General features: G+C 41.0%; 3 protein-coding genes and 3 non-coding genes across 9 annotated transcripts; 2 read left to right on the top strand and 4 right to left on the bottom strand.

The window, feature by feature from the left end:
• Positions 1-48,346: 48,346 nt before the first annotated feature.
• RPS12 (ribosomal protein S12) lies at positions 48,347-50,655 on the bottom strand. 2 transcript variants are annotated; one of them, XM_055135948.1, is made up of 6 exons: positions 50,560-50,655; positions 50,380-50,430; positions 50,122-50,238; positions 49,231-49,333; positions 48,767-48,868; positions 48,347-48,426 (listed from the first exon to the last, which is right to left on the bottom strand). In XM_055135948.1, exons 2-6 carry the CDS (start codon positions 50,391-50,393, stop codon positions 48,364-48,366), a joined length of 399 nt encoding a protein of 132 aa, XP_054991923.1. In that variant the 5' UTR covers positions 50,394-50,430; positions 50,560-50,655; the 3' UTR covers positions 48,347-48,363. The 2 variants fall into 2 exon arrangements, with proteins under 2 accessions (XP_054991923.1, XP_054991925.1); XM_055135950.1 differs by having other exon boundaries at positions 50,567-50,615.
• On the bottom strand, positions 48,560-48,686 carry LOC129404705 (small nucleolar RNA SNORA33). Its single transcript, XR_008630069.1, has one exon. It is a non-coding gene; the product is annotated as a small nucleolar RNA SNORA33 (small nucleolar RNA).
• LOC129404727 (small nucleolar RNA SNORD100) lies at positions 48,952-49,028 on the bottom strand. Its single transcript, XR_008630084.1, has one exon. It is a non-coding gene; the product is annotated as a small nucleolar RNA SNORD100 (small nucleolar RNA).
• LOC129404654 (small nucleolar RNA SNORD101) lies at positions 49,792-49,868 on the bottom strand. Its single transcript, XR_008630026.1, has one exon. It is a non-coding gene; the product is annotated as a small nucleolar RNA SNORD101 (small nucleolar RNA).
• Positions 50,656-62,566: 11,911 nt separating the features above from the next.
• SLC18B1 (solute carrier family 18 member B1) lies at positions 62,567-103,855 on the top strand. 3 transcript variants are annotated; one of them, XM_055136557.1, is made up of 14 exons: positions 62,571-62,949; positions 64,388-64,530; positions 74,516-74,611; positions 76,784-76,857; positions 78,433-78,580; positions 81,782-81,938; positions 88,057-88,193; positions 90,638-90,739; positions 92,403-92,494; positions 94,377-94,472; positions 96,020-96,094; positions 98,155-98,248; positions 98,345-98,394; positions 99,506-103,855. In XM_055136557.1, exons 1-14 carry the CDS (start codon positions 62,907-62,909, stop codon positions 99,573-99,575), a joined length of 1,377 nt encoding a protein of 458 aa, XP_054992532.1. In that variant the 5' UTR covers positions 62,571-62,906; the 3' UTR covers positions 99,576-103,855. The 3 variants fall into 3 exon arrangements, 2 of the variants coding, with proteins under 2 accessions (XP_054992533.1, XP_054992532.1); XR_008629825.1 differs by lacking the exon at positions 98,155-98,248 and having other exon boundaries at positions 62,568-62,949; positions 98,298-98,394; positions 99,506-99,544; XM_055136558.1 differs by lacking the exons at positions 98,155-98,248; positions 99,506-103,855 and having other exon boundaries at positions 62,567-62,949; positions 98,294-98,394.
• Positions 103,856-111,607: 7,752 nt separating this feature from the next.
• Positions 111,608-137,576, top strand: LOC101550949 (pantetheine hydrolase VNN2). The gene is made up of 9 exons (XM_004609087.3): positions 111,608-111,724; positions 112,930-112,983; positions 117,632-117,863; positions 118,288-118,418; positions 121,721-121,913; positions 127,106-127,394; positions 130,045-130,415; positions 131,575-131,745; positions 137,195-137,576. Exons 3-9 carry the CDS (start codon positions 117,651-117,653, stop codon positions 137,429-137,431), a joined length of 1,605 nt encoding a protein of 534 aa, XP_004609144.2. The 5' UTR covers positions 111,608-111,724; positions 112,930-112,983; positions 117,632-117,650; the 3' UTR covers positions 137,432-137,576.
• Positions 137,577-144,179: the final 6,603 nt, after the last annotated feature.

Raw genomic sequence — 144,179 nt, 5'->3', positions numbered from 1 at the left:
ATTTTGCTCTCAATATTTTCATTAGTGTGAATTAGAATCATTTTAGTTATTGGGAGCCATTTCTGTGTGTACCCTTCACATCAACCTACCAACTGACGAGAGAATTGATTGAGTTCTCCATATCAATTACACATTCAAGCATAATTCAGCAGACAGGACATTAAAATATGAGGGGCCAGAGGAGATGAGATGACTCAGTGGATCGAGCACTTGCAAACCTGAGGCTGTGAGTTTGATTCCCAATGCCTTGACAAGCACTAAGTGTGAACCTGATAGCTCTGCTCTTTGAATCTTTAGCACCACAATTTTCAATAGCACTATAGTGTGTAAGTACTACAATTTTAGGTGCAACACCCAGCAAGTACCACAACTGAAAGAAGATACAAGCACCAAGCACTGTGACCCCTAGAAAGCATGACCTTATGCTGACTCTTCACTCCCAGTGAACTCTACCATCAGCTTGGGCATGATGATCAGGGGGATTGCCCCATAGCTGGAAGCCTGCTTCATGAGCAGAGGGGAGAAGGCAGATGGAATAGAGAAGGGATCACTAAGAAAATGATGGCTGGAGGAACCAGTTGGGATGGGAGATGCATGCCAAAAGTAGATAATGGACAAAACATGATGACCTCTCAGTGTCTGTGTTGCAAGCTATAATGCCCAAAAGTAGAGAGAGAGTATGGGAAATATTGTCTGCCATAGAGGCAGGGGGAGGGTGGGGAAAGGGGGTGTATACCCGGGATATTGGTGGTGGGGAATGGGCACTGGTGGAGGGATGGGTGTTTGGTCATTGTGAGATTGTAACCCAAACATGAAAGCTTGTAACTATCTCACGATGATTCAATACAATTTTAAAATTTAAAAAAAAAAAGATTGGGCATGATGACCATAACTAAAGGACTGACTCCACCCACAGCAAACACCCTGGACAAATATACTAGCACCACAGCCTAAGGTAAGCCTTCCAGAATGCACCCCCACTAACTTTGAAACACCAAAATCAAGCTTGGATGTACACCCCATCATTGCAACAAGATCAACTGAGAGAAGGGAGAGAAAGAACATGGTGACAGAAAAGTGCCAAAGAGTTTTTAGAGTTAGAGATCAGTTTGGACAAAAGTACACATATAAGGCGAGACTGCAAAATAACATTATGACTTCAGATATGGGAAACTTTTAGGAGTCTTATATCCTATAGTCATCACAGCTCTGCTAGAATATCATAACTTCAGTTCACTGTCAGAGTTTTTTAAAACAGGAGCACTTGGCAACCAGCAGCCACCACTCCGGACAATACTCACTCAAACAGTTTTGTGCTCAGAATGTGGCACCATTCAGGCCAATAGATGTTGGAGGCTACTAGGGTTACCTGATGAATGCTTGGAGGTCACCAGGGTCACACTTGGTGGTAGTCAGGGATCCTTGTGGTACCAAGGGTAAAACTTGGGGTCTCAGGCATGCAAGGCGTGAGTTCCACCTCTTTGAGTTTTCTACCTATTTCTGAATATTGCATTTCTTATGAACAACAAAAGGTAAAACAATATTTTCTGCACTATTTATTTAGGAAACATAAAGAGGGGCTGGAACAATAGAACAGCAGGTAGGGCTTTTGCCTTTCACAAGGCTGACCTGGATTCAACTCCCCAGCATCCCTGAGCACCGCCAGGAGTAATTCCTGAGTTCAGAGCCAGTAGTAACCCTTGTACATCACCAGGTATGACCCCCGCCCCCCACCAAAAAAAAAAAAAGAAAACATAAAGAAGAAGAAAAGCTGCAAAATCTAATTTTTGTAACAAATTAGGAAAGAAATGATGGAGGAATAATACGATAATGTATGTCAAAGACTGAAAGAGTAAATTATATGCTGCAATATCAGAGAACATAACAAAGCAGTTTTGCTTATATGACCATTTCCTCTCCATGTTAAAAATAGGTTAGTAAAAAAGAAATAGAGGAGACATATTTCTGCAACAGCCTGCACCAATGGGGGAAATTCTTTAACTGTTCCTTCCTTTGTTTTGCTGACAGGGATTGCACGCACATTTGGTTGTGGTGTTTGTAGACTCTGGGTCACTGTCTCAGTTACACTGCTTGCACATATGCTTATCGAGAAGGGTTGCATTCTTTCTTTTTCTTTTAATTTTATTGAATCACCATGAGATGGTTACAAGCTTTCTTAATTGTGGTGCTTGTGCATGCTCCAGTTGTATACCTCCATGGGCTCACAATCCTGCCTGCTGGGCCCATACATCTTTAGTAGTTGCGCTTACACACCTGGTAGTGATGCCTAAGATTACACATTTACTGTGCCCCTGGGGTGGATGGTGATAGAGAATGAGAGGTTCTTGAGGGTGTTATGAGGGACAACATCAAAAATTGAAATTACTGCCTCATTCTGGGATGCTCCTTATTTTTTTAAGTGTGCCTTTTGTCATTTTTTTTTTTTTTTGCTTTTTGGGTCACACCCGGCAATGCACAGGGATTACTCCTGGCTCTGCACTCAGGAATCACCCCTGGCGGTGCTCAGGGGACCATATGGGATGCTCAGAATCGAACCCTGGTCAGCCGCGTGCAAGGCAAATGCCCTACCCACTGTGCTATCGCTCCAGCCCCCGAATTTTCAAATATGTATTTTACATTTTTCCCCTTTCTTCAATTTTTATTTATGCATATGATGTAAGATACTGTTAATGATAGGGTTTCACTAATACATCCTTCCAACACCACAGCCCTTACCAATGTGTCAGTGTCCCTCCATCAATGTTCCAAGATTCTCTTCCACTCTCCAACCTTCCCTTTAATAACTCAATTTTCAGGTTCTATTGTCACTCCCTTATTATGTTTCTTTATATTCACACCTGAGAGAAATAATTCTATATTTATCTGTCTCTTTCTGGCTGATGTCATTCAGCATGATACTCTCTAGTTCCATTCATGTAGTGGTGAATTGCATGCTTTCATCTCTTCTTATGGCGAGTAGTATTCAGTTGTGTATATAGGCACAGTTTAGTTATCCACTCATCTGTTCTTTGCTACTTGGGTTGTTTCCAGATTTTGGCTATAGTGAATAGTGCTACAATAAATATAGGAGTGCTAATGTCTTTTTGAAGTAGTGTCTTGGAGTCCTTAGATTAGATGCCAAGAAGTAGAATTGTTGGGTCATGTGAAAATTCAATTTTTAATTTTTTTGAGGTCTCCGCACTGTTTTCCATAGAGCCAGAACCAGCTGACATTCCTACAAACAGTGGATAAGACTTCTCATGCAACACTGTGATATTGTGGATCTCAATATATGATTCTTTGCCAAACATATCTATGCTTAAAAATTTTAGAGATAAAAATCCAAAAAGTCACTTAAAATGTTTAAACCTAACATGACAAGATGAATAGTTATGTTTTATATATATTAGGTTTATCCTGGGTTTATGACATAGTTTAGTATATGATAAATATTATTAAAAATTATATATTTAAAATAAACTCATAGTGGACAGGGGGTGTAACTCAGCAGTAGAGCATTTGTATATGCAAAGCTCCAAACTGGATTCCTGGCCACATACAAACACACACGAAGATAAAAATAAATAAATAGAGATAATAGAGTCAGGCACCATTTATATTTTTAACATAACTGCTTAGTGATAATGTTCAAAACAAGGTGAAGATTGCCATTACATGCAGGGAAAAAAATGAGAAAAATTTAAACAACAAGCAGTAGCAGATATTTGAAGTTGAAAAAACTCATGCTGTCACTGACACTGCAAAGAAGATATTCACTGGCCATTTTTGCACATAATAAAATCTGTTGGCTGGGGAGATAGTACAGGGTTAAGGTGCGTTCTTTGCACATGGCTGGCCCTGAATCAATCCCCAGCACATATATGGTTCCTCAAGAACCACCCGCGAATGATCCCTGAGCATAGAGCCAGGAGCAAACTTCAGTACCACAAGCTGTGGCCCAAAAACTAAATAAAAATTGTTTGGGTTAAACCACACAGAGGGAATGATAATTCAGACTGCCTTGCTCTTCAGTCTTTCTCTTTCATGACACTAAATAATCCACTCAGTAGCCATTTATATAAACATATATTTATGTTTTCAGTCCTTATTATAGTGGGGCATAATTTAAATCCATCTCCTTAAACTGTGTGTACTTTAAGACCATTAGTGTCCTGCAGCATTGGGCCATAATTTTAATACTATTTTCCATTTGATTTAAGGAATTGATTACAAGTCCTTAATTTAATTTCTTCTTGAGTGATTAATTTGCAAAGAGCCTTCTATTTTTGACTGGTGATTGTATTTCCTCCTCTCACTTGTTAGTGACTGCTGCTGGAATTGAAAAACTCAGAGGAAGCACAATTCTCACTCGTGTATCGAGCAATCAAGCATTCACCATTTTTCTGTACCCTTACCATGATGATCTTTCCTTCTCAGAACACAGCAACTCTTATAATTGAGTTATAAGTCTAAAAGATAGAAAACCTTTTCTAAAGCCCTTAATGTCAGTTTGTTTTGAAACTCAATTTTTAGAAGAATTTTTATTGGAGCTTTATGTCATATTCCCATAGGCTTTTTTACAAAGTCCTTATAGAGACAGAGATATTTCTTCAATGTAGTGCATGGAACTTCACACAAAAAGGGATAAACAAAGACTACAAATAGCTTCACCTTTCTCCAGGTCACGTTCAGCTGCCAGACAAGTTCAAGCAAGGTCAGATTTTACTGCCAGATGAATTAGAAAATGCCTTTCAGTTAAAAGGGCGTATTAAATTTCAGAATTCCAGATAAAAGATTTGGGATCTGTAAATTTAACCCTTTGTGTACTTCACGTCCATCCACTCTACTGAAATTTAAGACCTGTGGATATTTGAAATTTTTATTGCTATTCTTCACTATCACTTGTATCACTTGTCATCTGTTGATCTTTGATTTGCTCAAGTGGACGCCAATAACGTTTCCATTCATTCCTGTCACATGCTAGTATAGCCCAATGGTATGTGCTCGCTCCAGGAACACGAAGAGCCTCAAACCATTCATCCAGGGTTTTGACTAAGAAGTCTGACCATCTTAGTAGGTGGGTGGCCACACGTTCTTTTGACATCCCATGGAATCCAGTCGGTAACAGCTCTAGTCCAGCGGTCATCTCTAAATCGCATTATGTGTCCAGCCCATCTGATTTTCGATGCGTTGGAAAACGAGACAGTGTCCCTGATTCTCTTTTTTTTAACTTTTACAATTTTACTTTAGAAAACCTTACAAAATATTAGTGTATAGAGTTACAATACCATCAAAGTTTTTGGTTTTGACATACAAATTTACATAGACCTCCACCACCAAAGTGTCTATGACCTTCCCCACCATCCCTTTCACCTCTGGTCTAACTTTCCATCTTCAATCCCTATTATTTGTTAATTGACAATGGTAGTTATAGTGCATTCTCTAATCTTCTTTAGAATCATCTATGTGCTTAAGATATACTTTAACTGGAGAGAAATCGTCTTCTGTATTGTAGGATATATTTTTTTATAATTTATTTATTTTATTGAATCACCCTGTAGAAAGTTACAAAGCCTTCAGGCTTATGTCTCAGTTATACAATGCTTGAATACCTGTCCCTTCACCAGTGCCCATATTCTACCACCAAAAACCCCAGTATACCTCCCACTCCCCTACCTCCCACCCCTGCCTGCATAGCTGATAAGTTTCACTTCACTTTCTCTTTACCTTGATTACATTCCATATTCAATACAAAACTCACTACTGTTGTTGGAGTTTTCCCCAAAAAAAGCAGCCCTGCTGAAAAGGAAGCATTTGATAATTAGTTTTCCATTGCTGAGAATGCAGAGATATGAAGTTGTGCGGCCACAATAGTGGCCACGTGGTTTGGGAGTTCTGTATTTTAGTATTTTAATAACTAAGTCCAGGTAGATTTATGTTAGAAATTGCATCATTTCCCTTCCTGGAGCAGCATGGGGCTATGGCTTAGTTCACAGTCTAGAGACATTTCTGTGAGCAGCTGCTGGTACCAAAAGTTGTCTAGCTGGCCTCTGGATCATGGTCAATGAGCCGCAGAGCAGCCACACAAATGTGTGGCCACCCGGGTCACATCTCGGCAGAGAGCTGTCCCTGATTCTTGATCATCGATAAGAGATCGGAACTCCGGATTCCTTCTCTCACTTAAGTGAAACATGAGACTCCAAGCACAGCTCTTTTGACTCCTCTTTGGAAGACCCAAATAGCGTTCTCATCCTGTTTTCATAGGGCCCAGGTCTCTGAGGCATATGTTAGTGCAGGAAGAATGGTGGAGTTGAAAAGATGTGCCAGAAACCGGAGGTTCATCGTACTCTTAACCACTTCTTCGACACTCTTGAAGGCGTTCCACACTGCTCTCTTCCTCCTGCATAGTTCTGGTGCCAAGTCGTTCCTCATGTTGAGTTCTCAACCCAGGTACATATAACTGCTGCATTAGGAGATGTTCATTCCATTAAGAGCAAATGGAACATCAGGGACTAGTTTATTTTTCATGAACATTGCTTTGGTGAGATTCAGCTGCAGTACGAACTTTCCACACTCGAGATCAAAGTTGGCTAGCATTTTGCCACTTGGCTAATGTTTGGTGTTATTATGTCGATGTCATCAGCGAAGCGGAGGTGGTGTAGTTGCCAACCATCTATCTTCACTCCCATTCCTTCCCATTCCAGTCATCACATAACATTCTCGAGGGTGGCACAGAAAAGTTTTGGTGAAATGGTATCACCCTGCTGAACCCCTCTCTTTACATCAATGATCACTTCCTTATAGAATGGTGAGATCCTGGTGGTGAATCCATAATACAGCTCATGAAGGATCCTAATGTATTGAGTTTGAAAGCCCTGTTTGGCTTGGGCTTCGATGACCGCTTCAGTCTCAACAGAATCAAAGGCCTTCTTTAAATCGATGAACATTAGATAGAGTGGCATCTTGAACTCTCATGAAACTTGAATGAGCTTGGTCACTGTGTGAATATGGTCGATTGTGCTGAATCCTTTTTGGAACCTGGCTTGCTCGCATGGTTGTCCTTCATCTAGTGTTCTGCCTATTTTATTCAGGATGACTCCAGTGAACAACTTGTAGACAACAGGCAGATTGGGCGATAGTTGTAGAGGTCGTGGGTGTTTCCTGTCTTGTACAACAGAAAGGTCCTGCTGGTTTTCCACTGGGATGGAACCTTGCATAAGGGCAGGTAACATGTAAAGAGCCGAGCCAATGTATTGATGAGTACTGGCGGCAGATTCTTCAGGAGTTCGGGTTTGACCTTGTCTGGACCAGGCACTGTACGCATCTTTACTGACGAAATGGCGTGTCAGATTTCAGAAGGGAGGATGTTTGGAATGACATATCCATCCTGCGGAATTTGGTATGTGGGCAGGTGGACGTGGCTGTCAAAGAGATCTGAGTAGAAGTCGTGAATAATCCTCTCCATTGCTCTTCTGGAAGATGTGATAGATCCATCAGGATGTCGAGGGCAGTCGTCTTGGTCCTGTTGTTGGCGAAAGACAGGCGACCATTGTAAATAGTTTTCCCAGCTTTTGCTACATCAGCCAACACTGCTGCTCATCTCTCTTTGAGGTCTTCCTTTATCTCTTCTCTGCACAGCTTTGCAAGCTTAGACGTTAGCTTGTGATTGCCTGAGGCTCATGCCAAACTACATTGGCGAATGACCTCACGAGATTCCGAAGACAAGGTCATGCGGGGGAGTGGTGACGCATGCCGAATGTAGACTAGAGATTGAACGCAGTGGCTGCTCAACACCTTTATTGCAAACCACAACACCTAATCAGAGAGAGAGAACGAAAGGGAATACCCTGCCATAGTGGCAGTTTGGGGTGGGGGGAGACGGGACTGGGGAGGGTGGGAGGGACGCTGGGTTTACTGGTGGTGGAGAATGGGCACTGGTGAAGGGATGGGTTCTCGAACTTTGTATGGGGGAAACATGAGCACAAAAATGTATAAATCTGTAACTGTACCCTCACGGTGACTCACTAATTAAAAATTAAAAAAAAAAGAGATTCCGAAGATAGGCATCTGTTTGTGGCTTTCTCACTCTCGGCATTCTTCATGCAGTCATGCAGCTGCTGAACCAGTTGATCATATTCCTCGTCTATGTTGTCAAGGACGGCATCTTCCCACGTTGCCACAATAGTGCCAAAGAGCTCCCAGTGTGTGATCATTCCAGGATTTCTCTTCTTAAACTTAAACTTTGCAGTCCTTTCTCCCTGCTCTGTCAGGTAGAATTTTGAACGAAGGAGATGGTGGTCCTATCCCATTTGGAATTATGGGACAACAGAGACATCAGTCAGGCAAAACCCTCGATTGAATATGATGTGGTCAATTTTGTTGTGGAACTGTCCACCGGGAGACTCCCATATCCAGCATTTAGATTTGGCCTTCCGGAACTGTGAGTTACCATGGATGATCTTGGTCGACATGATAAACTCAGACCTTCTCTCACCCTGTTCGTTCCTTTCTAGGCCATAGGTCCCAATGTGGAATTCTTCAGGCGACCTTCTCGGTCCTGTCTTGTCATTAAAATCACGGACAATGATCTGGTAGAATGTGTGATCCTCTGATCTTCTTTATAGAACCTCTCCAGCTCCATGTAGAACTTCTCAATTTCTTCTTCATCTTAGTTGGATGTTGGTGCATAGATGACGAAGGTAGAAACTGCTGGTAGTGAGTCATATATATTCAAACACAATCGTCTGATTCAGCATTCGAATGAATCAGTGCTCATGGCCAAGTTCGTGTTGACAGGGACACCGACGCCACTGACGCCTCTGTTCTCACATGTTCTGAGAAACAGTTCATCTCCAGTGTTAAAAATGGCATGATGTAATAGACGCCTTCTTGTTTTGGTCAGACCAATGATGTCGTACTTGATCTTCTGCACTTGCTCATCAGATCCTCCATGGATGCTTCTGATGCCAGCATACGTGCATTGAAAGTACAGACAGTCATTCTAGTCTTTCTTCATTTTGGCAGCCTGGTTCGTCCCTGAGATTTTATCAGCCTCTCCTTACTCATCCTTCTTAATGCTGCTGTATTGGGGACTCTTTTTGTGTCAGGCAAATAAGGCCCATTGTTGTTACTGTCTTTGGCATATCGAATACGCCATGGCTAGCTTGCCAGGCTCTTCCTTGTGGGTGGGGAACTCTCGGTAGCTTGTCAAGCTCTCCAAGAGGGATGGAGGCTTTTAGAGTGGCCTCCAATTGCCCTTACAGGTGTTCCCATGGTTCACACCATCTGCATCAAATATGGTGCAGAAATTATGGAAAATGGGTATTAAGTGTTCTATGGTGTGTCACTCGGCCGCTTCTTTACTATGTCTAGAATAAAGAAAGATACAAACTTTAATATATAGCTGATAGGGGAAGGAGCAAGAACATAGTTCGGAGCTAGGACCACAGAACCACATATATGTGTGTGGTCCTGGTGGCTCTTGAGTATCACAGGGTGACTCTGTGGATCCCCAGCATTGCAGGACATGAGTAACTATGGTTGAGTATCCCTGGGAGTGACCACTAGAATCCAGAGCATTGCTTAGATGCAACTGCCCACCTTAAATGCTTGTTGAATGAATGAACAAGATGCTATAGCTCTGACTAATAGGGTACCTTGTATTTTATAGCAGTATTTCTCTATTGAAAGATTTAAATGGTAACACATTATGAAGTAAAAGCTACGAATTCATGCAAAAAAAACTAAAAATAAGAAAAAAAACAAAATGACATTTTCAAAGGCATTAAGCAAAAATAATGAAAAACGTGCAGGCATAAACAATGAGGTTGAGGAAGAAAAGAGAAGCCATTTGCGAGAAGCAATAGAAATGGTGAACATACTTAAGTATATATAATCATAGTATAAGGTTTAGTACCATTGCTACCATATAAAATCTTACAAATAACACCCATTAAAGGATTACTGTTTGATTTTTTCCTTGCAAAAGGAACTAATAACTAAAAGGAAGCAACTAATAACCTAGAGGAATCACATAATTTCTCTAAGCTTCAAATCTTTATACAGTAAACAATGAGTTAAATGAGATGCTGTCAAAATATTCTTCATTTAAAATGAGTGCCAAGCAGGGGGTTGTGGATCAATAATACAGCAAGTAGGCCGTGAGCCTTGCACAAGGTCCACCCAGGTTTGATCTCCGCATGCCATATGGTCCGCAGAGCCTGCCAGGAGTAATTCCTAAGTGCAGAGCTAGAAGCATCACTAGGTGTGGTCCAAAAAAACAGACAAAAAGGATTATGAAACCAGTAATTCTCAAGGTTTCAGTGTGCAGAATCACATGTGAGGATTGTTTTAATTCAGATAAATGAACTCCACCTGATGGCCCATCCCTCAGTTTTTATTTAAAAAGACTGTAGTGGGAACTGAGGATTTAACTTTATAAGAGGAAAATGATGCTCCTAGTTTGTGAGAATTACTGATTGTAAGATTTTAAAGAGGTAGCAATGGTACTAAGCCTTATACTATGATTATATAGACATATGTATGTGCACCCATTTCTATTACTTCTCACAATCACCAGTTTGAGAATCACTGATCTGACATAAGCCATAATTCATAAAGCATTCCTGAGCCAATCTACAAAGTCTTGGACCCTCTGCAAATTATTTGATTTTATCATCTGTAAAAACATGTCCAAATTTTGATTTGATTGCCAATACTAAAAATTTACATCTTTCTAAGGAGAAAAGAATGAAATAATGATTCTTTTTATGTTGAAGCTGATTTAACCAGAAAGCTAACTCTCTTAAACAATACTCACATTTAATATTGTCTCATAGACAGCAAATACAGATCTCACAGAAGAGAAATTTTTAAGTTTCTGCTTGTTTTCTTTAAATTCTCTCATTGATGCTTCTTGTTTTCACAGCCAAAAGTCTTTAACTTCAAGTGACATGGCAAAGTCTATCAATGTCCAACTGAGTTTAAGACTCTAATAAAGTTTTTCACTTTCCTGAAAATAAGTTTTTATGGACTGAAAACTTCACAGAATAAATTTGATTGCTCTCACCAGTGCCAAAGAGAAGCTATGCAGCTTGATTTTAAAACAACTAAAATATCTAAACTATTACTGGGGTGGGGGGGCAGAAATGTTTCAAGTGGAGCAGGTTCAAAAGTAAAGTCTCAAGAAATCTAGAGCCACCAAATAAAAAAGAATGACTTCTATGGGAATAATTATACTTCAAAGAAAGTAAATGCCATTCTTCACTTAGAAAAGACAAGAAAATAGGTGTAAATCGTTCTAAGTGTTTCATAGCTCACTACAAAATTGCTTGGAAAAATATTTTATTACAAAATAACAGGTTGGCAAATTTATCCACAGTGTTTTTGGTGAGAAAAAGAAATGTGTAGAGGCAAAGGATAGCCTTGGGTGACACTTTCAGCATCGATCCATGGGTGATTGATTGTCATCTATAAATATGGGTGTGACAAAGCATATAAAGAACATTCTGTGTACATTTCTGGGTCATCTGATGTTCTTCCAAAATGAACAATGGATCCCTAAAAACTGAACTATGCATGATACCATAATCAGGACAAAGAAGATGGAGAAGGAAGGATTAAAAGGTTGGCGGTGATATTTTTTTTCCTGAAGCCAATTTATTTTTGTTAGAGTTAAAAGGACTGCCTCCAGGCTGGTGTAAAGCAGTCTTCCCAGGAAGCCACATTCATCATACCAAGAAAAAGCACCACAAAAGAGACAGCATGATAAATAACTACTTTGGGGATCCCAGTATAAAGTGTCCAGAAATAAGGCTATGAATATATTTATCTCCCTAAAGCCCAATAATAATCAAGCTCAAATAATATTCTTGGTAAAGTTTGCTTCAAGACACCCAATCTATTTAATGATTTAAGACATTAAATATATGAATTTACGTGATGTTTCATCAAATTTTTAGGTTTATAGAGTTGTCCTCTGATTTTGAACACACATGCAAGTTATTTGCTATGGGGATTGCTTTCTTTACAAAGCCTGTGCCCTTGACCCAATCCCATTGATCAATGTCAGCCAAGTGAGGTCTTCAGCAAGGGACAACAGGATCCCCTCTCACTCACATTAGGCTTTTGAAGTGAAAACTTGGTCCTATAATCAAGACTCAGACTATCTTGGATTTTAATTTTTTCTCCAAACTTAAATTTGGAAGGCCTAACGTGACAACCTCTGGAAACCCCAGTTTCCTCCTGCTCAAAACAAAGTTAATTATGAATCATGCCTCACAGGATATTTATGAGTGAAATGTGTAATCTTAGACATAAAGTGTCTATGTTTGGCATGTTGTATGTATTCAATAAATGAGAAATGAAATTTTTATTTATTTTTTTATTATTTAAATTTTTTTTTAATTAGTGAGTCACAGTGAGGATACAGGTACAGTACCATTTTCATGCTTGTTTTTCCCTCATGCAATGTTTGAGAGCCCATCCCTCCACCAGTGTCCATTCTCCACCCCCAATGAACCCAGTATCCCTCCCACCCCCTCAACCAGGTCCCTCCCACCCCACCCCGCGTCTGTGGCAGGGCATTCCAATTTGATATCTCTCTTTCCTTTTAGGTGTTGTGGTTTGCAATAGGGGTATTGAGTGGTCATCCTGTTCAGTCTCTAGTCTACTTTCAGCACGCATAATAAATGAGAAATTTTTATTACAAAAATTATCTTAAACTGTTTTGCCAAACAAATTCACCATGTTCTCTTTCTTCCCTGTTAAATATAGGAACCGAATCCCAGGACTTCTATCTGCTCTCCACAGCTGACAGCACTACAGAAAACCTGGAGGATGCTCTTTCTGACTACTGCTTCATGCTTAACAAAAATCTGACAGGTTTGTCCCCAAACTTCATTGTGACAGCTTTTATTGTGAAAGCTAATTACTGTGGGGGAAGGGTGGCAGGGAACTAGGAAGGAACCAGGATGTGTCTCCATGGTGAAAGCATATGTATGAGACTTTGAATTTCTTGTATTTGATCCCTGCACAGAAGAGGAGAAGGAGGAGGAGAAGGAAGAGCAGGAAGAGGAGGATATTTTTACTGACAAATTAAGTATCAGAATTAGAAATGATTGTGAGGAGAGTCACAACTACCTAGAAAGTACTGTATACAGACAGTATATTTTAGGTACTGTATATTTTAGGGCCGACATGGTAGTACAGTGGGTAGGGCATTTGCCTTCCACATGGCCTACCTGGGTTCGATCTCTGGCATCCCATATGGTCACCCAGGAGTAATTCCTGAGTGCAGAGCCAGGAGTAACCCCTGAGCATTGCTGGGTGTGACCCAAAAATCAAAAAAAAAAAAAGGATATAACCCAAAAAGCAAAAAAAAAAAAAAAGGATATATTTTAGATGATCCTGTCTTAAACAAGCTGGAAATGGAAACTAATGTTTCACATGATGGGCAATACCACCCCCAACCACCTTGGACAGTTGCATAATCCAGCAGGCACCAATAACTTTGGGTCAAATTGCAGGACTGGAGCACTTTCTGTTTCTGTGCTTAAAGAAAGTAGATTTTAAGGGTGTGATAATTTTATATATAATGTGTGTGTGTGTGTGTGTGTGTGTGGTGTGCAGGGGTGGTAGATCAAAGAAGTTCGATAGAATCTATTAAGCAATGTATTTTATACGCTGCCTATGGAAGGACTATACCAGAGAATTCTAGTCAGCAAACCTCAAGATCAAGTAAACATGCTGACCTGACATCAAAAGATTGATAATGAATATCTGTATATATTTCTGATTAAAGGAAAATGTTTTATACATGAAGCTATTACTTCCCTTTTTAGTGTCTTTAAATTATATGGGAACAATAGACAGTATAGCAGCTAGGGCACATGCCTCAAATGTGCCTGACCTGGGTCCTGTTTCTGGCACCATGTGGTCCCTAAGCATCACTGGGTCCAGCCCAAGAGGCCCCCAAGCACCATGGAAGCTGCCAGCACCTCAGGGTATGACCCAAGTATCCCCCCAGAAAGCAGAAGCCAAGCATCATCGCGTCCTCAGGCCCTGATATTGAGCCATCTTAGGTCCAGCGGACTGAGAATCACTGTGGGGTCTTGAGTCTCCTGAGCACCTCTAGGAAGGCCAAAAATAATAATAATTAATGCTACAACAGCAAGAATGAATCCTAATGTGAATAATGGATTGGTAAGTTATACCTGCTGGTCTTGCTGAAGCACACAGAGGGTTTCTACAGCTTTATGCAAGTATCCTTTCTCATCAAGTCCCTACTTAGCATTCTAAATTTAAAGGAAGGGAGCTCTAATTTAGCAAACTGGTAGATAACTGCTTTTTAAAAAAATTATCTACTACTATATTGTCACATAAAAGAGTGCTTCCTGTGATATAAGAACCAGGATGGGCAAAAAAAGATAAAAGGCATTTTCATGAGGTAGGCAAAAGAGGGGTCAGATAAAGCAGTAGAACTTCTTTAGTGTGTCTTTAGTAATTTGGTTAACCCAACATCATCAAAAGGCTTTGTGCATATATAGATTCCTAAGATCAACAAGCAGTATTCAAATATAACAAGTTTGGAATAGGGCACAAGAAACCTTTTTTTGGTTCCAGCTATTTCTGGTAAGTAGCCAGATTTAAGAATATTGATGCCAAGCCTTACTATAAATTCTAAATGCAATGCAAGGGAAAAAAATGTGAGCCAGGTTTTCCGGTAGCCACATTTTAAGAAAACAAAACATTTTACTAGCTTAAGAAAACATTTATTTAAATTGATTACCTAAGATATTATCATTTCAACTTCTAACTAATATAAAAAGCATTGCTGGGGCCAGAGCATTAATATGGCAGGAGGGCATTTTCCTTGAGCAGTGCTGACCCGGGTTCAATTCTGGCATCGCATACGGTCGCCCGAGCACTGCCAACTGTAATTCCTGAGTGCAGAATCAGTGTCACTCCTGAGCACTGCCAGGTATGACCCAAAACACAAAAAGCAAAAGCATTATTGAGGTATTTTAATCCTTTATATTCCATAAATCTTTGAAATTCGGGTGTTTTTCAGTTACAACATTAACATTTGCGATTACTTACTGTGTATCAGCCACATACAGCTACTGGCTGCTACATTGAGAAGAGCAGGTACAGAGTGTTAAGTGAAAAACTTTCTTAGTCTTAGTAATACAAGCTATCTCAAAGATGAAATTATTTCTTGATGATTCAGAACCACTAAATACTTACATAACCAAGTTTGATCCCTAGCACCATATGTAGTCCCCAACCCTCACCATGAGTGATCCCTGAGTGCAGAGTGAGAAGCCCCAAGCACTGAAGGGTGTGGCCCATAATCCAAAAAAAGGGGAAGAAAAAAATAAAATAACATAAAAAATGCAGAATGAGTATAGCTCTTAATGCAAAAGTTTTATTTTTACTATAAGTTAAAGAAACACAAAAGAAGAAAAGTGAAATTTAGGCTTGTGTTCCCATGAAGGTAGGCAGTTGGAGAACTCACTTATACAAGAGCAAAAGTTATCCACTATGAAATTTGTTTTTCAATCCAAAGATAGAATTCTCCTATAATTCATGTTAACTTTTTTGGAAAACTATGATAGTAGAGTATGGAATAGAAATACCTTTAGAGAAAAAGTAAATGGCTTGGTATAAAAGCAACTTGTAGAAGCATTTCCAAATGTTTTAAGCTGTGCACACACTTTTTGCATTTATCACGCTATTATGTTAGTGAAAACACATTTTTGAAGCTGAAATAATAAGTCTGAACAAAGAGCTTAACATAGAACTGATGCACATTATCCTTTGGGAATTCAGCCTGTGTGTGTGTGTGTGTGTGTGTGTGTGTGTTTAATGACTTCAACAGTAAAGGAATATCACAGCCCAAAGTGCTATAAATCAAATAAAATATTTGTGAAAAAAAGCACCTTAATTTCTCACCAAACACTTGTATCAATGAAAAAAAACAAAATAGAATAAAGTCAATGGAAATGTGTCAGATATCAGATTTCAGACTTTTACTACACAGTATTTAAAAAGAAAAATCTATAGGAGCCCAGTGTTACACATCAAATTTAAAGCAAAACTTAAATACCCACAAGAATTTAACATATGAAATACATAAATTATTATTTATGTAAATTATTATTGTTAAATTTATAAATTATTTATTGTTAAATTCCTCTTTATTATTATTATTGTTAAATTCCTCTTACCTAATGACCACAGTTGGAACAAACCTTTACAAACATTGAGAAAGTCATAATAATTCAATGTAAAACAATTTTTACATGCAAATTCACAAATACATAGTGATTCTCCATCTGAAGATACAGCTTTCACTTAATCACCCAATAGAGGTGCTAGGTTTTACTGCTCTGTCTTCTCTATCATTTCGTAGGTCAGAAGTGACCACATAAGGCCAAGGATATAGCCCAATGGTAAAATTACATTCCTATCATTTGTGAGGACCTGGATTTGATCCCCAGCATATCTGTGTGTGTCTCTCTCTCTTTCTTCTCTCTCTCTATCTCTCTCCCACACACACACACACACACACACACACACACACACACACACACACACGCACGCACGCACGCACACACCATGGCCAATGAAATGAAATTCAGGATCTAAGTCAGAAACAAGCAATCACTTGAAAGCACACATTGCTGAAGCAGTATATTGATGATAAATGAATTAACATATTTCTGTAGCTCCTTTACAGATAAATCCAAAATTTGAAGACCGACCAGTTAATTTGTAGCAAAGAAAACCAACATTTAACCTGTCTCTTAAATACCTTTAGTGAATACCTTCATTACAGAATGGAAACCAATAAAAACAGCAGTGATTTTTAAAAAGTAAAACAATTTCTTTTAAACCTCTCCTTCCCTTCAAGGCATCAAGAAGTAATGGACGTTGTCCCAGATATGCTGCTCCACTCTTGCAGTTAGTCTTCTAATCCAAGAGTTCTCATCCAAGTCATTCCCCTGAAATTTTGAAGTTGGGTCTGAAGAGACTCAGTTACTTTCTGGCCAAGAGCATATTGAACTGAGCTTCAGCAATCCTACAGCCATGATTTCACTCATTAGAGTTGAGTTCAATAATTCTTTTCTCGAGAAACTTTTCCTTACCTTTCCACTTACAAAACTGAAATTAGGACTGAAGAGCTAAGACAGGTGTTAAGGCTCTTGCCTTGAACATAGCCCACCCAGTCTTGATCCCTGAACCACATATAGTCCCCAGAGCACAGCCAGGACTGACCCCTGAGCACAGAGCCAGGAGTAAGCCCTGAGCACACCCAGCTATGCCCCCCTCAAGCTTCTCTCAGAAACACAAAATTAAATTTCAACAAATAGTAGTATCCAAACTTGATGATAGAATTTTTTTTTAATTTTATTTTATTAAAGCACCATGTGTTACAAAGTTAGTTATAGTTTGGTTTTTGACAGTTACTGCTCCATCACCAATCCCACTATCAGTGTCAACTTCCCTTCGCCAGTGTTCCCAGGTTCCCAGGTTCCCTCACCTACCACCATCCTCTAGCACCAGCCTGTCACCTTTGAATCTGGTTATTAACGTTTGGGTCTCATGATTTCAGGCCTCTGTGGTTTGAGCATTTAGCTCTATCATTCCTGAAACACTGTTGATGTACCTGAATCCCCTTGATCCTCCCCCCCCCCCCAGTGCTTCTCTCCTAACTCTTCTCCCCTACCCCATTCACTTTATTTCTTTCCTTCTCCCTATGCTCTGGGCCAAAGGGTGATTTAGGCTTTCCCCATTTAAGCCATTGCAGATAATACAATTTTTTTTATCATGGTGCCTGAAATTAAGCTTTAACCAGACATGGCAAACACTTACAGCATCCATCTATTTTAAATAAACAAATTGAGAAATAGATAAAGGACCACACACATTACCATCTGTGAAGTTTCCATCCTTTAGGGGTGGGTGGGAGAGTGTTGGGCCATTCTGGGTGGTGCACAGGAATACTGGCTGTGTACTCAGGGGTCACTGCTGAGGTGAGCAGTGGACCTTATGTAGTACGAGGCATTGAACCTGCAGGCCCCTGTACTATCTCAGGTATGAAGTTTCCTTCTTCAGAAAATTTTGGTTGATATTTATGACTTTTTGTGAATGACCCTTTTTTCCCCTCTTCAAATTGTAATTTTTTTTCATTGCTTTTATTTATTTTTGGATTTGGGGTCATTCCCCATGATGTACAGGGCTTACTTCTGGCTCTGTGCTCAGGAATCACTCCTGGCAGAGATCAGAAGACCACATGAAGTGCTAGGAATTGAACCCTGATTGACTCTGTGCAAAGCAAGTACCCTACTTATGGTGCTATCTCTCCAGCTCCTATAATTTATGTTTTTAATTCACCAGTAATTCACATTACTCCAATCAAGGCATAATATCAGATCTGTTCTCTCCCCCACTACCACCTACTCTCTTTCCTTTCTGTTATACACACATACACACACATGCATGCAGACATGCAGACACACACAGTCTCTCTCTCTCTTTCTCTCTCTCTCTCCCTCTCTCTCTCTCTTTCTCTCATATACTGAAACTAATTGTGTTGCCTCAGAGTGTCACGTACCACTCCAGATTTAAATGCTCTTTGTAAATAACAACTATTCTCTTTCCAAAGTCCCCTAAGGACTATTGATGAGATACATCTGCACTCTAAGTAAGAACTACAAGGGTCAGTCCAGGCATAAAACTGGCTCTGCTCAGAATATGTCAGTAGGGCATCACCACGAACAATATTGCCAAGTAAGTGTTTACAGGCATTCTAGCCAATCACATCACTACTAATAGGTTGAGAACAACACAAAGCACAGATGGATTCATGTAAGACAGAAGTAACTTGATTTTGGTCTGGTTTTGGGGGTCACACCTCACAGTGCTTGAGAGTCACTCCATGCAATGCTGAGTTTCAAACCCAGACTTCCCACTTGCTACGCAAGCACTCAAACTATTGAGCTATCTCTCTGGCCCCCCTTAAGTAATTTAAATATAAGGTATCATGGTACAGACACAAATTAAGGAAGAAAACATGGAAAAAAGGAAAAGCGTCTTCATCTGGGAAGAGCTTTCTACTTTTTAGTAGAGTGATCAAAGGTGTTCTATAATGATATAATATCATATGAGCAGAAATCTGAGTGAGATGAAAGGACAAGACGTGTAAAGCAAGACCATTCAGAGGAGAAAGGACAGCCGCTGTGTGTGCTTGGTACTGTTAATGAGCAGCAAGGAGGTCAGTGTGACTAGAAAGAAATGAATGAAAATGTAAGAAAAGATCAGAACATCTGATCTGAGAGTCAGATCACACAGGATCTTGTAAGCCCTTGTAAAAACTGGCTTTTACTTTGAGTGAGGTATAAGTCTACTGGATAATTTACATTTTCAAAGCACTGTGCTTGCTGTTTGGGATAGTACTTGAGGTCAAGAATAGTAGAAAGGACATTGGCTTAAAAGCTCTTGCAGGAAATTATATCAACTATCCTCTCAAACCATGATGTGTAGATAATGGAAGTCAATCACAAACAGAAACAAGGAAAATAACCCACAACCACTTGGAAATTAAACAACTTCCTACTGAATAGTCAGTGGATAAAAGAGGAAATAAGGGGCAGAGGGAGAGGAACAGGGGGCTGGATGATAGTATAGCAGGTAGGGCATTTGCCTTGCACATGACTGACATGGTTTTGATCCACAGGATCCTTTATTGTTGCCTGACCCCTGCCAGGAGTGACTTCTGAGAGAAGAGACAAGAGTAAGCCCTGAGCTCGAATGCACCACAGCCCCCCACAAAAAATAATAATAATAATATTTTTGAAATTAAAACATAAAATATGGATATATAAATTTGCCAGTCTTCCCCAGTTTTATGAATTAAGATCAAAAGAGTGACAATGACCACCAGTGCGGCCGCTCCACCTCATATCTCTTCATTTTCAGCAATGGAAAACAAATTATCAAATGCTTCCTTTTCAGCAGGTCCGACTTTGGGGGAAGAAACTCCAAATAATAATAGTGAGTTTTTTGTTGAAATATTGAATATAATCAATGTAAAGTGAAAGTAAAGTGAAATTTATCAGCTTCACAGGTGGGGTGGGAGGCTGGGGAGGTGGGGGAGTGGAGGGAAGTTTTACTGGGGTTCTTTGTGGTGAAATATGTGCACTGGTGAAAGGATGGGTGTTCGAGCATTGTGTAACTGAGACTTAAACCTGAAAGCTTTGTAACTTTCTACATGGTGATTCAATAAAAGAATAAACTAAAAAAAAAAAGAGCAACCATGAGAAGAGATCCAGGGAATGCAACCTGAATTTCCCAGTCTTTAGGTGTGAAGCAGGGTGATACATTATACTACAGAAAGGAGAAACCTCTCTTCCCACTCCAGATGAACCCCCTGGTGGCCACAAACTTTCAGAAGAAAAACCCAGGTACGTAGGAACAGGGTCTGAAGGCACCAGGCCCCATGGTGGTGGACAGGGTTCATCCCTTCCTGTCTCCTCGCCCCTTCAGGGTCTTGGCTATCATGCCCACAAACTAACTCCAGGCCATATTTAAGTGCATCACCAGCCTTGATCCAGAGACCCACAAATAAAGCTCAAAATGGATTAGTTCCTTACAGAGATATCTCTGGACCCCAATCATTTACATATTTAGAATTCTAGGAGCATGCAGCCACTTTTGTGGGCACGAGGCCTCTCATGATATTCATAATAAGCAATAGAAAATAAACTATCTAGAATCTGCCTGTGACAGCCAAGCTTGAATAGTGGTGGGAAAATTCAAAATAATGCTAGTGAAAAGTGTAATGGTGGTGGGATTGGTGTTGAAATATTGAATACAATCAATTAGTGTGAACAACCAGTCACTGTCATTGTCACTGCCACTGTCATCCCATTGTTCATCGACTTGCTCGAGCGGGCACCAGTAATCTCCATTGTGAGACTCGTTACTGTTTTTGGCATATCAAGTATGCCACGGGTAGCTTGCCAGGCTCTGCCAGCGGGCGAGATACTCTCAGTATCTTGCCGGGCTCTCCGAGAGGGGCGGAGAAATCGAACATGGGTCGGTCTCATGCAAGGCAAATGCCCTACCGCTATGCTATCGCTCCAGCCCATGAACAACCTATGAAAATAAAATTTTTTAATTATTTAAAAAATATAATAAAGCTTACTTATTAAAAAAAATAGAACGAAAAAGCTAATGGTACAAAAAAAGAGTATCTTAGAAAACAAGAAAAGAAAGTACTTCACACAAGAGGACTGTCAAATGATACTAAGAAGCCAAGAAACTTAAAGACATAACTGACTATTAATCAGACAATGATTAACTTACTGGTGGTTCTTGTTTGTTTGCAGCATGGGGCTTCCCACTCAGGGTCCCACACATGCAAATCAAGCATTCCACCACTGAACTCTATCCCTCACCCCAACCTACTGGTAATTTTGACATTTTCTGAGAATCTTAAGACCTGATTGGAGTGGTCTTTTGATGAACTAGAAGCAGAATATAAGATAAGAGAGTCTAGACTGCTGTACTCATTCTTTCTTTTGGATGTCTTTTCTTGCCTCAATTTTCCATCATATGCTCCCTCAACCTGATTCTAATTGGTGATCTTGCTTTCTTAGGCCACTGAGAAAAAAAAAATAGGAACATCTCCAGGTTGCCATCATGATTTCTAACCTCCTAACTGAACCCGAAAATTATTCAACATGAAATCAGTTATTATATGTATGCTTTTATGCAATGTTGTTCACCGTGCAGGAATGTAACTGGAAAAACACTGTGTTAAACAGGTTTGTACTTTTTCTAGATGGGGATGATATAAGGTACTAGGGACAAGGATAAAATGGTTACTTAGGGATACAATGAGATAGTACAGAGGATAGGGTGCTTGCCCTGAAAGTATAAGAATGGTCAAGTAGGGAAGTTGGGGGGCTGGAGCAATAATAGCACAGTGGGTAGGGCGTTTGCCTTGCACACAGCTGACCTGGGTTCGATTCCCAGCATCCCATATGGTCCCCCGAGCACCACCAGAAGTAATTCCTGAGTGCATGAGCCAGGAGTAACCCCTGTGCATCACCAGGTGTGACCCAAAAAGAAAAAAAAAAAAAAGAATGTTCATGTTGTCAGAACCAGTTCCTGTCTGTCCATCGATTCCAAGATGGTGGCAGACAGAAAATTGATCTCTGTCTCTGCCTCTTTGTCTCTCTGTCTCTGTTCTCTCTGTCTCTGTCTGTCTGTCTGTCTGACTCTCTCTCGCTCTGTAGAGAGAGAGTCAGTTTTCTGGTTCTGGGGCCACAACTAGCTGTCCTTGTGAGACCATGCACTGCTAAGGATCAAACACAGGATTTACACACACAAAGCATGGGCACAGTCCTTTTGCCTTCCCCCCTCCAACTCCTCATATTTGCGGGAGACGTTCATAAGACCCTGAGAGCCCTCTCTCCTATTCTAGACCAACTGGTCAAGCAATTCAGTATGAGAGCTTGAAAAGGCAGTTTTGTTTAAGCGCTGCAATGACAGGGATTACTCTGGCTACTCCAGCAGCACTCAGAGACCTCCCAGTTTACACCCAGAAGTGCTCAGGGGACCGAGCATCAAACCAGGTCCAGACACAGGCAAAGCATGAAACTTAATTTCTGTCCTATCTCTCCAGCCCCCATTTACTCTTAAAATTCAGAGATTTGCTCAAAGCGTGCAGTTTCCCTCAACCTTTAATTCTACATCTTACTTCTACACTTACCCCCAAATTTCTCATTATGGTCTAAATCACCCCTGTAGTAACAGGTATCAATACAGAAAGTAGCATGTTTTCTGTTAGAATGTAACTTTCTGTTTTCACTTTTTCATAGGCAGCCTAAATTTTTAATTGGAAAACATTGCTTTCAATCTATGCTACATACTATTTTTCTTGTAGTATTCAATTGTTATCTCTGCAGAGAAAAGAGACTCCATTTTAATCACGTTAAGCCCTGTATCCCCAATACACTAAGCATGACCTATAGCTCAAATTCATATTCATTTTTTAACTACTTTTGAAAAAAATCATCATCATTGACAGTGGGGAAAACACCTAAGAAAAATGTTTTTTACCAGATAGGCAACAAGCTAACTTGGCACAAATGAGAGGGTGCCAAGAATAGGAAACAGAACAGGGGCTGAAGCAATAGCACAGCAGGTAGGACATTTGCCTTGCACACGGCCGACCCGGGTTCGATTCCAGCATCCCATATAGTCCCCAAGCACTGCTAAGAATAATTCCTGAGTGCATGAGCCAGGAGTAACCCCTGTGCAACGCCGAGTGTGACCCAAAAAGCAAAAAAAAAAAAAAACAAACAAACAAAAAATAACAGAATAATACTAAAAGGAGGGATAGAATTATATGATCTCATTGTTCAAAGACCTAAGTTGAAACTGAAGGGAAAAGAAAGAACCCCAAACTGAAAAAGCTGGTAAGGCAGAAAATCTATAGACTTTCAGAAATATTTTAATAAAATATTCAAATTTACGTTGTCTCATGTAAAAAGAAATTCTGCAGAGACAGGAAGTGTCCTTTCTATTTGGGAAATGCTGTTAAGATTAATGGCCCTAGGTGACTATGAAACTATGACAATCATGCCAAATTAGCATGCTGTCCTGGGAGGCACAAAGCCACAAGTAAGAGCTTAAGCTCAGAGCAAGGGTCAGAACAGCCACAGGCTCCCATTGGGCATAACAATTTTCTGTGATCTTACGAAAGAATCTTTAGATCAACCTACAAACCCCTTAGGACGTGGACCCTATTAAAGTCCATGGCCTATGAAAGCTATTCATAAAACTTTTCTGGGAAGGCTATACAAATATGTTGTCCCAAGCACTGTGAAACTGAAAGTTACAACCTATGCCTTAGGGACTATCTACTTTTTTAACAGATCTTAAAACTATCTTTATATCAGGATTTTTCAAGGGAAAAGTAATCTGATGTAGTAGACATATTTCAACTATTTCAATTTTCTGCGTAATTGATTCTGTACCATCATAATAATCACTGCTTCAAATTGTAGTATAGATACTGGGTTAAGGATTGAATATGCATTATCCATTGATCTTCACATAAAAATTATGGTATATTAGTATTTCTATTTTAGAAAAAAAGAATTGATATTTGTATAAGTGAAATTACTTCTCTGAGTCAAATGAATAACTAAACTAGAACAGCCAGGATTCATACCCAAGTATCTTGTACTAGTAAGTGTGAGCTGACAAAAGCTATATGTATATATTTGTACATGAGCTTACATCTGTAAAAATATTGAGTTATCTTCTGCATTACCAATGTTTAAAAGTATTGCATTGGACACCATAACAACCTCTACTAATCAATCAGATTTATAATTGACCCTATAAAAGTGACAAAAAATATTGTCTGTCAAGTATTCCACTTTCATGTATTTAGTATGTCAAAAGGAATCAAAACTAATGTGTGTGTCTTTGTTGACAATTAATGAGGAAACCCAGCATATTGAAAAATAAAAATAAAGTCAGTTTTAAGATCACTAATGTCCTTCAAACTTTTTATAGAGGCAATGATGAGCCTCTGACTGCATTATTATTAAATATCTATGCTATTTCATACATTCAAGCTCAGTTATTATTTCTGATATGGTAACATGAAAAATAAGCTGCCAAAAATTTCACATTCACCATTGGGTCTCTGGTGAACCTATAAAAAATCTATACTTATGCATTTGCTAACCTAAGATATTATTGAAAAAGAGCTAGTAAATTAATAAATATTCTACTTAAACTTACTATGTCAAATTTATGCTATGCTATAATGGAAGAGAAAATAAAAGTAAGCATTGTCCAAAGCAGATTATATGGAGACATAAAAATCAAACCTTACAGGTTAAAGAAAATTAGCAATAGCAATAGCAATTCATGCTCTAAAGGTAGAATTTTTTAAAATATCTTCTAACCGAGATTTCTAAGAATATAAAATTTTATAATACAGGTTAAAGGCAAGCACAAAATTCTCCAATATAAAACCTTTGAATTTTTTTCTTAATTAGAGTAATAGCACAGCAGGTAGGGCATTTGCCTTGCATGAGGCCGACCCGGGTTTGATTTCTCCGTCCCTTTTGGAGAGCCCAGCAAGCTACCAAGAGTATCCCGCCAGCACAGCAGAGCCTGGCAAGCTACCCGTGACGCATTCAATACACCAAAAACTGTAACAAGTCTCACAATGGAGACGTTATTGGTGCCCACTCGAGCAAATCGATGAACAACGAGACTACAGTGCTACACATGTTTTTATTTTAAAGTATTTTAGCAAAATACATCCCAGTTTCATTTTACAGATTTGCATTACTTGGAAGTTGTCAAGGACAACTTCAAGGACAGCTACCAAATTGGATTTTCAAAGAACTGAGCCTTGAGAAGCTTGGGGTCCATGGACTCCCAGACTAGTCTTTTCTCTGTTGCACTGACATTGAAGCAAACCTTATGATACCGATACTCATGCACGTCTGGTCATCTGAAATTCAGGCTACTTATTTATTGTGATTAAAATACCCTTAGAATTATGTTGTTCAAATTATTTGGCCTTGCTCCCTATTATTTGCTCACCTGTAAAATCAAATCAATTAGAGCATAAATAAATAAGTTACGTTTAGAAATTTAATAAATAAGGAAGACGAGTGTCTAATGTTCTCAAAATAATGACTAAATAAAATAAGAGATTAAAAATTCCACAGCTGTGGAGCCAAGTTCTTTGTTAGGCATGCACAACTTTATAAATCCATAAAAACCTCAACATCTGACCCATTTCATTTTTACAAGAGAAGGGGCCATTACATTGCAAAATATGCGTAAAAAGTTGCCGCATTCAGAGGCATTAGGCAGTTTTATTTCACATTTGCTTCCGCTGTCTCCTGCCGGAGGGACAGGCGGGAGCACCTGCTGCCACCGCTCCGCTCCTGACAGCGCCCACCGCCGCCTCGCCCGTCGGGGAAGCGTCCCGAGCTTCTGCCGCAACTGCCGCGACAATGCTGCCACCTCCCGTTCACTGTGCAGAAGGTGCCGCCTTCCCCTCACAAGGAATGCCCAGCGAGTGGAATAGGGTAAAATTAGGAACTGGGGGTTGCTGCCACTTTTATACATTTTTTTCTGGATAACAAATCAATTTTACTCCGAATAGTTATTTCCTTATTTATCCTAAATAGGATGACTTTTTTAATTAAAATTGCTTTGACTTACTATTAATTTACAATACCTATCTTTTTTTTTTTTTTTTTGGTTTTTTAGGGGCCATATGTGGTGATGCTCAGGGCTTACTCCTGGAGCAGTGACCAGGAGTTACCCAAAAATGTGGATTGGTGGGCCATATGTGGTACCCAGAATCGATCCCAGGTTGACTGCAAGGCAAGCGCCCTACCCACTGTGCTATGCTATCTTTCTGGCCTCAATAGAGAACAATTTGGGGAGAACAGTCCTACACCTCTCTCTATACGACTTCTATATGTATACAACCTACATTCAGAGTTGTAATGCCATTCCCCTTATTAGGGTAATGTGCCTTTGATAGAAGCTATTCTAGGGAAGCTTTGGAGTCTTAAACACTAACTTCGTAGTTTTTATTTTTCTGAATATTGTTTTCATATGACCTACACTTCAACTATCTTCTTTGTAAAATAAAACATAAATAAAGCATTAAAAATAATTATACGTATTGGATTTTAATTTATACCTATCCAGTGAATCCCAAACTTAGAAATATTTAGAGAAGTGCATCGAAGAGAAAAGCTGAAATTTGTCTTACGTGGAATTTTTACCAAAGCCTGGGAATAAGGATATAAACTTATCCAAAATTTCTTTTCATTTCTATTCAGAATGGAAAATATTCACCAGAGAGTCCCATGTCTTCTAAACAAAGTTTTTCTTTTATTCTTATTATTGCTATAAAATCACTAGTGACACTAGTGTGTTGATGCAGTTGGAGTTGAGTGAATTTAAACAAGAACTTCATTCTAGTCTACGATAAAAATTGGAGTCTTATGCTCATTAATTTTTTAATATTTAAATTTTTATTATATTTTAGGTTATCATAATATTAAATTTACTTATAGGAATGTCATATTGGTTTCCAAAAAGGCTGGACCAGTCAGCATTCCCACTAACAATAAATTATAGCCCTTTTTTCCCACAGTCAGCACTGGTTGTTCTAGTTCTTTGGGATGTGTGCCAGTCTCGGTGGTGTGAGATATCTTATTGTTGTTTTGATTTGCATCTCCCTGACGATTAGTGATGTAGAGCATTTTTTTCATGTGCTTTTTGACAATTTGTGTTTATTTTTTGAGGAAGTTTCTGATCATTTCTTCTCCCCATTTTTGATGGTGTTGGGTGTTTTTTTCTTGTAATGTCTACCAGTGCCTTATGTATCTTTGATATTAACTCCTTATCAGGTGTGTATTGGGTAAATAATTTTTCCCACTCTGTGGGCAAAATTGTATCTAGGTTGTATCTAGCAAAATTTGTATCTAGGTTACTATTTCTTTTGAGGTGCAGAAGCTTCTTAGCTTAATGAGTGTCGTTTATCTTTGCTTCCACTTGCTTGGTCAGTGGTATTTCATCTTTGAAGATGCCTTGAGAGTCACTCTTATGGAGGGTTCTGCTATATTTTCCTCCATGTACCTTGTGGATTCAGATATGATATTGAGATATTGAGACCTTTAATCCATTTTGGTCTGACTTTCATTTCTGGCATGAGATAGAGAGGTCTGAGTTCTCTCTCTCTTTCCCAGCACCACTCCTTGAGGTGGAGCTCTCCTTGCTCCACTTCATATTTCTTACTCCTTTATTAAATATTCAATTAATGAATATTTTAGGATATGTGTCAAGATATACAACTCTATTCTTTTGGTCTGAGGTTCTATCTTTAGTCCAATACCATGTTTTAATTACTACTGCTTTGTACTAGTTTGAAGTTAGGGAAATTGATGCCTCCCATCTTTCCGTCCCCCACCCCCCGCCCAGGATTGCTTTAGCTATTCGTGGGACTTTATTGTTCCAGTTAATTTCAGGAGTGTTTGATCTATTTATTTGAAAAATGTTATGAGTATCCTTTTAGAGACCTCACTGAATCTGTATAATGCTTTAGGGAGTATTGCCATTTTGACCATGTTAATTCTCCTGATCCATGAGCAGCGGATGTGTTTCCATTTCCTAGTGTCCTCTTCTAGCTCTTGTGCTTTGTAGGTTTTTTTTTATAGTCTTCAGTTTTCTCTTAAAGGTCTTTCATCTTTTTAAGCCTATCCCTAGATACTTGATTTTCTGAGGCACAATTGTGGGCAGGATTGTCTTTTAAATATCTCTTTCTTCCCTTTTGTTATTTGCATATAGGAAGTCATGGACATTTAGGTATTGACTTTTTAACCTGCCACTTTACCAAACAAACCTATTGTTTCTAGGAGCTTTTTTTGTAGAGTTTTTAGGATTTTCTAAGTATAGTGTCATGCCATCTGCAAATAGTGATAACTTGACTTCTTCCTTTCCTATCTGGATGCCCTTGATATCTTCTTGTCTAACTGCTATGGCAAGTACTTCCAGTATTATACTGAATAAAAAATGGCAAAAATGGGCAAACTTGTCTTATGCCTGACCTTAGAGGAAAGACTTTTAATTTTTTTCCATTGAGAATAATGCTTGCTGTGGGCTTGTGGTAGGTGTTTTTTTACTATATTGAGGAAAAGTTCCTTCAACTCCCACTTTGTTGTGAGTTTTTATCATGAATAGATGCTGGATCTTGTCAAATGCTTTTTCTACATCTATTGATTAAGATCATATGGTTTTTTTATTCATATGGAACATTATATTGAGTTATGAATGTTAAACCATCCTTGCTTCCCTGGGATGAATTCTACTTGGTCAGGGTGTATGATCTTTTTGATGAGTTGTTGGATTCTATTTGCTAGTATTTGTTGTGAATCTTTGCATTTGTGTTCATTAGGGATATCGGCCTGTAATACTTTTGACCTCCGGATCGTGGTTGAGCAGCATCAGAGCAGTGGCACAGACGTGTGGCCAACCGGGTCGCATCTCGGTGTAAAGTGCGCCGATATCGCCCCCCGGCCGGAGATTGCCCACATGTCCCTTTGTTGCAAGTTAATACCTCTTTTTTTTTTCTTCTCGCACCACCAAGTTCATACCTCCTTAAATAACATGGCGGACGCTAGGAGGACTAACTTCTATGGCAACAGTTGGAAGCCTGCCACAAGTGGTGGGGTTAGGGAAAGGGCAATTAGCATAGAGATGGGACCACTATGACAATGATAGTTGGAAATCATCACTGTACAATAACTGCATGCTGAAAGTAGGTAAAGAAATAAACATGGTAACCTTTCAGTACCTGTATTGCAAACCATAATTCCCAAAAGGAAAGAGAGAGAGAGAGAGACAAAGAGAGAGAGAGAAAGACAGACAGACAGAGACAAAGACACACACAGAGAGAGTGAATGAGAAAGAAGCGGGGGAGGGAGAGAAAGAAGAAAAGTGCCTGCCATTGAGGCACTCTGGGGGGCAGGGGAAGAGGGCAGTAGGTAAACTGGGGACATTGGTGGTGGGAAATGTACACTGGTGAAGGGACAAGTGTTAAAATATTGTATGACTAAAACCAAATCATGAACAGCTTTATAACTGTGTCTCACAGAAATTCAATAAAAAGTAAAGTTTTAAAAATTAATAATTTATTTGTATACCAAATTATCACCATCATCACCAATATGCCCATCAGCCTCTCTACCAGTATCCCTATGTCAAGAAAATCCTTTCTGTTTTCCAAATTTTATCCCACCACCTGTCACACTCCTCCTCCTGCTCTTGCTCCTCCTCCTCTTCCTCCTGCTCCTCCTCCTCCTCCTTCTTCTTCTTCTTCTTCTTCTTCTTCTTCTTCTTCTTCTTCTTCTTCTTCTTCTTCTTCTTCTTCTTCTTCTTCTTCTTCTTCTTCTTTTTCTTCTTCTTCTCCTCCTCCTCCTCCTCCTCCTCCTCCTCCTCCTCCTCCTCCTCCTCCTCCTCCTCCTCCTCCTCCTCCTTCTTCTTCTTCTTCTTCTTCTTTTTCTTCTTCTTCTTCTTCTTCTTCTTCTTCTTCTTCTTCTTCCTCCTCCTCTTGTTTTCTCTCTCTTTCTCTCTTTCTCTCTCTCCCTCTCTCTCTCCTTCTGGGCCTTATGGTTTGCAATACAGATAATGAAAGGTTATCAGGTATATCTCTTTACCTGCTGTGCCCTTCACCCCCAATACACATCCTTGTGTGGCAAGCTTTGAACAATTGACATGTCCTCCTGGCACCTGTTTAGTCTCACCTTGGATATTAGTTTATATATATATATATATATATAATATTCCACAAATGAATGCAGTCTATAACCTGTCACATTCCTGACTCGTTTCACTCAACATGATACTCTCCATGTCAATCCATTTATAAGCAAAATTCATGACCTCATTCTTGCTAATAGCTACACAGTGTATATGTATCATAGTTTGGTATGTATATATACATTCCATCGTGTATATGTACCATAGTTTCTTTATCCAGTCACATGTTCTTGGGAACTCGGGTTGTTTCCAGAGTCTGGCTGTGATGAATAGTGCTGTAATGAACATCAAAGTGCAGATGATGTTTCTGCTCTGTGTTTTTGGGCCCCCAGGGTATATTTCCAGAAGTGGTATTACCGGGTCAACAGGGAGCTCAATTTCTAGTTTTGAGGAATGTCCATATTGCTTTCCAAAAAGGCTGGACAAGTAGAAATTCCCACCAACAGTGAAGGAGAGTCCCTTTCTGTCTGGTTCCACACCAGTACTGGGGCTCTTGTTCTTTTAGATATGTACCGGTCTCTGTGATGTAAGATAATGTCTCGTTGTTTTGATTTGCATCTCCCTGATGATTAGTGATGTAAAGCATTTTTCCATGTGCCTTCTGGTTATTCAAATTTCTTCTTTGATAAAGCTTCTCTTCAATTCCTCTCCCCATTTTTTGATGGGGTTGGATGCTTTTCTTGTAAAGTTCTACCAGTGTCTCATTTAGTTTTTATATTAACCGCTTGTCAGATTGGCATTAGGTAAATAATTTTTCCCATTCCATGAACTGTCCTTTGTATCTCAGAAAACATTTATTTTGAGGTGGAAAAGCTTCTTAAGTTCATGTAGTTCCATTTGTTTATCTTTGCTTCCACTTGCTTGGTCAGTGGTGTTTCATCTTTGAAGATGCCTTGAGCTTCAGTGTCATGGGGGTTTTGCCTGCGTCTTCTTCCATGTACCTTATGAATTCAGGTCTGATATTGAGGTTTTTATCCATTTTGATCTGACTTTTGTGCATGGAGTTAGTAAAAGGTCTGAGTTCATTTTTTCACATGTAGCTTCCCATTTTCCAGTACCTCTTGTTGAAGAAGCTTTCCTTGCTCTACTTGATACTTCTTGCTCCCTTATCAAGGATAAATGTTCATATATTGGAGAGTGTCAGGATATTCAACTCTGTTTCATTGGTCTGCAGGTCTGTTTTTGTTCCAATACCATGCTGTTTTAATTACTACCTCTTTGTACTACAGTTTGAAGTTGGGGAAGGTGATGCCTCCCATATTTTTTTCCCCAAGGATTGCTTTAGCTATTCATGGGGGTTTATTGTTCCCTATAAAGTTCAGGGGTATTTGGTCTATTTCTTTGAAAAATGTTATGGGTATCCTTAAAGAGACCACACTGAATCTATATAATGCTTTGGGGAGCATTGCCATTTTTACAATGCTAATTCTCCCAATCTATGAGCATGGGATGTGTTGGAATAGTACTTTGTAGTTTTCTTTATATAGGTCCTTTACCTCCTTAGTTAAGATAATTTCAACATACTTAATTTTCTGAGGAATGGGATTTTTTTAATATCTCTTTCTTCTCTTTCATTATTTGAATATAGAAAAGCCATGGACTTCTGAGTATTGATTTTGTAGTCTGCCACTCTACTATATAAATCCATTGTTTCTAGGAGCTTTTTGGTAGAGTTTTTAGTATTCTCTAAGTATAGTATAATGCCATCTGCAAATAGTGAGAGCTTAAATTCTTCCTTTCCTATCTGATTTCTTTAATATCTATATCTTGCCTTATAACTATAGCAAGTACCTCCAGTACTGCATTGAATAGAAGTGGTAACAATGGGCAACCTTCTGTTGTGCATGATCTTAGAGGGATCTTTTAGTTTTTCCCCATTTATAATAATGCTTTATGTCAAGAGATTCTTAAGAGACGGTTTCCTGTAAGAATATCAGCAACATTTTGATAAGTGTATCAGAAAAAATGACACTTAATCCAGTATTTTTTAAAAGAAAATCTCATGGCTAGGAACACAGTTGAACAGGGTGGAAAACTTGAAGCATTATGAGAGTTGCATTCTTTAAACAGCATGGCCCTGAGGCACAGAGTCCTACCCTCTCTAGGTAAGGTCCCTGCAGGATAGAAGTAAGGGAAGGGAAGGAAGACAGGGGAACAAGACAGGAAGCAAAGAAAAAAGAAGGAAAGGAAGAATGGAGGGTGGGAAGGAAGGAGACAGAGGGAAGGAAAGGGAGGAAGGGGCAGGAGGAAAAGAAAAGAAGGAAGGGGGGCGGGAGGAAAAGGGTGAGTGGAAAAGAAAGGAAGGGAGGAAAGGAAGGAGTGGGAGTAAAAGAAGAAAGGAAGGGAAGGAAGGGGAAGAAGGAATGTAGGAAGAAAGAATTTTTTTCAAAAGTAGTTCAGCTAGAGGCATGAGTTGGATCCCTAACAACTCCCTAGTACTGCCAGGAGTGATCACCTCAACCACCACCCAGCTTTATCCCAGCCCCCAAATAAAAAGTCTTATTCTGGGACAGGAGAGAGAGTACAGGGTTAATGAGCTTGCCTTGCACATAGTTGACCCTGTGTTTTGTTACCCGAAACCATATATAGTCCCCCAAGCACCAATAGGAGTGATTCCTAAGAAAGAGCCAGGAGTAAATAAATCCTGAGAACCTTCAATGCCAAAAAGAATCTATAAATAAAGTGATAAATAATATTCATTTCCCTACCAACCAATGATAGACAATACTTCTCACATAAAATTATTTATGAACAGTCTGAAAGTTCAGACTAACTTATCTATTTTAGTTGAGATTTTGTTTGAAGGCCATCTCCAGTAGTGCTTGGGGATCACTCCTGGCATTGCTTGGGGAACCATATGTAGTGTCAGATTTAACCTAGGTCAACCGCATACAAGGCAGCCCTTAAACAGTATACTATCTCTCCAGCCCATTTACTTTATTTGATGGCACTGCACTCTTTTGAAAAATATGTCCTTATTATACACATCAAGGCAGGTTTTCTTCAAATCACTCAAAGACAAAGAGTGCTCCTCATTTTCCCTTTTCTAATTTTTTCTTTTTTTCCCTCTCTCTCTTTTTGCCTGAATTAACATATATTATATATATATGTATATATATATATATATATATATGGTCACACCCTGCACTGCTCAAGGTTCACCAATAAAATACCATTAGTGCTAGAGAGTAGCAAGAACATGACATGACAAGGGATCTAATATGGGCCCTGGCACACACTGGGCATATGCCCTACACAAGTTATATTCTCAGAACTACTTCTCTCTAGTGACACACACATCCTCGGGCCTGTTCATTCACCTATGTATCAAAGACTCCGAAAGAGTCTCTTGCAGATCCTTGATTTCCACTCTGCATCCCTGGTATTGGCTGGCATGGGTTCTATGGAGGAAAGGCAGATCAGGAAAATACTGTACAGTAAACTCAGAGCACACGAGATTGAAACAGATAGCCTGAGGATGGTTTCTTGACATTTTTGCTTTGAAAGCATTCTTCCACATCTGTAGATGTAGCACTGTAGCACTGTCACTGTCAACCCATTGTTCATCAGTTTGCTTGAGCGGGCACCAGTAATGTCTCTATTATGAGACTTGTTGTTACTGTTTTGGGCATACCGAATACACCATGGGTAGTTTGCCAGGCTCTGCCATGCGGGCAGGATGCTCTTGGTAGCTTGCCAGGCTCTCCAAGAGGGATGAAGGAATTGAACCCGGGTCGGCCACGTACAAGGCAAATGCCCTACCCACTGTGCTATTGCTCCAGCAATAGCTGGATTGTACTACTGTGAAGAGCACTACAAACCAGAAGTATGTACATCTGTATATACTTCTAATGAAAGCCATCAATCACCAGTGTTAGCATATTTTTCTGGTATGAAAAGTTGTTTATGGGCTCAAAGCATGTTTATGGTTCTCATCACTTATATTTCTCACCAATATACACACATCAGTTTGCAAGATATTATTTTTCTACATACATTAAATATAAAATACTTATATCTTAAACAAAATTTAAAATTCTGGGTTTGGGGGGGTTTGTTAGTTTTTTTTTGGGGGGGGGCTTTTTGGGTCACGGTGATGCTCAGGGGTTTCTCCTGGCTTTATACTCTGGAATCATTCCTGGTGGTGCACAAGGGACCATATGGGTTGCCAGGAATCAAACCCTGGTCAGCTGCATGCCAAGCAAATATCCTACATGCTGTGCTATCACTTCATCCCCACAAATTCTATTCTTGATCAGTTTACTTCCCACATTCCAATTCCTTGGCCTTTCCTGGGATTTGTGGCTCTGACTTCCCAGCTAGAAAACAAGGGAACTCAACAAGATCAGACCCTTCCAGTTTAAAATTTCAGATTCTATCTGCAAGTTGTATATTCAGTGGGAAAAGTCTTGGTATGGCAGGTCTAAAGTCCTGGTCCAAATTCTCTCTGAGAGGACATCACATCTCCACAACATAGGACGAAACTAGAAAAATCACACTGTGGTTAGCTTGTATAGTTAGCTTAAATAATCCAACCAGAACCCAGGATAGCTCTAAGGCATAAAACCTGTCTTTCAGGTGTGAAGTTTAAGAACCAGCATAGCCCCTGGGTACAGAGCACAACCCTGGCAGGTCTGCTGTTTGGGGCTCTGAGCAGTACAATGTTCTTCCAGCCCACCAGTGAGGTGTGTGAAAGTACTGCAACTGAAAATGAAGTGTGAGCGCAGCAGACAGGATGTGTGACCTTGGCGAGCATGGTATATGTAAGCTCCACTGTGACCCTGGAGAGCACTTCAATCAGAATATGCAGGAGCACAATTATAGGAGTACATCCCAGGTGAGCACATGTGTAAGCGCCTCAACTAGTCATACAGTCCCCAGCAAGTAACACAACCAAACTTGCAAAACCCACGGCCAGGATGTGTACGACCTCTAGTCATCACACCAGTAATGGAAGGGGAGAAGGGGAAAAGAAAAACGTGAACAAGAATAGAGCAAAGAGACCACTGATCATTTACCATAATTGCCAAGTGGGAGGCCACGCCCCCAGGATTGGAGGTCACGCCCTCTGGCGGAAAACCACGCCCCCAAGCTGGGAGGCCACGCTTCATGCAGAGAGGCCACAAATCCGGGAATATAGGGCACGCCCCCTGACAGAAAGGCCACACCCCTGAGTCAGGAGGCCACGCCCCACTCCAAGAAGGCCACAGCTCCCAAGCAGGGAGGCCACATTCCCATCATGGGAGGCCATGCCCCATGCCATGACGGCCATACCCCCAAGCAGAGAGGCCATGCCCCCAGGATTCGAGCCCACGCCCTTGACAGAAGGGTCAAAGCCCCCAATCAGAAAGGCCAGAACATGTGGCCTCCGGACTGGAGGTCAACCACATTCCGACAAAGGCCACACCCCCAATCCTGGAGGGCACGCCCCCAGCTGCTAGGCCACGCCCGCACCAAGAGGCCTCACCCCCAACCAGAGAGGCTACGCCCCCAGGATTGGAGGCCACGTGTTCTGTTTGTTTTTTCTTTTTGGGTCACACCCCGCGTTGCACAGGGGTTACTCCTGGCTCATGCACTCAGGAATTACTCCTGGCAGTGCTCAAGGGACCATATGGGACGCTGGAAATCGAACCCGGGTCGGCCGCTTGCAAGGCAAACACCCTACCCACTGTGCTATTGCTCCAGTCCGGAGGCCACATGTTCTGACAGAAAGGCCACACCCCCAAGCCGCGAGGTGACACCCCACGCCAAGTAGGCCATGTCCCCAAGCAGGTAGGCCACGGCCCCTGGGTGGAGGCCACGCCCCATGGCAAAGTACAACACCCAAAAGGAGAGAGAACAAAAGGGAATGCCCTGCCACAGAAGCAGGGGGATGGGGATGGTTAGAGGGATACTGAGAACATTGGGGGAGGAGAATGGGCACTGGTGGAGGGATGCATAAACAATCCCTTTAAGATTGAAATGCAAGCACGGAAGTTCATAAATTTGTAACTGTACCTCACAGTGATTCACTAATAAATTTTTTTTTAAAAAAATCAAACCTCTGGGGCTGGAGTGATAGCACAGCGGGTAGGGCGTCTGCCTTGCACGCGGCCGACCCGGGTTCGATTCCCTGCATCCCATATGGTCCCCTGAGCACCGCCAGAGGTGATTCCTGAGTGCAGAGCCAGGAGTAACCCCTGTGCATCACCAGGTGTGACCCAAAAAGAAAAAAAAAAAATCAAACCTCTACTACCCAGCTACTGCCACACTCCAAGCCACTTTCCAGACACTCAGGCCGAGCCAATGCATGAGTGAAGCCACACAGAACCAGGTGAAGCAGAACTTTGTGACCTGGGACTCCAGACTCAACGAGACCCAGAAACAGAGATCCTCTCTCTGCCTTCCCCAATCTCAGACACCCCAGGGATCACACGCAGACTACCCCAACTACCAGAGCCAGATAAATACCTTATCGGCCTACCTCCACTACCTCCACTTCCCAGCCACCACCACACTCCAGGACGCATTCCAGACCAAATGGCCGCTTGAGGCCACACAACACATAATAAGACACTTAAAACCGATTTTCCATGATTAATGTACCATATTTGATGGGATTCTGATACAGTGTGAACCATGGGAACACCTCTACATGCCCCCCAGGCAGGGTGGCCACGCCTCCAATCCTGGAGGCCACGCCCCCAAGCTGGGAGGCCACGCCCCATGCCAAGAAGGCCATGCCCCAAGCAGGGAGGCCACGCCCCCAAGCCCAGCTGTCTCGCCCCCCGCCAAGAAGGCCATGCCCCCAAGCCTGGAGGCTATGCCCCCAATCGCTAGTCCACGCCCCCAGGTTAGAGGCCTTGCCCCCTTGATTGAAGGTCACACCCTCAAGCACGACCCCAAGAGGCCACGCCCCCAAGCAGGGAGGCCATGCCTCTCTCCAAGAAGGCCATGCCCCATAGTTGGAGATCACGCCCCCAGCCGGGAGGCCATGCCCCCAGCAGGGAGGCCACGTCCCCAGGATGGAGGACATGCCCCCTTGGTTGGAGGCCAAGTCCCGCACCAAGGCCACTCCCCCTTGATTGGAGGCCACACCCCACACCATGAATGTCACGCCCCCAGCAGGGAGGCCACGCCCCTGACAGGGAGACCACACCCCCTGGATTAGAGGCCACATCCCCTGGATTGGGGCGTGGCCTACCTGCTTAGATGTGTGGCCTCCAGGCTTGGGAGCTTTTGGCCACCTGAGTTGGGGTCGTGGCCTCCCTGCCAGGGTCCTGTACCGGTGTTCCTATGGTTCACACCATATTGGAATCCCATCAAATATGGTGCATTAATTATGGAAAATGGGCATTAAGTGTCTTATTGTGTGTCTTATTAAGTGTCCTATTAAGTGTCCTATTATGTGTCTTATTAAGTGTCTTATTTCCCGGGGCACCTTGGAGGGGGTGGGCTTCAGTTTCTCCCCCTCCCGACCCCAAGCAGAGCTCCTTCGGCCAAAGACCTCTGGAGCCTAGCCACAACCATGCTCAAGGCTCCTCTCCACACGTTTAGATGAGCCTCATGCATGAAAGTACCAGCAGAGGAAGCCAGGTGTGTGGGACCTGGGACTGAGACCTCCAAGCCTGCTCGAATCGGGATTGGACTTCTTCCATCCAGATTTCCCATTTTCCAGTAGCTAGGCAGTCACACCTAGGGACTGTCCCCAGCGCCATGTAATCCCACCAATGGCCAACATCCAGAGACTTAAAACCAAGCTCCTTATAGCCTAGTTCTCCCTCTGGGAGAACCTGGCAAGCTACTGAGAGTTTCCTGGCCACATGGGAGAAATTTGCAAACTCCCCATGGCGTATTCATATGCAAAAACCAGTAATAATGATGGGTCTCATTCTCCTGACCCTGAAAGAGCCTCCTATAGGGCATTATTGGGAAGGACGAGTAAAGAGAGACTGCTAAAATCTCAAGGCTAGGACGAATGGAGATGTTACCGAGACAGCTCAAGAAATTTGACGATCAACGGGATGATGATGATGATGGTGGCTACCCTGGGAGACAGAATTAAAGAATGTTACTAATGGACTGGAAAGAGAGTATGGGGTGAAGGCCCGGATTGCAGCTGGCCCTGATTTAATTCCCAGCACACATACAGTCTCACTTTCACCCTCAGGAAGCAACACCCCATCACCAAACCAGGTGTACACCCTGGCACATCTGTGGCTCTCAGATCCAACTCCTGCCCCCAAAAGTAATGTCATAGTGTCATTATACAGAGCATTCTAATTTTTTTAATTCTCTAAATTGTATCCCATTTTGCAATAAATAACTTTGTGTAGAAATTATGGTTCAAAAATAGAATTTTTTGATACTTAATGGTTTGTCTAAAATAGAGCCCAGAATTCCATGCAAGTGCTTCCAAGTATACCCGACTGAAATGATTAAAATCAGGGTCCAAAGCGATAGTACAATAGGTAGGGTGTTTGCCTTTCATACTGCCAATCTGGGTTCAATCACCCACATCCTATATGGTCCTCCAAGCCCACCAGGCGTGACTCCTGAGTGCAGAGCTAGGAGTAACCCCTGAGCAGTGCTCCTGTGGTCCAAAAACTGAAAACAAAAAAACAAATATTAAAATCAAATGGAAGAGATAGCACAGCGGGTAGGGCGTTTGCCTTGAACGCAGCCGACCTGGGTTCGATTCCTCCATCCCTCTTGGAGAGCCCAGCAAGCTACCAAGAGTATCCAACCCGCACGGCAGAGCCTGGAAAGTTACCCGTAGCATATTCGATATGCCAAAAACAGTAATAACAAGCCTCACAATGGAGATGTTACCGGTGCCCATTTGAGCAAATCAATGAACAACTGGATGACAGTGCTACAATGCTATGGTGATTTGAAGCCTGTGGGGAACTGTCTAAGGTACAGAATGCCAGAATAAGAGAAATATCTATTATTTATTTGTAATCAAGGTATCAAGACAGAAATTAGAGAATTATAAATTACAGGGAGCAGTATTTAGGTTTTCCCACTGAACTCTACATAAGTTTTACTTTTAATACTCATTTATATATTGGAAGGATCTATGCTTGGTTGGTTGTTTTCCAGTTTATATAAAGTGTTTTTGAATGTATTTTTTCCCTAAGTTTTCGGGCTTATGGGCTCAAAGAACAGAACATGTTTTGTCTTGCATATCAGATTCCATATTTGATATTGATCACTGAATGGTCTCCCCAACACTACTGGGAACGACCCTCAAGCACCTAGTCAGGAGCAGACCCTGAGAACCATCAGGTGTGGTCCCCAAATTTGAAAAAAATAAAGAGTGTTCATCTCTCACGGAAGGGAATTCCCTGCCACAGTGGCAGGGTGGGGTGGGGGGAGATGGGATTGGGGAGGGTGGGAGGGATGCTGGGTTTACTGGTGGTGGAGAATGGGCACTGGTGAAGGGATGGGTTCCCGAACTTTGTATGAGGGAAGCATAAGCACAAAAGTGTATAAATCTGTAAATGTGCCCTCACGGTGATTCACTAATTAAAAATAAATTAATTAATTAAATAAAAAAAAGAGTGTTCATCTCTCATCCAAACTTGCTTTCAATTTCTAAGTCTGAATGCCTTATTTGAAAGATGAAGTTAAAACCACTGAGTAGGATCAAATTTGGTTTTGTTGCTCTTAGAAAATGTTATTGCACAGATACAAGTCTAGAGACTAACAAAGACTGAGTGGTTTATTTTTAATTTTTGAGTGACCATGATTACAAAGTTATTTTGATATTGTTCCAGGAATACGATGTTTCAACCTCAGTCCCTTTGCCAGTGTCCACCTCCCTCCATCACATCCTGTTTTCCTCCCACCCCACTTGCTGTCTCTGTGGCAAATACTTTTTTATCCTTTAGGCACTGTGGTTTATGATGCTGTTACTGGTTGGGTATCATACATATCACTTTAGCATCTTTTAGCATCCGTTCTTCTCAGGAGTGAACCCTTCCCTCCATATATCTTAGTGTCCTGTCCACCACACACACACACACACACACACACACACACACACAAATTGGCAAGCTTATCACTGAAGGCCAGTTCAACTGAGTGTTTTTGTATCAATAAGGTAGTATTTAAGATGTGACTGTCTAAAAACCAGGGAAAATAACTATTACATTCTACTCAGTGCAATGAAAGTGAACCTATCAAAGTGATGGTTCAGTGAGCAGAGATTTGCTTTGCATGTGGCTGACCTGGGTTCGATCCCCAGTACACCACATTGATTCCTGAACTCACCAGGAGTGATCCGTGAGTACTGCTGGCTGTGACCCAAACCACCCCACGAGAGGGGAAAAAAGTGAGCCAGTCAGTTCATATTTAGTTTGCTTGTGGCCGAGACGGAGTTCAAAGGGCAGGAGTAAGCCTAGCATGCATAAGGCCCCAGGTTTGATCCCCAGCATTGCAAGATCTCTCAAGCACTGACCAGTATAAAATCAGTGGCAGTGCTGGGGAAGCCCCCAAAACAAACCCCATAACTAAAATAATTCATTTATTTTTTATTTGTTCAACTTTATGTCCAACTAATGTTTTTTAATATCAATTACTGTTCTTCCTGAAATCAAATTGGAAAGATCACTGTATCTATCATTCTTTAGCATTTTAATAGTGTGAATTTGTTCAATCCCTGAACACTTTTTCTCCTGCCTCTCTGTCGACATCTAGCTCTTTGCTCTTCTTTTACCACTTGCTTTTGACACTTTTTCACTTACCGCAAGTAAACGATATTGCCATTCTGCTGGAGGGTCCTGGGATCCCCAGGTGGGGCGGGCTGCGGCTTCAGCCCAGGCCTGCTGTTACCCACGGCTACGGGAGCACAGACCCAGCACTTCATGAAAACATCGGCATTTCCTTGAAGAGCAGCATTTTTCTTACTTGTGTACCCACACACAACGTGATAGTTTCAAACTCAAACTGAAGGTTAACAAAACTCACATCTGTCCTGCGTTGTTCCCCCCGCATGCCAGATGGGAGCAATGCAACCTGGAATGCTTTGACTGACTTCACACGACAACACTAGGCAGCCATAAAGGTAGCAACGAGCATGCTCTATATGCCTTGATCTGGTTATTTTAAAATCAAAACGATTTAATATGCATTGTTTCCTCTCCGCAGAGGGCCCTCAGTTCTGCATCTGCATTATAGCCTGGTTCAAGTTAGGTGGTCACTTCACTTCTGATATTATTGTAAATAACAGAGTTACAACAGATTCTACTTGACAGATATTCAGAATACAAAACTTTAAACTGGATTTTATTTCAAAATGTAAACTGTGGATTGTGGTATAACGTATTTCACTTCCTTTAAAGTTATACATCTTGTTGCCCCCCGGCTCCCATATAACACATAACTGTGTCCATTTACGGCCCATGTGTGGGTTAAGTACCTCCCAGCAAGACACAACATGTACCCATTTAGTGAAACATCTGCTGAACCCAGAACTCACCAAGTATCCCCCAAAACCAAATCTTAAAGACAGAGTTTTAAGCATGTAGTCCTTCGTATGTTAATATTTTATTTTACCCTTATGACTCAAATTTCTTTATGTGCATTTTGCTCCTTTTAACCTGTAGCAGTGCTATGATATGTCACAGGCTTCTTTACTTAGTATTTCTCTAACAAGCCAACCAGGTACAAACAGGAATTTTATATCCGTTTGTAAATTTTAGTTGGGGGCAGTTTGGTGGAGAGAAGGAAAAATAAAAAGACAAATACAACATTTGTGTAAGATTTAACTCACGTCACTTATAGAATACTATGCTGTTGGCATATGTCTCAATAAACAGGCTTCAAAAAGAAATCATTGCAGTGTAAAAATAGTTTCCCTGAATTGGGGTGGTTTTTTTTTTTTTTTTTTTTTTTTTTACTGTTCCCAGGTCTCAAAATGGCTTTTAAAATTATTTTTTCAGACTCTGAGAGCTGTGTTCCCCATACTGTGATAGGGTATGCTTTGCTGCCCTGCTCCCCAGAGTGAACTTGGAGAGAAATGCAGTTCAGACCACTTGGCACTGTATGGGTCTAAAAAGAGGCCCAATTTGAAAGATTCGTATTTGTTGCCAGAAGAAAAGGAACATGAGAAATTCAAAGCACAAAAGAGACAGGGGACTTAAGCCTGAGAGTAGGCTCTCAAATTAAAACTAGTTCACTAAATAAGTCAGTCAGATCTATTCATCCAACAATTTGAGTACCTTTCACATTGAGCACTGTTCTAAGATACAGCACGAAGCAAGACTGTGAGCCCATGAAACTACCCTGTGGAGATTATCATCTTCAAAATACATCTGTTGCCTTTGAATAGTTCTTACAACATGCAGGGTCGTTTCACTGAATGAGGGCGGAGGGGGAAACAGGCTTCTGCACATGCAACAACCAAAATATCAACTCAAAATCAAGCACATAATGAATCTGAGGTGTCTTGAGGGGAGTTTGCCCATGCTGCATTCTCAAGAAAAGGGGTTGAAAGTAGACTTAAGCAGCCCTGGTCCAAATATACCTGCTTTTTATAAAATAAATTTATTTTATAAAGTAGTTCACAATATTTGATTACATTTAATATTCAAACACCAATCCCACCATCATTACACCTTCTCACCACCATATTTCGGGTGTTTCCAACCTGAACCTCAATCCCTGCCCCAAAGCAGAACCGAAATAATATATTTTGTGTTGTTTGTTATAAAAAAAAAAAAACGCCAAAAATGCTACAAAAAAGTATCCTTAGAGAAAAGAATGTGAAGATTGTTGTATTTTCATCCAGGGAGCATTAAGCCCTTCTATAAGAGATCACTAACATAGTTAAAGGTTGAGCTTTGTGTGCTCTTTATATATGTATCTGGGGGGAAAATATATATATTTTCTCTCTAAAATTGGTTGCCTCCTACTTTGAACACTATCAAATTTGGTGCTGTAATCGTGGAGTTCGGGTAGGGTGTGTGGTTTGAAGTATTGCACAGCCGCAAATGCGGCATCGTGGTCCAGATTTAGATTCAATTGTGGGTGATGCTCAGGCCAAACGCGTGGAGAGAGGCTGTGAGCAAGGCAGCAGCTGGGTTCTGGAGGTTGTCAGCTGCCGGGGCTGGGTCCCTTGGGTGCAGGGAGGGGTCTCACTCGGCCCCCTCCAGGTGAAACAGCCTGACATGTACCCACTTTTCAGAACAGGTCTAGATCTTTCTAAAAACTTTGGGTTGGGTCTTCATGAAAACCTCCACTACAGTGAAAAAGAATGACATATACAAAAAAATGTTGCTACCCAGTATGTTAGAGATAAAATCCTTTTTTTTTTTCCTTTGGCATATGGTCATTTCAATTTATTAGTTGTCTAAAAAATAACTACAGCCACCTCAGCTTCCTGAAGCGTATGAAGAAACCACCTCCTCAGTTAAGTATTCTGAACTGACTGTGTTATACTAAGATCAAAAATAAAATCAACCAGAAGCAGTAAAGCCCAACAATCTTCAGCGTGGGAGAGAATCACTTCCACAGTAAGAAGACTTAAAACCAGAGCTCAGTTCAGTCCCTAGCACCCCATATGGTAACCCCAAGCAATACCAGGAGTGATCCCTGAGTGTAAGGTTGAGCACTACCCAGTGTGGCCCCAAAACAAAAGAAGAAATGAAAATTCCTTTCCAAAGGGGAGGCAATTTGTGCCATGGCAACCCAGGGTTTCCTGTTAGTGTTGTTTTCCATATAGGCCTCTCACTATTACCAACTTCTTACTGCCCTCTGCTGGCCGTGTCTGAACTTGGGCTTTTTTTTGTTTGATTTTTGGGCCACACCTAACTAGACTCAAGGCTTGCTCCAGGCTCTGCGCTCGAGGATCACTATTTGCAGACTCCGGAAATCTTATAGAGTGTCTGGGATAGAAACTGGGTTGGCAATGCGCAAGGCAGACACTCTATCCACTATACTATCACTCCAGCCCTCTAAATTGAGTCTTTTTAAGCCATTTATTTTTACACAGGTACAATTTAACTAGACAGTAAGTTAGCTTGGTCTCATAATTTTCTTAAACTTTTATCAATGGTACTTAAAGTTAATTCCAATAAAATGCCATACTACTTTTTTCATAAACTTTCTTACTACCAAAAAAGTACGAGCAAAGAAAGGAAGTTAAAGAAAAAACTCCCCAGAAATAAACGTTAAAACGCTGATGCATATCCTTCCATTTTTTTCTCTACTCACATGCACTTATATCCCATTATTTATTTTTTTATTGGATCATCGTGAAATAGTTTTTCATAAATGGGGTTCAGTCATACAATATTCCAACACCCATCCCTCCACCAGTTGGGCATTATGGTTTGCAATACAGATACTAAGGGTATCTTTGTTCTTTTACCTACTTTCAGCACTCAGTTCTTATCCAGATTGATCATTTCAACTACTATTGTCATAGTGGTGCTTTCTCTATCCCAGTTGCCTTATCCTATTCCTTTTTTTTGGGGGGGGGAGGTCACACCCGGCGATGCACAGGGATTACTCCTGGCTCATGCGCTCAGGAATTACTTCTGGCCGGTGCTCAGGGGACCATATGGGATGCTGGGAATCAAACCCGGGTCAGCCGCATGCAAGGCAAACGCCCTATCCGCTGTGCTATCACTCCAACCCCTCCCATTACTTTTTAAAGCAAAATGTGGTTTTTAGTACCTTGTCAATACTTTGAAAAAAATTCACATTAATATCCTTTCACACTGGCCATTTTAATAATCATATTTATGCAGATATACCAAATATTAACTGTCTTCCACTTGCTAAACATATTTCCAATAGTTTTGTGATTACTTTCATCTGTAATTAACGATTTTCCACTTGTAATTAATAGTCAAATAAACATGTTGTCCTCAAAATATTCATCTTTAATTGTACTTTAATCATTTCTCTCCTGTTTAAAAAAAAAAATGGGATTTTCAGGTTGGAGAGATCATATAATGGGCAGATTGCTTGCCTTGCACACAGCTGAGTAGGTTCAATCCCTGGTACCTGTTATGGTCCCCTGTGCCCCACCAGGAATGATTCCTGAGCATAGAGTTAGGTACGGTCTGAGGGGAGGGAAAGGCAACCTTTTCAGAACCTACTGGGCCAGATGGGCCACAGTAACATCACCAGAGTCTAGTGTCGCATTTCTTTCCAAAGTATTCAAACTCATATACTTCTAAGCACTTTCCATTTTTCTAGCACAGTTGCTTCCCAAAGTCAAGGGGCAGTACAAATCAATTTATGAATAAGATTATAACAATGATTATAACAGCAGAGATCAAAATAAAATTGCCTTGACTTGCAGTGTTTTTTAGGTCAAGCTTACCCTATTTTTAATCCTCTCCCAGTAAAAGACATGGCACTATATAATGAAGACTGTAATAACTATCTAATAGTAGTTCTAATAGTTAAAAATAAAAGAAACCCGGATGAAAGGCCCAGAATTCAGTAGACGAGTGCCAGCCTTGCAGACAAGTTCACTGACCCACATGCTAAATCTGATCTTTCATGCACCATCCATCTGGTGCATGAAAACTAAGTATGTTATCTCCAGAAAATTGCACGAAGTTATGTGTGCACAACAACTAAACGTGTGCTTGAGCACATTTAGTGAGCCACTTCTGGCAAGCACAATTAAGTTTGCAAGTCCTACAAACAAGCGTGCTACTGCTAGCCATCAGAACTCAAGTAGTTGAAAAGATTGTTCTATTGCCTCATGTGGCTGACCCAGGTTTGGTTGGTCCCCAGGCCCCCATAAAATCCTAAGCCCACCAGAAGTGATCCTTTAATGTAGAGCCAGGAGTAAGCTCTGAACACAGTTGGGTGTGATCCAAAAATCAAAACCAACCCCCCCCGCCAAAAAACAGGAAGACAGTGCAATGGGTTGGCGCATATGCTATACACGGGGCCCAAATTCCAATACCAGCACATGCACCTTCTATGACCCCCAAAATCCAAAATAAAAAGCTTACTTGAAGCATCTCAACATGTTCAAACATCAGTTAGGCAGTTTGGATTTAGGTGTGTTTGTGCTTCGGCTATATTTAAAGCCAAAGTCTGGCTGTTAGAAAAGAAAAATGAGGGCTGTATAGTGACTGCCCTGCATGCCACCAAGCCAGCACTAACATCTACTTAGTTCTAAGTACTACTTGACAATCCTGTTCAACTTGGACCTCAACAGTTGCGTAGGCACCTTACCAGACATAACCCAGGAGCTTCTGACAGTCTTCACAGCCTTTGCTTCACCACATGTCCTCCCCAAGATGTTTTAACCATCACTGTTGTTTCTCCCTGGGTGGCACCTATGGCTTTGGGGCTACCATGGCTTTACCTTGGCTAAGTCTCCTTCCCTTTAGGGAGCTCAAGAAGGCAGTGAAAGCTTTGTTGTCCTAATTTGCCCTTGAGTCAGCAGAACAATTTATCAAATTGGAGCCCTGTATTTGACTCTTAGTAAATGCTAGTCAACATTAGGACACACCCTCAAAGTTTTTTCTATGGACATCCTGGCTTCCTTTTGCTGCATCTGTACTTAACTTTCTAATCACCCAGCAAAATCTGAAAGTTGAATTCACGTTGAGTCGGGTACAGTACCAAGTACTTAGTGCTGTGTACTTAGGTTTGATCCCTGAGCCCAGAGCACCCAGAAGTCCTGGGCACCTCTGAGTGGCCCCCACCCCCCAGAAACAAAACCCAGTTAGTTCATGTAGTGTAACACTTATGGCAAATATGACCATACACTTAAGCTGTTATACCATTTCGCAGTAAGAGCGTGAAGAGATGGACAATCTTAGGGTGCATCTGTGAAACTGGCACAACTTCTTAGAAAGTCAAGTGTGGCCAATGGTGTGCAAAACTCAGGTTAGGTAAACTAAGTCCACCATGTATTTTAATTGCACCTTCCTCTTAAATGGAAGATTTCTATCAGTAAAGAAGCCTGATCATGTGGATAGAAATGAGTATTGACAAATGCAAATGGGCAAACTTATTCAAAGCTATCACTATCATACTGAAATTTTTACAAATGACAAAAAGATGTCTGTATGAAAAGGATTAAAAAAGCCCACTAGATCTGACCATTAAGAAGGCATGATGACCATTCCCATCATTTACTTATCACTCAATACTGAATGTTAAGCTATGGCTTAGCATGCCTTTCAAGAGTGACAATGAGATGCACCTAGAGAATTGGACTATTTCAGGACCTGCAGTTGACAGTACCTAAATACCTAAATTAATGCTGGTTCAATTTACAAACGAATGTGAAGTACCTACTATCAGTGAACAGATGCCTCCACTAGCACTGATATCAAAGTATTAAAAAAAAACAAAACCCAGTTCTCCCAACCTAGTTATTCCAAGATTAAAATCTGTAGCAAATACTATGACAAATATAACCATGCATAACTTTGCAAGAGTCTACTGCAGTGAGTAAAAATAGTTATCAAGTCATGTACAGAACACAGGGACCTAAACAGTTTAATAACTAAATTACTTTTAAATAGGAGCATCAAACTATAAACTAGGGAGCCTAGAGCTTACTTTGATATTCAGCCTTTAATTACCTAATTGCCATCTAAACATTTAAAGGCATATTTTGTAGTCCATATGTGAAAGCTATACTGGTTTAGAACTTATTGCACTGATAGGTACCCCATAATCTCAGATGTACACTAGTGTAGTTTAGACCCACGTATCAATTGAGGCTCTATCTTGACTACAACTTCCTGGCTCAAAATACTCATACTCAACCATAATCCAGACTTGATTTCATTCCTTGTGTGTGGAGACGCTGGTACTAGGACAGCACAAACTATTAACTGTTTTAGCCCCACAGTTAAAGCTTAAACAGGCTTTTAGAAGCTTCTGGTTCTTGAAACCAGACCTCATGTTGTTGCCTTACTTTGCCAGTGACCAGGTCACCTGAGGGAATGGATCTTACCACCACAAATAAACCAACAAATGATTAAGAGCCAAAATTATTTATTTCTTGCATTTGAAGTATTCCTCGATGACATCCTTGGCCTGTGATTCTTTGCCATAGTCCTTAAAAAAAAAAAAAAGATTGCTTACTAAAACTTGGAAACTCCAAATTGCTTAAAATATCACTAAAATTAATGTCTTGCTAAATATTGTTATAAACATCACTGTCAAAATAATTCATAGGAATCCTATCAATTTCTGTAGCCACTTTCAGGGACCTTAACAACCTCAATGCCGCCAAGGCTCGTAACATGGCTTTACTATTGCCAGTATTTCTAAATTTCTGCCAACACAGTCAAGTAAGCAGATTTGGCTACTGGCTTCACTAACCCAACTTTTCCCCCAGTTTTGAGTTTAGATTTGCTGGCTCAGAAAAACCTTAACCCAGGGAATTACTACTTACCTTAACTACAACACAACTGCAGCCAACCACTTTCCGGGGTTTCCCTTCTCTGTCAATTTTACAGAGGCCGACCCATTCCCCTAGCTGCTTGTTGTCCTCAATCTATGGGGAGGAGAGACATCAAGCCAACAAGTCAGTGTATTAGCACACAGTAAAACCAACCCAAAAGTATAACCCAGAAGGCAGCTGTTGTCAGACTGGGTGACATGGCAGTTTCCTCAGAGTGGTTCAGTAGAGGGAGCCAGTTGTCATCATGCACAGCAACCAACATTTTACAAGAACAGGAAAACTAATCTTATTCCTAAAAACCCGACTTTTCGTTTTAGCAGCCAATACACAATTTTTCATACCTGTAGCAAGTAACGGGCTTTATGCTAATATCGGCTACTGGCAAAAACACTGCAGACTCAACAAAACCTTAAACTAATGTATCACCCTCTGATAAATCAGATTTATGGACAGACCTTAATTAGGTTGATCTGGTGTTCAGCACAAAGTGCCTCCACCAACTTGACATACATAGGCTCATCACAGTTGGATGCAAGCACACAAAGATGGGCTTGGCGCCTGGAATACAAAATTCAAGGATTAGCTCTAGATATACCTCTTACACTTCACAATATAGCTCACTTTGTTCAGGCCCCAACCAGTATACATGCACCACAACCCTGTTATGTTTCCTAAAGCATGCATCAAAAAACATCCTGAGACTTAAGAAACAAGGTGTAATAGCACACATAACCTCATAGCATACCAGAGAATATTCTCTCAAGATATACACTACACCAGACAGTGACAATTTATCTGGCTTTCATTTCCGTTCACCTCTAACATGCACGCTTCCCAAATAAACCTGAATCACTAGATCAGATACCCAACCATATGCACCTGTTAATAATTTTCAAGTACCAACTTCATCTCAACAACCAAGCTCCACGTGCTTTTAAGAGTAGCTTGAAATTCCCTTAAGTTAGTTCTATTTAGTCGCTTTCACCTTTTTCCCTAGGCATAAAATCAGCCTACAGGTTTGTCAGACTATACAGGTTTCACTCATGAACGGAGTGAAGGGGTATCCGACAACAATGTAAGTCATCATTCAAACACTGTAGTTGCCCGTCTTTTGTGTTAATAAGAGCCTTTCCCATTCCAACCAGAACCCCACAAGAAACTCGGGGCGGGGGGCGCTACTAAATAAAATCTAAGGTCTGATACCTTTTTTACTACGTTGCCTGCAGGGCGGATGTCATTCAGAACTTTTGTGCTACCACCACCATTGAAAACTTCACGCTCGGGTCCCTTGGCGGCAGTTTTGCTCGGGGTTCCAACAACCCACAGTATGAGACTGATACACGTACTTGTCTAGGGCTTTGGCGGCTTCGCGGATGCCACGTGCGAGGCCATCGTGGATGAGGGCGGTCTTCAGCACCTCTTGCAGCGCAGTATACACGTCCATTACACCTCCAGCAGCAATGCTAGCGACACAGCGACAACGCGCCCGTGAGCCAGTCCCCGGGGCGGGCGCGCTCAAAGACCCGGAGCTCTACCCCCCCCGACCCCGCCCCCGGGCTCCGCCCCTCCCCTCGCCACAACGCACGGGCGTCCCCCGAGCTCACCCTTCCTCGGCCATGGCGGTGGATTACGGGTGGAGCCGAATCTTGAACGCACTACGAGAGATAGATACAGGGCACTTCGTTAAAGAGCTCCGCTCAACAGCGACAACCACGCCCGATGGAGAAGAAAACCCCGAACACGAACCCGCGGAGAAACCACGACCCGCGCCCGGCTCAACTCACCCCGTGCCTCCGCCTCCGCGCAGTTCCGCGGCGGCAGGGAAAGAGGCCTGGGGAGCCCGCATGACGGTATTTAAGGCGGGCCGAGGCCCCCTTGCGCATGCGCACACCCTCCCGGGACAGGGGTGGCTTCAGCAATGCCGGGTTCACAATTTCTGTTTCTGGAAGGAGGCGGTCCGGAGGCTACTATCGGCTGTGGGTGTGCGATACGCGCAGCAGGCACTAGCCCGGACAGCCACAAACGGCCCTGCCCGCCGTGGGCGTGGCCTGCAGAGGCCCAGAGAGCTCGTTCTACGGGGCGCGAGAAGGGCCAGTGGCGCACGTGTGCCTGCGTGGGCTTATAAGGCCCCGGTTTCAGTCTTTTTGCATACGTAATTGCCATGTCCCGTTTCCTTCGTTGTGGCTGCTTCTCTGGGTTACACACTTTGCTTCCTCTTCTTCTGAGTGCCCGTGAATGAATGTGTGGGTGATCGTTCTCGGTGTGTGTGTGTGTGTGGGGGGGGGTCCTGAAAGCCAGCACGTATTTGCTTCTAAGTGCATCGCCAATACTTTTTCGGCTAAGTGAAGTGGACGCTCCCGCCTGGGCATTGCTTCTGTCTGCTTTCTAATTGTGTTGGACTCCAGGTGGAGGTTGTTTGGCTTACGCTAGGCTGACCCTCCAGAATTCGTCATCCTGCGGAAGTCGCGCGTCTGCGTTTAAATCTTGTGCAGGACGCAGACTGGGTCGGCCGAAAGCGTTGAAAAATCTAACAACTCCGGGTATTCGTTCATTAGTGGATGGCTTGTTAGTGGAATCCGAGCACTCTATTGAAACTTCTGGAAGTAACATGTTTTAGTTTTGCGATGGTTGGCCGCTTCCTCATCCAAATGTCCAGCACAAATAGCTTGAAACACAAGCAAATAAAAGTACTTTCTGTCCAATCAACAATTGGTAGACTTCCGATTATTGTCTGCACTGCGGAAGCAGTGAACCGCGGCGAGTAATGTCAGACTCGGAACAAAGCTAGGTAAGGGGATGAATGGAAGAATTCTGAATTTTTAAGAAATTTCTGTCGTTTCTCAACTTTCCAAAGGTTAACTTGAAAAATGACTTTTAGAAGTGACACTAAAGAGTAGAACATTTGATTTATGCTTAAGGCCGGGTCTCCATCCTGGTACTGCAAAAACAGCAACAAAGCACTATGGATCAACAAGTTCTATGTTGTTCACTTTTTTTCATTAATTTCACTAATTACTGAGCATTTCTAAAAAGCTGATAAAAATTATAAGGTTGAAACATTTATTTCTGCTCCTCTTGTGGTTGTGATGTAATAATAAGATTTGAACAAAGTATGTACCCCAGAGGCCACAGGGGAAGTACAAAGTGGCACTGGGGATAAAGTAGAACAGGTGAGTGAAGGGCTTTTGACAGTCTTTCAAAAGGGCTGAGTGAGAATGAGAGGATTCCTAAGGGCAAAGATGGAGGAAGCACAAGGACTTTTTTGGAAATTAACATATTTGTAATTTTTTTTTAAAGGAAATGTGCAAATAATGTTCCAGCAAAGTTCTCATCAAAAGTTTGGGGCTGGAGCGATAGCAAAGTGTTTGCCTTACATGCGGTCAACCCCGATTCCCAGCATCCCATATGGTCCCCTGAGCACCGCCAGGAGTAATTCAGAGTGCAGAGTCAGGAGTAACCCCTGTGCATCGCCAGGTGTGACCCAAAAAGCAAAAAAAAAAAAAAAAATTAAAGGTTAATTGGCTCAGCTCACTAGTATATCTTTAACACTTTTCACTTAAAATATCATAGGTAGGAGGTGGGACATTTGGTAGACTGAGAAACCTGAATGGGAAGGTAGTGAGCCAAACTCAAATTGAGAGCACCGGGAGGTGTGGGCGCTCTCTGCTCAGGCTGTTGGTACCAATCTAGTACCAACCAATGGTGAATTTGCTGTCTCCTACCAGCTCTTCTGTAAAATCTGTAAACTCTTCTGTAAAATCAACTATATACTTTTTTGTTTGTTTTGTTCTGGGGGCTGTATAAACACACACAAAAGAGGAGAGGGGCCGCAGGCACAGGGCAGCAGTGCTCTATCTCTCCCGTGCCCGCGTATAGTGGTCTCCAGCTGCTTCCCCCACCCCAGGGAGGTTGATGGTGATGATGAGGCAGGCGAAGGAAGGAAGGAGGGCCAGACTAGTTGGTCTCAGTTGCAGTTTATTCCATTCCCATCTCCATTCTCCTCTGATTCTTCTCCTGTTTCTTCCTCCCCCATGCTACTTCATTCTCCGCTTCTGGATCTGGATCTCGATCTAACTTCTCCAGATCTGACACTGGGACTGGCCCCCAGCCCACTCTTTCAACCTAGTTAAATCCCCAAGCATGAGGGGTTGGGGCTTACACATAGGTGTGGTCACAATCAATAGGGATAAAGTTCTTTCCCTCAGAGGATGCTTCTTCTAGGACAGATTCTCTTTCAGCAGGACACCCACCCAAGAGCAGAATTCCATGGGTGTGTTTCTCCTCTCCTTGTCCAGCTAACATATAGGCATTCATAATATTAGTCATTTTGTGTGGGCACAGCAAGAGATGCATTAAACTTATAGAATTGCTCTCCTGGAGTCATCTTGATCTCAGACTACAGTGCTCAGGCCAGATTAGTCTTTCCTATCCTTAGCAGGGCCCTAGTCTCGTTGTTACTTTTGGATCATGACATGACATGTCCATGACCAAGCTCTCAACATATACTTAAGCATTAATTAGGCACTTTGGCCAGGCCCATCTTGATGCCAGGGTATAACTCACCTCTTACCCTGGGTCCGTCCCATCCCTCACTGGGACCCTGCTTTTGGGGGTGCTAGGAAGTAAGGGCATCTGAGGCTTAAGTCGAGAAAGCATATGCCCGGGAGTGAATAATATTCGGAGCCAATTAAATCCCATGTTACCAAAGCATATTAACTGTCTTTCTTTGTCCATACAAAAAGGATATTGCTTTAAAGTAAACTATTCAAAAGACACGATGAGAGGAGAAAGCCAATATTAACTTATAATGCAAATTCAGTGTCTAAGAAAGGTCTGACCTTACAAATTAACAGAGTCTGATTAGGGGAAAAGCTGATTAACTAGTTGGAGAAGAGAGCATAGAGAAGTGGTTACAGATAGACAAAGGAATGGGAGTGACTCGGGAGCACTTTGATGGGTGTGACGATATACCAAAGCTCCTTGTGGCAAGGAGAACAGGACATACCAATGTTGTATTAAAATTAGTTTAGAGATTATTACCAGATAAACCTAAACTCTGTGGCAAGGGAGAAAGGACAAACCAATGATATCCTACAGGGGCCACACCTAAAAATGGACGGGGTTTACTCATTCTCTGCACTCAGGAATTACTTCTGGTGGTGCTTAGTAGGGCAACTTATGGGATGCCAGGGATCAAACCTGGACCCACTGTGTGCAAGGCAAACGCCCTACCCTCCAACTCCCAAGTATATACTTCTTTAAAAAAAGGTTTGGTCTCATCTAGCTGTTCAAGTTCTTCAAGGTCTCTCTGTCCTCACAGGGAGCTTATGCTTTACATTAACAAATACCTTTTCTATATTTGGAAACTTTTCTAAAAACTGGAGTGACATATTTTTCAAGTCCTACTTAGAAACGCAGCTCTGATGCCAAGAATAAAATTTCAGGCCCACTAGGGACTGAAAATTCTTTAGGATGGATTGTCTTAAGTCACTCATTTAAGGTAATTTTCTCTCAATTTTAGGTATCACTAAAGTTCCACCTTTGAAGAATTAAATACAGAACAAAAACAGCCAACTGAGTCTAGTTGCTGGAGTGTTTTTTTGTTTTGTTTTGTTTTAGGGGAGTCACACCTGAGTGCTCAGGTTCTGGAACAGATCCACAGTGCTCAGGGGACCACATGGGTGGTAGATGACATCCAGCTTAGATGTACTGGGGGTACCTGAGAGAGGTGGGCAGTGCCAGGGATTGAACCTAAATGACCTTACTAGGCACATGCTCTGCCACTTGTATATCACTATATGACATGAATATTATTCATGTATAATATTCATTTTTTTTTTTTTTTTGCTTTTTGGGTCACACCCAGCGATGCTCAGGGGTTACTCCTGGCTTTGCACTCAGGAATTACTCCTGGCGGTGCTTGGGGGACCATATGGGATGCCGGGGATCGAACCCGGGTTGGCCGTGTGCAAGGCAAACGCCCTACCCGCTGTGCTATCGCTCCGGCCCCTCATGTATAATATTCAAATTATACATGTATGTACCATTAAATTTTCAAATTCTGTATAAAGCCACAAGTGTACATATAAAACAGATAAGAAAAAGCATACTAAAAGGTTTTTTTTTAGAATCAGTGGCAAGTTATGTTGCCTAGCACTTTCTGTACCAGTTGAAGTACTAAATTGTTCGAGATGGATGGTGGAGGTAGAGAGTTTGGGCCACACCTAGAGGTGTTCAGTGCTTACTCCTGGTTCTGTGCTCAGGGATCACTCCTCACATCGCAAGTGCCTTACTTGCTGTACTGTCCGTCTAACCTAATTGTTACATATTTGATCCCTTGATGGCCTTTGAGAACCTATGTGACAAACATAGTACTAGCCCTCTTTAACAGATAAGGAAACTGAAGCTGAGGGTGTTGCCTGAGAATATATAGTCAGTAGAAATGAATGCTGGTATTTAAGCCCCGTGGACTCTTAGGCTCTTGCTTTTAACCCTTTAGCCATTTGTATGATTGTCTAAGTGTAGGAAGAATAGCATTAAGAATTCAACCAACTCTGGGGCTGGAGCTATAGTACAGCGGGTAGTGCATTTGCCATGCACGCGAGTGACCCGGGTTCGATTCCCAGCATCCCATATGGTCCCCTGAGCACCGCCAGGGGTAATTCCTGAGAGCAGAGCCAGGAGTAACCCCTGTGCATCGCTGGGTGTGACCCAAAAAGCAAAAAAAAAAAAAAAAAAAGAATTCAACCAACTCTACATATACACGTGGCAATAATAGGACTGATTCTGTGGTGTGTCAGAAAGTTATATCTATGGGGAAAAGGGATCCTTGTAGCAACAGGCAGAAAAAGAGAAAACGATAGAAATAGGTAGAAATAGTCGATGTATTAGTTTGCTAAGGCAACCAGGACAGACAATCACAGATGGAGTTACAAAAACAACAGAAAGCTACAGAAAGCGAGTGTCTCCATTCTGAGAGGAAGAAGTCTGACATCAGCGTCTGCAAAACATCTTCCTTCCAAGGGAGCAAAGGGGAACCAGTTCCAAACTACTCGTAGCTTCTAGAGTTTTGCCAGCAGATGGGATTTTTTTTTTCTTTTTGGGTCACACCTGGCAATGCACAGGGGTTACTCCTGGCTCTGCACTCAGGAATCACCCCTGGCAGTGCTCAGGGGACCATATGGGATGCTGGGAATCAAACCCGGATTGGCCGCATGCAAGGTAAATGCCCTACCCGCTGTACTATTGCTCTAGCCCCGCAGGTGGGATTATTTTGACTTATGGTGGTATAACTGATTGTTACATGTCTTTTACTGTTTACATATCTATGCACCCAAATTGTTCTTGTTATAAGAGTGCCAGTTATATTGGATTAGGACCCTGCTTGCTCCAGTATGACCTCTCTCAAGTAATCACCTTTAAAACCAGCCATTTTCAAAATAATCCGGTTGTGAGGGGAAGAGAGGTATTCAACATACATATTTGGGGAGAACACAATTCAATCCATTATAAATGTCAATAAAGAATAAATTCGATACTAAAAAGATCTTTGAGCTGAACTACAACAAGCTAATGCGGGAAGTCAGTGCTAGGAACGGAAGCTGGGCCAGGATCTATAAAAGATTTTTTTGTTGTTATTGGTACAGTAGTGAGATCCAGCAGAACTGAGTTCAATTTTTAATTTGTTTTGTGTCCTTTGGCAGATTACTGCGTCAGAAAAAAAAAGGTAATGGATTAGAATATTGTTAGGACTATATGAGATCATTGTTACAAGTATCTGCCACTATGCCTGAGAAATAATGTTGCTTTTAAAGAACTTCATGTGGAAAGGTTCAAAACTTTGCCCTTTTCCTGCCCTACACCATGAGGGTTAGTACAGTAACTTACCTATTGGAGTCATTAAACCAACTGCATGTTAGTTATATATGAATAAATGCAACAAATTCAATCATCGTAGTCATTTTTATTGAAGAGGGGAGAGGGGTTGGGCCGCTCCTATTGTGCTCAGGGATTACACCTGATCGTGCTGGGGATTATCTGTGGTGTCTGGTATTAAACCCTGGTCAGCCTCATGCAAGGCAACCACCTAAATTCCTGTACTCTTTAGTCCAAAGGAAATAATTTTAAATCATTTAAAGTAAATACTTTTAAATCATCATCTACTGGATAGATGGTATATTGAAAAAAATTTCATGTTGAGAACTAATTACTTTTCTAAATTACTATCTATTGGGGGTTCAGTGGATATCTTGGGAATCCCAGAAAACCACTTTTCATTTGAAAACTTTTTAAAATACCTTATCTCTGGGAGGTTTGAAAATAAATAAATATAATGAATAGAACTGGAAACCAAGATAAAGGAGAAACTCAGAAAAACATCTTGCTGCTCAAAGATATAGCCTAGGCTTATTTGGTACGGAGTTTTGTGGTTGTCTTAGGATGGTGTCTGGCACCCAACTCAGGGCCTCCATGTGGGAGGTTTCCTTTCTCCCAGTGAGCCACATCTTGGCCCCAGCTGTCGTTTTAAATATGGACTATAATATAATTGGAAATAATATTGGAAGCAATATTATTACTGAAGAAAAATGGTTTCCGTTGAAGAAAGGCTTTCCCTAAACAGAATCCTAGTATATGAATATAGGAACAAAAGAGAAAGGCTGGGAGAGAGTAACAGGGGTGGGGGTAGGGGGTTGAGACACTGTCTTGCATGCTCTCCACCCCATTCAATTCCTGACACCACATATGGTCCCTTGAACGATGCCAGGGATCACAGAGAGAAAAATAGTCCCTGAGGGGCTGGAGTGAAAGTACAACTAGTGGGGCACTTTGCCTTTACATGACCTGTCTGGGTTCTATTGCTGGCATCTCATAAGGTGACCCAAGAACTGCCAAGAGTAATTCCTGAGTACAGAGTCAGAAATAACCTGAGTATTGCCAGGTGTGGCCCCAAATCAACAATACAACAAAAATGTTCCCTGAATATATTCATTGAGACAATTCTGTAGTGATAGATAAAAAGTGAACAATTAAAATGGAATATAAAGTTAAGCAAGAGTTTTGTAAGATAGAGGACAAAAAGCAAAAAAAAAGAAAAGTAGAAAGAAAAGCAATAATAGATAAGCAGATCAGTTTGGGTCAGTTATTTTCAACCACTGGTCCATTGACTGTGCCCATCTACAGATGTAAAAAGGTTGAAAACCACTAGACTAACTAGATGATGTAGTATCTTTTAGATTAATCTAGAGATAGAGAGGAGGAGGGAATGAAAAATAATCAAAGAAACTGTTCACTTTGATGTTAGATTAAAGAAAGAACAGAATAAAAGAAGGTTTTTCAAAGCTGGCTGGAGTAAGATTATAAGGGATTTTGCAAGAACTAGCGCCATTTAGAATGATTCTAAAGCCCATTTCTCATCTATGTGCCCAGCCAGAAAGTTTTGTATAACCTGTAAGATCCAAAGTAACAACACTTCAAGAATCAATCGTGTACACATTTTAGCCAAAGTAAACAGCGCTTCGGATGTGTCTCTATAGTAGAACTCATTTCATTATAGTAAATTATTTATCGGTGTCTGTTTTATCTGCTAGAAAGTGGAATGTTTTATCTGCTAGAAAGCTATCAGATGTATGGCTGCAACCAGAGATCAAAAGTAACACCTGGGCCATTTACACTCTACTGTCTAGTTCCCCATCATTAAAATGTGGATCGATGTCTCAGTTATATCAGTTGTAACAATGAAAAAGGGATTGTCCTCAAATATCCTGTTTCAAATCCTTCAACTCTCTTTCCCCCATCAATCTTCATCGAGGACCTCTGGATGATACATTTAAATTAAAAAAAAAAAAAGATGGCACAGAATTCTGGTAGACACCAGAGTTATACCTCTTACTTTATTGTAGCCCTATAACACTGTCGTCCCATTGTTCATCGATTTGCTTGAGCGGGCACCAGTAATGTCTCCATTGTGAGACTTGTTGTTACTGTTTTTGGCACATCAAATACGCCACAGGTACTTGCCAGGCTCTGGTGTGCAGGTGGGAGACTCTCCGTAGCTTGCCGGGCTCTCTGAGAGGGATGGAGGAATCGAACCCCGGTCTGCTACGTGCAAGGCAAATGCCCTACCCGCTGTGCTATCGCTCCAGCCCCTCTTACTTTATTATTATTTTTAATTCAAACCTTAAAAAAAGCACCTTTATTTTCCATATCTTCCGGGCCATAATAAGGAGAGTACCTCTTCAGAGGGGATTTATCATCAGAAATTCTGATCTAACTATAATGCAAGAACCTTCAACTTCCTACTGCCAATTTCTTTTCTAACTGTATTTGCTCCCCTGTATTCTCTCATATTACGTAGACTTGATCTGCCCCCACTAAGAAATTTCACCATTCTTAACTAAGAAATAAGCACTCAACTGTACAAGGCATTGAACAACTCTTTACTACAGACTGAGAAACTCTCTTACATTATTTTGGGGGGAGAGGAGATTGTTTTGGGGCCACACTCACTGGTGCTCTGAGTCCTCACCAGGTACAAGGCAAGTGCCCTACCCACTATACCATCCCTACCCACTGTGCTATCGCTCTATAGCTCTGGCCTGATCCTCTTATTGTATGCACTGAAAACGTGGCTCACCCGAGTTTGAACACAATTCATGGAAATGAACCCATGAATACTAATTCTATCTCATTAATGGAAATGGGTTTGTGCCCTGGAAGAGTTTATCATAAGAGCATAGATAAGTGGCACCTAGTCAGTTAACTCCTCTGTGATTATCTAGTTGTGCCTACAACTTTATGCAAACAAATTTAGTTACCTCTCTGGTCCACTCCCCTAGATTCACGTCACTGAGTTAGAAAGGCTCTACCTTGTGACAACCATGCCTCAGGAGCTGCTCTTGGGCAGGGCCGTACTTTCCTGGGTAGGTGCAAATGTAACTGAGACTACAAACCCCAAATCATCTGTAACACTAGCAGAGGAAACCCGTGTCCCCTCTGCCCACTGTAGTTTGCAGGTCCGCTTTAGCTGACTTAAGTCTACATTTTTGACATTCCTACAAAGTCCTGGATTGTTTTGAGTCTAGGTAGCTTACCCTTTACAGTTTCCCAACACCATAAATTCTGCCCTAGCTCTTGGGCTCACTGGAGTCTTGGAGATAAGAGGAAATACCAGGCAGGTAGTAAATGGGTAACTTTAAAAGGCCCTAAATAAATACCTTGAGCATCCTAAGTGGAAATTCATATAGGAAGTTAATCTTGGCAGCACAAAGACCCTACATCAGCCAGACTAATTTTTGGTCTGTAAGACAAAGAGAACTGACATTCTGTAACCATCTTGTCACATGAGAAGTAACATAAAGATCCAGCTTTCTTATATAAAACCCATCCAAAAAAAAAAAAAGCCATATTAAACTTAGTCTATACTAAATTCCTCCCCTGCCAGGGAATTTCTTTCTCTTCTATTTTCCAATGAAATTTTCCATTTTTTTTTATCTCTGAGTATTGCAGTATACTGCTCAATAATTTCACTCTTGAAAATACTGAAGAACCTACGAACCGTGGTTGAACACAGAGACCCACCGTCACCATCCTGCATTAACATGAAGATACTGCAGAGTGGTCGTGAAGATAATAACTGGTCAACAAAGCTCTTTAGACTCTGAAAGAAGTCATTCTTGATGGTAAGATAACCCTTGATTATTATTTTGAACTTAGGGATCACTCCTAGTAGTGCTCAGGGAGCATATGAGGTGCCAGAGATTGAACCCAGGTTCACTTTGTGCAAGGCAAGTGCCTTTACTATTATTACTCTGGCCCCACCCTTGATTATCTTTTAACTCAACTAGGGATATCTGTGCACAGTCCAAGAAACCCACTGTGCTTAGATTAAAATATTTAGAGAAGTCAAACACAGTCACACAGCTTACTAAACTAGCCCTTTGGCTTAAAACAGTGACTACTTCTGTGGGGTCCTAAACATTTGATTTTTATTGGTTTAGGTCTTGGGGATTAAGGTACTGAAGTACACTCCAAAAAAATAAAAATTAAAAAAATTAAAATAAATAAAAATAATAAAAATAAAATAAAAATAATCTCCCTGATACACTATGCTCAATTGCAAAAAGTTTCAAATGCATATTCACAGTTGTTAATCATCAACCAAATCACCCCTCTTTAGACTGGAATATTGAAAAAGAAGGGAATACCTGACTTGATGAATGTCACAAGGATTTAGCAGGAAGGTCATGATTCACTGATACCAAATAAAAACATCAAAATCTGTAAGAACTCCAGAACTACGTGGGAGTGTTAATACTGCCTTAAATTTTTTGGCCATACCTCTTTATTTTCTCCAGTAGTTTAGCTTAGCTTGCCTGAAAGAATCCTGTTTACAATTGTGTGCGTTACAATATTAGCAAAAGTAGAGGAGACTTGATCTCAGTAGAAAGCTTTGGAGGGTGGGGGGTGAGCTCCAGGACAGGAAAGAGAACACTTAGACAATGGAGGAAGGAAGTGGGTCTCTGGGCAGAAGGATGTGGTGCTGAAAGGTGCTAAAGTGTTAATGACTGAAACTTTTTTTTTCTTTTTGGATCACACCCAGCGATGCTCAGGGGTTACTCCTGGCTCTGCATTCAGGAATTACTCCTGGCGGTGCTTGGGGGACCATACAGGATGCCGGGGATCGAACTGGGTCTGCCCGGTGCAAGGCAAACGCCCAACCCGCTGTGCTATCCCTCAGGCCTATGACTGAGACTTGCTACTGAAAAGGTTTTTTTTGAAGTGTCTATCATAGAGGCAGACTGGTGCATGGGGTGGGAATTGGGGGAATTGGTGGAGGGAAGAGGACACTGGTGATGGGATTGGTGTTGGAGCATTATATGCCTGAAACCCAATCATGAAAAGCACTGTAATTAACCTTGACTAAATTTCGAAAAATATATATATTTTTAATTATATGCATTTCTAGTTTTGGGTGCCAGGAAATTTGAGGGTTAGAGTGTGTTAGCAGCATCACTTTCCCTGTCCAGCGAATCATACACCCTATCCCCAGCGCTCATAATCACCCTACAAGGCAGGCACTATAATCTCTTCCATAGGTTTTTTTTTTTTTTTTTTTTTTTTTGCTTTTTGGGTCACACCCGGTGATGCACAGGGTTCACTCTTGGCTCGTGCACTCAGGAACCACCCCTGGCGGTGCTCAGAGGACCATATGGGATGCTGGGATTTGAACCCGGGTTGGCCACGTGCAAGGCAAACGCCCTACCCGCTGTGCTATCACTCCAGCCCTCTCTTCCATAGTTTTATGGCTAGTGAAACTCTTAACTTTGGCAACCCCAGGTCTACCATAAGTGCCTTAGACTGAAATTCAGGTGGGGCCTGCCAAGGTCATACACCCAGCCACCCTGCTGTATTTTCCTTCACTGTCACTGTCATCCCATTGCTCATGGATTTGTTCGAGCGGGCACCAGTAACGTCTCTCATTGAGAGACTTATTGTTACTGTTTTTGGCATATCCAATACGCACGGGTAGCTTTCCTTAACGTTTATTATACCTCTTCTTACTCATTCTAGCCCAGGTAGAATTTACTGCCAGTTTGTTACTAAACCCAGATGGATGGCAAAGACTGCACGTTTTCCCCACCGTGGAAAATAACGCCTCCAAAGCTGAGGCATGGGCAGCGTTGTCCAACTCCCCGCAAGGCTACCTTTCCCCGCCCCCCCGCACCCCCTCCCCTCCCAGTGTTTACGGTCTAAGCGGAGGCGCTCTAGGAGACGGAATCGCGACTCCCCTTATTTTCACGCCCCCACTTTCTCATATACAACGACAGCGCAGCAATCACAAGTGGTGGATGATTTTTTTTTCTAGACTATCTAAAATTAAAGGCGGGGGGGAGGGGACAAAAAAGAATGACTAATTAATGATCTAGCTCCACCCTGGCTCCTCCTCCCGGACTTGTCAGCGGACCTCCGGGACCTGGAGCTCGGCGGAGCGGGGTGTCCCGGCAGCCCGGGATGCCCGCGCGGCGCGGCGCGGCGGCGGCCACCGCGATCGGGGCTCGTCGCTAAGCCCTCGGGTGCCGGGTGGCGGCGGAGGACGGGCGCGGGGACCCGGTGGGGGCTCCGGGCTCTCCGCATGGACTCGCCGTGGGACCCGGAGGGCTCCGGCTCCTCTGCAGGTGACCGAGAGGGGCGCGGCGGCGGGCAGGCGGGCAGGCTCGGGGGCCGCGGTCCTGGCTCTGTAAGGACCACGGCTTCGCTTTAGCTGCGTTTGTCGCCGGGACACCCGGAGGAGCAGAGGTCCCAGGGTGGGGGTCGTGCGGGCGCTACGTTTACTTTCGGGATCCGGTGAAAACTGGGAATTTCTGGGGTGCAGGAGCATAACGACTTTCTTCTCGGCGCCTCCGTTCTGTGGCTCTGCTCCGTGGCCCTGCTCCGTGGCCTGCTCCTGAAAGCACCGTGCGTCCTAAGAACGCCTGCAAACGGGCATGCCGTCCGCTGGACCACGGAGCAGCCCAGTTCCATTCCGACTGCTCCTTGCTTTTCTCTCAGTTCCCTTCCTCCCCTGTTCCAAACATTTTACCGTGATTTCTCAAGACTTCCTCCCGTGGCACAGATTTTTGTTTTGCCACTACTGCAGTGGCAACCTCTAAAAATAGAGCAGAGTAGATATATTTTTTTTTCCTTAAATTTCTTTGTTTCCCTGCACACCATTTAAAAACAGGTGGGTGCTTAAAAGTGAGTAATTGAAATAGTGACTTTACATTTAAGGGAAATGTAATTCTAGGAGGAAGTATTTAATTAATTGATGCAAAAGACCAATAATCGGTGTACAAAGCATGTTGGTTTTCTGGTTCATGGGGCTTGTCTTTCTTTCTAGGAGCATACCATTGAGGTATTAATTTTCCACTTGAGTGATAGATACATTTTCCTTCCTAAAATTTCACCTAACTTCCCTCAATATTGTTTTTGAGGGCTGGAGCAATTGCACAGCCGGTAGAGCGTTTGCCTTGAAGGCGGCTGACCTGGGTTGGGTTCCTCCGCCCCTCTCGGAGAGCCTGGCAAGCTACCGAGAGTATCTGGCCCACACAACAGAGCCTGGCAAGCTACCCACGGTGATTGGATATGCCAAAAACAGTAACAAGTCTCACACAGGAGACGTTACTGGTGCCTGCTGGAGCAAATCGATGAGCACTGGGATGACAGTGATACAGTGATAGAGTGATCAAATAACTAAACCGATATACTAAAAGTGTATATTGCCAGTGTAATACGGGGAGCTTGTACACTTGATATATTGAATGATATATCACATTCTACCTCTGGAGTCCTTCCTATGGACTCAGTAACAGGAACATGATAAAGTAAGTTTGTGTTAGGGTGGAGACAGAATAGATTAGTTTGATCGTTTCCACACTGGAATTCTACATGGAAGTGATAGGATTTTCAGACTTGCAGCAGAGTGCTAGGAGTGTGTTATATTTGATCAGATAGACATTAGAATAGCCCTGTCTCAACAAATGTTATCCTCAGAGTGCACTGGGAGCAAAGGTGACTTTTGTGTCCTTCAGTCAGTAGGCCAGGTCTGCCTGAAATTGTGCTGTTTTTGCGTTTAAGGTGATGGACCTCCAGGAAGTGCAGGGGAGACTGGCAGGTGGCGGGTGTCCAGAGAACAGCTTTTTGTACTGATCTCTGCGGCTTCCATCAACTTGGGTTCGATGATGTGCTATTCCATTCTAGGACCCTTTTTTCCCAAGGAGGTAAGAGTCTTCTGTATCTTTATGAACTCTTTTCCAAAACAGCCTTTTGAATTATTTTATTTTCCAGGAGGTAAAACATAAAATATGCATATAGGAAAGATGACGTGGCCAACTTATCAACAGAGCCTTTGCTGGTTTGGTCTGGCTTGGGGAGCTACCCTTGTACTCTGTGCTTGGAGTTTGCCCCAGGTACCACTCAGTGATCACTGAGTCCTGGCCTCCTGCATGCAATGGATAAGCTCAGCCCTTTGAGCTATTTCTCCTATCCTGCAGAATGCTTCTTGTGGAATATATCTGATACCAGGAAAATAAAACCCAAACCTAATCAAAAAGGACATCATTTAGATTAATTCACCTAATGTAATTGCCCTTCTGAGGATTGCTTACATATAGCTTGATGAATCTTTGGGAAAAGTAAAGGGGTGGAGGGAGAAGACACCTTGCGTAATGTGATTTTTTTTTTGAGGGGCCACAACTGGCAGGACTCAGCACGTACTCCTGGCTCTGAGCTCAGGGGTCACTCTGGCACTCAGGAGACCATGTAGGGTATCAGGGATTGAACCTGGGTCAGCTGCATTCAAACCAAGCTCCCTACCAGTTGTACTATTCCTTAGGCCCTGATGACTGTGATTTTTTTTTAAATTTTTGGGTCACACCCGGTGATACACAGGGGTTACTCCTGGCTCTGCACTCAGGAATTACTCCTGGTGGTGCTCAGGGGACCACATGGGATGCAGGGATTCGAACCCGGGTTGGCCACGTGCAAGGCAAACGCCCTACCCGCTGTGCTATTGCTACAGCCCCTGACTGTGATCTTTTAATGGTACTACAAAAGGTTAAAACTGTAACTGATTCTTGGAGTTTGGAGTTTTTTTAGAATTTTGGAATTAGGAAGACATAGCCCACTAAATTCTCTTTAGACTTGAGTTTCTTATTCAATTGAGTGGTTTATGCAAATGGAGATTTTGGCTAGTTCCTTTTAATCATACTCATAATTATAAGTGAATGAGTTCTTATAGCCTAGTTCTCCCTCTCAGAGAACCTGGCAAGGTACCGAGAACATCCTGCCTGCATGACAGAGCCTGGCAACTCTCCGTGGCGTATGTGATATGCCAAATACAGTAGCAGTGATGGATCTCATTCCCCTTACCCTGAAAGAGTCCCCAAGGGGGCACCGCTGGGATGAACGAGTAAAGAGAGGCTGCTAAAAATCTCAGGGCTAGGAGATTGGAGACATTACTGTCGCCTGCCCGAGCAAATCGGTGATCAACGGGATGGCAGTGATACAGTGAATGAGTTTTATAGATTATGGCACAGGTTTAAAAGAAAAATACATTTAGAAAGTCCCACCTGAAATCTGGAGACAAGGAGGTGAAGTTGCCGTGAGTGGGCTGCAGTACAGGTGACTGTGATGCAGTATGAAAAAAATGGGTCCATTTACTTGAGTGGAGATAATATATCCACGTGTTTTACTTCCAGCTTTCTGCAAATCATCACCTTAATGCACTGCTTTCTCTCATTCCTCTGTCCGTAGTTAAATACTGTACTGTGTATTATAAAAGAGACTGGAAGTTATTCTTGTGCTGCAGGAGCAAAAAGCATTTGTACTCATATAGTGATTTTTAGTTTTAAATTTATTTACCACATACTTATTACATTTTGTCCTCTCAGCAAAGAAGGCGATAGAAAAGAGATAAGATGGGAAAATTAGTGAGACTCTATCATGTTGCAAATGAAGCATCCAGAAGGGAAATGATTTGCACAGTTCTATGTACTGAATGGGATGAGGAGGTTTTAATAATTTCCCACTCTAGAGCATGCTAGACATGGATATGGTAGGACAGAAAAGAGATCCAGACAATAACTCTCTTGTCTGTTCTTTTTGAGTGAAAATAAAGGCGGGGTGGGAACGGGAGAGTTGCTGAGTATCCGAAAGTTGTGAGACTCAAAAAGGTTCATTCTTTCAAAATACTTTCATTTTTCCATGACTGGAGCTTGAGAAAAGAAAAATAAGTGCTGAAAGGATTTGACGGAATAATCTAAAATTGGTGTTGAGAAATGTCAGTTACTAAGGTAAACAAGAATGTGAAGGGCATTTTGTGTATAGAAGATTGCAGGTGCCAGTCATTCAATTCATGCAATAAAAACAGGTTTTCCATGCTCTCTAAAAGTAGGATGCTTCTCTTTGGTACTACTTGGTGGATCATGGGGATGTAGCGGGGTATGGAGAGTTGGAAATACTATTTAATAAAATGCCATTTATTCTATATGTTAATGGGCTGTAGTGATAGCACAGTGGGTAGGGCATTTACCTTGCACACGGCCGACTAGGGTTTGATTCCTCCATTCCCTCTCAGGGAGCCCGGCAAGCTACCAAGAGTATCCTGCCCAACACCGCAGAGTCTGGCAAGCTACCCATGGCGTATTCAATATGCCAAAAACAGTATTTAATAGCATTTCCAGATATTCCCCCCCTCCTGGAAATAACCTGTCAGGTCATACATGTCGAGACTTTTGCATTATTGGGGAAACCTATAGTATTTTCTTGGGTAACAGCTGACAGCGTGCTATGGCTCGGGCCTGGGGTGGAGTGAGATATGACAGAGGATATGGAAAAGTAGGTGGCAGCAAGGATACAAGGGTCCTTCCATGCATGTCAGAGGTTTAGTTAGTGAGGAGTCATCATAGGTGTTTGAGCAAGACTAAGTAACCTGACAAGATTTGGGATTTGAAAAAGAACAGTGGCTGGGTGCTTGAGGAATTAAGAGAAAGAACTGAAGTAAGTGGATCAACCAGTTAGAAGGGCATTTCCTGCTCCAGCCGGCACTCCATGAGAGCACCGAATGCTCACTTTCTCTGCATGGAATAAGACAGGGAGGGTGCTTTGAAAGACTTTAAGTTAGTTTGCTTTTTTTTGTTTTGGATTTTTTTTTTTTTTGCGCTATAGCAGGGAAGGCTGTAGGCAAGGACAGCCAGCAGAAACAGCATCATTTTCAGTATTTAGGAATGAGGAGTGGATTCTTTTCATTTCTCTTTCCACCTGCCCTTCCTTTTGTGGTGGTATCTAGGAACCTCAGATTTAATTGTATTGTGCTGGAGGAGACGTGCTGTGGTGCCAGCCGGGGCATTCCATGGCAGGCCAGGGATCACATTTGCAGCCTTGTACATGAAAGGCGGGTGCTCTACCTTTGAGTTGTTCATTTCTTATTAGAGATTGCACAGGCAGTCCCACCTGTCTTCCCGTTACCTTCTGCCACTCTATTAGGCAGAGCAAAGTAGGCAAAGGCAGTACAGGACCTTTCTTCAGCCTTGCACCGAATTTCCATTTCTACTCATCTTTGCCCTGGCCACTTTGTCCCTTTCTGGAGGAGTGCATGTGAGCCTTTCAGTAACTATTCTTTATTTCTTAATATGAAGTAGGATCCAATTCCAAAGGAGGTATTCAGCTGCTTCCAAGGTGTGTGCTTCTAAGACATGCCAAGAAGTTGGGAACGTATCAGAAATTCAGTCATCATAGAACTTTTGCGAGTGTGTATACTTATCTATAAATGAAGTTATTGAAAGTTAGATTTTTATTTTGTTGTTGTGAGAGATCATGTGGAACAGCACTTGATAGAGATTGTGGTTTATAATGAGGATTTAGTAAATGTTGATTGCTGTAACCATTAAGTACTTCCTGCTAGTCCCTAAAATTAAAGGCTTCTTAGACCAGTTAAGTAAAGAACTGTTGTTTACTGTTAATTGGTCAACAAACACTCCTTCTACATCTTTTTCTTGGGTCACACCTGGTGATGCACAGGGGTTACTCCTGGCTCTGCACTCAGGAATCACCCCTGGCAGCTCTCAGGGGACCATATGGGATGCTGGGAATAGAACCTGGGTTGGCCGCATGCAAGGCAAATGCCCTACCGCTGTACTATTGCTCCAGCCACTCCTTCTGCATCTTACTTGAATCCTTTGATTAAATGTTACATCTAAAGTTCTTTTACTATTCTAGGGCTTCCATAACAAAGTGGAGTAAACTAGATTTCCTTAAGATTTATCACCTCACAATCTGGAGGAAAAGGTTGTAGGATCAAGTGGCTGGCAGGATAAGTTTCTTTTGAGAGCTATGAGGTAAAGATCTATTCCAAATTTTTATCCTGGGCTGATAGGATGACTGTTATCTCCCTATGTCTCTTCTCTTTGTCTTGCCTCTATACCCACTTTTTACAAAAATACAAATTATGCTGGATTAGACCCCACCCTGATGACCTCATTTTAACTTGATTATTCCTGCAAAACTTGGTATCCAAAAAAGCCACATACTGAGGTACTGTGAATCAGGACTTGCCATAAGTTTGAGGTACAGAGTCCAACCCATAGCACCAACTGACCTCTCTGCCAGGAATATAGACTTCATGATTCATTCCATGTACATTGTAGCCATTTGTGACCATGCCATTAAAGGTATCTTTTATAATGATATCTTTCTGTTTTTCACATCACCTTCTGGGCTTATTAAATAATGGGTGGGGAAAGACTGATTTTGAATCCCATAGAATTATGAGCTTAAATCTTGCCTAAGCAATTACTGTAGAGCTGTTATTTTTATCTTCTCTACTTTTTCCATCACCAGGAACTTAGAGAACTTATTTCAGGAGGGGGAATACCGCTTCCTAGGTATGGCTGGGAACAAGAGTTCATCTAACTGTCCTCCTGTGGTACTATGATATGAGAAGTGTAGGGTCCATTTAAAGAGATTTGATGGAACTGGTGAGATTGTAGGGTACGGCACTTGCCTTGCATGTACCGGACCTAGATTGCAGCAGTGGGGCACTTGCTTTGCAGGTACCTGACCTCGACTCAATCCTTGTCGGCCCATGTGGCCCCAAGAGCTACCTGAGCACAGAGCCAGGAGTAAGTCTTGAGCACCACTTTTCTTTCTCTCTCTCTCTCTCTCTGTCTGTCTCTCTCCTCTTGGGCCTATGGTTTGTAATATGGATAACAAAAGGTATCCTTTACCTACTTGGTTCCTGCCCAAAACGGCCATATCCAACTATTATTGTCATGCTGATCCCTTCTCTGTCCTAACTGTCCTTTGTGCTCCACACAAGAGGATATTTTTTTAATATATATTTAAAATGCAATTTTGGAGAAAAGGCAAAGAAACACAGTTTTGTTTTGTTTTGGACAATACCTGGCAGGACTCAGGCAACTCCTGGCTCAGTGCTCTCAGGGTGACTCCCAGTGGTATTTGCGAGACTCTGTAGCTCGGGGGATTGAGTTCAGTATCCCGCATGAGAAGTATGTACTCCAACTCGTTAAATGATCAAAGAAATGCAGTTTGGACTATTGCAAAGAGTGAATTTTGAAGATCAAAGGAGTTTGTGTGCATACATGTCTGTATTAAGTAAAGTTGCTTGAAAAAATAGCTGAATTTCTGGCAAAGGATAAATGAACATTGCGTCTTCTGGCCATAAGCATGTTGGTTCCCAGCAATAATGTCTGACAAATAGAAGGTACTTAATAAATGCCCATTGACAGCCTGAGAGGACAGGAAATTGTGTACGTTAAATTTTCGATTTCATAGTTTGACACATAGCCAAACCAGTATAGAGTGGTTCTAATTTATATTTTAGCTCTCAAATAACTGTATATATACTAGAACCAGATATAAGTATTTACTGTATTTAACTAGGGTTTAAATATTTTGTTAAACCGTCACTCTATTTTTTATATAAATTCAGTTGTCCATTGTAACTAACAGTAGCGTTTGAATTTCAAAAGAATTAGGACTAGAGCAATAGCACAGCAGGTAGGACGTTTGCCTTGCACGCGGCCTACCTGGGTTTGATTCTTCCATCCTTCTCGGAGAGCCCGGCAAGTTACCGAGAGTATCCCACCTGCATGGCAGAGCCTGGCAAGCTACCTGTGGCATATTCTATATGCCAAAAACAGTAAAAAGTCTCACAATGGAGACGTTACTGGTGCCTTCTCGGCAAATCGATGAACAGTGGGACGACAGTGCTACAGTGCTACAGTGCTCGTCTTGCACACAGCTAACCCAGATTCATTGCCTGGCATGATATACAGTTCTCTGAGCACTGCCAGGAGTGATCCCTGAGCACAAATCTGGGCGTAAGCCCTACATACCACTGGCTATGCACCACAAAAACAACTAGGTTTAGATGAAATACTGTATCATTTATAGCAAATTCACTGACAATATAGCCTCTAAACATTAACATATACCATTGATAGATGATAAACTGCAGCAAAAGGACATATTTTTTCTGTAGCATTGATATTAGGAAATAAAACTTGGTTCTTGTTTTCTTTCTTTTTTTTTCTTTTGTTTTTGGGTCACACCTGGCGATGCACAGGGTTACTCCTGGCTCTGCACTCAGGAATTTCCCCTGGCCGTACTCAGGGGACCATATGGGATGCTGGGATTTGAATCCGGGTCGGCTGCGTGCAAGGCAAATGCCCTACCCGTTGTACTATCACTCCAGCCCCATTGTTTTCTTTCTTTTTTTTTTTAAAAAAAACTTTGTTCTTTTCTAAGATGTCAGGTGGTGATATAAATATCAGAATTAGAGAAGTAGGCTGAATGGGCCTTGGGAAAACTCATGTGATAACTTAGGGAACTTCCTATTCTTGAGCTTTTTGACTGGCAAAGTTTTTTTTTTCAATTGTGGAATTTGATTCTGTAACAATGTGGTATTGAGTAGGAAAATCAATAACCCCTGTGTGATTCTCCCTTATTTTCAAACTTTTATGAACTTTACAATACGTCTCACACCTAATATCTAACATTTTCCTCGACATCAAGTGATTCTCAGTAACATCTGCCTGTAGCACTGTTGTCCCGCTGTTCATCGATTTGCTCGAGCGGGCACCAGTTAAGTCTCCATTGTGAGACTTGTTGTTACTGTATTTGGCATATCGAATACGCCACTGGGAGCCTGCCAGGCTCTGTTGTGCAGGCGGGATACTCTTGGTAGTTTGCCGGGCTCTCCGAGAGGGATGGAGGAATTGAACCCAGGTCGACCGCGTGCAAGGCAAACGCCCTACCTGCTGTGCTATCACTTCAGTCCAACATCCGCCTACCCTACCATTAAGGACTTAATTGTGTTAGAGTGCGCCCACTTCAGATGCCAGTTATAATAGGTCTCCAGGTTATCCTTAGTGTCTGTAGTAATCTGGTTTGATTTGGAGCCAAATCAGACTGTCCATAATTCCCACACTTTGGATTCAGTTCTTTGTAGAATGACTCACAGAGCCATGGGAAACACGTATTTAATATTTACCAGCATTTTATGAAAGGATATGGTAAAGCATAAGAGACATGTAGAGATGGGAGAGATACAAAGGGCAAGGTAAGTAGGAGAGGGCACCCAGCTTCCGAGACCTATCTAGGAATATTCTCCTAGCTTCACCTACCTAAAGGTGTGATCAATCATTAACTGCATTTTTATCCACTTTTACGGAGAATGGGCATAGGGCTGAAAGCTCCAAGCATCTAACCTTGACTTGATCTTACCTTTATCAGTTCCCATCTAGAATCCACCAAAGTCACCTCATTAAAACAACCACAGACAACCTCTGTCATCCAGGAAGTGCAAGGCATTTAAGATCAAAGACTAAACCCATTATTGATTTAAGATTTAAGAGCTTGACCAAAGATCAAAACCACTATTGGAACAAAAGATGTTCCTAATGTTCTTAGAACCTTCCAGGGTTTTGTGTGATATATTCTAAGAGTCTAGGACAGAGATAAGTATGTATATTTTCTATTATCTCATAGGTAGAAAAAAAGAAATGTCCAGTTGAGCTGTTCATTCAGTTCCATGAATGAAGCAGAGCCGTTTCTTTTCTTCAGTCATGTTTCTTTTGGTTTTGTTTATCTCTAAATACTCATTATTTGCTTGATAAAGCAAAGATATCTGGGGGGTGGGGGGTGGGATGGGGTTGTGGGGACCTTTTTGAGATTTATCTCATACTTTAAAAATTTTGCACATTTTATTCATTCATTTTGATAACCTTAGACATATGCTCCCACTGATATCATTATAATAAAATATACTAAGCATCTTTAATGCAGACAAAAAACATTCCTTTGCCTTTTTGTTTTGTGGGTTGCAATCCCCTTCACCCATCCCTTCCTCACTCTCTCTCCTGCTCTTCTTCACCTTCCTCTCTCTTTGCTATTTTGTAATCAGAATAAAATGTGAGCTTATCTTGCATAACCAACGCTTTATTTAAAATAAGCAATAATTCCCCACTTGCCCCTCCAAGGCCTCTCCCAACCACCAGTAAGTAGTATCATGCAATATTTGCTCATTCTTGATTGCATTATTTCACTTAACAATTCCCTCAAGGATCATTTGTGTTGCCAGTATCAGAATTTTCCTTTTTTTATGGTTGAATAATCCAGTGTGTGTGTGTGTGTGTGTGTGTGTGTGTGTGTGTGTGTGTGTGTGTGTGTGTGTTTCTTGACTTGGCTTATTGTGAATAATGGTCAATGAACATAAGAGTGTAGACATTTCTTGAGATCCTGTTTTTAATTTTTTTGTATATAACTAAAATAACTGAACTGCATTTTATGGTTGTTCAGTTTTTAATGTTTTGATGACTTATTTCTGTTCTGTTTTTGTTGGTTGTCACAGTGGATGCAATACTTTGCATTCTGCCAGTGAATATGGCTTTAATTTCTCCATATTACCACCAATTATTATTATCTCTTATTTTTTTCCTACATCAATAGTTATCTCAATAGATGTAAAATGTTGTATTATTTGCTTTTGACCCATACTTCTCTGATGGTTAGTGATAACACTTTCTCATGTACCAGGCAGCCATTTTTATGTGTTCTTTGGAGAAATGCCTACTCAAGTCTTATACTGATTTTGAAATCTTTTTTTTTTTCTTTGAGAATTTACTATTGAATTGTAGGAGGTTTGAGTATATTTTGAATATTATTAAGCTCTTATTAAATAGATAGCTTGTAAGAATTTTCTTCTATTCTGTAGATTGACCTCACATTTTTTTTATTTTATTTTTTTTTATTTTTATTTTTTTTTGGTTTTTGGGTCACACCCGGCGATGCACAGGGGTTACTCCTGGCTCTGCACTCAGGAATTATCCCTGGCGGTGCTCTGGGGACCATATGGGATGCTGGGAATCGAACCCGGGTCGGCCGCGTGCAAGGCAAACGCCCTACCCGCTGTGCTATCGCTCCAGCCCCTGACCTCACATTTTTGATCATGAATTTTGCCATGCAGAAGATTTTCAGTCATGTAATGCCATTTGTCTACTTTTAGTACTGTTGCCTGTGCACTTGGTGTCAAGGCCAAGAAAAAAATGGACAAGACCAATGTAAAAAAATTCCCCCATTATCTCTTTTTTTGAGAAATTTAATAGCTTTAAGTCTTTTGTCTTAAGTCTTTTTGAGGTCTTAATTTTAATTTGTTGTGAGTGTATAGATGTATGATATTCTTTTTTAAATATCCAGTTTTTTTCAACTCTGATTTTGAAAGATATTGTTCATTCTTCATCATTTGTCCTTGGCATCCTGTGAAAATATCAGTTGAATATCAAGTATATGAATATCATGGGCCATATGTTTGTGATTTATTTCTGTGCTCTTTATTCTGCTCCATATATGTACTTTCCCTCTTCATGCAAGTGCCAAACAGTTTTAATTACTGTAGCTTTATAAATTATTTTTGAAATCAGAAAATGTAATTTGTTCAACTTTGTGCTTATTTCTTAATTTTATAAACCTAATAATTATTTATAAGTATGTTAAGTGAATAATTTTCATGTCAATTTAGGTTTAACTGTAGTTTCTCTTTCTTCTCCATCCTGTTTATCTTAAAATAATAATGTTTGAAACTTCTACATAAAAGTTACAAGATGATTTTGTGTTGATATAATAGCAATTTTTCCATACTGATGCTAATTTATCTGTAAAATGGTTTCCTTTTCTATTTCTCTATAGGCTGAAAAGAAAGGAGTCAGCAATACAGTTATTGGCTTGATCTTTGGATGTTTTGCTTTGTTTGACTTTCTGTCATCTTTGTTATTTGGAAAATATGTAAGTATTAAGGTGCATATGTGTGTAAATCCCACTGCACTGTGTGAGCTTTTCACGTGCGTGTGTGGGGATTACACGTGAAAGGATATTCATGGGCTCTCAGGGCGGCTCTCTCCTGCCGCCCGCATTTGGTGCTCTCGGCCACTTCTCCACCCCAGACGGCTGTTGCCTTGGATAGGAAGGAAGAACGAGGGCCAAGCTGGTTGCTGATTAGTTGCCATTTATTCAATCTCTCATCTCTCCTAGCTCTCTCCAACCTTCTCTCTCTCTCTCTCTCTCTTTCTCTCTCTCTCTCTCTCTCTTTCTCTCTCTCTAACCGCGTAATTCTTTCTTTCTGCTGTATTTATCTCCTCTCTCTCTCTCCCTCTCTCTCTCCCTCTCTCTCTCTCTCCTGTCTCTCTCCTCTTCTCTCCTTCTCCTTCAATCCCATCTCCTTCAATCAATCAATCCCTATCTCCCCGTAGTTTCTCTTTTTTTATCTACTCACCACACCTCCCCAGTCACACCTCCCCATGGGAAGTATGATCAAAAATGATTTTCCAGTCTTCCCGACCACCTGCAGCCCATGAGGGCAAAACAGCCCCTAAGGTGTGTTTCTCCTCTCCTTACACATGCAACTTAATTAGCATCTTTTATTCTACTTCTTAATATTTACCATTCTGTATGGACAGAGTAATAGACACTTTTAGGCTTATAGGGTGACTTTCCTGGGGACATCTTGCTATAGACTCAGACTACAGTGCTCAGGCTGGATCAATCATCCCTAACCCCAGCAGAGTCCAAATCTAGTTATTACTTTTGGATCATGACAGAATTTGTCCATGACCAAGCTCTTAACTTATAGTTAAGCATTAGGGCACTTTGGCCAGGCCCATTTCAATGCCAGGGTAGCTAGCTCACCGCTTGCCCTGGGTCCATCCAGTCCCTTGTTGGGACACTGCTTTTGGGGATCTAGGAAGTAAGGGCAACTGAGGCTTAAATCGAGAGAGCAGATGTCCAGGAGGTAATATTATCTGGAGTCAATCGACTCCCACGTCACAGGCTTATCTTTTTAACTGTCTTCCTGTATCCATACAAAAAGCAATTGCTCTGAAATAGCTAACCGTGTGAAGGACAATAAGGAGAAGAGAAAGACAAAGGTAATTGACAGGTTGAGGGTCAGTCAACAAACCCAAGCTCCCTGCGGCCAGGGAGGAAGGGCAAACCAACATTATCCTACACATATGTACACTTTAATTGAAATACATACTATGAGTTATTCTAATATTCTGGGGGATTTCCATAGACAAATAGATAATAATCATTCTGTTTATGAATAGTGCCATAGTTGGCAGTTCTATTCCTATGCTTAATTGATTTTATATTTATTTATCTAATGGATTTTTGGGTCACACCCAACAGTGTTCATCTCTTATTCCTGGCTCTGTGCTCAGGTATCATTCCTGGCAGGGCTTAAGAACTATATGTGTGGTGCTGGGGGACCAAATTTGGGTTAGCCACAAGCAAAGCAAGTGCCTTAATGCCTATACTATTTCTTTGGCCCAAGGACCAATTGATTTTTTAAATATTTGATATTTGTAGGGCTGGAGTGATGGCACAGCGGTTGGGCGTTCGCCTTTCACGCGGCCGACCCGAGTTCGATTCCTCTGCCCCTCTCGGAGAGCCCGACAAGCCACCGAGAGTATGGAGCCTGCACGGCAGAGCCTGGCAAGCTACCCATCCATATTGGATATGCCAAAAACAGTAATAATAAGTCTCTCATCAATGAGAGACGTCACTGGTGCCCGCTCAAACAAATCGATGAGCAACAGGATGACAGTGACAGTGATGTTTGTAATCAGTGTATGAAGCCATTCTACTATGGTTTTTATTGTAACAGAGCATTTCTTCATAAAATCTTATATTTCCAGAAGCTGGAGTGATAGCATAGCGGGTAGGGCATTTGCCTTGCACTCGGCTGACCCGGTTCGATTCCCAGCATCCCATATGGTCCCCTGAGCACCGCCAGGAGTAATTCCTGAGTGCAGAGCCAGGAGTAATCCCTGTGCATTGCCGGGTGTGACCCAAAAAGAAAAAAAAATCTTATATTTCCAGATACAGTGAATTTGTTTATGCCAATTTAGATGCATAACACTCATTAATTTAACCATTTTTCTTTGATTTTTTTTATAGCTTGTACATATTGGAGCAAAATTTATGTTTGTGGCAGGCATGTTTGTATCGGGAGGTGTGACAATTCTTTTTGGGTAAGTCACATTCTGTTATGTTTAGGACCTTGGGCTGATTTGATTGTCTAGTTTCAGTTCAAAATGTTAATGGAGTCCTTAAGACAATCATTTCCATTGATTGTTGGATACTTGGCATGTAACTTATGGTGAGTGATATTGGGAGACTTGCAAGGGAATCACAACTAATCTGGCTACTGTACTTATTCATTAGGACTCCTTTGTTTGCTGTGACAGAAATTTAACTCACTTGTTTAACTCGCAGAAAATCTTTTGCCTTAAGCAAACTGGACTTTTGGACCCAAAGAATCAGTGGAAGAGTAAGATAGAGATTTTTTTTTTCTTTTTGGTCACACCTGGCAATGCACAGGGGTCACTCCTCGCTCTGAACTCAGGAATTGCCCCTGGTGGTGCTCAGGGGACCATATGGGATGCTGGGAATCGAACCCAGGTCAGTTGCGTGCAAGGCAAAAGGCCCTACCCGCTCTGCTATCACTCCAGCCCCAGGATAAAGATCTTAATGTCACCAGAAACCATCCTTGATTTTCTGGTTTTGTTTTCCTTTTTTTTTTTTTTTGCTTTTTGGGTCACACCAGGTGATACACAGGGGTTACTCCTGGCTTTGCACTCAAGAATTACTCCTAGTGGTGCTCGGGGGACCATATGGGAGCTGGGAATCAAACCCGGGTCAACCAAGTGCAAGGCAAACGCCCTACCTACTCTACTATTGCTCCAGCCCCTGTTTTCCTCATCTTGAGCCTTGTTCTTGAACATGTTTCTCTTTCATAATGCCAAGATGACCCTAGAAATTGCCTTGGGAAGGTGGTGACAGTTACTCAGAAGCTTGCAGTAGCTTCCCAGAGTGGAGGCCGTTGGCCCATCCTTGTTGACAGCCTAGATCTGTGGTCACTAGCCAGGGGGTGAGAATGCTCAGATTAAACATGCTTCAGTCGCGTGTTCACTTCCAAGCATGGGAGTGGAAGATTCTCTGCTCCATCTCCACACCCTCATGCTACTTTCAGAAAATGGAAAAAATAAGTACAGAGGCCAAATGGCTTTGCAAATGATTACTCTCCCTGGAGTGTTTAAAACAGTGTATAGGACCAAATTGTAGCTTTCAGTGGTTCTTGGAATTCGTGGAGGAATCATAGGACTGTGATATGTCATGATAGAGTAAGCTCAGGAAAGCCTTCACGTTAAATTTTGTCACGTTAAATTTTGTTGTTGTTGTTATTGTTTCTTTATTTAATTTGGATCTGAGGGCCTTCTATTTTCTTTACTTATCAATTTATTTAGAAGGTCTGTGCTTCATCGTGGGAAGAGGGAGGATTGAATCTAGTGTGTTCTTTAAAGGGTCTTGTCAGAATGATTCTAGTAAATAAATCATTTTGATGCAATTCGTGATCAAAAAAGAGCAATTTCCTTTTGTTGAAAGCGAACAACTCTTTATTTAAATTGTGCTTAAAAAATGGTTCTAGTAACTATGAGTGTAGTACTACTTTTACCCTTTTCATTGAATACAGCTTAATTGAATACAGAAAGAAATCCACAAACCCAACTTGGCATTTGAGAATTGTCCTTTTTTTTTCTTTTTAGTTTATTGGATCAAGCTTCAGACAGATCAACATTTATTGCTCTGTGTTTTATAGTGAGAATAGCAGATGCCATAAGCTTCTCTGCAGCCATAACTGCATCTTCTTCTATCCTTGCAAAGGCGTTTCCAAATAATGTGGCTACAGTCATGGTATGTATTTTATACATTTTCCCCTACTTAAGTTTTAGTATCAGCTTAAATATTTGACCTCCCCAGCTAAGCTGGATATTATTCTCTGCCTACTTTTCCAGTCTTTCTCTTTTCCATTTTCACCGAGGTACTGGGATTTACAGTACTGTTAATTGGACTTTTCGTGCTTACATCATTGCAACCCCACACCCATCACTGAGAGCCTGCTTCCCTCCACCCATGTCCCATCTAACTGCCCACCCCCATAAGTAAACTCAGTTTTCTAGATACAATTTCTGGTGCTAATGGCTTTGACCATTTGTGTTTTTCTTACTATGCTTCTTTATGTCTCACTTATGAAGAATTCATTATTTTATTGAATCACCTTGAGAATCACAGTTACAAAGCTGTTCATGGTTAGATTCCAGTCATACAATGTTCCAACATCCCACCTCTCCACCAGTGTAAATTTCCCACCAACAATGTCCCCAGTTTCCCTCCTGCCACCCCAACCCCACCAGCCTGCCTTTATGGCAGGCACTTTTCTTCTTCTTCTTTCATAAACTGTTTTAAAAAAATTATTGTGGAGGTGATGACACATACACAAATACTTATGGTGAAAGCTAAACTCTGGAAATTCCACAAAATTGTAAATCAATGACATGATATTTAAAAAAGATTTTTTTAGGGGGCCGGAGTGATAGCACAGCGGGTAGGGCGTTTGCCTTGCATGCGGCCGACCCGGGTTCGATCCCCGGCATCCCATATGGTCCCCCAAGCACTGCCAGGAGTAATTCCTGAGTGCAAAGCCAGGAGTAACCCCTGAGCATCGCTGGGTGTGACCCAAAAAGGAAAAAAAAATTAAAAAGATTTTTTTAAACTCTATCTTTTTTTACAGGCATATAAATTTAAGATAGTATAGTCAAGGGGTGAGAGAGATTGTACAGAGGATAAGATGCTTGCCTTATGTGTGGCCAACCCAGGCTCCCCGGCATCTCTCCTGATACCCCCAACACTCCCAGGAGGGACTCCTGAGTGCAGAGCCAAAAGTAGCACCTGAGCATTTTCAGGTGTACCTTCCCCCACTAATAAATAAAATAAAATGTGCTAGTGCATTTTAAAATGCTAAGAAATAGATAATCCTACAAATATACAATCAGTAAGTAGGGAGAGCTAAGAAGTTTTGAAGGTAATGCTCAGAGGGATGGTACTGTGAGTACTGTGTGTAGAGTGTTTGCATCCCATAAGGTCCCCTGAGCACTTCCAGGAGAGTAATTTACTGGGTGTGACCCAAAAAAGCCAAAAAGCCAAAGAAAAAAAAAGAAAGATTTTTTTTTTCACCAAAAAAGCCAGGAGCATCACACCCAGCGATGCTCCTGGCTTTGCACTCAGGAATTACTCCTGGCGGTTCTCAGGGGACCATATGGGATGATGGGAATCGAACCAGAGTTGGCTGCATGCAAGGCAAACGCCCTACCTGCTATACTATTTGGGGAGCTATATATTACAACTCTTATATTTTATTTATTTAATATTTTTGTTGTTTGGGGGCCACATCCAGTGATGCTCTGGGGTTACTCCTGGCTCTGCACTCAGGAATCACTCCTGGTGGTGTTCAAGGAAACATTTGGATGCCAGCATTGAACTCAGGTTGACTGCACACAAGGCAAGTGCCTTACCTGCCATACTATCTCTCTGGTCCCAATAATTTTTTTTGATTGTGATGAATGTTTAGATTGTTCACATCTTTTGTTATTGCGAACAGTGCCATAACACTTAAGTTTGTACATTTGCCGTATCACATCTTTATGGCTGTACTTGTAATTTATATTTCCAAAAGAGGGCCTGTAGCGTGAGTGCAGTGTGTAGGGGCCCTTGCCTTGCACTCGGCCCAACCTGGGGTTTGATCCCTGATGCCCCATATGTTCCCCCCACCCCCTTCCAGAAATGATCCTTGAGTACAGAGACAGGAATAAGCCCTGTGCATCATTGGTATGACCCAACCCCCAAAACATACATACATTAATTAATTAATTAATTAATTCCCAGAAGAGGCATTCAGGCCAGAAGTATGTGCATCTAGTAATGTTGATCAGACTGTGGTTAGGCTGTCCACAGGCAATGCATTACAGCATCTAGTAATGTTGATTAGTTGGTCAGACTGTCCACAGGCAATGCATTACAGAGTGTGGTAAAAACAAATGAAGTGTTTGATGTATAATAACAGGTAATAAATAGGCACTGTGTCTTGTGATTTAAATGTCCATTTTTTAAAAAACAAGATAGTGTGTTTTTTGTTACTTATCTTTTTATATTTTCTCACCACACCCAGAGATACTCAGGGGGTCCTCCTGTCTCTTCATTCAGGAATTAACCTGGCAGTGCTCCAGGGACCATATGGGATGCCGGGCATTGAACCCCGATCTGCTCTTTGCAAAGGCAAACACCCTCCCTGCTGAACTATCTCTCCAGACCAATGGTGTTTTTTTTTTTTTAATGAACCTAAGAACTATTTGAATTTTGTATTTTGGTCTGTTTAAGACTTTCCTATGGGTCTGTGCATTGTTTTCTCACTGACCAGTAGCAGCTCCCTTAGTAGCAGCAATGAAAGAGGATCATTGCAAAAATGATCCTCTTTCAGGTTTCTTCTGATATGTTTTGTCTTATGTTTTTTTTCTTATTATTATGTCACTGTCACTGTCATCCCATTGCTCATCGATTTGTTCGAGCGGGTACCAGTAACGTCTTCCATTGTGAGACTTATTGTTACTGTTTTTTTGGCATATCGAATATGTTCCAGGCAGCTTGCCAGGCTCTGCTGTGCAGGCGCAATACTCTCCGTAGCTTGCTGCGCTCTCCAAGAGGGGCGGAGGAATCGAGCACGAGTCAGCCTCGTGAAACTCAAGCACCCTATCGCTGTGCTATCGCTCCAGCCCATTATTATGTAACCATTTCATAAATGTTGTTTTGTGTCTTCTGACTTTTTAAGTCATAACTGCAAAGTATTCCCCCACCATAACTAATTAAAATAAAATATTCTTTATTTCATTTCACTAGTTCTTACATGATTTCAACATGTATGCTTAAATTTTTGGTTCATTTTGTGTGTGTGTGTTTGTGTGTTTGTATATAAAGAGAATAGATTTTGTTTTATATAGTGCCCTTTACATTTTATTTAATTCTTCAAACAGAATATTTTTATTTTTGTTTTCTCATTTCTAGGGAAGTCTTGAAATTTTCTCTGGACTTGGACTTGTGCTGGGGCCCCCTATCGGTGGCTTCTTGTATCAGTCCTTTGGCTATGAGGTGCCTTTTATTGCTCTGGGATGCTTAGTTCTGCTGATGGTGCCTCTCAACATGTGTATTTTACCTAATTATGGTAAGCCAACATTTATTTCTCATTCTTACTATTTATTTATTTTGTAACTTTATAGGATACCAATGTAGTAGATCCTCATTTTGATTTTTTTATAATCAATGGTAGATATTTTAGAGTACTTGAAAGAATTGATTTTCTTCATCAATGTTGTTAGCGACTTGTTTATATGAATTTCCCCGTGACCCAAATCTTTCTTTTCTCTAGAGCTAAACAGCATTTTTTTTCTGATCATAAAGCATCACCACAGGCCTGCTCTCCAGAAGTCTTCTTGGACTTCATTTAAGTATTTCAAATGACAAGCAGTCACTGGCCAGTCTTGGTACATTTTCTTAAAGGCAAGGGGAGGGCGAGGGGACACCTTCCCTCTCCAGGTTCCTCATAGCTGGTTGCTCAGCGCAGCTTGGATGCCAGGACCCGAGCAGCAGCAGGCAATAATGGCAGTAATGCGAGTCATCCTGGCTTTAATGCTTTATACCTATAGGAAGAGTCTAGCTGTCAGAACAGTTCCACAGGCCCAGGGACCAAGTGCATGGGTCTGCATGCTCAGGCAACTTATCATGTACAAAGCATGATATGGTACATTTCTATCTATTCTGTACAAGCTGATGTGCCAATCAGGGTTATTTCACTTTTGCAGCGTTGCTCAGGGGTTATTCCTGGCTCCTACAACTCAGGGATTACTCCTGGTGGTGCTCGGGGGACCATGTGGGATGCTGGGAATTGAACTCCGGTCTGCTGCGTGCAAGGCAAATGCCCTACCCGCTGTACTATCACTCCTGCCCCCAATCAGGGTTATTTTAATAGGCTTAGTAACTAGTTGGTGCTTTCCCTATAATGGGTTGCTAGGGAAAGGGACTGGAAAGATAACCTGTGAGCTAGGGAAGGAAGAGCTAGCGATTATTGCGGACTCGGTATCACCTCGGTATCACCACGCCCAAGCACACGTGGTGTTTGTCGTCTTCCTCTGCACAGGGACCCTAGTGTCCATAGCCCTGCATCCTGGACTGTGCTGAACGTGGTTCACCGATGAACACTTGGCTGAGATCTAAGAAATTGACTCCAGGATGCAGTGCCATGTGACAGGGTCAAGTTGTCAGGATATTCCTTGTGAGAGGGAATGAACTAAACCTGTATTCTCTCATACAAGGCATCAGACTACTTGCTGCGCTCTGGTCGACTATGGTGTTCAGAACTTTGGCGATTTGGAATCATCAACCTAGATGATTCCAATACCTGTTCCCCTTCCATTTTTTTTTCTTTCTTATTTTGGTTTTGTTTGTTTGGGGGTAACACCCAGCAGTACTCAGGGATTGCTTCTTTTCTGTGCTCAGGGATCACTCCTGGCAGGGCTCAGGATTATATGTGCTCTAGGGGATTGACTGGGATTGGCTGCGTGCCAAACCAAGTGCTCTACCTGGCACCTCTGGCCCTCCATGTTATTGACATGCTCTTTTAACATTCTCAGAGTGTTTTCTCTTTTGGTGGTGATGCAGGGTCACACCCGGTGATAACAGGGGTTTCTCCTGGCTCATGCACTCAGGAATTACTTCTGGCAGTTCTTGGGGGACCATATGGGATGCTGGTAATCGAACCTGGGTCAGTCGCATTCAAGGCAAACGCCCTACCCACTGTGCTGTTGCTCCAGCCCCAACTCTTACAGTGTTTTCATGATACCTAATACCCCACTCCTCTAATCATGGCCTCTTCTACTCCGTTTCCCATTCTCCACGGCAGATAGCACTAGAGATTCCTCTGACTGAGGCACCCAGCCTTTTCTCATTCTCTTTTAAAACACCTTACAAATAGTTAACCGGATTTAAGACCCAAAACTTGGAGTTCGTGTTTGGTTTTTCATTAGTGACACATCCTTGGAGCCGCCATACTAGCATTATGTTTGATCAGGATAGGAAAAGTCAACAGATCCCTTCGTCCGTGGAAATGGGACTTTTCCCAGCATAAAAACTACAACATGGTTAATATTTTCATAATCAGGAAAGTCAACAGCAAATGTATCCTCTGCCATTTGCTATACTGCTGTTTGCACCAGCCTCCCTTCCCGCCAAGCATCCGATCACGGTGATGCCTGCTGCCTTCAGCCAGTGGCCACCCAACACTGGTGACTAGAAGACTTGGCTGTTACCTACTGGGGCCCAAGCCCTTTCCAGGATAAGCAGCACCACCTGCCCCGCCCCTCCACAATGGAGTGACAAGACCGGTACCTGCGTGGAGAACACCTTCACTGGCATTGTTTTTGTTTGTTTTTAGTTTTTTGTTCCTTTGGCTTTTCGGGTTGCACCTGGCTATGCTCAGGACTTATTTCTGCCTCTGCACTCAAGAATTACTCCAGATGGTGCTTGGGGGACCATATGGGATGCCAGAGATCAAATCCAGCTCTCTGCGTGCAAGGCAAACGCCCTACCCGCTGTACTATCGCTCCAGCTCCTATGTTCAGTTTTGTTTCTTTGTTCGCTTTTGAGCCACACCCAGAGGTGTTCAGAGCTTATTCCTGGCTCTGCTCCCAGGAATTGCTCCTGGAGATGTTCTAAGGACCATGATGGAGGCCAGAGAATGAACCCGGTCGGCCACGTGCAAGGCAAGCTTCCTACTCTCTGTATTATCTTTATGGGCCCCTTTATTGACGTTATTATATTCTATTTTGTGATAGCCATTTTTCGCCGCTTTGGATTTAGAGAAAGGTACCATTTTTGCTCTTCCGATGTTACACAAATCCCAGTTTCCCTGCTTGCACTACCACATGTAGCCACAAGGTGGTGCGCGTCCTCTTTCTAACTATAATCGCAGGTTCTTTCTGTATGGAGCGTGCTGGGGGCTGTGCTCACTCCTGATTCATAGTGCAATATTTGATAGTTAAGAAACTAAGGGGCTGGGGCGATAGCACAGCGGGTAGGGCGTTTGCCTTGCACGCGGCCTACCCGGGTTCGATTCCCAGCATCCCATACGGCCCCCAAGCACTGCCAGGAGTGATTCCTGAGCACAGAGCCAGGAGTAACCCCTGAGCCTCTCTGAGTGTGACCCAAAAAGCAAAAAAAAAAAAAAAAAAAAAAGAAAAAAAGGGAAAAAAGAAACTAACCCACAGGATATCCCTTGTGTCCTAGAAACTTTAAATATAGTACTTAATTTGACAACTCTATGACTTATTATATTTTGCTAATTATTGCAAGAATTTATTGAGATGAACTGTGATGCTGTTAGGGAAAAGAGCCCCATCAGCCAGACCTAGTCAATAATTTACCTGACCTGTAAAACTGCAACTACACATCTCCCCTTCCTCCCCTTCTTTCCATTCTCCACAAGTGTGCAGCAATATCCCTTTAAGTAAAAAAAAAAAAAATCACATTTTCACCCCTTACTTGAAATGCTTAGTTGTTCTCAGACTTCCTAGCATATTTTACAAAGGCCTGCCTGCATAATCTTGTCAGTACATTCCTCTCCAGCAGAATCGTATTTCAGTCTCCTACTTCAATTTTCATCCTTCATGTCTCCAACTGTGCCCGTATGCTTTGGTTGTTGTTATTTAGGGGCTACAGCCCATGGTGCTCAAGGGCTACGCTTACTCTCTGGTCAAGGGTTGCTCCCAATCTTGCTTTGGAGACCAATGTGTTGGAAATTGAGCCTGCGTGCAAACCACGTGCTCTAGCCTTTGAGCTGTCTTTGTTCCTGCTTTTGTTCTTTCATTTCCTCAAACAGGAATTTTTGCTAAGTCTTGAAATATACCATTGCTGGAAAAAAAAAAAGTTCTGGAGATTCTTTTTCTTTTTTTTTTTTGCCTTTTTGGGTCACACCCAGCGATGCTCAGGGGTTACTCCTGGCTTTGCACTCAGGAATTACTCCTGGCGGTGCTTGGGGGACCATATGGGATGCCGGGGATTGAACCCGGGTCGGTCACGTGCAAGGCAAACGCCCTACCCGCTGTGCTATCGCTCCGGCCCCAGTTCTGGAGATTCTTTTCTCATTTGCCCATCTCAAGTTTGTCCTTTAGGTACAACTAAGATATTACTAATTTTAAAAAGCCTTTCCTAGGTCTCCCCCCTATTTTTATTAATAAACCATGATTTAATATTGTCAGTCATAGTATTAATAGGCATACATAATTCCAATACCAATGGCACAGAAGGTAGGGCAGTTTGCCTTGCACTCGGCCAATAGGGTTTGATTCCTCTGCCCCTCTCGGAGAGCCTGGCAAGCTACCCGTGGTGTATTTGACATGCCAAAAACAGTAACAAATCTCACAATGGAGACGTTACTGGTGCCCACTCAAACAAATCGATGAGCAACGGGATGACAGTGATACAGTGATAACACATTTCCTCCATCAATGTTTCAGGGACCCCTCCTGTTCCCTCCCCCACCCTAGGCGAGCCCAGTAGACTGTCTCCAGTTGTGTTGCTTTTAGTCATTTGTCATTCCCGTACCATGTTTCTTTGTATCCCACATAGAAGAAGTCGTTCTGTCTGAGTCATGAGTCTGTATCTGTCCTCTGTCTGACTTCAACCAGCATCATACCCTCTAGTTCTATCCATATGGTGGAAAATTGCATGATTTCATCTTTTCCTGTAGCTGAGTAGTATTGCACATAATATTCTATATAATATTTCTTTACCCATTCATTTATTGTTAGGCACTCAGGTTGTTTCTAAATTTTGGCTATGGTGAATATTGCTGCAATGAGTGCCTTCCTGCTGCATTCTTGTTCTCTCCACTAATCATGCTAAATACCCTGTTTTCTTACACAGGTTCTGAGTTTTTCTTCTTTGACTTTCTGTGCAAAGATTCTATTCAGTAAATTATTTGGAAGATAGGAACATTACCAAACAATAATAAACAGTATTGGATGAAATATAGTTTTGTTGAAAAATCATATGGGACGGGCTAGGAGCATAATTGAAGACCAGAGAAAGGTAAAATTTCTGGTTTTAATTAGGGCCAGACTCAGGTTTTCGAAAATTAATCGAATTTGCAGAATTGGAAGGGAGAAAGAAGTCATAGAGGTGAAACAATAATCTGTGGTGGTGGGAAAAGTGAAGAAGTTGAGTTACCATCCCAGGAATTCTGGAAAATGAAGCTTTCCCAAACATAATTCACACACAATTTAGCAGCACCCCTTTGATTTTCTGTTTTATCTTGCCAGCAGAGAAAAATCTTGTGTTTTTCAGTTTAGATTCGTTCTCAACAGTTTTCTTTCTTTCTTTCTTTCTTTCTTTCTTTCTTTCTTTCTTTCTTTCTTTCTTTCTTTCTTTCTTTCTTTCTTTCTTTCTTTCTCTCTCTCTCTTTCTTTCTTCCTCCCTTCCTCCCTCCTTCCCTTCCTCCCTCCCTCCTTCCCTTCCTCCCTCCCTCCCGCCTTTCTTTCTTTCTTTCTTTCTTTCTTTCTTTCTTTCTTTCTTTCTTTCTTTCTTTCTTTCTTTCTTTCTTTCTTTCTTTCTTTCTTTCTTTCTTTCTTCCTTCCTTCCTTCCTTCCTTTCTTTTCCTTCCTTCCTTCCTTCCTTCCTTCCTTCCTTCCTTCCTTCCTTCCTTCCTTCCTTCCTTCCTTCCTTCCTTCCTTCCTTCCTTCTTCTCTTTTTTTCCTCCTTCCCTCCCTCCCTCCCTCCCTCTCTCCTTAAGACTCATTTCTGCCTTTGTGCTCAGAGATAACTTCTGAAAGTGCTCAGAGCACCGTATGTGGTAGAGTGGATCAAACCAGGCTGGTTGACTGTCTGCAAGACAAGCACCTTACCTTGTCCCATCTGTCTCTACACATAGTTTCTTAATAAAGTGTCTGGCTTTTCCTGTGCACCAGATCAAGGTCACATAGATGCTCTTCTGCTGGTGAAAGCCATTCCTGAGTCAAGCTCTCGCCTGTAATCTATGTCCCTTTTTTTTATCACACTGATTCCGAAGGATTTCTTTGGAATTTCAGAAGCTATTTTTAAGAAACTAAACATAGTCTCTAGGTTCAAATGACTTATATTCAAATGTATATTGTGTGCAATTTCAGGTAAACTCAGAGATGTTATTTTGATTGTTCTTGCTGATTTTGACTTTCAAAATTGGCTAAAATATAAAGTTAAGTGTTTTTTTAAATTAAAACACTAACATCTTTTTAAAATTTTTCATCCCAAAGAATCCAATCCAGATAAACACTCATTCTGGAAGCTGATCACTTTACCCAAGGTTGTCTTCCTCGCCTTCATCAACATCTCGGTCAGCTCCTGTTTAGGCTTCCTTGACCCAACTCTGTCTCTCTTTGTTATGAAGCAGGTAAGTAGCCCGAGAGCAGAAACGCTTGGCCTTTTAGCCAGTGAGTATAATTGCTTTAAGGAAAATCCTTTGAGTAACTGTGAGAAGGAGGCAAAGGGTCATCACCTGAGGTAGCCTGTACCTTCCCTCTCTGATGTCTCAGTAACGATGGGTCTGATTTTGTGTAAATAAAAGAAGCTTTTAAAGTGACCCAAACATTGGTCTCCTTTCTAGAACACTACTTGTCTCATAGGTGTCACTTGGGCATCATCCATGCAGCATATCAAAGTTATCATTCCTCTGTGATCAGGGAGAAAGCAATCAAGCATCTCTTCCATTTTTTTTCTTGTCCTGAAAAGCAAACATTGAATTATAAATTTTTATGCGCTAGAAATGTGCTTTTAAATGTTTTTGAAAAGTAAGATTCCTAAGGTAGTATGCTCTAATAGCAAATCTGATCACTTGTTTTACTAAAGAATTAATGTGTGAATAAAGATGCATCTACTAATTTTGTAGCCCAAAGTGATTTGACCAGAGGCACTAAAATTAAAAATATAGTTGTCAGAACTGCAACTTCCTGGGTCATTAGAGACAATTGTGTATATGTCAGATCCCTTAAATAATGATCTGGAGAATGTTAGCACCTGTCCCAAGGATTAGAAAGTAATAAAATATCACACTTAAGTAGTGGCACCCATGATACCACAACTAAGAAAATGTTTATGTTTATGGTGGCTTATCCATTCTCATCATTGACAGCATGAACACTTTCTCTAAAAGCCATGCTTCTCTCATTGTAAGAAAATTTATCTACATGATGAAAGATTTTGTAACCAACCATTGGTAAACACATGTTGCTCATGTCTTTAAGGTGTATTTTCAGTGGGGCCAGAGAGATAGCTCAGTAAGAGATAGCTCAGTAACATGCTTTGCAACAAGATACCCAAACTTCATCCCTGACACCATATTGTTCTTATTGCACCATCAGGGAGTAATTCCCAAGCACAGAGCAAGGAGTGTGTAGCAAGGAGTGTCACCAAATGGGTGTCACTCAAAATGTTAAAACTCAATAAAATTAAAAACCTAATAAACAAATTTGAAATGTCAAAAAATGTATTTTCCTCTAATATCCTAAAATTTCTCTTGCCTTTCTTTGGACTTAAATGAATCAGTGTTTTGCTTCTCAGTTATTAGGGATCCACAGAAGTAAATCACGAGGGACGTTGTGACTTGAGTGTCTTGCTGCTATCTTTAAAGGAATAATTTCAGCTTGAATTATCATTCATTTCAATTATTTGTTTAAATATGTACTGACCATAAGTAAGTCTCATGAGATTCATTAAAGAAAATGGGAATTTAGATGAGTCACAAAAGCAGCTCTTTGAGCATGTTGGTAATAGTAATAGTATGAGTTATGTGGTGTCTTACTGATTTAAAATGAGTCATGAATCTTAATTTTTTTTTTTGGAGGATACTCAGGGCTTACTCCTGACTCTCAGGGATCACTCCTGTGAGGATCAGGGACCATATAGAGTTCCCAGGATCTAACTCAAGTTGGTCGTATGCAAGGCAAACTCCCTACCCGGCATTTTTAAAAATTATTTTATTTTTTAATTAGTGAATCATCATGAGGGTACAGATACAGATTCATACATGTTAGAACTGGTTTTCCCCTCATACAATGTTCATTAACACCTCCCTCTACCAGTGCCCATTCTCCACCACCAATAAACCCAGTATCCCTCTCCCCCCCAATCCTATCTCCCCCCACCCCACCCTGCCTCTGGGGCAGGGTATTCCCTTTTGATCTCTCTCTCTCTCTCCAATCGGGTGTTGTGCTTTGAAATAGGGGTATTGAGTGGCCATTGTGTTCAGTCTCTAGTCTACTTTCAGCACGCATCTCCCTTCCCACCCTACCCGGTATTTTTGCTCTGACCTCTCCCTCTAACTTTCAATCACATGTTGTTTGAACTATAGTAGAATTAACAGTATCATCAGTGTTTTTCACACCAGTGTTATTCGGTTTATAGACAGTCAGCATTGTGTGGGGAGGGGCAATGTTAAAAATGCCAAATACCTGTCCCATATCCCAGTATTTGAATCAAAACATCTCAGACTGAGGACCCAAATCTAATTTAGCAAGTTCTCCACTTAAGTTTTTGTATATCATAAGCTTTACAAAAACTGGCTTACATGTAAAGGTGTTATAATTCATAGAAGTAAAATGCTATGTGTAATGCCAAATGCTACAAAGCAATAAATCTATACTATCAAACCTCTGGTTTATGTATATTTCTCATAGAGGGAAAATAATCATGTATAGATGTAAGGGTAAAATTAAGTACCCTGAGTGTTGTTGGTAGAATGATGATAAACAAGAGCTGAAGAAGTAGCGGACAGGAACAAGAGATGCTTACTTAAAATGAGTTGACCATATATCTTTAATATGAGGTTTTCTTTTACAGTTTAATTTACCAGCTGGATATGTCGGACTTGTATACTTGGGCATGGCCCTGTGTTACATGATTTCTTCACCACTACTTGGTCTACTAAGTGACAAAGTGCCGGTATGCGCATTTAATTTATATTTAAGAGTGGCTTGATTTTATAGACCATTGATATTCTAACTATAACGCAGAACTCTGGTATCCAAATATACATAGGTTATCCCATTATCAACCTGAGATAAAATCCATTCTAGTTACTTAAAATAGTTCTAAATCATTCCATTTAGATTACTAGTATATAGTACTGATTCCAAATTTCTATGACTTTAATACTTACTTTCAAAACATTTTCTCTCCATTAGATTTACATACCTATTTGCCAAAGCCTTATTAATGATATGAAGTTTACTTAGTCAATCTGGTGACAAAACCCAAATTGTCTTAAATAGTGTTTGGAGCTTGGTTTTAAAGTAGTCTTATATAATCAAGCTGATATTGTGCTTCTATCATTTTAGCTTGCATTCAGGTATCTTATAAAGATAATTTTGTTGAGTACTTTAAAAAATAATATGAATTACTTGATATTATACCTAGGAAGTGATTCTTTATTTTATAAAGAATAATTTTATTGGGTACTCTAAAAAAATAGTATGAATTGCTAGGTACTATGCCTAGTGACTTCTGATAGGGATTGCTTTTTCTTTTCCCTCTCTCCTCCTTCCATCCCTCCTTTCTTTCCTTTCTCTCTCTTTCTTTCTTTCTTTCTTTCTTTCTTTCTTTCTTTCTTTCTTTCTTTCTTTCTTTCTTTCTTTCTTTCTTTCTTTCTTTCTTTCTTTCTTTCCCTTTCTTTCTTTCTCTCTCTCTTTCTTTCTCTTTCTTTCTTTCTTTCTTTCTTTCTTTCTTTCTTTCTTTCTTTCTTTCTTTCTTTCTTTCTTTCTTTCTTTCTTTCTTTCTTTCTTTCTTTCTTTCTTTCTTTCTTTCTTTCTTTCTTTCTTTCCTGAAGCAAGGTAAATTTAATTGAAAGTTACTAGGAAAACATGAGAGAAAACAGGACAGGCTTCTCCAGAGTGCAAACAGGTAAGCAAAGAATCATTGAGGCAAGCAAGAGAGAACATGGGCTTGAAGAGCAAGCCTTCATTTGGATTTTCACTTCTTGAGTATTCCGCGGGCCACTCCTGATGGTGCTACGGGGACTATGCAGCTCAAACTGGGGTCAGCCATCTGCAATGTAAGCACCTTAATCCTACTATCTCTGGCCCCTAATTTTTATTTAATTTTTTAGGGTCACTTTACCTCTTTTCAGCATCTAGATCTTGTCCAGAGTGATCACTTCCCACTATCATTGTCTTAGCTGTCCCTTCTCTGTCCTAATCATGTCCCCCCGCCATTAAGGCAAGTTTCCTACTAAGGACCAGTTCTGCTAGCCTTCATTTCTACTGTCTTTGGGTCTGTTTCTCCTACTCTGTTTCTTTTTATCCCGCAAGTGAGTGTAATCATCTTGTCTACTGACTCCTGCTTCTTAAACTGTTACAGTTTGAGTAGTTCATCATTGGCGAAATCTCTAATATACCCTTTCCAAGGGATCCTTGTCCTTTGCTCACTCCTTTTCTTGGGGCATATTGTCCTTGCTTTTGTGTACACCACCTACCTCTTCTCTCTTAAATGTAATGTTTTGCAATGTATTTTGGTTCTCTGAATATCATCACTTATGCTCGTCCTTGTTAATACACTTTGATGATGGAGGGTCACACCTGTAAGAGTTTCTCTGTACTCTGTTTCCCAGCATCTGCGGAAATGGCTTCTGGTCTTTGGAAGTTTCATCACTGCAGGCTGCTACATGCTCTTAGGACCCGCCCCAATCTTGCCAATTAAAAGGTAATTTGGGGGGCTTTTTTTCCTGGTATTTTTGGCCTAATAGTATTAGAAATTATTTATAAAAAGTTGGTATAAATCTGGTATGACTTAGTGTTTTGAACTTTATTATTCAAAATTCCCTGATTTGGGACTCTGATGAATTGTCAGGCAGAGATTCATATGGTACACACAATGGGTTAACTAAATCTTCATCAAATGAGGAAAAAAAGGCTTATTTTTCCTATTTCAATTGCACACTTGTTTGTACTTTTTAATGAATTTAATTAATTTTTTGTTTGGGACTGTACTTGAAGGTGCTCAGTGGCTACTCCTGACTCTGTGCTCAGGAATAACCCCGGGTGGGCTTTGGGGACCATTTGGTATGCTGGAAACTGAACCCGGGTCAGCCACAATTGTGCAAGGCAAGGGCCTTTCCCATGGTACTATCTCTCCAGCCCCTATCACTGTCACTGTCACTATCACTGTCATCCCGTTGCTCATTGATTTGCTCAAGCGGGCACCAGTAACGTCTCCATTGTGAGACTTGTTGTTACTGTTTTTGGCATATTGAATACACCATGGGTAGCTTGCCAGGCTCTGCCGTGTGGGCGAGATACTTTCGCTAGCTTGCCGGGCTCTCTGAGAGGGGCAGAGGAATCGAACCCAGGTCGGCTGCATGCAAGGCAAATGCCCTACCCGCTGTGCTATCGCTCCAGCCCCTATACTTAATTTAGAAATAGCATTTGTTAAAACATCCTTTTAGTTTAGTTTACAGCATGTATTTTTCTTGAGATAGGGACCAAATACCATTTTGTTTTGTGTCACCCTTGGCATATTCATTACTGCTTCCTAATGGCAAGTGAGCCGCTTAGACCTTTTCTTCTCGGTTGAAACACGGTGTTGAAAGGGCAGCGATGTTTTTATTGCTTTGTGGAGGCCACACCCAGCAGAGCTCCAGGAATGCTCCAGGAAGTAACATGTATTTTTATTAATTTTTTAAAATATAGTGCGTCAGATTTAGATTTGGTGTTCTGACTCTGCCTCTTACTCTGTATGTAAACTTGGAAAATTCACTTAATTTCCAAGTTTTCTTATATACGAAAAGGAGCTTAGGGGGCAGAGAGATAGTGCAGAGGGTGGGGCACAGTTTTAATCCCTGGCACCCCATATGGTCCTGGAGTCCTCTAGGAGTTAATCCTGAGCACAGAGCCGGGAGTAAGCCCTGAGCACTGTGGCACAACTCTCCACACCACCGCCTCCCAAAGGAGTTGATAGTAGTATCTACATGGTGGGGTTGTTGTGAAGATTAAATGGTGCTAAAGACTGTTAAATTACTGGCATTGTGGTGGCATAGAACAGATATTAGTTGCCCATCACTTAATTTGCTGCTTTTCTTCTGTACCATCTTTCATTCGAGTGAATTTTAAAGGTAAGTGACTGATGGAGCAACATTAGCTCATTTTTTAACAATTATGAAAGAATTTCATTTGGTGGGAAGAAGGCAGGCTGACTAGGCATGTGATCTGTATGACCTAAGAAACAACCATGGGCTAGGGATGTAGTGGTAAAGTGTAGGACTTGCGTGTAGTATACCTTGGCATCACAGAAAGAAAAGATGAAAACAGACATCAAGCTGTCAGGATGAAATGATGCCCTCATTCCCCCAAAGTAAGAGGCTAAAGGGCTAGCACTGAAATATGGTCAGACAAGAAGAGAATCGTCTGATTCTCTTTAATTCTTGTAATTTCACAATTATGGAATATCTGAAATAAACTTGTCTGGAGTCCTGTGCACCCTCCTTCTAAAAGAGTTTTGTCTCTCTTAAAAACCTGATTTTTCTTGTTTTCATTTCAAACTCTTTTTAAAAATTTATTTATTAATTATATTTCAAACTCTTTTGCAGTCAGCTCTGGCTGTTGGTGTTGATGTTAGTCATCAGTGGCATCTCGACTGCAATGAGCCTGATTCCAGTTTTCCCAGAAGTTCTCAGTTATGCACAGTAAGTTACTTGCATTGCTTGAAGGACTGTATTGTGACTAGCTGTGATCCCTAATCACAGCCTTCCTTGAGTTTCTTTTCCTTTTTTCTTTATTTTGCTTTTCGGGTCGCACCCGGTGATGCACAGGCGTTACTCCTGGCTTTGCACTCAGGAATCACTCCTGGCAGTGCTTGGGGGAACCATATGGGATGCTGGGAATTGAACCCGGGTCAGCCACATGCAAGGCAAACGCCCTACCTGCTGTGCTATTGCTCCAGCCCCTCCCTTGAGTTTCTTAATCTATGTAGGATGTTAGATATTTCTTCTCCAATTCCAAATCTTTGTGATTTCATGACAACTTTGTGCTATAATAAGGCATGCAATAATATAATAAGGGATATTGTTTGTAATTTGTAAAAATATTAACATAGCAACCAGTAAAATGATTTGTTGATAGAACCTCGGCATGGTTTTTATGCCTCAGTACAGTTATATTTTTAACTTGTCGAACACAGGAATGGCCTCAGGACATAACTTGAGCAGGAAGAGTATTGCAGAGTCTCTAATATCACTTTAAACAGTTCTCACATGAATAAGGATTTGGCTGTGTATTTTCAAGACATTATACTATCCTTGCTTATCTCATTCTAAAATTTTTTTAATTTATATCTCTAATGAGTATTTCATGCAAATGCATCATGATTCTTAGTTGCATATCCTCTAAATATAATAAAGTTATTTTTTAGAAGACAGCATGGTGTAAACATAACTATAAACATTTCTCTAACAAAAGATTAGCTTTTATCTTAGATATGAGTGTTTTATGGGCTAAACTAGTATAACAGGTAGATTTCTTGCCTTGCATTTGACCAACCTGGGTTTGATCTCCTAATCCCGTATGGTCTTCAAAACACCACAAGTGATTCCTGACTGCAGAGCTAGGAGTAAACTCTGAAAACTTCATGATCCAATAACTCAGATTGGTCTTGTGCAAGGCAAACACCCTACCCTCTATGCTATTGCTCCAGTCCCATAAATATTTTTTTTAAAAAAGAAATGAGGGCTGGAGCGATAGCATGGCAGATAGGGCGTTTGCCTTGCACGCGGCCAACCCCGGTTCAATTCCCAGCATCCCATATGGTCCCTTGAGCACTGCCAGGGGAAATTCCTGAGTGCAGAGCCAGGAGTAACCCCTGTGCATTGCTGGGTGTGACCCAAAAAGAAAGAAAAAGGAAACAAGTGTTTTACTATTGTTTTTAATCTGGATTGTTCCTGCTTTATTTGATACTGTGCACTTTTTAATTTCACACAGGTTTTCCGTGTGTGTGTGTGTGTGTGTGTGTGTGTGTGTGTGTGTGTGTGTGTGTGTGTGTGTGTGTAGGCTATGCTTGGCGATGCTCAAAGCTTTCTCCTGGCTCTGTGCTTAGGGATCACACTTGACAGGGCCCAGGAACCCTGTGAGGTTCAGGAATTTAACCCCAGGTCAGCTGTGTGCCAGCCTGTCTGCAGTAGTTTTTCCAGCTCCACTGGTTTCCCTTTGAATAACGGCTGTATTTTTGTCTTTGCAGTGAAAATGGCTTTGAAAATGGCTTGAGTACATTGGGACTTGTGTCAGGTCTCTTAGGTGCATTGTGGTCAGTTGGGTGAGTAGTGATTGAATTTTATTCACATCTGAATGATGATCCCCATTTTACAGATAAAGAAATTGAGTCACTGAAAGATCGGATGAGTTGAACCAAGACACATACTTTTGGGCAGTGTTGGAGTTCTGACTCGATGATTAGAGGCTCGACTTAATCAAAATGTTCTGATATAATCATAGTACAGCATGTAGGGTGCTTTGCCTTACATATATTTTGATCTCTGGCACCCCACGTGGTGCTCTGGTGATTCCTGAGTGCAGGACCAGAAGTAAGTTCAGAGCACTGTTAGGTGTGGCTCAAAAATCAAAATTAATGAGATATTTAAAGAAAATTCTGAGTGGGGCTGGAGTAACAGTACAGTGGGTAGGGCATTTGCCTTGCATGAGGACAACCATGGTTTGGTCCCTTGGCTTCCCTTATGGTTCCAGGAGCACTGCCAGGTGTGCCTCACCCCCCCCAAAAAAAAAATCCTGATATATTTTCATTTTGGGGTGGAGCGATAGCAGAGCGGGTAGGGCGTTTGCCTTGCACACGGCCGATCCAGGTTTGATTCCTCCGTCCCTCTCAGAGAGCCTGGCAAGCTACCAATGGCGTATTCAATATGCAAAAATAGTAACAACAAGTCTTGTTCCTGGTGCCCGCTCGAGCAAATCGATGAACAACGGGACGACAGTGCTACAGTGCATTTTCATTTTACTTAGGTTATTGGTGTAAGTTACTTTATAGTTACTAAAGCAATTAAATAAAAAAAATGTTTCTTTCGTGGGGGCCTCTCAGATGGTGCTCAGGAGGCCTGGGAGTGGGGATCCCATCGTAAGTTTTTGGCCAGCTGGACCCTGAGGTTCCACGTAGGGACCGAAAGACGCCATGCTGTGGGGATCCTCAAACCGCCCAGCCTGGAGATTCTTGGGGGATAGTGTGGAGTCAGGAACTGACCCTGGGTCAGCAGACCTCTGTATGATCTCTCAGCTCCTTTAAGTAATTTGTTTGGTGCTTGTGGTGGAGGGGTTGGAGGGACACACCCAGTGGAGCTTAGGCTTGTTACTGGCCCTATACCCAGGTCGGGACGGGGTGTCAGGGGAACATATGGGATGCTGGGAATCAAACCCAGGTCGGCCGCATGCAAGGCTAACACCCTTCCCGCTGTGCTATTGCTCCAGCCCTCCCTAGTCATTTTTTAAAAAAGTTTTATTAAGAAGAGTGTGTCTTGGGGCTGGAGTGATAGTACAGCGGGTAGGGCATTTGCCTTGCACGCGGCCGACCCGGGTTCAATTCCCAGCATCCCACATGGTCCCTTGAGCACCACCAGGGATAATTCCTGAGTGCATGAGCCAGGAATGACTCCTGTGCATTGCCAGGTGTGACCCAAAAAGAAAAAAAAAAAGAGTGTGTCTTGGTTGTAAAAATGTATTAATTAATTTCACTCTCTGCTGCCCTCGAGGGTGACGTGTATGCCAGTAGTGTAGCACTGTCGTCCCATTGCTCATCGATTTGCTCGAGTGGGCACCAGTAATGTCTCCTTTGTGAGACTTGTTGTCACTGTTTTTTGCATATTGAATACGCCACGGGTAGCTTGCCAGGTTCTGCTGTGAGGGCGGGATATTCTCAGTAGCTTGCCGGGCTCTCCGAGAGGAATGGAGGAACTGAACCCGAATCGGCCACAAACAAGGCAAATGCCCTACCCGCTGTGCTATCACTCCAGTCCATGCCAATAGTGTAGATATTATAAATCTACTGAGTGATTTTAAACACAAATAATTTTAAACATAAATAAGTAGAGAATAATGCAAAGATTCTTTTCAACCTATTTCATCTTTTTAATCTTGTACAAGCTATCAGCTTTTCAGAAGAAGTTATGATTGTAGAAGTGTTTAAAATATTAAACACTGTCATTATCAGAAAAAAAATTTTTATATACCTAATACTTTATCCAGGATTTTTCCTTTACTATGTATACTTCTGATTTTATGAAGACCTGTGTTGTGCAATCACTTACCCTTTAATAAGTACCCATTTTTTAAAAAAAAATCATCGTTTAATACTCTTCTTTTTATTGTTAGTGCTTTTATAGGACCTATGCTGGGTGGATTTCTATATGAGAAAATTGGTTTTGAATGGGCAGCTGCTATACAAGGTCTCTGGGCTCTGGCAAGTGTGAGTAATCAGTCTTTTATTTTCCCTTTCCCTATGTCTGTGGAGAAAGATGACTTGGAGAATTGACATTAACAGGCACTTTTAATTATGTTCAAGGGATCATCAGTGGCCTTGTATTATCTATTGGAGAACTCAAGGAAAAGAAGGTATGATCAGTTCTTTTTTTTTTTTAATTCACTTTTTAAATTTTATTTATTTATTTTCTTTGCTTTTTGGGTCACACCCGGCAATGCACAGGGGTTACTCCTAGCTCTGCACTCAGGAATTACTCCTGGCGATGCTCAGGGGACCATATGGGATGCTAGGATTCGAACCCGGGTCAGCCACGTGCAAGGCAAACTCCCTACCTGCTGTACTATTGCTCCAGCCCCTCACTTTTAAAATTTTACTTTCAGAAAGTTGTTCACACTAATTGATGTATGATCAGCTCTTGACCTTTTCATCACTCCTTTAAAAATTGGTTAATGAAAGTAGGAAAGAAATTCTAATATTACCCTTTCTTCCGGGCTGGAGCGATAGCACAGCGGTTGGGCGTTCGCCTTTCACGCGGCCGACCTGAGTTCAATTCCTCTGCCCCTCTCAGAGAGCCCGGCAAGCTACCGAGAATATCTAGCCCGCACGACAGAGCCTGGCAAGCTACCTGTGCGTATTGGATATGCCAGAAACAGTTACAATAAGTCTCTCAATGAGAGACGTTACTGGTGCCCGCTCGAACAAATCGATGAGCAACGGAATGACAGTGACCCTTTCTTCCATTTAGAGATTTCTGGCCTCTTTGCCTTATCATTTGGTTAAAGATAGTTGGATAGAAATGTAGGCACTGAGGGGTTTTTTTTCAGTTGGGGTGTGGCGGTGGGCCATACCCAGTGTGGTTCTGGAGCTGCTCTCAGCTCTGTGCTTGAGGGTTGAGTCCTATAGTGCTCAGCGGTTCACTGCTGTGGTGCCTAGGGATCAATGGCAGGGTCAGCAGCATACAAAGCAAGCGGCTTAACCCTCATCCTATACAATTCTTGGTTATGGAAGGGTTTGTGTTTGTTTTCTGTGGGAAAAGGGCACACTTAGTAGTGCTCAGGGCTTGCTCCTGGCTCTGCACACGGGGATCGTTCCTGGTGGTTACTCAGGGCTCCATATGTGGTTCCAGGGATCAAACTCGGGTCAGCTGCATGCAAGCATCTTACCCACTGTATTTTCTCTCTGGCCCCTTGAGTTATTTATAGATAAGAGATACTGAGGTTCTCATCTTTCTCTCACTTACAGATCCAAACATCAAGATAGTCACAACACAGAGGAGGAGGCACGGACAGCTCTTTTGTCTGATGAAGGCTAGCCCTGGGAATCCTGGATTGTTACCGGGTAGAAGACAGATGCTTTGAATGTCAAAGTTGGAAGAGTTGCTTAATTGCACACACGGAACTCACGGACCCTACACCAGCGTTCTGGAAATGTTATCATATTTGGATGCTCCTGTTGTTGTACTTAGTTGCCTGATATGTTGCTTGTTGATCCAGTCATCTATGAAACTTTTAATGTATGAGAACAACAGCCAAATGTTAACAAAAGTTTTTTTGTTTGTTTGTTTTTGGGTCACACCCAGCAATACTCAGGGGTTACTGTGTCTCTGCACTCTGGAATTTGGTCTGGCAGTGCTTGGGGAACCATTTGGGATGCTGGGGATCGAACTCCAGTTAGTCACATGCAAGGCAAATGCCCTACTCACCATACTGTCTCTGGTCCCTTAAAGTTTGCATTTTGAAGTAACTAAACTTGGACGTGTTATGAAAGCCTCCTTTTTCCTCTGTTTACTTTTTATTCCAACTGCACTGATTCTGAATGTAATTTTTTTATTAACAGGGAAAGAATGAAGTGATTGAGATGCTTAAAATATATAAGGTGACTCAAAACATGCAGGACAAATACTCTGCCATTTGTTTTTAAAAGATACCTCTTTGTTCCTTAAGTTTTCTTAATTCTTGTTCAAAAAACAGTATTCCCACTGACCATGCAAAGAGTCTGCATCATTGATTGTCAGCTTTTATAAAAACTTGGAAAAGTATAAGAATAACATTAGACTTTATATCTATGGGTGATATTACAGTAGGTAGGGTGCTTGTCTTGCATGCAACTAACCAGGTTTAATCCCCGGTACTCCATATGGTCCCCTGAGCCCACCCAGAGTGATGGGGTTCAGGGCCAGAAGTAAGCCCCAGGCACTCAGGTGTGGCCCCAAAGCAACCAAGCAAGAAAAGACTTCCGTCTTTGAATTATTATCTGCATTATAACAATGCTTGATACAACACTATTAATTTCTCTTAATGCAGTATTTTTCTTTGAACAGGACACAAATAGGTGCATCCCACTCTTAGAGCAAGTGAATTCACAGAAACTATTTGTTTTAAGGAAGAGATGGTCTGACTTGATATATAATCCATGCTCTTGTGCTGAGTGAGTAAACCTCTTCCGTACAATTCTTATGCCTTCTGATGCGTTTTTGTGGTGTGGAACTACACTCACCTTTTTGAAAAAAGAAAAAGCTTTAAAAAATTCTATACTTTTTAATTCTATTTTTTTTTATTTTTTGCTTTTTCTTGAGGGGGGGGCGTCACACCCGGCTATGCACAAGGGTTACTCCTAGCTCTGCACTCAGGAATTACTGCTGGTAGTGCTCTGGGGACCATATGGAATGCTGGGAATTGAACCCGGGTTGACGCTGTGCAAGGCCTTACCCAATGTACTATCACTTCAGCCCCCCCCACCCTGTATACATTTTTAAAATAAAAGTTTTCTCCAAATTGACTATGCAGGGTGCTAGAAAAATTCTGTAATCAAGATCAAGACAATCCTGCACCTTCAGACCATACTGTTCAGTGGAACGAGCAAGATATAAATAAATGCCAGAATCTCTAGTTACCTTACAAACCTGCCATGAGGAAGAAAGCCTGTTGCTATACAAGACTAAGTGGTTGGGACAGACTGGCTGCGGCTCCTGAATTTAAACAAGCCCTTTCCATGGAAGCAGGTTTGGGCTTTGTTTTTGAAGTGATTGATTTTGGGGCAGTCACTTCTAGCAGTGCTGGGGCAAGTCTGCTCCCTATAACCCTGGGAGAGGAATAAAGGTGGGGGACAAACGCAGGGCCTTTGCTCTAACACTCGGCCACTCTCAGCTGTGCTACTTCTGACTTGGGGGTTGCTCACCCCCTGCCCCCCACCTTTCCCACCCCTGACTGTGCTGTCAGGGGACCATGCTGTGCCTTCTGCAGGCAAACTATCCACTAGCCCTTGGAGCTGTCTCTCTGGCTCCTGCCTTAAGAGTGGAGATGTTTGAATGAAGATGGGTAGGGTGAGGAGGCAGACATTTATTTAGAAGGAAAACCAGTGCCTAACATATACTGGAGTTGGACATGGTCCAAGATGGGACCAGAACTGCTCAGTGCCTGAATCTAGTCCACAGTGGATGTTAGAAGGATGTACAGGAGTTAGCTTTAGATGGGGCCTTCCAGAAATCTGATTGTTTCAGGAAGGGAATTATTGTACCTACCCAGAGACAGGGGACTGGAGCGATAGCACAGCAGGTAAGGCATTTGCCTTGTATGTAGCCAACCCGGGCTTGGGGCTCGATTTCTTTGTCCCCCTTGGAGAGCCCGGCAAGCTACTAAGAGTGTCCCGCCAGCACGGCAGAGCCTGGCAAGCTGCCTGTGGCATATTCAGTATGCCAAAAACAGTAACAAAAAGTTTCACAATGGCGATAGTACTGGTGCCTGTTTGCGCAGATGAAAAACGGGACAACCGTGCTATAGCGCTACCCAGAGACAGGAAGGGGTTGTTGGTTATGAGGGTTGAAGGAAGATCTTCAGAAGTTTTTAAGAGAGACTTTATTGGTTCAAGCCAGAAAAGTGAAAGTTGATGAAGAGAAAACGGTGTTTGGGAGTGAAACCAACAGGACTTACTGATCTGGATGCAGAAGAAGAGAAGCATGTAGTAGAATCCCTAGAATTTAGTTGGAGGGTATGGTCTATGTCTGTGCTCTTTGTGAAATGACAAAGAACAGAAGCAAAAAAAAAAAATTCTTGGGCGGGAGCGATAGTACAGCGGGTAGGGTGTCTGCCTTTCATACAACTGACCTGGGTTCGATCTGTGGCATCTCATATGGTCCTCCGAGCACCACTAGGAGTAATTCCTGAGTGCAGAGCCAGGAGTAACCCCTGAGCATCTACAGGTGTGACTCAAAAACAAACAAAAATCTGAAGGTGCAAAGTAGACCACATTGGAACATCCTTTCACACCAGCAGAACATGGATAAAGACAGCAACGGCAGTGTTGGAGAGCATGGAAACAACATGCCTAGAATTGTTCATGGAAGACTGGAATCAGTTGTGAAACTGGATTTTCACAAATCCTAGGAGCTCTTTATCCTATTCTCCCAAATCTCTTCCATGAGAAACTTCCAGAGTGTGGACCAATGGGGTAGGGAGCACTGTGAACTGTCACCTCTTTTCCACTTACCAAACCAGCACAAGGACAGAATGTGGCCCTGCTTGCTTCACCCACGTGGGACACAGTCTAGATCACCCTGACCTTTTCTTTCAACCCTGTCCTCTTGGCTGCCTTTCCTTCACCTCTACCCGGGAGCTTCGCCTGCCAGTTCTGGCTGCCTGTAGTTCCCGCCGCTGCCGCGCGGGGCCGCTATGACAGCGCCACGGAGCCGTCGGGCAGTTCCTGCCCTGGCCGCGACAGCCCGGCTGGCATCACCCCTATACCAACCTCTCGTGCCCGGGTATTTGCATAGCCCAGGACTGCCCGCTTCTACCGTTATCAGCGCTGGTGACTCTTGAGAGTTCAAGGCCAAAGCAAAGGTTCCAGGCTTTCTGGTGAAAGAACTGTCAGTTCCCAGTTCTCAACAGACCAGCTCTCAGTACACTACCGAGACTGATTTCCTAAAAGATGCAAAACCAAGCTTGCCCCTCCTCATTCTATGATTTTGCATATATTAAAATAAGTGCAAGGGGCTGGAGTAATATTGTAGCAGGTAGGGCGCTAGCCTTGCGCCCGGCCTCTGGGGGATGGATCAGCAGCTCCCCATACGGTCCCCTGAGCACCGCCAGGAATGTTTCTTGAGTGCGGAGTCAGGTGTAATCCCTGAGAACCGCCAGGTGTGGCTCCGAAACAAAAAACAAAAAAAAATAAGTGGCAGAAATGTTCAAAACATGCCCCTGAAATTACATACTATTGCAAATCAATAAATATTCAATAAAAAATTTTAAAATTAAAGTTTTTATATTGAAAAAAGTTAAAAATATTAAAGGAAATCTCTGTGGAGGTTTATATTTTATATATTTTCTTTGAAATATGCTCAGAACATTTGTAACTTAAAAAATGTAGACATATACCTGATTGTAGATTATAATAACCCATAGGTTTATGTTAAGGTTGTGATATGTAAACTTATACACACATATACGTTTATATGCTCAATATATGTATGTAATATAGAAATGTGGAAATGTGTTTGTTTATATATGTTTTATATATGACATGCACAGTAATTAAAAGGAAAAACAAAGGACACAAAAATCACAAGTAGATTTTAAAATAAATTTTTCTTTTTTCTAATTTTCAGAAAGTTGTTGATTCACCTGAAGTTATAAAAAAACTATAGGCAGAGATTACTTGTATTCTTGACTCTGGTTTCCCTCGGGTCAAGCTTACAGTAGCATGAACAGGATATATTGGAAGAATCAAGACATAGAAGCATTACCATCCTTCCTGCCACACAGCCACTAGGTTGTTTTATTTTTCGGGGGTGGTTGAGTCACACCCAGTGGTGCTCAGGATTTACTCAACTCTGTGCTCAGGGATCACTCTTAAAGTGCTCAGCGGGGCCCCAAGTCTCACCAGGAATAGTCCGTGAGGGCAGAGCCAGAGGTAAGCCCTGAACACAGCTGGGTGTGCCCTTCCCCAGACTCCCACCCACAAAAGAATTAAACTAGTATAGGTAAGTTTTTTTTTTTTTTGCTTTTTTGGGTCACACCTGGCGATGCACAGGGGTTATTCCTGGCTCTGCACTCAGAAATTACCCCTGGCTGTGCTCAGGGGACCATATGGGATGCTGGGAATTGAACCCGGGTCGGCCGCGTGCAAGGCAAACGCCCTACCCGCTGTGCTATCACTCCAGCCCCTAGATAAGTATTTTATTTGGACAAAATTATACGTTTCTTTCTTATGCCTTCAGAACTTTTGAGTATATTCATTTCTGTTTTCTTTCCTACATTACTGTTTGCCTTTTATTCACTACTAATGATCAGAGTCAAAGAATCCAGGCCTACAACCTGGGTCTAGTGTTTGGATTTGTCATGTGTCAGAGGACAGGGCTGTGCATCAGGAAGTGACACAGTCATCTCAGAGCCAGGAAGCAGCTGCACTGGATTCTAAGCATGCCACTTTATCTTCTGGGAAATTTTTTTTTAATTAAAGCATTATTAATTGTCAAAAAAATTGCATGGGAATAGGAAATCTCATCACAAATTCTTCACTTTTTTAAAAAAAAATTTTATTAGTGAAACACCATGAGGTGCAGTTGTAGACATACAAACTTTCGTGCCTGCTTTTCCGTTGTACAATCATCTAGTACCCATCCCTCCACCAGTGCCCATTCTCCACCACCAATGATCCCAGTATCCCTCCCACTATCCCCACCCCATCCATCCCCCTCACCCCACCTCTGTAGCAGGGCATTCCCTTTTTCTCTCTCCTTTGGGGTGTTGTGGTTTGCAATAGAGGTATTGAGTGGCCATCATGTTTGGTCTATAGTCTGCTTTCAGCCCTCATCTCCCATCTGAGAGGATCTTCCACACCCCCTTTACTTGGTGTTCCCTTCTCTATTTGGGCTGCCCTTTCCCCCAGCATGTGTGGCCGGCTTCCCAGTCATGGAACAAACCTCCTGGTACTTATCTTGACTATTCTTGGGTGTTAGTCTCCCATTCTGTTGCTTTATATTCCACAGATGAGTGCAATCTTTCTCTGTCTATGCTTCTCTTTGGGACTCATTTCACTTAGCATGATGTTTTCCATGTTGATCCACTTGTATTCAAATTTTATGACTTTATCTTTTCTAACAACTGCATAGTATTCCATTGTGTAGATGTACCAAAGTATTTTTAACCAGTCATCTGTTCTCGGATAATTGGTTTTTTTCTCAGATCCTGGCTATTGTAAATAGTGCTACAATGAACATACTAGTGCAGATGTCATTTCGACTATACTTTTTGTCTCTCCGGGATATATTCCCAGAGTGATATTGCTGGGTCAAATGGGAGCTCAATTTCTAATATTTTCAGAAGCGTCCATATTGTTTTTCAAAAGGGCTGAACCAGTTGGCATTCCCACCAGCAGTGTAGAAGGGTCCCTTTCTCCCCACATCCTCTCCAACAGCGGTTGCTTTTGTTCTTTTGGATGTGTGCCAGTTTCTGTGGTGTGAGGTGGTATCTCATAGTTGTTTTGATATGCATCTCCCTGATGATTAGTGATGAAGAGCATTTTTTCATGTGCCTTCTGGCCATTCATACCTCTTCCTTGAGAAAGTTTCTGTTCATTTCATTGCCCCATTTTTTGATGGGGTTGGGTGTTTTCTTCTTGTAGAGTCATATATACTATTTGTATAACCAGTGCCTTATATATCCTTGATATTAACCCCTTATCAGATGGATATTGGGTGAATATCCTTCCCATTCTGTAGATTGTCTTTGTATTTTGGTCACTGTATTGTTGAAGTCCTGTGCGGCAGAGCCTGGCAAGCTACCCGTGGCGTATTCGATATGCCAAAAACAGTAACAACAAATCTCACAATGGAGATGTTGCTGGTGCCCGCTTTAGCAAATCAATGAGCAATGAGATGACAGTGATACAGTGATCTTTGAGGTGAAGAAGCTTCTTAGTTTAATATAGTCCCATTTGTTTATCTCTGTTTCCACTGGGGTGGTCAGTGGTGTGTCATCTTTGAAGATACCTTTAGTTTCAATATCGTGAAGAGTTCTGCCGACCTCGTCTTCAATGTACCTAATGGATTGTGGTCTGATGTTGAGGTCTTTAATCCATTTTGATCTAACTTTTGTGCATGGTGTTAGGTCGAGTTCTAAGCCCATAATTTTGCATGTGGTTGTCCAGTTATGCCAGCACTATTTGTTAAAGAGGCTTTCCTTGTTCCACTTCACATTTATTGCTCCATTTTCAAAGATTAGTTGTTCAGACATTTGGGGTTGTGAGTAAGGATATTCCACCCTGTTCCATTGGTCTGCGGCTCTGCCTTTGTTCCAGTATCATGCTGTTTTAACTGTTACTGTTTTGTTGTAGAGTTTGAAGTTGGGGAAGGTGATGCCTCCCATCTTCTTTTCCCCAAGAATTGCTTTAGCTATTTTTGGGGATTTGTTGTTCCATATGAATTTCAGGAGTGTTTGATCTATTTCTTTGAAGAATATTGTGTGTATCTCTATAGGGATCACATTGAATCTGTATAATGCTTTGTGGAGTATTGCCATTTTGACAATGTTAACTCTCATAATCTATGAGCAGGGGATATGTTTCCATTTCCTTATAACCTCTTTTATTTCTTGGAGTAGAGTTCTGTAGTTTTCTTTGTACAGGTTTTTTTTTACCTCCTTTAGTTAAGCTGATTCTGAGATACTTGATTTTCTGTGGCATGATTGTGAACAGGATTACTTTTTTCATGTCACTTTCCACTGTCTCATTATTTTTGTATAGGAAAGCCATGGACTTTGGGTATTGATTTTATAGCCTGCAACCTTACTGTATAAGTCTATTGTTCCTAGGAGTTTCTTGGTAGAGGATTTAGGGTTCCCTTGATATAGTATCATATCATCAGCAAATAGTGAGAGCTTGATTTCTTCCTTTCCTATCTGGATGTCCTTAATATCTTTTTCTTGCCTAAATGGTATTTCAAGTACTTCCAGTACTATTTTGAACCCACTACTGTATTGAACAGACGTGGTGAGTGTGGGCAACCTTGTTCCTGATCTTAGTGGGAAGGCCTTTAGTTTTTCCCCATTGAAGATAATGTCACGATAAGTTTGTGGTAGATGGCTTTGACTATTTTGAGAAGAGTTCCTTCAAAACCCATTTTGGTGAGAGTTTTCATCACAAATGGGTGATGGATCTTGTCAAATGCTTTCTCTGCATCTATTGATATGATCATATGGTTTTTATCTTTTCTTTTGTTGATATGATGGATTATGTTGATTGATTTCTGAATGTTAAACCTTCCTTGCATCCTTGGGATGAATCCCACTTGGTCATGGTGTATAGTCTTTTTGATGAGTTGTTGGATCCTATTTGCTAATATTTTGTTGAGGAAACAACTAACCAAAGTCTTTAGAGTTGTGTGAAGATAATTTATCACCACAAGAGTGAAGAATTTGTGCCCTGCAGGTTCGTTGATCTATGCGCCCCTTCCCCGAGCGCCCCTGCCCGGGGCCCCTGCCTGGGGCCGCACTCCCCCACCTACGGTCCTAGACAGGACATCTGGGAACACCTGACTGAGTTCCACCCTGGTGTGGCAGCTCTTCCCTGCAGGTTCCTTGGTCTGTGTGCCCCTACAGAACCTTGTGCCCGGAGACTAGCATATGGGATTGGCTGGGCAGTGGCCTCCGCAGAAGTGGGCATGGCCTTCTGTGTGGTGGGCGCAGTTATATTTGGTTTGTTGTTTCAGAGAAACAAGAATTCTCAAACCAATAGCTACATTTCATTGATCTTCCCTAAAAGTGAATTGCCTTTAGCAGAGCTATGGCATAACTGTAAGGTTTCTTGTGTTCAAAATAGACAAATGCAGAACTTGTAGTTTTTCTCCTGTCTTTGCATAAAATCATTTTGATTAATGGCACAGTGGATAAGAAACTGAAGAAACAGCTCATAAAAACTGGGACTGAAGAGATGACTTAAGGCACTTGCCCCCATCCTCCTCCACCACTCTCCAAAATACTCAAGTAGACTCACTTCTTCCTTCCTTCCTTCCTTCCTTCCTTCCTTCCTTCCTTCCTTCCTTCCTTCCTTCCTTCCTTCCTTCCTTCCTTCCTTCCTTCCTTCCTTCCTTCCTTCCTTCCTTCCTTTTTTCCTTCATTCTTTCCTTTCTTCCTTCCTTCCTCCCTCCCTCTCTTTCTCTTCCTCCCTCCCTCTCTTTCTCTTTCTTTCTCTCTCTCTGTCTCTGCCTTTCTTTCTTTCTTTCTTTCTTTCTTTCTTTCTTTCTTTCTTTCTTTCTTTCTTTCTTTCTTTCTTTCTTTCTTTCTTTCTTTCTTTCTTTCTTTCTTTCTTTCTTTCTTTCTTTCTTTCTTTCTTTCTTTCTTTCTTTCTTTCTTTCTTTCTTTCTCACTGTTCTAAGTTCTGAAAACACTGTCTGTCATCCTCGTCCGCTCTAGGAAACAAGAGGATGTAAGAGGAACTGTGATCATACCCAACCTCCCAGTTTTTACCTGCTGCTCAGGAGGGGACTGTGCTGTAAGTAGTTTTGTCTCTCTCCTCTTCCATTTTTTTTTTGTTCTTGTTGCAACGTTCAGGTGCTGCACACGTGTCCTGTCACAGGATCTGAATGGGGTGTCACTGGTATAGCATGTGGGGTGTTGCCGGTCATGAAATTCTTGACTCATGTTCTACAAAGCATTTCCTTTACTGCGGAGTCACACTTCCAAGTCTGGGATTAATTCTTTGAGAAACTGCCAAACTTTTCCAGGGTGGTTCTGGCTAAAGCATTTCATGTTCTCAGATGAAATGCATTACTAGTCTAGTTTCTTAAGAATATTCATGTACTTTTTTTCTCTCTGTTTATGTGTATGTGATACAACAATAGAATGTTGAAAGAATTAGGAGCAAAACTTGGGAGCTACTCTATGCCAATTCTGGGGAGAACGTCATCAAGATTCGCTAGCAGAAATGAATTTTATCTTAATTTTAGGAGAAACCATGCAGGCCAAGTTGACACAAGAAAGAGGAATCATGGAAAGATGGTGGAAAGAGAATCCTGAGAAAGTAGAGTATGTGGATTCGCAAGCAAGCTCCAGTTTTCATTCCTTCCCCCATCGTGCACGTGTGCACATGCGAGTGCACGTGTGCTCACGTGAGCTCACACACACACATTAGTTGATAAGGACAAGTGGACATCTACTAGGAGGAGTTAAAACCTGAGTCAAAGTTGTTCTCACAGTAAGATCTTCACCTGTGGGCCTGAGGCAATAATAACAGAACAAACATTACCACCATTTTTCTGAGAAGATACTGTGTCTCTGAGAGGACACTTGCACACAGCAAGGAAATGCTGCAAACCTGGGAATCTTGGACCAGAGTGATTTTATAGCTGGTAGGGCGCTTGCTTTGCATGCAGCTAATGGGGGTTCCATCCTAACATTCCATATGGCCCCTCAACCACTGCCAGGAGTGGTTCCTGAGTGCAGAGCAAGGAGTAACCCTTGAGCACTGCTGGGTGTGGCCCCAAAATAAAAAAGCAAAATCAAACAAACAGAAAAACCTGGGAAATCTAGATTTAGAAAAAAAAAATCATGCTGATCTTTGATCATGCTACATCAAGAGTTAGGTAGACTTTGTTTTCTTTACCTGTAGGAAAGTTCTAGAAGGATATGTGTTACAGCAGAATAATTTATTAAGGGGAAAGAATGTGACACAAATTTAAGAGAGATGTCAGTTAGGCCTTGAGGGCCAGAAATGTCCAGATTCTATCACTCTGACATTTCTCTGAGGCTATTTGGTTTTTGTCAGAAAAAAATCATGTCATTCCACCTGCCTTGGGTGATATGATCTATATATTGCTTGAAAGGAAACCCCAGAAGTCAGATTTATCAGGCAAGAATAGAAATTCCCTCTTTTGGTACCTGGATAAGAAGAAAAATATACTGGCTGGCTGCTCCCCCCCCCCCAAATAAACCAAAACAAGAAGTTAAGGGGTCACTGGAGAAGCTACAGCAATTGGAGAAAAAAACAGATGTGAAGAGCTTCATTAGGACAGAATCTTTACCTATTTAACTGTGGCTTCACATATGCTTTTTATTTTATGTCCTTACTGAATGACAATGAGCAAGATGAATACTGGAAATTGTGAGGTCCTCTAATTGCTTAACACAATAGCAAATGTACCTCAACTCAATACTTCTCAATTTTAAATCATTCTCTCCTCCCCATTACCTGAAGTTTCAGTTTTATTTTTGTGTCTTATGCCCTTTCCAATGTATGCTAGTATAACTGCCCAATTCAATTATTAACTTTGTTCCAGCCTTTATGTATTTATTTAAGTCAGGGCGACTTTCCAAACTTTATCAACAGCTTTGAATATAGTCACTTTGGGTTTCTATTAACAATACTATAGCCCAAATTGCTTTAGCCAGCAAAAACTTATCTCTCTTATTTCTGGAGGCTGGAATGCCCAAGAATAAGGTGCCTGCAGTGAGGGTGTTGGTTTGAATTGTGTCTCTGAGACAGCTGTTTTCTCAGAGAACATGATGGCAGAGCCTGGTCACTCTGGGTTTATCTTGATAAGGGCAGGAATCTCATTCAGATTAACTCCACCCTCATGATCTAACCACCTCCCAAAGGGAACAGTTCCCAATACCATGATACTGAGGTTCTAACCTAAGAATTTGGCATGGCCCAAAGTCTGTAGTACCAACTGAGACATATTTTATAAGCTGCTATTGGTGAATGCAATGAATTTTGGCAGAATGGTTCAGAATAGTTTGCAAGTAGAATACTTAATACGATTCTTTTTGCCAATGGGGTTTCTGAGAGAGGAGGTGCATGTTATATTACTTTCACAAAAGTTCTGCAGTTCGGTGCTAAAATTCCTAGAGCAGAGAGCAGAAGGGTCAATCGAACCACATGAAGTTGCTATAACTATAGATAACAATAAAGCAGTTGAGGCTATGCAACTTCCTGTGTCACAAGCATTTCCGCCCAGTTGCGCATTCAGAGAGTACCAGGATATGACCATGTGAGGGCTGAGACACTCGTCCAGCTCCAGAGCTAGAGAAGCACCTCACCACTGCATCCTTGTTTAGTTTGGTTTAAGTAAACAAGGATTAAGTAAACAAGGATTAAGTAAACAAGGATTAAGTAAACAAGGATTAAGTAAACAAGGTTTTAGTTTGGTATCAAGTATCAAGTTTTTCCTTTTTTCTCTCTTGCTGGCTCTTCCTGCTCACTCACCCCACCTCCACCACCACCATTTGCTTCTTATTTTGCTGTTTCTTTTTTGGGTATGAGGAAATGTCAAACATTGTAACGTCTGAATTGCCAGTTTCAATGCTTCACTTCTCAGCATTTTATTTCTAGTAGAGTCCAGACCAGGAAGTCGAGGGGAGCTGTTCTTTAGCAAGCTGTGACTGATTCCTCGGTGTCCTTGCTGTTGTCTACAGTCCAACTCAGAAGCGACTACCAGGTCCAGCTCATCATGATCTAGGGATTCGTGCCCAGGTAACCGCTCTCCATCCTGTCTCCAGATATTCTCCAGAAAAGCACCTAAAGATGTTAGATTTATTTAATTGAACAATAGCAGTTCTATGGAACTAACTAAATAATATTAAGAGGAAAAGATTGCTATATTAACAACTTATTATCCATTTTCATTAATTATTGTGATTCTATTTCCATCTTACAGAAGACTCTCATGTGTTTCTGAATTTCAGAATAAACTTTTGAAGGCAATAGGGATACGGATACCTGAATTTTTAGATGAGAAATAGAGGTTAAAACCGTAGACAAAAAAGCAGCAGCTCACTCTTCTACTTTTCTTACAATAGACTTAGAACCTGCCTGGTTATATATTATTCTAGGAGGTAATCTTAGAAAATAATAATCTCATAATCTTAGCTAATTATATGATTTTAAGAGATGTATAAGCCAGGGACAAATATTTGAGCAGTGGCTGTTTTTTTTTAAAGTAACTGTTTGATCAAATAACGTTGAATTGTTTATAACTTTTTAACAAAGCTAAATAAACACAAAATGGTAAATTAAAATGTGGGGTCTATAAGCCATGAAATATGCTTAATTACTTTTCCTGATAGTAAAGTAAAATTTTTTATCGCAGAGTTAAAAATGAAGAAGCCCAGTCCTACTTAATCAACTTTATGAACATGAGCATTTAAACTCATGAAGTTCTCTCTCCTTTGGCCTTTTACTTCTGAATACTTAAAACAGTATCAAGAGCATCTATGACAAGTTTGTAAAGATCATTCACTTTTTCTTTATTTTTCAAGGATTTTATAATTGTTATATCTATTATTTTCTGGGGTTTACACCTGGTGGTCTTCAGAGGATATTCCTGGCTCAGTGCTTGGAGTTTCTTCCAAGTGGTGCTGGGGAGACCAAGTAGTTCCAGGGATTGAATCTGGGGCCCCTAAACGTAAGGTATGAGTTCTAGCCCACTGGGCTACCTCCTAGATCTTTCTGTATTTAAATTGCTGATTTATTTACTGGTTTCTGATTATTTATTTCATGACATTTCCTTTGCTGTTCAGATTTCCAGTTTATATGGAACAGATTTTCAAAACTTTAGAGTTGAATGAAAACTTCTTCAATTTAACCTCAGATTAGCAGCTATTTCCTTTTTTTCCCTCTCTACTTAAACAAACAAAAAAGCACAACACCTTAATTCAAATGATTTCTCTCTTTTTCAGTCACAAAGCGAGAAAAATATTCAGGAAAATCTGGAGGATACTGAGATCTGAAAGGTAGATATCATTGTTTTGGCTCCTACCCTTAAAAAAGTAAAGATTATAAACTTATCATCAACTTGGACACTTCCAAGCAAAAGACATAACAAAACATTCTAATGTGAGGTTAAATTAGAGTAGACAATGATCCAAATTATATTTATAAACATGAAAGAGTTAAAAGTATTCATTAAACATGATCTATATCAAGTGGTCATTTATCATTTAGCAGATTCATTTATACTCGTAGGGTGGTTATTTTGAATTAGGTTCTTTAAAAGATCCAAGTTAACAGACAATCATCAAATGCAGACACTCAACTAGAGGACAAACACTTCCATGAAGTCTTGGGTAATAGGGGCAAATTCTATAATCAGGAATAAGAAATTGTACATTCTATAATAACTTATGCTTCCTCTTCCTGGCTCAGGTTTAATTCCAGTAAACTGTGAGCATTTGGTTTACACAAACTTTTAACTCTAATGACACCCATATATATTAAAATAGATCAGTCTTGAGATATAGGTCTTAGTACTAATATGTAGTTGTATATGGACTCTATAATAGACTATGCTAGTTATATAATAATCTAATGCATATTAACTAAAGATCTATACTAATATTAATTATAACTCAATCACATATTTATAATCTATTATACAATCATCTGAAAGTTCATAAACATATCTATACTGTCACTAAAAACCTGAGTTATTTTTCTAGACATTAAGTTATGTTTTCTATTTTATAGAGATGAGAAGTTTTTTTTTAATTCTTTTTATTGAATCACCACGTGGAAAGTTACAAAGCTTTCAGGCTTAAGTCTCAATTATACAATGCTCAAACACCCATCCCTTCACCAGTGCACATATTCCACAACCAGGAACCCCCGTATACCTCCTCCCCCACCCCGCCCTTCATCCACCGCCTGTGTAGCTGATAAATTTCACTTTGCTTTTCTTTTTACTTTGATTACATTCAATATTTCAACAAAAAACTCACTATTATTGTTTAGATTTCCCCCCCCACACACAAAGTCAGACCTGTTGAAAAGGAAGCATTTGATAATTTGTTTTATGTTGCTGACAATGAAGAGATATGAGGGCTATCGCAGCTGCACGGTTTTGGTTTTCTGTATTTTAGTAACTAAGTCCAGGGAAATTTCTGCCAGAAATTGCATCACTGCAAGATCGTACCTCCCTTTTGTGGTCTTCATAAAATGGCTGCTGGGACTCAGTTCACACTCTAGAGACATTTCTGCAAGAAGCTGCTGGTGCCCAAAGTAGTTTAGCTGGCCTCCGGGGCCATGGTTGGGCAGGTGCAGAGAGGCTGCACACATGCGGCTGCCGGGCTCGAGAAGTTATTTTTTAATAAAGAGTTATATTGAACAGAAAATATATTAATGCAGAGAAGCTTTATTTATAACTCTTAGACCACATCTTTATTGAGGAATTTTAGCTCCCTACAAAGGAAAGAAGATATTATTTTTATTTATTAGTTTCTACCTACTATTCTGGTTAAAAATATTTGAATATAATTTTCCAAGCAGAGTTGATTAAATAAGAAAAAACAACTAAATGCTTGCATGATAGAATTGAGACTAGGGAAAGCTAAAATATGGATATCTGTTGGATGACATTGGGTTGTCCTTGCTGCTTCTTCAGGGAACTTAAGTTTATTGAGCCAATTCCACAACAGTGCAATTGAGGCACACCCAATTCCATCAGGCACTAGTAATTCTATATTGCTTCTCTCCTTTCTTTATGTCATTTGCATAGTTTATTTAGAAATGTCCTTTTTGTGTAGATACAGAAAGACAGTTCGTGTTATGCTTTGTAACATGGGAGTTAATTGACTCCAAGATGATATTTACTCCTGGGCATCTATATATTTACTTGACTTAAGCCTCAGAGACCTAGGCCCTACGAAAACAGGATGAGAATGCTATTGGGGTATCCCAAAGAGGAATCAAAAGAGCTATGCTTGGAGTATCACGTTTCACTCAAGTGAAGAAGGAATCTGGAGTTCTGACCTCCGTAGACAATCAAGAATCAGGGATGCTGTTTTGTTTGCCAAGGCGTCAAAAATCAGATGGGCCGGACAGGTAATGTGATTTAGAGACAGCTGCTGGACTAGAGCTGTTACTGACTGGATTCCACAGGACGTCAAAAGACCGTGTGACTACCCACCTACAGGACGGTCAGACTTCTTCCTCAAGACCCTGAATGAGCAGTTTGGGGCTCTTCATGTTCCTGGAGTGAGCAGATGCCACTGGGCTACACTAGCGTGCGACAGTGACAAATGGAGACGTTACTGGCACCTGCTCAAACAAATCGACGAACAACAGGATGACAAGTGATACAAGTAAAGCCTCAGTTGCCCTTTATTCCTAGCACTCCAAGAGCAGGGTCCTGATGAGGGACTGCATGGACCCAGGGCAAGCCGTGAGCTACACTGGCATCGAAATGGGCCAGGCCAAGCATGATAATACTTAACTATCAGTTAATAGCATGGTCATGGACAAACTTTGTCATGACCCAAAAAAAAAAACTGAATAAGGACCCTGCTGGGGTTAGGAAAGACTAACCTGGCCTGAGAATCTGGAATATATAGTGAGATGTCCCCAGGAAGAGCCAACCTTTAAGATTAATATATCTCTTACTGTGTCCATACAGAATGACATTACTAGAAACATTATAACATTATAAGAACTAAATTTACTATGACTGTTTAAATAGATTACTAGCTGAGAAAAGGATAAAGCAATACACCCTGGATGGAATTTTGCCTTGCGTGGATCTCCTAGTAATTTGGAGTGCTGATTCCTCAGATGAGATTTGTCCTTAAATTAATCTCCTGAAAGAGAGACTTTACCTCTCTTTGTTGTTATGATAATGCTCAACTTCACCTTTGTATCCCCAGCCTTCATGATTTCTATATAACTATGCTGCAAGGGGTAAGAGCGGACTAGACGTTGGGGAACAAGATGTGAAGGAGATGTGGACTAGACTCGGGGGACTAGACTCTGGGAGGAGACGTTGAAGACTAGACACTGAGGACTAGATGTTGAAGAATAGAAAGTGTACGACAAGACTTTGAAGATGAGGAGGAAAACTGGGAATTTGGGACTTTGAGACTACGTCCAAAACTATGACTAGGACTATGACTGCGCCGTAAAGGGAGAGACCAGACGACGCTGGGGAGGAAACAGAAGTAAACCGACTGCTGACAAGCCCTGGGGCTGGGTTCCCGTTCCTCCATCCAGAGCCTGTCTGCTGCCCATTGTCCAGCCTGGGGAGGCAGCTTCGGCCACCAAAAGCTTGAGTCCATCCTGTGTGGTTCCATCAACCCCTTCTTTTCTCTTTTTGAAACTTACAGATGTCCTAGGAGGTTTGAAAGAGGTTGTATTGTGTGTGTATGTGTGTGTGTGTATGTATGTATATATCGTGACACATTTATATATATATATATATATATATAAATTTGTGTCACAACAGGAAGGAAGGGAGAAGAAAGGAAAGAGAAGGAGAGGAAGGGACGAAGGAGGAAGAAATTGACAGGAGGAGGAAAAGAGAAAGGGAGAATGAAGGAAGAGCAAGGAGGGAGGAAGATTAGGAGATTAGGAGAAGGAAGGAAGGAATAATAGTTCTCTGAAGACTGGGACCCCTTAGCAGAGGTTCTTGATTTCTCCTGATCAAATCCCAGAAAACAACATCTAGGCAGGGAACAAATCTGACACAATATTCTGATTTCTATGGAGCACACGTATCTTTATCTTTAATCAGAAAGTTCGAGTTGATCTGGGTAATTTTGTTCCTGACTTTGATTTACAGGGTTTACTCCTAACAGTAAGTGTTTACATTTTCTTCTTATTAAAATTATGTTGCAAATAATTCACCAGGATAGAAAAAAGATCTGTTTTCTGGTTTTTGTAGTTTAACAACACAAAAAAAAATTAATCAATGATGTTTTGATTTTTTCACAGAGGAGCTAGATGTTACTTTTTTTAAAACTTAATAAAAAGGTACAGTAAGGCCAAAGCAGCAGTATAGTGAGTAGGGGGCCGCCTTGTACCGGGTTAACCCAGGCTTGACCTCCAGAACCATATAGTTCCCAAGCGTTGCCAGGTGTGTTCCTGTCTTTGATTTACAGGTTTATTCCTAACAGTAAGTGTTTACATTTTCTTCTTATTAAAATAATTATGACAAAAATCATTCACCAGGACAGAAAAAAGTAAATCAAAGTCTCTGTCTCCCACAGAGACAGAAGTAAGTCCTTAGCATAACTGAGTATGGCCCTGCAAATAAATAACATTAATTAAAAGGTATAATTATACTGATAATTTTGATATTTGAGATGAAGACAGCAATAGTACCTGTTGTACTTTTACTATATTATATTTCATTTTCATTTTGTTTTATGGGATGCTGTAGATTGAACCTGGGTCAACCACATGCAAAGCAAGTGTCTTACATGCTGTACTATCTTTCTGATCCCTCCTATAATAATTTTTGATTGTTATTGAATAGAATGTTTTTCCTTCTAAAGTTGTCAAGTATGATATACTAGTGAAATTGTGAAGTAAGAGCATAAAAGTTGGCAGTCATATATTCTATTAATGTTCCTCTTCCTATCAGTAATAACTGAATGCTACTTTTTCTTTCAGAAATTACTGGACCTTAGCCATGATTGTTTACTCTTTACAACCAACTATCGCTGTTCTGGCCCTACTCATTATGCATGTCAGTGCTCTGAAGACTTTCATAGCTGCCGTATATGAACATGCTGTCCTATTGCCAAACAATACCCAAACACCTGTTTCTCAGAATGATGCATTGCTCCTTATGAACAAAAATATAGACATTCTGGAGAAAGCAATTCATCAGGCCGCTGAGCAGGTACACTTTCATTTTGTTAACCAGTTTATAAGAGGGAGGGACATGAGAACTGGTGGAAGCAATTGAATGCCAATTTAATATAGATGAAAAATATTTTTAAATTTGTATTAGTGCCAGTGATCAGTCCTGGGACTGCAGACATATGACACATGAGCTGTACCTGGATCTTTAATAATTTTGTTTATTTTTGAGTCACAGCCCACAGTGCTCGGGGATTACTCCCTCTCTGCGTTCAGGACTTACTTCTGACCGTGCTCTGGGACCATGGGCAGTGCCAGGGATTGGACCTTAGTTGGCACCATGCAGGGCAAATGGCCTACCTGCCCTACTATTGCATGGAGTCCTCTTTTAACGTTTTATTTAATTTACTTTACTTGGTGGGTTTGATTTGAGAAGTCATTTTGGCGCCTGTTTCTTTGGGCAGCATGCTCGAATCATTGTGACTCCAGAAGATGCACTATATGGATGGAAATTTACCAGGGAGACCATTTTCCCGTATCTGGAGGACATCCCAGACCCTCAGGTGAACTGGACTCCATGTCAGGAACCCCAGAGGTATTTGAATTCTTTGAGATGTGCAAAGTGCTGTGACTCTCTAAAATGTGCTCATTTACCACACAAAATGATACATGCAGAGGAATATGTAGGTGGTATATGCTGTTTTTATACTTATGTTGACATTTGCTAGATTTAAAATATTGTGCTTACAAAGCATCTGATAGCTCAGTAGATACAGAATGAGACTCTTACAGTATTATACATATATATCTCAGCAATTATGTTTAAAAATCTTAAAATCTTGAGAAAATATGTAAATACAATATTTATTAGTAGGGTTAGGAACTAAGGGGAAGAGAATATATCATTAGTTTAAGTAGTAAGTCAATTTCTGAAATAGACAGTGTTCTGTGTTTGAAAACTATTCCAAGATCCTTACTGAAGATACCTGTGCCTATTTCATGGGGGCGTCTCAGCTCCTGAATTTACTTTCCAGTAAAAAAAGCGTTTCCCTTTCCATGTACTTTCTAGTGAATCTTAAGATCATATACTTTGAAGCAGAACATTTTACTAAGCTCAGAAAGCTAATTTTCTAAAACATAATAGAATATTTATTATAAAATAGTTTATAATACAATAGTATAATTAATGTACACATACTATTGTCTAATACCAGTTGAAGATTAAATTGTTTAAGCACAGAGAGCACTTGTCTATATTTGCAGTAAGTATATGTCCTAGTAGAGAATTTAAGCAAGCCATTTCTTTCTCAGCTCCTAATAGATTGAGTTCTAGGCTAGCTACAAACGTAATGTGTAAATTATAAGAATAACATAGAAACTGGCAAATTTTAGGGGAGAGTTATATTTCATGTCTTAGTGCTGGAGAAAAGGAACATATTTTAACAGAAACCGTAATTTCATGGCAATTTAGTGTAGTTCACTTAATAATTCATTTTTCCATTCATTCAGCCATTCAGTGTGCACCAGCTGTGCTCAGGGCTTACTCCTGGCTCTGTGTTCAGGGATTCCTCCAACTCGCATTTCTGGGACCATATGTGGTGCAAGGGATTACTCCTGGGTCAGGCAACAGGCAAATCAGATGCCTTCCTGTTTGTCCTATTTCTTGGATATTTTTGGTTGCTGATGGAGTGATCTGATAGAGTTTTGTGACTATTAAGTATGTTTGCCGGGAATGGGAGGAGGGCTGTAGAGATAGGAGTTCAATTTCTTGCATTCCATATGGTCCCTCAAGCACTTCCAGGAGAAGTTCTCAGGTGCAGTGCCAGAATAACCCCTGAGCATTGCTAGGTGTGATCCTCCCAAAGAAATAAAAACAAAAACATGTTTTTCTTTTTTTTAAAATCAGTTTTTATATTGGCTTAAATTAATTGTTATTATCTTTGTATGGAGTGGTTAAAATAGCTTAAATTTTAAGTTTCTATCTTAAATTTTGTTCTTATATAATGTTATGAAAAGTTAGAGCACACACGTGTTGACTTGCTGCTCATATATTTCAATATGGCTATTAGTATAGTCTCATCAAAATATTTTAGTGGTGAGAATTAGGTTTTAACTGACTGAAATTTGTAGCAACTTTGAAATTTGTAATAGATCATTGTTGACAAGGATCACTGTTATTTCTTAGATCTCCAAATCTTATTTATCTATTAGTTGCAAGTTTGTATCCTTAAACAATATTTGTTTAATTCTCCTCACAATTCTGTCCTTGGTAACCTATCTGTTATGTCCCTATGAGTTGGGCTTCTATATCACTGTATCACTGTCATGCCATTGTTCATTGATTTGCTCCAACGGGCACCAGTAACATCATCTTCACGTGCTAGTATAGCCCAATGGCATCTGCTTGCTCCAGGAACACGGAAGAGCACATTGTTGTTACTGTTTTTGGCATGTCAAATGCGTCACGGGTAGCTTGCCAGGCTCTGGGTTCCTTTGTCAGTTCCTTCATGCGTGAGACTCCTCCGAGTTCCAAAATCAATCAAACAAAAATTAGTAATGTTTATATTAAGATTATGGAATGGACTGAATCATGTCACCTACTCTCAAAGTCATTTTGTGAATCTGTCACGTCACATGCAAGATAAGCGCCTTACCTGTTGGACTCTCTTTGGCCTCAAGTAAATAGGTTTAAGGAAGTCAGGAGCTGGGTGCCCTTCTGGGTGACAGCAGGCCGATTCTCCTTGCTGTGTGAAGCACACCCTCATCACAGCCTGACCATGCTGCCACCCTGACCTTGCAGCCTCCGAAACGGGGAAAATGTAAATATCTGTGGTTGAACCCAGCCCTGTCCTCTGCATTTTGTTATGGCAGGCTGAGTTCAGGCAGGATTTTTTTTTACCAGAGCGAAAAAAGAGAGGAGCATCCTTGAACCTCTGGGACTGTGCCCACCACTGAATCTCTTTGGGAAAGTTTCCATGGGGAGAGAAAGAGGCAAGGCTGTCCGTCAGAACAACAAAATGCCCCACTAGAAGGTGATGGAATAGAAGGATGGCGCAGGTCACCACCCCAGGCAGCAGGAACATCAGAGTACAGGGCAAAAGGAGGTCGGAACAGGTAGTGACCACTTCTATCAGCAATTGTTTCCAGTATATAATCTTGATGCCATGAGTTCTTAAAAAGTCAAATATCTGGTCTCAGGGCTGGAGCGGTAGCACAGCGGGCAGGGGTTCGCCTTTCAGGCGGCCGACCCGTGTTCGATTCCTCCGCCCCTCCCGGAGAGCCCGGCAAGCTACCGCGAGTATCGAACCCGCAGGGCAGAGCCTGGCAAGCTACCCGGGGTGTGTTATATGTGCCCAAAACAGTAACAAATAAATCTCACAATCGAGAGACGTTACTGGTGCCCGCTCGAACAAATCGATGAGCAACGGGAGGACAGTGACAGTGACAGTGACAGTGCAGTTCCTGAATCATAGCTTCAAAAACCTCAGAATTTCCTCAGCAGTAAGAGCCAGGAGAGCTTTTCCTGTTGCAGTCCTGGGTCCCTTGGAGCCATCAAAGGGAAATGAGCGTCATGTTGATCTTAATAAGCCCCTTTCCAGCACAACCAGGATCACGTTAGATCACAGACTGGGGCAGATTACCAGAGGCAAGTCAACAGGAAGGCTGGAACTAATGGTCCTACCCCGGTTTCTGGGGAAGGGGCAGGAGCTGGAGGTCAAGCTCATCACCAAGTCAAGGATTCAATCAGTTACGTCTCAGAAACGAGGCCTCCACGCAAAACCAAAATGGTGTGGGGCCACTAGTTGGTGGGCTTAGTTGGTGGGCTTCTATCTATTCCATAGATATGATCTCATACAGTACTTCTCCTTAATATGTCTTAATTGAAATTTGATTTAGATTTGGTTATGCACCAGTACAAAAAAGACTCAGCTGCTTGGCCAAGAATAACTCTATCTATGTCGTGGCAAATATTGGGGACAAAAAGCCATGCAAGTCCTCTGAGTCCTCATGTCCTCCCAATGGGTATTACCAATACAACACCAACGTGGTGTATGACACAGAGGGAAAACTGGTGGCGCGCTATCATAAGGTAAGAGGGGCGGATGAATGAAATGAGGGCTGTGAGAGAGTGAATGCTCTGTTTAGGAGTTTGAGCTTCATTGCCTTTAGTATACAATGTTGGTAGAGATTTTTCTAGAGCAAACATTAAAGGCATTTAATTACATTAAATTATTTTATTTTATGGCATGATGTTAATAAATGTAAATCAAGAAATAAAAGTATATTAATGAAAAGTGATAATATTATACTTTGTGGTATGGGTAAGAAGTTAAAATTGGATGAATAGGATTGTTTTGGGCAATCATGGTGCATGATAGAAGATGATGTTTCATTTATTTATTTATTTATTTATTTATTTATTTTTGCTTTTTGGGTCACACCTGGCGATGCACAGGAGTTACTCCTGGCTCTGCACTCAGGAATTGCTCCTGGCCGTGCTCAGGGGACCATATGGGATGCTGGGAATCGAACCCGGGATGGCTGCATGCAAGGCAAACGCCCTACCCGCTATGCTATTGCTCCAGCCCTCCGTTCTATTAATTTTTTTAATTTTACATTTTTATTAAAAATATTGTGATTTACAAAGTTGCTTATCATACAGCTGTTTTAAGCATTTATTGTTCCAACGCCACGAATGTCACCTTCCGTCTACCAGTGTCCCCAGTTTCCCTCCCAATCTGAATATACCTCCTTAGATACTTACTTTATATTGCTTGTTCCTACAAAACTTTAACAACTAACAAATAGAATGAGCAGATAATAAATCAGTAGTAGCTAATTTGTGATTACTATATAGTTCTAACCTATGTAAATAAGGAAATAAAGACCATTTACTATAATATAATAAAATGCCCATTCTTATTTACACAATTGAGTTTTTTCAACTCTGAATCTAAAGTATATTGCATTCAATTTTATTTTGTACTTGGATCTCATTATGTTAATAATAATGTCTTCCCGAAAATGACATGAGTCATTAGAAAACTAATCTGGAATAAACATGTAAGTGGGACTCAGTTACAAAGATATTGTATTAATTCAAAAATGACATAACGTTTTGCATATATGAAATGAGTAATTTAATTATTGATAAAGGCTACTAAAGTAAGCTAATCTGTATAGTTTCACATTAAAACAATGTGAAAAATATTTCCAAATTAAATGACTTGATTTTAGCACTGCACTGTAGCACTGTCCTCCCATTGTTCATCAATTTGCTTGAGAAGGCACCAGTAACATCTCCATTGTGAGATTTGTTGTTACTGTTTTTGGCATACCAAATATGCAACGGAGAGTTTGCCAGGCTCTGCTGTGCGGGTGGGATACTCTCAGTAGCTTGCCGGGCTCTCTGAGACGGACGGAGGAATTGAAGCTGAGTCGGCCACGTGCCAGGCAAACTCACTACTCGCTGTGCTATCTCTTTAGTCCAGACTTGATTTTACTGAAGTTAATTTTGCTTTTTTCTATTGAATCACTAAATGGTGTTCTTATTTATTTTCTTTTTTTTTTGTTCTTATTTATTTTCTATCACAGTTAATTTAATTCCTTCCTTAATTTTTAAAATTAAATCATGAAATTTTAACTCAGCTGAGTGTGGCCAGATATATAGTTCAGTGTTAGAACTCTTGCTTTGCATATCTGAGGCCTTAGGTTTGCAAATGAACACACAGTAAACTGAATTGAGAGTTAAAAATTACCTAAAATAATAATTTTCCACTAAATTCCTCAGACAGAGAGAGACTGACCTATTAAGTGCATTTCTAATGCATATAGCTCCTGTGACTGTCCCATTTCTCAGAGGAGGTTGGTGATGCTCAGGGTTTATTTTTGGCTCTGAGCTCAGGAATCACTTTTGATGGTGCTCAGGAAACCATAGTATTGTCAGGGATTAAAGCCAAAAGTCTACTGCATGCAAGAAAAGTGCCTTATGTCTCTGCTCCTGATATACAACTTTTAAAATGTTTTCTTCACAACTTTGAGAACTTTGGTTACTTTTAAAAAAATATGTAACTAGGGGCTGGAGTGATAGCACAGCATGTAAGGCATTTGCCTTGCACGTGGCCAACCCTGGTTCGATTCCCAGCATCCCATATGGTCCCCAGAGCACCTCCAGAAGTAATTCCTGAGTGCATGAGCCAGGAGTAATCCCTGAGCACTTGCCGGGTGTGACCCAAAAGGAAAAAAAAAAACGAAAAAAAATATGTAACTAAACTTCTATGTCTTCAAAAATGTCTCATGTTGAGAGTAGAAATGTCAACTATTCCTTTCCTTGTTTGTGATACAGTGTTTGTATTTTTAATATTATTTTTTTAAAGGTATTGAATAACAGTACAAAAAGGATACCATTTTTTGGCCAAGGAACATTTGGACATTTATAACCATGTTGTCAAGGACCATTGGACATTTATAACATAATTCAAAGGTCATACAATACAGATAGAGTCTGGGGAGTCTGACAAGAAGCACATATGTGTGTCCTGTAATGTACCAGATGACATGATTTTATGGGCCTTACACACCATATTAAAATCACTATTAAAGTCAGATTTCCAAACATTACATTTACTTAACGCTCTATGCACATTTCTCCTCTTAACCACCTTTCTCTTCGATTACACTCATTTGTTTTCTGAATCTAAGATTTCTTTGCTTTATTTCTTTAATTTTCACATAGTAAAATTGTGTTTTTTTCTTTGTTTGGCTTATTTTACTCAGCATAATAAATACCCTCATAGTTGAAATTATGTTGTTGCAAATTATAAGGTCTCATTTTTTTGTCTGGTTATGGATAAGTAGCATTCAATTGTGTATATACACAATCTTAATTTTTAATTCACCTTTAAGTAAACATTGAAGTTGTTTCCATTTCCTGACTTTTGTGAATAATACTAAAATGAATGCAGAGGTATAAAAATGGCAACAAATTAAAACCTGGGCAGAGGATCAAAACAGATATTTCTCCAAAATCAACATGCGAATATCAAACAGGCACATGAAAGGATAATTATTATCCCTGATGAGGGAAATGCAAACCAATAGACCTGTTAGAATTTGACATATATATTTTATATATATATACATATATATGACAAGAAATGATGAGCGTTGGTAAAGATATGGGCAAAGGGGAATGCTCTTAGGTTTTACCTTCTCAACGGACCCACAAAATGTCGGACACCACGCCTTCTCCCGGAGGGGAGAGAGACCAAGAAGGAAGGTTCTTTCCTCCGTTAGCCGGCGTGGGGCAAAGGCTTAATTCACAGTCTCCATACATGGGTGCAGGCACTTGCTGGAACCCCAATTCCTAAAGCTGTCTCTGGTTCCCGCTTGTTCCACATCCACCGGCTCTGCAGGGGCATGGGCGCCCGGGCCGAAAACCCGGCCGGCCGGAGCCGAGCACGGGCCCGACTAGCTGCTCTTAGGTTTTAATGGGGTCTAGGAACTAGGGCAAACAGTCTGGAAAGTAGAACGAAGATGCTTCTAAACGTTAAGAATGTAAATGTCATAATTAACTTATTTTATTTTAGACTAGTTGTTTGAAAAATGCAAGAGCACTAATTTGAACAAGTATACACTTCCAAATGATATTTTTCCCCTCTGGGTTCAGAGTCATAGTTTCTAGGGATCCAAATTAGGTATTGCAGGATTTTTCTCATGCAAAGCATGTGCTCTGCAGCCTAATATATACACTTCTAATCCTAGTGTGTATATATATGTGTATATATGTATACACACATATATATGTATGTATATATGTATATACACACACATACACACACACACACACACACACACACACACACACACACACACCTCTTGGAGAGCCCAGCAAGCTGCCAAGAGTATCCTGCCTGCATGAAAGAGCCTGGAAAGCTTCCGTGGAGTATTCAATATGCCAAAAACAGTAACAATAACAAGTCTCATTCTTCTGACCTCTAATCGTTGGGAAAGACGAGTAAGGAGAGGCAGCTAAAATCTCAGGGTTGGGATGAATGGAGAAGTTACTGGTGCCCGCTCGGGTAAATCGATGAAAAATGGGATGACAGTGAATCCTAGAATTTGGGGTTTGGGGGTTGATAGCTGGTGGTACCTTGGAGCTACTTCTGGTTCGGTGCTTAGGGATTGCTCCTAGTGGTGCTCAGGGGACCATGGGGTATCAGGTTGAACTCTGGTCTCCCTCATCAAAGATATGCATATCCCCTATCTTGCAAGTATAATCTTTAATTACTCTTCCATTATAAAAGTGTTGGTTTTGTCAAACTAGTAGCATAGGCAAACAGTCTACAAAGCAAAATTAACTGTAGTGATTAACAAAATTAACTCAGTGCACTAAATGTGGACAAGCAAGCTAAGGGCCACATACTCTCACTTCATACCTTGGGAACTCTGTTACCCACGACCCATGGGATATGTACCTAATAAGAACAGCATTGTCAGTAAGTTTCAGTGAAATTAAAGGTGTTTTTAATTTTCCACAGAGAAAATAAGAAGTTTCAATAGTCTTCTTTATAACTTTCAGGATTCCCTGAATGGTTAAGTCATCTTATTGAAGTATTTATCCTTATTATTATATTAGACAAGGTTAGTTTCTCAATTTACCTGGAAAACATGTGGGGTAACTGAATAAAAAAACCCCATTCATTTCCGATTGCTATTTTGCTGTGAAAATTCTTTGCATGTACGTGAGTCTAAAGAGGAAGGTGACACCTGTTGTCTGATTAATATTTGTGGAACTAGGATCAGGGAATCAAAGGAAACTGTTGTGTGGTCTAGCTTTTTAATGTGTACAGAGTGTTAGGGAATTTTGGGAAGGGGAGAGAGAGAAAAGAGCTCACTGGGAGAAGGGGAGAGAAAAGACAATTGAGTTTTTTCTTAGAAATTAACTTTTAATTGCCACCTTCATTCTCTTATAGATGGCTGCTGGTGACCACAGCAGTCAAAACTAGCATTAAGTTTTGGAGGGTATTTATATGTCACTCTAAAAATAAACACGACTTTGGGGCTAGAGCCATAGCACAGTGGGTAGGGCATTTGCCTTGTACGTGGCCAACCCAGGTTTGGTCCCCAACATCCCATATGGTCCCCCAAGCACCGCCGGGAGTAATTCCTGAGTGTAGAACCATGAGTATCCTCTGTGCATTGCCAGGTGTGACCCAAAAAGAAAAAAAAAAGACTTTTATATTTTCTTTTGCTTTTCTTCCTTCAACACATTTGTTCTAGTACCATCTCTACTCGGAGCCACAGTTTGATGTTCCTAAAATGCCGGAGTTGGTGACTTTCAACACCACCTTTGGAAAGTTTGGCATTTTCACGTGCTTTGATATACTCTTCCATGATCCTGCTGTTACTCTGGTGAAAGATCTCCAGGTGGATACTATATTGTTCCCCACAGCTTGGATGAATGTTTTACCCCTTTTGACAGCTATTGCATTTCATTCAGCGTGGGCCAGGGGAATGAGAGTTAATCTTCTTGTGGCCAATACACATCATACAAGCCTCAATATGACAGGTAATTCATGACCGGGTAATACTTCAAAATATGGCAGATACCTCTAAATGCATCTTGAATCTCAAATATAGCCTATTGTAATTTTTTCTTTTCTTCGTGTAACTTTCTATTATGTTTGTAATCTAAGTGCTTATTTAATACAACAGCTCTGGTTGTATTAAGAAAATTCTTTGTGTTCAAATACATTTATTTTCTTAGTCACTATATGACATGGGTATTGTCCTCTGATTTATAGACTGGAAAGCTGAGGAACCCAGAATGCGAGTAACTTTCCAAAGGTCACTAGACAGAAACAAAGCTGGGAACTAAATAAGTTGTGCTCTAAAACTGGCAAAAGGCAAAGGAATATATCATATATTATATTAATTATATAATTACATAATCAGCAATGTAATTATGTAATATAAAATCATACAATCATATTAATTATATAACTATATAATCATATAAATTGTATAACATATTATGTAATAACATATAAGTATATGCTTATATAATTATTATAGCATTATGATAATATATTGCAATATATAGTCTATATTATATTATATAATCATACATTATTAATATGTTTCATGTAACAAATTATCCTAAAAATAAAAAATAAAAGTGACCTAAAATAATAATAATTTACATTCAAGAATCACTCATAACCAGTCATTTTGTTCATGTTGATCTGGATTTAGGAGTGTATGAGTTGGGTGTGACTGACTCAGGTTGTCTCTTCAGATTGCTTCCAGCTGGTTACTGGGCAGTCATCTGAGGGCTTGTGGGGTAGCAGATCTGCTTTAGGCTGGCTCACTCACCTGCCTACTGGTCAGGGGTCAGGTCCCTCAGTGACTTTTGATAGGACACCTCCATTTCTCTTCTTCCTTCCTTCCTTTTTTTCCTTCCTTCCTTCCTTCCTTCCTTCCTTCCTTCCTTCCTTCCTTCCTTCCTTCCTTCCTTCCTTCCTTCCTTCCTTCCTTCCTTCCTTCCTTCCTTCCTTCCTTTCTTTCTTTCTTTCTTTCTTTCTTTCTTTCTTTCTTTCTTTCTTTCTTTCGCTTTTTGGGTCACACCCATCCATGCTCAGGGATTACTCCTGGCTCTGCACTCAGAAATTACTCCTGGCAGTGCTTAGGGGACCATATGGGATGCCAAGGATCGAATTCAGGTTGGCTGCATGCAAGGCAAGCAGTACTATTGCTTTGGCCCCATCCTCCATCTCTTTTCCCTTGTCTTTTTCATTTGGTCTATGTCACATTTCCTCATGGCATGGCATGGCAACTGTTTTCCCAGACAAGTGACAAGAGAAAGAAAGATATTCTCTCTCTCTCTCTCTCTCTCTCTCTCTCTCTCTCTTTCTCTCTCATGCAAAGGGAAAGGGAATAGACCTACTATTAGAGAAAGAAGTGTTTCAGAATTGAAGAATTTGTGGTTGTATATGTAAGTTGCCAAAGTGATAAGCAAAGGCAAAATTTTGTATCAACTTCCTCTACCTTTCGAAAAATGCTAAATATAAAAATTTTATCTCTGATGGAATTTTCCATAGCTTTAATAAGTAATCCTATTGTATTCAAAAGTTATTTGAAATTAGACCATCAAACATTTATTTTGCTTTAAATATTCAATAAAAAGGTATAATGTAACCATTGCTAGGAACTAGTTATAAAAAATACTATTTCTTGTTATTCAGTTTCTATCTCCATTCCAGATGCTTTCAGCTGATATACTTCTGTTCTTAAGTTTTTCCAGAAATTCTTTTAAACAAGACTCATAAAATTAGGTGGCTTTTTGAGTCTAGCTTCTTTTGCCTAACACAATACATTTGCGATCCATCCATGTTATGAATGTCAGCAGTTTCATTTTATTTCACATATTCCAGCATAATGGATTTATCTTTTAAATTACCATTTGATGAATATATGGGTTGTTGTTAAACATGCAAACATGCACGCGTGCATGTTTGTCAGTATGCAGATTGTTATAACATGCCAGTCGACCAAAAACTTACATTCGGTAGACTGGGAACACCTGTAAAGGCTATTAGAGGCTGCCCCCAAAGCCTCCGTCCTTCTCAGAGAGCCTGGCAAGCACTGAGAGTTCCTGTCCACATGGCAGAACCTGGCAAGCTACCTGTGGCATACTTGATATGCCAAAAACAGTAACAATGACAGTCCTCATTCCCCTGATCTTGAAAGAGCCCCCAATATGCCATCGGGTTACACTAGCACTCAACAGGGACAAATGGAGATGCTCCTGGTGCCTGCTTGAGCAATTAGATGAACAACGGGGTGACAGTGATACAGTGATACAATAAACAAGTATTTGCCTAGATAACTGGTTAAAGGAGCAACATTATATTAATTTTCAATCATTTATTATATTTTCTTCTTCACTTGCTAGTTTAACTAGGAGTATATGCCCTGTGAGATGGTGTAAGAGATTGAACTCATGGTCTCATACATAAACCAGTCTTGTACCACTGAGCTGTGTCCTCAGGCCCTAGACATCTATATGAACCCCCTGCAATAGAGAATATGGGAAGTATTTAGGTGTTAAATGAACTAGAAGCCTACATGCTCTCTAGTTGTAATATGCCCACATTCCTAATGATGGGGACATTAGTAATGGTTTCGATTTTCTTTCTAAGACATTCTATGATTCTCAGGTAGTGGAATCTATGCACCAGACTCTCCCAGAGTGTACCATTATGATATGAAAACCGAGCTGGGAAGGCTCCTCTTTTCAGAGGTAGATTCGCATCCCCGAATGTCTCCTGTCTACCCACCTGCTGTGAATTGGACTGCCTATGCCAGCAGCATTAAACCATTTCCTGTCAAGAAAACTTTTGGGGGATTTGTTTCCAGGGATAAGTTCAACTTCACAGAACTACTTGAAAGTACAGGAAATCTTACAGTGTGTCAAAAAGAGCTCTGCTGTCATCTAAGCTACACAATGTTAAGAAAAGAAGAGAATGAAGTGTATGTTCTTGGAGCTTTTGCAGGACTTCATGGCCGAAGGAAAAGGGAATACTGGCAGGTAATCTCAGCTCCTGTTCATCAATAACTTCCTGGTGAACTTTCAATATTTTCTTTGGGAATCAACTATTTTCCCTTGTTATTACTCCACACAATGCCAATAGAACTCTCTTTTTCTCTCACCCTCACTCTTCCTTCTCATGTGTGCAACTTTGGGGTTAATCAGAACATATAAATGCAATGGTGTTAGTTATAATTTGTTTCTTCGGAGGGCATTAAAAATACTACTGTAGGGGCCAGAGTAATTATACTTGCTTTGCATGTACTGGCACCCTATATGGTCCTCTGGGCACCATCAGGGGTGAAAACTGAGCACAGAGCCGGAAGCAAGGCCTGAACACAGCTGGGTATGGCCTCAAAACTAAACAAACGAAACTATAAACTGACTGGGCTGGAGGGGTAGTAAATAGTTTAAGGCATGTGACTGACTCAGATTAGATTTCTTTCCCTGAAGTACTGCCAGGATTGACCCCTGAGCACAGAGCCAGAAATAAGTCCAAATCAGTACTGGGTGTGGCTACAAAACAAAATAACTGTGATCCTTTATATTTGGTTAATGAACTACAGTACATACTTTGGTGAGAATTTAAATAACTTCCTTAAGTAGCTTTACCAATATATCTAAACATAAAATCTTGCTTTAAATCTTAAAATCAACAATAAATAGGGATTTTATCTTCTTTTCTCTTGTAGCTAAAGGTTCAATATACTTCCAATAGTAAGTTTTAAAAATATAAGTTCTGAATTACTCATTTATATTTTACTTTACTCTTACCCTCCCCCCGCACTGTTTTCTCCTAAAGAAAAAGATATGGGGAGGAGGAAGCAATTGTGAAGATTTTAGTCTTCCTCTTTGCTTTAGTATAACTGTTGTTTAAAGGCTTCCACTTTCTTGGTCAAACAACATCAACTAATATACCAGAATAATGAGTTAATTCTAATTTTGAAATTGACTTCTTTCTTTGTATTTAGTTACAAGTCAGTAAGTGTGTGGGGTGTGTGTGTGTGTGTGTGTGTGTGAAATCACTTGCAATCCATTAGAGCAGAAAATTGTGTAAGCCATTTTTTATCAAATGAAAAAAATATTTGCTATGGTACAAGAAACTCTAGTACAAGCAATCAGGTGTAAGGCATGACTAATCTATATCTGTTCCACACAGGTATGTACCATGCTGAAATGCAAAACTCTGAATTCAATAACTTGTGGAAAGCCAGTAGAAACTGCTTTGACACGTTTTGAAATGTTCTCCTTAAGTGGCACATTTGGCACAGAGTATGTTTTTCCTGAAGTGCTCCTTACTGAGATTCATCTGTCACCTGGAAAATTCGAGGTAGGAGGATTTTAAGAGTATTTCCATGTTGGGGCTGGAGCAATAGCTCAGAGGGTAGGACGTTTGCCTTGCATGTGACCGACCTGGGTTCGATTTTCAGCATCCCATATTGTCCCCTGAGCACCGTCAGGGGTGATTCCTGAGTGCAGAGCCAGGAGTAACCCCTGTACATGGCCAGGTGTGACCCAAAAAGAAAAAAAAGAGTATTTCCATGGTGTCAGTTTTCTGAGACCAATTCAAACACATTATGATGATTCTATCAGGTTTTTGTTGTGTAACACACTTCTTCCAAACTTAATGGCTTTACGCTATCACCATCTCTTTCCTCCCAATTTTGTGGCTGGTGTGGTGAACTGGATGTAGCTAGGTACCCCTGGTTTAGAATTGGTCTAGGTGATTCCGACTGGGATCCTCCATGCATGGGGCTGAGACTGGCTAGTTTGTGCTGTCTTTGTTTTGGACAGCTGGAATATCACTGTCTTCCTATAGCCTAGCATGTTCCAGCAATTGGAGCTTGATAGAACGAATCCAAGAACATCAAAAGGGAGAGCTATAGTGGACAATTTATGCTGAAAGTCCTTCTTGTATCATGTTTGAGAATATCTCATATCCCAGGGCAAGTCATGTGACCAATTTTGATACAAAGGAAAAAGAAATAAATAGTGCAGAATCTACAGTGGGACCAGTCCTGAAGTTCAACAGGTTCTCACTAACAGATGCTGATGAATTTACCAAGAAGGATAAAACTCATTATTGTTTTGAGAAATTGCTCTACCAGCTAGAGAACAATGAAATATCATAGCTAGGCAACTCTATGGGTGTGTCCTATTAAGATCCTAAGCTATGGATCAGAGCTTGTTCTGTGAGTTCAGAATTTAAAAAAGCATTAAATAAATATCAAGATGCATACTGAAGTACTTACTAAGGGTTTATATTATTAAGCTGGTAGGTAAACGTTCCCAGAAACAGATCACATGTCTGAACATCGTGTCAGTATGATGTCACCTATGGACAGATGAACTGGAGGAACGAGAAGCTCCCACACCAAACATACCATGTTAGAATGTCATGAAGGTGTGATATTTTCAGAGTTCAACAGGTTATTTCAGAGGATAAAAATTTAAGGGAATAATTAAAATAGTTCAGTTATTTTCCATATAAATCCCATAAAAGTTTAGTAAATTGTGTAATATGTCTTAGGAAAATGTCTAACAGGAAACCAGTAAAATTTCTAAATTATAACTAGAGTCTGAGATATGAATATTAATCTGTCACTGTCTTAATCCCAAAATGATAAAAAAAGACAAACTTTACTATTTTCATGAAAAGTCACGAAAAATAAAGAGTTTGTGTTTGACGTGGTCCAAATTTCATCCATTTATAGAGGCATATAAAATGTAAAAGATTTGAGTGAAGTGAGTCAAAGGAACACAGGATGATCATATGCAGGATATAAAGAAATATAGAGAATAACTAATGCCCAAAGGCAATATAAATAAAGAGCAGGATAATTGGTCTTTAGTAGGAAGCTTGCCGCTGGTGACTGGGGAGGTGGGATAGGTCAGGGAAGGGACTACTATGACAGTTGTAGAGGGAAGTGGTCATTCTGGACAAGGACTGGGTCCTGAGAGGAAGTTAAGGGATATGCATGATGCCCTATAAGTAACAGAATTGTAAACCACAGTGTCTAAAGGGAGGGGCGGGGCATGGAAAGGAACAGAAAGAATGCCTGCCATATAGGAAACCAGAGACAATGGAAGAAAGTGGAAGGAAGGAAGTAGTAGGCAGTAGACACAGGTGAAGGGATTGGTGTTGGAATATTGTATGCCTGAAACTTAACCATAATATATATTTTTAATACTACTTTTAAACACCATGGTTTACATAATTGTAATAATACAATTCTTATAGGTTTTCAATTTTCCAACACTAATCCCACCACCACCTAAGTGACCTTCCTTCCATCATTGTCTCCATTTTCCCAACCACCCCCTCATCCTTCCCCCCTTAGCACACACACAATGATTTATCTTGTATTGCTTGTTACAACCAAATGGCTGAAGGAATTATAGAAAATACTTCAGTAAAAGAAAATGTGTGAGAATTCTTATATCTCATTGTGGGATTGTTAAGTCTTTGAAATCGTCCATCACTGCTTGAGCCTTCTGTGTTATTGTTTTTGTTTGTGGAGTTTAGTTGATTTCTAAGTTTTCCCATCTAATTTGGTGTGCTCCTACTGGAATTTCAGTACTGTGGAATTTGTTGGTTCAGTCCATGCTTGTTAAAAAACTTTAAGATCTGTAGAGCTGGGATTCGTAGTGAAACTGTGATGTTGGGCTGTTGGTGTGGCCACAAAGTTCAGAGTTACCAGAAAGTTTTACTTATAACTAACCAGGACTGACTTGGGGAATTGTGACAATGAGAGGTAAAGCACAACCGAAAGGTTAAAGATCAACTTGGGGGATTAGGAGCGCTCATAATTTGTATTTTAAGTGAATTCCTTACTTTTCTGTTTCCTCTATAGCCTTTTCATATTTTGCTATAGAGCAATGTTCTTTGCTTAAACACAGAAAGACCATTCATGCTATGCTCCTAATATTTGGGAGTTAATTGACTCTGAAATATATCTACACTTGGGCATCTGTCATAATTACTTGACTCAGGCTTCAGTTACCATAGGTTCTAACACCCCACAAAGGGATGTCCTGCCGTGGGACTGGGATGAACCCAAGACAAGCAGAAAAGCTACCCTGGTATCAAAATGGGACAATCTAGAAAGCATAAAAGCACAATCTTGATGCAAATTGTTACGACTTAAAAGACAGGACTCCTTGGGGAAGTACAAGCTGAACCAGTCTGAGGATTTAGTCTGGGACTTACAGTAAAAGCGTTGCTTGCCCTCAGAGCACAGAGAACTAAGTTTTGGAATTTATACTTCTTACTGTGTTTATCCAAATAACTGGCAATACTAATAAAAAGTAAATTTAATTGTTTAATATGTACAATTAAAGGGAAAGAGAAAAGCAATATAGATGTCCCTGGGAGATAGAGTGTCTCCTTGAGTTAATCCCCCCAAGGGAAATGCCTCTGCTGAAAGGCTTTACCTCTGTAAATGACTAATCATACCTACATACAGTCCTATACTTTGAACCTCTCAGATGTTCTGTAAGTATGCTAACAGCTCTGCATAAATAGGCCTTTTCTTACCATCTGTCCATGAGGAGCTCATCTCTTTCTTCCTCTGCTGGAAAAATCGGGGAGGTGGTTCTCAGCCACCAAACACACATGTCATGCACCCACACTCTATAAACTCTCATTCTTATTCTTTCCCTCTTTCTCTCTCCCTCTTTATTTCTCTCTTTTTTCCATTTCTCTCACTTCTTTTTCTCCCTCCTTCCCTCCCTCTCTCTCCCTTTCTTTCTTTCTTTCTTTCTTTCTTTCTTTCTTTCTTTCTTTCTTTCTTTCTTTCTTTCTTTCTTTCTTTCTTTCTTTCTTTCTTTCTTTCTTTCTTTCTTTCTTTCTTTTCTTCTTTTCTTTCTTTCTTTCTTCCCTTCTTTCTCCTCCCTTCTCACTCTCTCTCTCTTTCTTTTCAAATCCAGCAGTGCTCAGGGCTTACTCCTGGCTCTATCACTCTGGTGGGCTTATGGGACTATATGGAGTGCCAGCGTTCAAACCCAGGTCGAGCCATGCAAGGCAAGTGCTCTACCTGCTGTAATATCACTCTGGCTGTAACATACTAATTTCTTCATGTACAGTATAGACTCAGTTTCACTATTATATTTTAAGATTTTTAAAAGTTGTTTTCATTGTCTAGGTCCTGATTTTCTTTCTAATAGATTCAGTAACTTTTTGTTCCTGAATTTTGATTTTTCATTATTTTTTACATTTGATAGTTGAAACTCAAATGTTGAATGCCTTAGAATGACATTGTCTTTTGTTATGAAGCTATTCTCTCCCTGTCTTGCTTGTTTCTTATTATTGCATGCCAATTTCCAGTCTGCCTGGAAATATTCGATCAACAATGATGAGCAGCACATCAAAAGGAACAAGAACAACCAGTACTGGTGCAGATCTCTTTCATTGTTGGTGGGAATGCCAACTGATCCAGCCTTTTTGGAAAACAATATAGGCATTCCTTAAAAAACTAGAAATTGAGCTTCCATATGACCCCACAGTACCACTTCTGGGAATATATCCTGAGGGTGCAAAAAAGCACAGTAAAAATGACGTGTGCTGTATGTTCATTGCAGCACTGTTCACAATAGCCAGAATCTGGAAGCAACCCGAGTGCCTGAGAACAGACGACTGGTTAAAAAAACTTTGCTCCGGGACTGGAGTGATAGCACAGTGGGTAGGGCATTTGCCTTGCACACAGCCGACCCGGGTTCGAGTCCCAGTGTCCCATATGGTCCCCTGAGCACCGCCAGGAGTAATTCCTGAGTGCAGAGCCAGGAGTAACCCCTGTGCATTGCCGGGTGTGACCCAAAAAGCAAAAAAACAAAAACAAAAACAAAAAACTTTGCTCTGTGTACCCAGTGGAATACTATGCAGCTGTTAGGAAAGATGAAGTCATGAAATTTGTTTAAAAGTGGACGGTCATGGAGAGTATCATGCTAAATGAAATAAAACAGAAAGAGAGGGACAAAGAAGGACTGTACTCACTAGCGGAATATAACATGACATAATATGAGACTGACACCCAAGGACAGTAGAGCCAAGGACCAGGGATATTGCTCTATGATTGGAAGCCTGCCTCATGAGGTGGGGGAGAAGGCAGCTGGAATAGAGAAGGGATCACTAAGTCATTGATGGTTGGAGGGATAGTTCAGGATGGGAGACGTGTGCTGAAAGTAGATAAAGGACCAGTTGTGATAGATTCTCAGTATCTGTATTGTAAACCAGAATGCCCCAAATTGGAGAGAGAGTATGGGGAAAATTGTCTGCCGAAGAGGCAGGGGGGATGGTGGGACTGATGGATACTGGGAACATTGCACAGTAGCACTGTTTTTCCATTGTTCATCAATTTGCTCAAGTGAGCACAGTAACATCTCCATTGTGAGACTTGTTACTGTTTTTGGCATATCCAATATGCCATGGGCAGCTTGCCAGGCTCTGCTGTGCGGGTAGGATACTCTTGGTAGCTTGCCCAACTCTCCGAGAGGAACGGAGGAATCAAACCTGGGTCGGCTGCATGTAAGACAAATACCCTACCCGCTGTGTTATCGCTCCAGTCCACTGGGAACATTAGTGGTGGAAAATGTGCACTGATGGAGGGTTGGGTGTTGGATCATTGTTTGACTGAAATTCAAACATGAAAGCTTCATAACTATGTCTCACAGTGATCAAATTAATAAAAGCAATGATATGCAGGATGATTGGAAATGAATCTAGATAGAACCTATGTTATAAGCAAAGTGAACATATTTTCCTTTTCCCCACTTATTTTTAGGTATTAAAAGATGGGCGTTTGGTAAACAAGAATGGATCATCCCAGCCCATATTAACACTGTCACTGTTTGGAAGATGGTACGCTAAGGATTCACTTTCCGTCTCAGGGGGAAAGAGCAATTCAGCAAATACTTACCTCCTACTATCTATAGTTTTAATGATTACAGCTTTGCAAAGCACTGCAATAGTCGATGACACCTCTTTATCACATTATATTTTGCATCGTGTATTTTACTGATTGTGCTTACTGATTGTATTTACTGAGCTTTCCAAGCTTTTAAGAGAAATTTTGAAAGAAAATTTGAAAGGCATTCTGACTAGTATAGACCAGTAATTTCTCAATACATATATATTTCTCATGAAGAATTATTAAAATATGGTAATTTTCCCACTTTTTTGATTATTCTGAAGTGTTCTATTGTGGTATAATGGATCTTGGGTTTAAAAATAAGAAAATTAGAATAAAATCATAACTCTAGTCTCATTCGCTTAGTGTGCTTTTGTTTGAGAGAAAACAAGTGAAGAGTTTCAGAACCAGTGTTAGGATTTCAGTCTTTCAAGAAATAGTTATGGGGATTGGGATAATTATTTATTTATTTGTTTTGATGGCCTCCCACGTAGTGTTCAGTGGCCCCTGGGCCATGCCTTGTGATACTTGGCCAATAGAGTCAGAAGTTCAGAGCTGGGGCTCAAAGATGTAGTGCTACTAAGCCCCTCTGCACAGGGGATTTGAGGGTTTTTCCCAGAGATACTCTGGCAAGAACATGGTACCAAGGAATGAACCATGGTTGGGCATGTGTCCTACCTAATCATCATCCTATTCTTTGGCTCTGGAAATTGAATGGTTTATGATTAAATTCCAAAGACAATTTGAACTTGAAGTTATCTAGTTTTCTGTGCTAGAGATTGGGGGCTAGGAAGGGATTGTTTCCAATTAGATGACAATGTGGAAGCTTACATTAAAAGGGAAAGTTCTTTTGAGATATACTTAAAAGAATGATAGACAATCCACGTGCATATCAAATGAGGCCTGGTCCAAGGTACTCATTATCTCAACAGTCCTACTGAAGCTATATGATAATATAATAGGCACAAATCCTATAATACACAGTCTATGATTAAGTGTAATGCTTGTTATCAACTTTGGGTAGTCTACTTTTTTCAAAATGTATTTTATGCTTCTTGAAATATATGAGTGTATTTCTTGTTAATCATTTAACACAGATAACCTAAGATTTAAGAAATTAATAATTTTAAGTCATATATCATCAAAATTATACTATTTTGAGTAAAATGAGAGATAATTTATATTTGCTTTTTATATATTGTGTATAAGCTCTTAAGAATTTAATTTAAATGCTCTATTAAAATGATGTAGGAAATAAGGGCAGCTTATAATTTTGTAGTTACTATGAAGAGAAGAATTTGGCTATCTAGCCATGTTTTGTTTTTAACTTTGAGAAGAGCTTATATATTCCCTATGTCCAACATTGTTCAACATTGGGACATCAGAAATGGTAGTGAATGTTCATGTTTACAAATAGTTCAGACCACATAATCACCCAAATCATATGCTCTTTTTAATTAAATACAAAACATTTCAGATTTGCTAGGTTTTCCTTGAGGAAGTTCAACACGGTAACTTTGTCATGTGTATGTCAGGACTCTTGGCTCACCAAAGTTAAAATGTTGACAGTTGGCGAGATTGAGAAAGAAGTTTCACACAGTTCCTAAGAGAAAATTCTTCTGAGTCACACTTAAAGCTTATTTGTGTTTCATTTCATTAAAAGCAAAAACAAGACAGAGGAGGAAAAGATTAAATCTAAAGTAAAAGGAAACACATCAGTTGTAAAATTGTTTGTAGCACAATGTTTAAAACTACTTATTTTTTGTGATTTACATACACACCTTTTATTTTAACATACAACTCAAGTATTGTTTAATTGGGCCTTGATTTTGAAAAATGAACCAAAGGATGTCATTCTTTTATTTCCAAAGCATGTAATATCAGAGTCCAGTTCTTGTTACAGTCATCTTTTTGTCTCAACTTAAAATTTCATGCCAGTTCTTTACTCATAGTGAGTCTGGCAGAGTAACTAAGAGTCTACTTTTCTTCTCTTTTAATTTAACCTAAAAAGTATTGAAATGTTCTATATAATGTTCTTGGTTTTATTTCTGGCACTGTGTGCTTCCCAAAGCATTTCTGGAAGAAATCCCAGAGCACATAGCTGAGAATAATTCCCAGATTCTGCCAGGTGTGCCCCCCCAGTAACTCCCCCCCCCGCATAAATAAATAATTACAAAGTAGTATTTTGTATGTGGTTCAGTGGTAAACTGCATGCCTTCTTGTATGTGGGGGTGGGGTTGGTGGGGGGCATGTAAGAAGGGCATATCCTACAGTACTAAGGGCTTACTCTTGGCTCTGCACTCAGAAATTACTCCTGGCAGTCTCGAAGGACCACATAGGATGCTAGGGACTGAATTTAGGTCAACCTCTGCAAGGCAAGCATCCTACCAGCTATACTAACTCTCCAGCCCAAGTGAAAGCCTTTCTTGCAGGAGACTTTGGCTAGATCTTCCATAGCAGGAAGTGGGTGGCAGGGGAAAAATACAAGGGTGGGGGGGCGTATTTTTCCCCTAACCCAACAGCTTGAACTGTATAATCCTTTTCTTTCTTTAGCTTCCTAGGCTTTTTCCTTCATCGGGAGAAACCTGCCTTTCCTTTTTTGAGTTTTGGGCTCACATGGGGGTGCTCAGGGTTTCTACCTTAGGTCAGCAGGTAAAGTTTTATTCAATACGCTATCTCTCTGACATTCTCTCTCCCCTTTTAATAAAATTACTTTTAAAAAAGGGGTATAAAAAAAAAGGGGTATAAAAACTCACCAGTGGAATAAACGTCAGGGAATTTGAAGGTCTTTATAAACACAAACTATTTTACTTTTATTGCAATTTAACTTTATTGCCCCCTCACACCAAAAGTTAAAGTGTTCAAGAGAATCAGAAATTATATTCAGATACTGTAACTTTATTTGTTTATTTATTTTATTTCTTAACTTATTTTTGGCAGTGCTCAGATCTTGCACCTGTGCTCAGGTATTACTTAGGGTGGTGCTTGGAGGACCATGTACTGTATTTTGTATTGATCCCATGCATGCAAGACTACACAGATATTTTTGTAGTTTCCTGTGTTGAATGTTTCTCTCTCCCAGCTGTCTGTCCTCTGGCCCTCTTTCTAAGGATACTTGCTACAGGTAGAGGGGGTTGGGGTGATTGATGCCTTTTAACTATAGGGTATGTAGCTCATTGCCTTGGCTGATCTAGTCATGCACTGGAGCTTATGGGCTACAGGTTTATGCCAGGCTGTGCAAATGCTTGAAACCAACTCATGAGAATTCCTCCTAGAACTTTTGATAGAACAATGGGAAAAAAGCATTTTCTTCTGTGACCAGAAGTACAAGGTGGATGTGAGTCTGTGGTTCCTAGTCTTCATTTTCACTACATATTGGAAAAAAAAAATCTCGTGAGGAAAACCCTGAAGACATCATTTCAGTCTGGTATCCAGACAAGTCAAACTGGTATTCTACTGAAATTTCCAAATCACTTTCCAAATTGAGCCAAGGAGTGTCATCTTTTCAAAATGTTTTGCATTGCAGAAAAGATGTTTACTTGGACGAATGTACTTCCTCATTTTTGTTGCCCTTATCTGATTCTAATGGTGATTATAAGAAGCCACTAAATGCAAAGATCTTGTGCACCTCATCAGGACAACTTTAAAGGTGTGTTACTACTCTTTCTGCATTTAGTAGCTTTTTAAATTTTAGGTATAAAAACCTTTTAAAATAAAACAACATCTAAAGTGGGCAGCATTAGTTCAATGAAAGACAATCCCTGACTTTTGTCATGTAGAAGAAGGGAAGTCACTGAGGCCAGAGAAAGAGCCTGCTTAGAATTTAGAAATACCAATGCACTAAGGAATTCCCTAAAAAGCATGTATCTATGGAAAAACATGCATATTTCAAGATATTTTAATATTTGTTAAAATGTTTTACACATATATACATATATATTATATGACTGTGCAATATGATCTATAAACCTGTTCCCCAGTTTATTTGTGCTATAAAGATATTATGAGACAACTCCTGTACTTCTCTCCAATATCATTCTCCTTATTCTCCTTTCCTGGTTCACTTTTCTTTTTGGCTTTTTGAGTCACACCCGGTGATGCACAGGAGTTTTTCCTGGATTTGCACTCAGGAATTACTCCTGGCAGTGCTTGGGGGACCACATGGGATGTTGGGAATAAACCTGGGTCGACTGCATGCAAGGCAAATACCCAATTTACTGTACTATCACTCCAGCCCCTCCTGGTTCACTTCTGTCAGAGAAATCATTATCCCAAGATTTTTCTAGATATTTCACTTCTTTTATTTTGAACTTTAAATTTTAGACACCTAATTTATGGTATGTTAATGATAGAGGGCAGAGAGTCTCCTGCGCCCGCTCCTGGCTGTCTCCCCCACTGCCTATCAGAGGGTATGGGCTTCGGTTTCCCTCCCCGCCCCGAGCAGAGCTCCCGTGGTTGAAGACCTCCGGAACCTAGCCACAGCCATGCTCAAGGCCCCTCTCCACACGTTCGGATGAGCCTCATGCATGAAGGAACCGGCAGAGGAACCCAGGTGTGTGGGACCTGAGGCTGAGGCCTCCCAGCCTGCTAGGATCGGGACTGGGCCTCTTCCACCCGGATTTTACATTTTCCAGTAGCTAGGCAGTCACACCCAGGGACTGCCCTAGGTGCCGTGTTATCCCACCAACGGCCAACATCCAGAAACTATAAAACCAAGATCTCGGAAACGAAATCTTATAGCCTAGTTCTCCCTCTGGGAGAACCTGGCAAGCTACCGAGAGTTTCCTACCCCCATGGGAGAGCCTCACAAACTCCCCATGGCGTATTCATATGCCAAAACCAGTAACAATGATGGGTCTCATTCCCCTGACCCTGAAAAAGCCTCCAACGTGGCACCATTGGAAAGGACAAGTAAAGGGAGGCTTCTAAAATCTCAGGGCAAGGACGAATGAAGACATCACTGAGATCGCTCAAGAAATTCGACGATCAACGGGATGATGATGATGATGATGATGATGATGAATGATAGGGATTCCTGCATCTAAAGTTTCAGCATCATGCCCTCCACATCCCTGCTCATATTGACCTTTTGTTTCTTGCATACATATACATCTTTACTTATTGCTTTAGTTATTGCTATATACATCTTTATTATTGCTATTCCATCTTTTGGACTACATATACATGGCATCAAAATTATACATACCAATCTTCATATTTCTTATTAAATTAGTTTGTTTGGGGGCATTCAGCAGTATTCAGGGATGCTTCTGATCTGAGCTCAGGGATTGTTTGTAGCAGTGCTCAGGACCCTATATGGTGCCATGAATATGTGGTGTCATGAACCAACCTGGGTTCTCTGTGTCCAAGGCAAGAGTCCTACCCACTGTACTATCTCTCCAGTCCCTGCATTTCTTATTTAGTAATTCTGAACTTAATCCATGCAAATAAGCATCCCTCTATTTTGAGCATTTTCACCACTGTATGGTAATAGAGTTATATGACTGTGCCACTTTTAACCTTTTGCCCCTCGCTACAAACATGTCTTTCTGTATTCTTTGTAAATTTGGGACAGGAACCAGGCAAACATTTAGCACATGTGCCACCAGGTTCCCTGTTAATGCTTACCAATAGGGAAAACCAACGAAAGGCCTGAAGAGGATATTTTTTCTCTATTTTCTTTGGTGGGGGGGAGTTATGAAGAGTTTGGGTTGGGCCACTCCTGGAAGTGCTCAGAAGTTACTCTGGTTCCACACTCAGGGTTGACTTCTGGTGTACTTGGGGGATCAAATGGGGCACTGAGGATTAAAACCAGTCTGCTACTGGCAAGGCAAACACCCTACCTGTTGTACTATCACTTTGGCCCTCCTTCCTCTTTTCTTATCTCCTTCCTCTTTTTTTTTTTTTTTGCTTCTTGGGTCACACCTCGCAATGCTCAGGGGTTATGCCTGGCTCTGCACTCAGGAATTACTCTTGGTGGTGCTCAGGGGACCAATGGGATGCTGAGGATCGAACCTGGGTCAGCTGCATGCAAGGCAAATGACCTACCTGCTGCACTATGGCTCCAGCTCCCTCCTTCCTCTTTTCTTATCTCTGTGTCCTAGAATCAGCAATCATTGCATCAAGTTGCAGTAGCTTGCTTCAGGAGCAGTTCATTACTGTTTTGCATCTTTCTATACCCTCAGAGCCAGCCTGTTTCTCCTGTTCAGAATTAGCTACATCAGCCAGTGCCTCTATAAGAGATTAAAAGTTTCAGCAGTGTGTGGCCCTCTTATAAGAATTGGGTTCATGAGCACTAGCTGGAGAGCATCCCTGTTCTCCCAGAAAAATAGCCTCAGCTGCATAGATTTCTCTGTTAAGCCTCTATTTCAAGTAGGAGTGTTCTACCCTTTGTTCACAAATATTAGACCTGTTGCTTCTTTTTGAAACTCCTTTCTCTGTATCGCTGTAGTATTTCATTTCTTCCTGTTACCAGTCCAATATCAATTTAATGGAATCTCTGTGCTAAATTGTCTTAAAATAGTGCATGTAAATTTTGTTTTATTTGTTGTATCTTACCTGATACAGTGTCTACAATAGCATTTATTGTTGTTGGTATTGTTGTTCTCATTGGCCTATGTTGTTGTTGTCCCAAAATTCCAAATGGGATCGGATCACCGTCTGCTTTGTGCAAAATTCTACTTCACAGAGCAGGGAGAAAGGTCTGCAAAGTTTAAGTCTAAGAAAGGAATTCCCAGAGTGACCACCAACTGGGAGTTCTTTGGCACTATTGTGGCAACATGGGAAGATGCTGTCCTTGACAACATTGACAAGGAATATGATCGACTGGTTCAGCACCTCCATGACTGCACTAAGAATG

The sequence above is a fragment of the Sorex araneus genome, chromosome 4, assembly GCF_027595985.1.
Source record: "Sorex araneus isolate mSorAra2 chromosome 4, mSorAra2.pri, whole genome shotgun sequence".
In the NCBI taxonomy this organism is placed as follows: domain Eukaryota; kingdom Metazoa; phylum Chordata; class Mammalia; order Eulipotyphla; family Soricidae; genus Sorex; species Sorex araneus.
Note: the sequence above shows the minus strand (reverse complement) of the source record. Positions and strands in the feature narration are given on the sequence as shown.

Bases quoted from the DNA above. Each gene is read 5' to 3' on its own strand.
- RPS12 (XM_055135948.1), bottom strand. The intron at 48,869-49,230 runs GTCTGTCCATAA...TCCTCCCCATAG, and splicing joins ACCAGATCAACCTAATTAAG to ATTGAGGACAACAAGCAGCT. The intron at 48,427-48,766 runs GTAAGTAGTAAT...TTTTTTTTTAAG, and splicing joins GCAGTTGTGTTGTAGTTAAG to GACTATGGCAAAGAATCACA.
- SLC18B1 (XM_055136557.1), top strand. From the start codon at position 62,907: ATGGACTCGCCGTGGGACCCGGAGGGCTCCGGCTCCTCTGCAG. The intron at 76,858-78,432 runs GTAAGTCACATT...TTTTCTTTTTAG, and splicing joins GGTGTGACAATTCTTTTTGG to TTTATTGGATCAAGCTTCAG. The intron at 98,249-98,344 runs GTGAGTAATCAG...ATTATGTTCAAG, and splicing joins GTCTCTGGGCTCTGGCAAGT to GGATCATCAGTGGCCTTGTA.
- LOC101550949 (XM_004609087.3), top strand. From the start codon at position 117,651: ATGATTGTTTACTCTTTACAACCAACTATCGCTGTTCTGGCCCTACTC. The intron at 121,914-127,105 runs GTAAGAGGGGCG...CATTTGTTCTAG, and splicing joins TGGTGGCGCGCTATCATAAG to TACCATCTCTACTCGGAGCC. The intron at 131,746-137,194 runs GTAGGAGGATTT...ACTTATTTTTAG, and splicing joins TGTCACCTGGAAAATTCGAG to GTATTAAAAGATGGGCGTTT.